General features: G+C 48.7%; 1 protein-coding gene across 1 annotated transcript; it reads left to right on the top strand.

The window, feature by feature from the left end:
- Positions 1-37,236: 37,236 nt before the first annotated feature.
- LOC147701452 (ATP-sensitive inward rectifier potassium channel 11-like) lies at positions 37,237-118,396 on the top strand. The gene is made up of 2 exons (XM_086930128.1): positions 37,237-37,295; positions 116,315-118,396. Exon 2 carries the CDS (start codon positions 116,391-116,393, stop codon positions 117,594-117,596), a length of 1,206 nt encoding a protein of 401 aa, XP_086786254.1. The 5' UTR covers positions 37,237-37,295; positions 116,315-116,390; the 3' UTR covers positions 117,597-118,396.
- Positions 118,397-144,179: the final 25,783 nt, after the last annotated feature.

The following is a 144,179-nucleotide window of genomic DNA, read 5'->3' as shown; positions in this document are numbered from 1 at the left end:
CTAGAGTAGGTGTCTTGTGTGTAAAATGTAGCCGGTTCGGGTCCACTTAAGTAGGTAACTATGACTGACTAGCACGTTTGGCCTTGCTGCCAAAACCCCTGCTGTAGACTATTTAAAAAAAAATGAATGTAGGAGTTGAGTACCAGGCTCCACTCCTCATGACTCCCCCCACTTTTTGCTGCCACCCTTTGACTGCCAATTTAGGGGATCCCAGAGCGTGGCCATGTCAGCCTTGGTTGTTTCTCTCCACCACATTGTGTTTTTAAGACCCCATGCTTTATATGCTAAAAGAGAAAGCACATGCCCCTAAAAAGTGAAAGTCGGCTAAAACTTAAGATAGTCTGAAGGTCTTGCTTGTGGCATGAGGTCACTTGGAAACTGCGCAAACGGTGGGCAGAATTCAGACAGTAAGATTAAAAGGGGGCAAATTGAACTTAAGCAGTAAAGGAGAAATGGGTATACGTGAACTTAATAACAGAGTAGAACGTGTGGGTGAGCTCAGGTGATCAGCACTGATGGCCAGCAATCAAGTAGCAAGAGATTAAGAAAAGTGTCACCAGATAATAAAAATAAGTAATCTCAGTTCGTCTGGCAGGAGTAAAGAAAGCATTGTGTATGACCTGAGGTAGTAAAAGGTGTAGTGCTACGAAGCCGGGCAGTCCAAAGCATTACATCTGTGCATTGTGAAAGTTACCTGAAAATTTTTAACATGAGGCAGGCAATGAGCAAGGCCATGAAGCCACATACAGCGATCACCACATTCTTGATGGTGGGGAGATCTTTGAAATGCCGGACAAGGAGCGAACTTGCCCTCCATGGGCAAGAAGGGCCAAGACCAAGGCAAGAAAGAAAGCAAGCATCTTCAATTTGCATCTTTATTCCGGGAGAAGCAAGGTGTCCGCGACCAGGTGGTCCCAAAACTGTGTGCGGTCATGGGATGAAACTGTAGATGCAGTACTTCCCCAAATGCCAATCTGTGTCCAGAGTAGCGGCAGGACTGTGCAAACACTGGAGTGTGTAACAAGTGGCGTCAGAGGTACCCCTTCGAAGTATGCCTTTGCTCTGGGATAAACCATGCTGGAGCTTTATAATTCAGTGTGGTCTTAGCAGACCCTTGTGCTGTGCAGCACAGACGAGGCTGTCCTCCAAGAGCTCTGTTCTCTTCTTCTGCTGTGTGCACTTGGCAGAGTTGCAGGAAATGAGCCTGCAAACCCGGAAGAGTTTTCTCTGCAGCATGCTCTGATGAGTCACTTGATTAAGTGTGGAAGTTAAGAATGACAAGGGGAGGGTGGGAAAGTGAAAGCGCACCATGTGCACGTTGTGCTAACGCCGATAGCCGTACACGTGCACATCTCCTGTCTCCCTTCCGAAAAGAAATCGACAACAATAGATCTCGCCAAGTGGGCAGCGCATGGGCTGCGTCGCTAGGTGTGACCTAAAAAAGAAGAAATAAAAGACGAAAATTTGAAGGGCGTGGCCAGGTGCCAACGAAAATGGCCGCTTAACCCGAGAGCTCCTCGGAGCCCAAACCCCTTACCGCGAGCATATCCGCCAAAATCCGGTGAGTCCACACTTCCATTGCACCGCTGTGCTGACGAAGAGAAGCGGAACCTGCAGAACTTGCCCCGGTCTCGCTGCCTGCTCCCGGAGCCGAGCTGTGGGCTGGAGTCCTGGGACCAAGTGTCGGAGTGGAGCGCTGGTGCACGCCTGGGCGGCCGGAGAACTACGCGACGCCCCGGCTTTGCGGCCTATCCGGAACTTAGCCAGGGCCGCGAAAGGCAACACCTGAGGTGAACTGCACCTCAGCGGGGCCACAGACTGAGGGGCATTCCAAGACAAGCCCCAGAATCATCCGCCTGGAGGCCCACTGCGGTGCAACCGGGTGAAGGTTTGGACGGCGAGGGGCCCGGAACTTGAGGGCGGCCATTTGCCCCTGGGGCAGCGCGAAGTGTTGGGCAAATGCGAGGTGCACTGCTCACCCCACAGGAGGGCTCCTCCACACCACGAGCGCCCACCAGAAGTATTGTTCGGGGCCATAGCACACAGGGGAGCGAACAGCCTCGGGAGTCATTGCGGACCCCTGCAGAGAGTCGGGGCAGGCCCCCAGGCCAGAGGCACCTGCTGCCCGCTGTTAGAACTGTGGAAGGGTGAAACACCCACTCTCGAGGCCGGGGAGACAGCCCATTGGTGGCTGCGGGACATCCTTACCTCCCTTGCAAAGTGACGGCTGGGGAAGAAGCGCCGGAAGGTCCGATCCACGTGGAGACTGGGACGCCATTGAGACTCCTGTTTCCGCCAAGGGCCGCCAGGGGTGGCAGTGCCTAGCCAGTTGACTGGGTGGTCTTGCAAGCGACTCGGAGTGAGCGGGTCTGGGGAAAGGGAGCAGCATCTGAATATCCTACGCTGCGTGAAAGGTACAGTGCGCCACTACAATGAGGCCCAAACAAACCACCGCCACCCAGTCCAACAAACTGGACAAATATACGGTGCAGAAGGGGACGCCGCAAACGGAAGGCGCGACCGGGGACTCGACTGGGCAAAAGGATCCATCGCTGGCATCTATCATGACCGCCATTCAAACGCTTGGCGCAAATCTGGAAACCAAGGTCGACAAAGTCTCTATAGAGGTCAACCTCCTGCGTGCGGACCTCGATAAAACCTCGGAAAGAGCCAAGACTAACGAGGCAGATATCAGAGTGCTCCAAACATCTACAAAAGCCATGGAACAGCAGATTAACAAACTGGTGACCGACAGGTGGCCATGCGACTCGAGGACCAAGAAGGGAGGGCCCGCAGAAGCAACGTTTGCGTGGTGGGTGTACCGGAGGAACTGGAAGGGCCCAGCGTGGAACTCTTCCTGGAAGACTTGATGCTAAACCACCTTAAGCCCAAACGGCTGTCGAAGATCTTCACAGTTGAGCGGGCCCACCGCGCACCCATCCCTAAACCCAAACCAGGGGCGCCTCCCAGGACGATAATCGCAAAGATCCTGAACTACCGGGATAGCGACGCAATCCTCCAGGCCGCCACGCTGATGGGGGACCTGCAGTATGAAAATGCCACGATTCGGTTCTTTCCGGATTTCACTCTCCAGGTACAGAGGGAGCGGCGATCTTTCGCAGGTATCAAAGCGGCTTTGAGTGAGCGCAGAGTCAAATATATGATGTTTTTTCCGGCCAAGCTTAAAGTCATCGCTGGGGGCAAATCCTTATTCTTCACCTCCCCATCGGAAGCGCAAGATTGGATCGACCGGGAATTCACGAGAGCTGGAAACCGGATGGAGGGAGAGAACTGGAGAGACAATCGTGCCGCTTCACCAGCATCTGCAGCAGAGAGATCGGACGTGGATGAGCAGAGCCAACGCTCCTGGAGGTTGAGATCCGTTAGTCCTTGGTGGGGGACCCAGAGAGAGGGAGCAGACCACTGAAGGCAACAGTTCTGCCGACTTGGACATCTACTACTGTAAAGTATAAGGGGACTCGGCACTGGAGGGCGGGACATATGCGCTTTTACTAGACGGCTAGGAGCTTGGGGGGTGGGAGGGGTGCAATATTGTGGGCCCAAAAGGGAGATGGGCTGACTCCAGTACTACACTATCTCTTAAACCCCCCTCCTCCCTTGCCTGATTGGGCGAACTGTTTTGGCCCCAGACGGACTAGAAGTCTGGATGCAATGGACATGGCACTGCCGCTGCATGACTGAAACTTTGGCTGTGCGGGAATGTGGTCACTACAGTGTAACAGGAATTGGATCGGGGGGAACGGGGGTGGCTGGAGTTGGGGCCGGTGCACGCTTCCTACTAGAGTTCGAGCGGGAGGGGGAGGCTTCCTCACTTCCGGGTGGGTTCGGGGCGAAAGGTGCTCTGCTAATTGGGGATGTGGGTAGTTCAAAGCCTGCGGAGCAGGGTAGCAGGGTGGGGGGCAGTTGGGGAGGGGGAGACTTTGCCTGTTTTGGGATAGTTGGGGGCACGATGGGAAGGCCAGGGGTGGGGGGAGGTGGAGGAGTTGGGGGGGAGGGGATGGTGGGATGGGGGTTGGGTGGGGGGATTGAGACAAGTTTGGTGGTGTCACAACTACATTTTGCAATCATCATAGTGAGCTGTACCAGGATCCTTGGGGCATCCATTGCAGTTTGTAGTGAATGTTATTATGAGGTAGGATAAAAGCCTCAAGATTATGAGTTGGAACGTCAATGGACTGGGGGACAATCTTAAAAGAGCCATAGTGCTGCAATTTATAAAACGTCACCTGCCAGACATGGTGCTCCACCAGAAGACCCACCTACTGGGTAATTCATGCCATGCACTGAACAGGTGAGGGTACTCATTAGTGCTACATGCCGGATTCACCACAGGGTCCTGGGCATAATGACACGTCGCAACCTCCCACAGGTCGTAGACCGCACAGACTCTGACCCCCTTGGTCGCTATGCTGCTATATCGGGTAGATGGGAAGGCCTCAGAGTTAATCTGGTCACTAGCTACATCCCACCCGGGTTCCAAACTCAATCATACCTGGACTTGGGGAAACTGCTCTTATCCCTTCCGGAGGGGCAGCTTATAGTGGGAGGAGATTTTAAAGCAGTTATCTCAGGACACCTCGACAGATACCCCCCCACCCCCCAGAGACATACCGCAGGGCCACAAGTGGCCAGCTGATTTCACCGAGACATTTGGCCTTACTGACATATGGAGATTCAAGCACCCGACAGAGTACCAGTACACCTTCTTTTCAGGCCCCCATGGCACCTTCTCCCGCTTAGATTATATGTTGGCACCTATACATAAGGGCACCACAGTGCAGTCAGCCATACATTTAGCACGAGGCATTTCGGACCACTCCCCGTTAATAGTGCATCTCACGCTAGGAGAAAGGAGGGAGGGGATCACAACGCCGATTAACGCTTGGTATCTCTGTAATGAGGAACCTAGACAGAAATTGACTCTGGCGATCACTCACTACTTCGAGAACAACGACGGCACGGTCGACTCCTCGATGGTGCTGTGGGAGGCTTTCAAGACGGTGCTTAGAGGGGAGGCCCTCTCGGAGATAGCAGGTCACCGCAGGGAAAGGGAGGAACAATTGGTCACGCTAGAGAAGGATCTCCAGGAACTGGAAGCTGCGCCGCTCACTGAACACGCTCCAGGAACCTCACATCAGCTGCAACTTAAGAGGGCGGAATATAGGGCACTGGCCACAGATGCTGCTAAACAAGTACTCAGAGACAGGGAGGGAAGAATCTACAACCAGGGAGACAAGGCAGGAAAGCTCATAGCGTGGCTGGACAGAAAGCAGCAGTTGCAGAAAGTGGTGGTAGAGCTCAAGACAGAAGCCGGGGCGGTTATCACAGAGCCCCGTGAGATAGTCAAGGAATTTGAGCGGCACTACTGGAAAGTCTATAGTACAGGGTCTAACCTGCCAGAGGAAGACTCCGTAGACCTGCTCACTGACATCCATCTCCCTACCCTTACGGAGGCAGAACGCGATGCTCTAGAGGCGCCGCTCACGGTCGAGGAACTGGCTCGAGCTATTCGTGACCTGTACTCGGGGAAACCATGGGGCCCAACGGGCTACCGATTGGGCTTTATAAGCTCCAACCGGACGGCCTCAGCCCTTTCCTGAAACGGGTGTTTGAGGAGAGCAGGGAGAGGGGTACACTGCCGCGTGATCAGCGCATAGCCACTATAGTGGCCATTCCCAAAGAAGGCAAGCCGAGAGACTCCTGTGCCTCTTATCTGCCTATATCCCTACTGAACGCGGAACCCAAAATCTTGGCAAAGGTATTGGCCAACAGGCTCAAGCCGGTCCTGCCGACACTGGTCCACCCGGACCAGTCGGGCTTCATGCCACATCGCAATACGGCGTTCAACCTCCGCCTGCTTCATGGGGTGCTGGGGCGTAGTCACACCCTCGGGGAAGATGCAGTGGTAGTGTCGCTTGACGCCACTATGGCATTCGACACGCTTGAGTGGCCGTAAATGATAGCCGTCCTCCACAAAATGGGCTTTGGTCCTGAATTCATCGGCTGGGTGCAGCTCCTCTACTCCAAGCCTCTGGCACAGGTAACGGTCAATAATAAGGTCTCCGAGGTCTTCACTCTAGAGAGAGGGACACGACAGGGGTGCCCCCTCTCGCCCCTACTTTTTGCTCTGTCTCTAGAACCGCTCGCGGCCTGGATCAGGCAGGACCTCTCCTTGAAGGGGATCAGGTGGGCCGACAGCTGGGAGGACTGGATATCGTTTTATGCGGACGACGTCCTCCTCTATCTCACCAGACCTTGTAAGTCCCTAATAGTGGCCATGGATATCTTCAACAGCTTCGGCAGGAATTCTGGCTATAGGATTAACTGGGGCAAGTCGGTGATGTATGTCCTACAGGGTGACCCTCCGGCGATTCCCCGGAACTGCCCACTTACGGTGGCCACCGACGGGTTTCGATACCTGGGTTTCTTTGTCCCCAAGGACGGGGCTGCCAGGTTTGACAGGAATCTCCTATCCCCACTACAGCGGTTCAAGAGGGACTCTGTCTCCTGGAGGAAGCTCCCACTGTCCCTGCTAGGACGGGCGTCGCTCTTTAAAATGATGGCGTTGCCGAGATTTTTATACGCCCTGCAGAACCATCCGGATTTGGTCCCGCAGTCCTACTTCAAGGCTATTGAAACCGCGCTGAGGGAACTCCTATGGTCCCGAACGCCCCGCATCTCCCTGCACAAACTCACGCTGGGCTGGTTTGACGGAGGCATAGCGCTCCCGGACATTCGCAAATACTACTGGGCCGCACATCTTTCAGCCATTAATCAGGCCACGTATTGCGATGGTAATGACCCAGGGTATGGGATGGACAGGTGGCTCTTGCCGGGCGGGAACTTTGAAGCAGCCTTGTATTCCAAACCTGGCAGGTACCAGTTAACTGGACCGACCAAACACTCGGTCCAACTCTGGCACGCGGTGCAACGTAACCTGGGATGGGCTGACACCATAACTTTGGCTACTCCGCTCTGGGTTTCACAACGGCTGGGCACCCTGAACCGTACAAAAGGATTCCGTAACTGGGACTTGATCGGGATCTCCCATATCAGAGACATCTGGGGACCCGAAGGAGTTGTGTCCTTTGCCTCGCTCCAACACACATACGAGCTTGCACAAACAGAATATTTTAGATATCTGCAGGTCAGGCATTCCCTACAATCCAACATTCCACCGGGAACTATGCCCCCTGACTCGTCCCCCATGGAGGAAAGACTGTTTGACAGCCACCTACCAGAGCTCGCCATCTCCCTTACATACAAAAAGATTATCAATAACTCCCCTGACATACTGCAACCCCTTAAAAGGAAGTGGGAGGCAGAAGGGTTGGAAATAGACGAGGAGGAGTGGAGGTGTGCTCTAGCATCCCCTAAAGAAGTGGCCATTCCGGCTAGACTTAGGCTCATTCAGCTTCCTCCACCGAGTCTACATCTTGGAGACTAGACTGCAATTGATGGGCCGCAGTGAGGATGGGCTTTGTAGGAGAAGATGTGGAGGGAGGGGGACATTCTTCCATATACTGTGGGATTGCCCAGTGCTCCAGCAATATTGGCTCAGAATACATAGGTGCATGCAGGGAGTGTGGGAGGTGCGGCTACGAGTCGAGGCGAAGAGGTGCATCCTGAATATCTGGGAGCCCACAGATCTGTCGCCCCTTGGGAGGCTTTGGGCCACGCTGGGTTTCGCAATCGCAAAGAGAAATATAGCTAGGCTATGGGGGGCAGAGGAACCACCGAAACTGGGAGCGTGGAAGAAGGACATGGACTGGTGCATGCTCCAGGAGAAGACAGTCTACGTAGCCAGGGGATTTCCCCGGAAATGGTCTGAAATTTGGTCTGCATGGAATGAGTATAGGGGCCATATATGTGAACCCCCCCATGGTGCCCCAATTGACGAACCGCTCGCACTGCAGAATGTATAAATACTGACCGGCAACTCAATTTTTAAAATGTATATTGCCAAAATGCCCTGATGTCTGAAGGTACACCGGTATATATTGTAATGATTAACTGTGATACTCACCACTGTTGTTTTTTGCTTTCTAAAATAAAAAAATGTACAAATAAAAAAAAAAAGACGAAAATTGTCTCCCCTCCAAAGTCTTGTTCCATTCGCTGGTAACTGGAATGAAATCCAAATATGTGAAAAGACCTTGCTTGTTGCTGTAGGTCGCACTAAAACAACGCTGAGAGAATCATATCAAGCAGGAAAAACGACATAGTTATAAGATCACAAAGCAACGGTCTACCAGACCTATGATGGAAACACTTTCAGCCGCAAATGGAATACATTTTGCTTGAGAGTTTACACTAGACAGGTGTTTTGTGCCATGAATGAGGGCAGCATTAAAACAGGAACACACATCACGCCAAAAGTGATGAGGCAATTTTGTAGAGCTTGATGTAGCACACAATACTTGTAAGTATAAAGTCCAAGAGAAGAGATTATGGAGAGCACAGCAAGCCAGGGCTGGGTTGTCTGGTGTGAAGTACACTGGTGGGGCTGCGAGGCGTGCTGCACAGTTTCCTTTGTTTCTTGTGAAGCTCATAACACTTGTTTCTTGTGGACTAAGTACCTTTTGTGTCAAACCATCGTCCTGTGTAGCTTCTTACTGCGTTGAAGCCAACAATGACATGTCACTATTTTTTCAAAAACAACTTTGCGCTGTCTGGGCCATTTACTCCTGGAAACGCTCCCTGTGTGGTCATCAGTGAACCACTACCTGTTCCGTGTGCTGCCTGTGCTTGTAGTTTATGTAAGTTCCTTCCAACATGAAGACTTCCTTGACAAGTCATCGTTAACTTCTTAAAGACCACAAGTACAGCGTGAGTGGTCTCCAGATCGTTGCCAAAATGTAGTGATGAAGTTACATGTGTGGGGTGATGAAGCAGACGTAGCCGAGTAGTGTCTTTGTAAGATGTTTATTAAGTGAATAAGATCAATGGTATCAGCCCCACAAGGAGCATCCAGCCTGCTTCTCAGCCCATCTTCCAACTGTCAACACACACACCAGGCACCCAAGCATTCCACTCATGTCCATCACACCAAAATTCCACACAGAACACTCACACTGGCTGAGCAGCTAGGAACCAGGTAACATTATAACCACAACAGGAAGATATTACGCAATCACACATTGTGGCCTGTGAAATGATTGGGTCTTGTATTTAGGCAAATGCAGGACTTTGTTTCTCCACTCATTTCCCAATGCACATTGATGAGGCTTGTGAAGTACTTATACTTTCATTGGTTGTGGTACAGCAAGGGAACTTGTTGCCAATAGTTGTTAATAGTAGCTAAACAGAGCGTGGGTTATGCTTTCACTCCCCATTGAAGGGTAGTACAGCACAGTATGGGGGTCTTGCTTCATCACCAAAAACGTGTTTTTGAAGCAGTGAGTTAAGAGGTTCAATTGCCTAGTGAAAGGAATTGGGGGAAAGTTTTTTTTTCAATACTCACTCAGGGGTGTGCTATGTATAGATGCACAAGGCCAAGCTCCCCATTAAAATGTAGTGAGATCTTTTCTCTTGAAACATATTTGGAGCCCAAAGGGACCTGTTACAACTCCCTCTTGACATTCATTGATCATAGTGAGAAACTTATATGCTTTTGGATTGTACTGTTTTTTGGTTAATTGATGTTTCTAAGATTTTGAGTTAAGTGTGAACCTTTTGATAAAGTCACAGTGCTGGTAGTGACAATATACCTGAGCACATAAGCTGAGTTAAAACCCTAAGTGAGGTAAGAGGTAAATATTATCTGAATTACTGTGGCTCTCCTTGAGGTACCTATGTAGAGCTCAGTGATTGCACCTGAAGGAGACAATTGATGACAGAAGCAGCATGCACATAAAAACTGTCAAAGAGCTCAAAAAAGCACAAAGATAGCCCCCAGAACCCTTTGAGGAAAGCTTTTTTGGGGCTAATTGGACTCTTTGGACTTGTACCAGTTTATTTTAATGAACTCTTCTCTAATCTGCTTGATCTGAAAGACTTGGTCGACATTATCCCCAAAAGTATGCTTTCAAAGCATCCCAGACCAGTATCAAATTTATTTTCAAGCCTTGACTTGCCGCATTGTTTGTTTTAGTGGCAATGGGGCACTGCGCGCCTCCACTGAATTGTCAGCGGTGTGAGAAGTTTTTTTTCCTTCGCTGCATGCATGAATAGAATTAAAACTTAGTGTGGCTGCGTTTGGCACCACATCAGAATATGTTATTCTCAAAAGAGTGTCTGAGTTAGATAGTGATTTAGCTTCTCTTGCTTGACCACTGCATGACCGGTCAGCCTTTCATGGTGGTGGGCTTACAGTGCTCCTCCCTCCTTTTCCTTTTAAGATTTAGGTGGGTGCTCTTTCTACTGCTTGTGTTTTTAGGTCTCGCTGAACCAATGCGTAAGCATTGTTCAGCGAGATTATAGTAAGGCTTTCAAAAGTCTCCCCAAACTGCGGATTAGGTACAATTCATGTGAGACAGGCGCGTGCACATCACCAGCCACATCGCACTTCGCACTCCATACACCATTTGTCTGAGCCTTGGCATCAGACTTCAAAGGAAGCCGCTCCCCCGCCCCAGCAATGCTACTCCCCTATTGAAAGTCTTTACAGGTTCGCGCTAAATAAAACTAAAAGCCCGCACTCCTCCCTTTACACTTACCATTTAGCGCTCCCCCTTGCACTGTATGCCTGCCTTTCCCCCTCCTTCTTTGTCTTCCTCTCCACACCCCGGATACCCTTCATCTGTCAGTCTGCGAAAGTCTCCATCTGCCACTAATCAAAAGACGAGATCCAAGGCACCCCCACTCCACGTCTCCCCCCCTCTCTGCTGACAGCAGGCAGCACTGATCTCGCTTTTGTTCCGCACAGCACACAGTTGTCACTTGTGCGTGTTTCCCGCCTGTCTTTTCAAACTGCTGTAACTGTAGCGCAGTATGTAGGGTAACCCTATGTGTTTTGCGCAAGCGTGCTAGCCTTGTGTTGCTTGTTTCACCCGTGTGCCTCCTCTGTATTTGCGGCTCCTCTCTGGGGAAGTGGGTGTATTGTGGTAGTGTGATTTTCGCATGTGTATGTCACCCGTGCGCAGGGCTACCAGTTGACTCGACATCATCGCGATATAACTTTCCCAGGTCGGGGATTTCCTTTCATCAATCATTGTATTTAGAGGTGGTAGCTTAACTGTTTTTGTTTTTTGTTTAGCACGCTAGCACGAAATTGAACCAAAGGTATTCTTCAGTACTCCTAGTCCTAACTGCGCGCGCCCCAGTCATCACTAGTGATATGCATAGCTTCCCCCCCCTACACACACACTTTGAGACAGGATAAATACATTTCAGTAAAGAAAGCTAAATAGCACGACCGCCCAGAAATCCCAGTTGCATGAAAGGGGCTAGCATTCTCCTGACACGCCAGGCCTCGTGTGGAAGGCAAGACTGGTAAAGAAAAGGGAGGGCTGTGTAGTACGCTTGCACACTACTGGAGGGCTCCAGGCAGGGCTCAGTGTCCCTACTGTTGGGAAAGTGTTGGTTACGTCTGAGTGACGCAGCTTGTGCTAATAAATTGTGCTGCGCCACTGGTGTGGACAGTAGCGGCGATGGATATTTAGTTACCCACATTACTGTGTCTTTCATGTGCTTACCGTCGTCATCCACCAAAACCTCAGGCTTTTGGGATGAGGACAATTATGGCTAGGAGCAATGAAAATTACCAGCAAGTAATATTGACATACCCTCCCTTGTACAACCACACACAACACCACACACAATACCACACACACAACACCACGCTCACAAACACAAAACCACACACACACAAAACCACACACAACCAAACACACGCACATACACACACACACACACAACCACACACACAACCACACACACAACCACACACACAACCACACACACACAACAACACACACAACCACACACACAACCACACCATCAGTGCACACTTTCACCAGGCACAGACCCCATCAGTTGTCAGTGCATGCTTTCACCGGGCACAAACACCACCAGCCATCAGTGCACGCTTTCACCAGGCACAAACAACACCAGCCGTCAGTGCATGCTTCCACCAGACACACACCACCAGACGTTGGTGCACGCTTTCACCAGGCACACACACACCACCAGCGTCAGTGCACGCTTTCGCCAAACACACACAAACCACCAGCCGTCAGTGCACACTTTCACCAGGCACACACAACCAGTCATCAGTGCACGCTTTCACCAGGCACAAACACCACCAGCTATCAGTGCACACTTTCACCAGGCACACACAACCACGCCGTCAGTGCACACTTTCACCAGACACAGATACCATCAGTCGTTAGTGCACTCTTTCACCAGGCACAAACACCACCAGCCGTCAGTGCATGCTTTCACCGGGCACAAATACCACCAGCCGTCAGTGCACGCTTTCACTAGGCACACACATACCACCAGCCATCACTGCACGCTTTCACCAGGCACACACAACCAGCGGCAGTGCACGCTTTCGCCAGGCACAGACACCATCAGTCGTCAGTGCACCCTTTCACCGGGCACAAACGCCACCAGCCGTCAGTACATGCTTTTACCTGGGCACACACACCACCAGCCATCAGTGCACACTTTCACCAGGCACACACAACCACACCGTCAGTGCACACTTTCACCAGACACAGACACCATCAGTCGTTAGTGCACTCTTTCACCAGGCACAAACACCACCTGCCGTCAGTGCATGCTTTCTCCGGGCACAAACACCACCAGACGTCCGTGCACGCTTTCACCAGGCACACACACCCCATCATCCGTCAGTGCATTTTTTCACCAGGCACACACCACCAGTCGTTAGTGCACACATTCACCAGGCACACACCACCAGCCATCAGTGCACGCTTTCACCAAACACACACACCACCAGCCGTCAGTGCACGCTTCCACCAGGCACACATACCACCAGCCGGCAGTGCACACTTGCACCAGGCACACACACCACTAGCCATCAGTGCACAATTTCTACAAGCACATACACCACCAGCCATCAGTGCACACATCAATTGTTAATGCATCCATAATTAACTATTGTAGCAATCGCAGTATGATGCACTTTACATTTAAACATATTCATCTAAAGAGCAGCATGACACCATTGCTACAAAAATAAACACAATTTTTTTTGGCCTACAATTTATAGACTTTTGTTGCAATTGGTGTTGCAATATTTAGCAATGCCAATATCTCAAACTCTCTATAATCCTTTTTGGTCCAGGTCTCATGAACTCTCCTCTCACATTTTCTTCTCTGATATCTTTCCCTCCCCATGTTCCCCTCTTCTCCTCCCCTTTCAAAGGCTTGCAGTCAAGAATCAAAATTATGTTTAGGGATGACACCCCTGCTCAGCAGTGAGCAATTCATTTAACACACCGAGCCATCCTTCTAGCAGAATCGTTTTGGAAGGCACAATATGGTTAGATGTCAAAGTAACAGAAAGCAACTTAGGTTTTTGTTTTATGGTTGAACTTTTGTACTCGAAGAAATATGTTGAAAAAAACGTCGTTTTTTTTTAAGATGGGGAAAATAGGGTTTTTATGCGCTCTAGTAATTTTTGAAAATCTTGTTGCAAAAAGTACATTGTAAAACACAGAGCCAGGCACTTTACATTTTTTTTACAGGAATTCAGTTTGCAACATTCTTTGTGTACATCTCCCATTCATTTAATTATTTACCACCACCACATCCACCACCACCACCACATCCACCACTATGCCCACCACCACTACGTCCACCACCACCACGTCCACCACCACCTCGTCCACAACCACTACCACCACCACGTCCACCACCACCATGTCCTCCACCACCACCACCACATCCATCACCACCACGTCCATCACCACCACATCCATCACCACCAAGTCCACATCCACCACGACATCCACCACCACTACGGCCACCACCACTATGTCCACCACATCCACCACCATGTCCACCACCACCACGTCCACCACCACCATGTCCATCACCACCAAGTCGATCACCACCATGTCCATCACCACCATGTCCATCACCACCATGTCATCAACCACCAAGTCCATCACCACCAGGTCCACCACCACATCCACCACCACTACGTCCACCACCACCACGCCCACCACTACGTCCACCACCACCATGTCCACCACCACCATACCCACCACCACAACATCCACAACCACCACCACATCCACCACCACCACGTCCATCAACACCATGTCTACAACCACCACGTCCACACCCACCACCACGTCCACCACCACCACATCCACGACTACTACGTCCACCACCACCATGTCCACCATCACCACGTCCTCCACCACCACCACACCCACTACCACCACCACCACAACATCCACCACCACCACATCCATCACCACATCCACCACCACCACCATGGCCACCACCACGTCCACCATAAGCCCACTACCACGTTCACCACCACCACGTCTACCTCCACCACTACCACATCCACTACCACTACCACGTCCACCACCACGTCCACCACCACATCCACCACTACGTCCACCACCACCACGTCCGCCATGTCCACCACCACCACATCCACCACCACCACATCCACCTTTACGTCCACCACCACCACGTCCACCACCACGTCCACCACCACCACCACGTCCACCACCACCACTTCCACCACCACTACATCCACCACCACTACCTCCACCACCACTACGTCCACCACTACCACATCCACCACCACCATATCCACCACCACCATGTCCACCACCACCACATCCACCTTCACGTCCACCACCACCACGTCCATCACCACCACCATGTCCATCATCACCACCATGTGCACCACCACCACGTCCACCACCACCACGTCCACCACCACCACGTCCACCACTACCATGTACACCACCACCATGTCCACCACCACCGCGTCCACCACCACAGCGTCCACCACCACCATGTCCACCACCACATCCACCACCAACAGCACCACATCCACCACCAACACCACATCCACCACCACCACGTCCACCACCACGTCCACCACCACCACGTCCACCACCACCACATCCACCACCACTGCGTCCACCACCACAGCGTCCACCACCACCACCATGTCCACCACCAACACCACCACATCCACCACCACACCCACCACCACCACATCCACCACCACCACGTCCACCACCACCACGTCCACCACAAGGCCACCTCACTCTATCTATCGGTCTCCCTCACTCTATCTATCTATCGCCCTCACTGTATCTGTCACCCTCCCTCTATCTGTCGCCCTCACTCTATCTGTTGCACTCACTCTATCTATCTATCTATCTATCTATCTATCTATCTATCTATCTATCTATCTATCTATCTATATATCTATCTATCTATCTATCGCCCTCACTCTGTTTATCTATCTATTGCCCTCACTCTATCAATCGCCCTCACTCTATCTATCTATCTGCCCTCACTCTATCTATCGCCCCTCACTCTATCCATCTATCGCCCTCACTCTATCTATCGCCCTCATTCTATCTAACTATCCATCGCCCTCACTCTATCTATCTATCTATCTATCTATCTATCTATCTATCTATCTATCTATCTATCTATCTATCTATCTATCTATCTATCTATCTATCTATCTATCGCCCTAACTCTATCTATCTATCGCCCTCACTCTATCTATCGCTCTCACTCTATCTATCTATCTATCTATCTATCTATCTATCTATCTATCTATCTATCTATCTATCTATCTATCTATCTATCTATCTATCTATCTATCTATCTATCTATCCATTTATCGTCCTCACTCTATCTATCTATCGCCCTCACTCTATCTATCGCCCTCACGCTATCTATCACCCTCATGCTATCTATCGCCCTCACTCTATCGATCTATTGCCCTCACTCTATCTATCTATTGCCCTCACTCTATCTATCGCCCTCATTCTATCTATCGCCCTCACTCTATCTATCGCCCCTCACTCTATCTAGCTATCTATCTATCGCCCTCACTCTAGCTTTCTATCGCCCTCACTCTATCTATCTGTCTATCTATCTATCGTCCTCACTCTTAGTCTATCTATCTCACTCATTCTATCTATCGCCATCACTCTATCTATCTATCGATCGCCCTCACTCTATCTATCACCCTCACTCTATCTATCTATCGCCCTCACTCTATCGCCCTCCCTCAATCTATCTATCTATCGCCCTCCCTCTATCTATCTATCGCTCTCCCTCTATCTATCTATCGCCCTCACTCTATCTATCGAATCACCACAGCATCACTCAGCACCACCACAGCATCACTCAGGGGCACCACAACATCACTATGCGCTACCACAACATCACTAAACGCCACAGCATCACTCGTCGCCACCACATCACTCAGCGCCACCACAGCATCATTCTGTGCAACCATTTAACAACAACTGGCTCAAATATGTTCCCTCAATGTTTCAAGCTTTATTACAAATGTCACGAAAAGATGTTAATATTTCACTTCTGTTCTTGGGTTTTGGTCACAATAAAATACACTGAACATAATCTTCACAAATGTTATTTACAAAAGTTTGTGCTAATACCATTATAACTTACAATAGCTTTTATTTAAGTATTAATTATTAAAAAAAAATAAAAGCCATTGTTATTTGTAATATCAATACATCTAAGTCACGTAAATACAACACATATTGCATTACAAATGCTATAAGTGTCACATTTGCGAAAGTTAAAACTATTGGCATTGTAATTGACAAAGCTTTTAAATATGCTATTTTCAAAACCAACACATAAATAAAAAAATGTATAATTTACAATACCAATAGCTCAAACTTTCCTAATGCGAGACCTATTGCATTGCAAATGCTTGTTTTTCTTTTTACTTACAAGAGGTGAGGGTTAAGAAGTAGTGATCTGTTCCTTAGGGGAGAGGGCATGTTTGCCCCTCCCAAATGTTGGCCATTGTAGACACATTGCTTCCAGTACAATATACTGCTTTTCTCAATAAACAAGTCAACACTTTAACAGCGTTTCAGTAACATATATTGTACAACTGCTCACCAAGCTACAACTTATTTATTTATTTGTTTATATAGCGCTAGAATTGACCCCCGAAGGGGTATCTCTGCGGTTAAACGGACTCTGAGAAGAGGCTGAGTATCCTGACATACTTAGCAGGTACAGAACAAGAAGGTCTTTAACAATTTCCTGAATATTGCATGATCTGGGCACTGTCTGAGAGAGACGGGAAGTTCATTCCAAAGACGCAGGCCAAGATAGGAGAGGGCCTTCCCTCCCAATCTTGCCCTTCTTATAATTGGTACTTCAAGAAGATGTTTACTACTAGAGCCGAGAGATCGCAAAGGTGCGTAGGGTATGAATTTCTCCACCAAATAGGAGGGGCCCAGGTTCTGAAGTGCCTTACGAATAACGCAACAGGTCTTAAACTTGATCCATTGGCGAATGGGCAGCCAATGGAGCTTTGCCAACAGGGGACGTGAAGGCGATCTAGGTGGCGCATTCTGGACCAACCGTGCAGCTGTATTTTGGACTACTTGTAGTCTGCTGAGTAAGGTGTCATTAGCTGAAATCAGCAGACCATTACAGTAGTCCAAACGACTCAGTACTAGGGCCTGGACCAGAGTTTTACGGGTGGAGTCCGGAAGTAAAGGCAAAACTCTGCGGAGTAGTCATATTACATGAAAGCAGGAACCAGCTGTCTGAGTAACATGCTCTTTCAGGCTAAGGGCTTAATCTAATCGGATACCCAGGTTTTTTTACTACATGCTTGGGGACCGGGTTAGGGCCCAGGTCTGATGGCCACCATTCAGGAGTCCACAGAAGGGGGCCTCACCAAAGAGCACAACCTCTGTTTTTTTCCCACATTACCTTGTAGAAAGTTATTTACCATCCATTGTGATACAACTCGCATTCCATCAGGGAAGGCTAGCTGGACCGCAGTTGTGAGTTTACTGAATAGAAAGAGAAGCTGCGTATCGTCGGCATATGATACGGGAATGAACCCGTATGTCCTCAAGAGATTGGCCAAGGGAACGACATATATGTTGAATATTGTTGGGCTTAAACAAGAGCCCTGCGGCACTCCATTGGTCAATTCTATGGGAGCCGAAGGATACGAGCCAAGATTAACACTCTGTGAGCGACTAGACAGAAAACTCCTCATCCATGATAGAGCCGACCTCCTCAGCCCCACCTCGTCCAATCTTCTGTGCAAGACACTATGGGAAACTGTGTTGAACGCCGCGGATAGGTCCAACAGCACCAGAATCATAGAATGTCCTTTGTCAAGGGACATTCTGATGTTGTATGTAACTGAGAGAAGTGCAGATTCGGTGCTGTATTTGAGCGTAAAACCAGACTGGGAATGATCTAAACATCCAGTCCGTTCGACAAAGTTAGATAAGTGGACATTAACATGTTTCTCCATTAGCTTGCTCAGGTATGGAAGAAGTGAGATGGGGCGGAGATTAGACAACTCCGTCCATGGAATATTGGAGTTCTTATGGATGGGTCTCACCTGAGCAACTTTCCACTACTGCGGAACCAGGCCGTCTGTGAGGGAAAGATTAATAAGGGACTGTACCACAGGGGCAAGCTGTTTGGCCAAGGATGGGATAACTTTAGCAGAGATGCAATCGGACGGGGACCCAGACTTAATCAGACGCATCAGTGTTTCAACCTCAATTATAGTGATGGTAGGGAAATTATTGCGTAACATAGGATTAGCCAATATGGGAGTGTGCAAAGACACTGGATTATTCTGTGAATTACCTGCCATCGTGATGTTATCATAAATCAACTCTATCTTATGAGAAAAATATAAGGAAATGTAATCACACAGCTGTTGGGAGGGTATTTCAAGGCTTTCACATGCCTTTGGATTGGTAAAAGATTGAAGAATTTGATATAACATTTTTGATGAATTTCCAGCCTGCATTAGCTGCCATGATATGTGTATTTTGCGTGCAGATTTTATGTTTTTGTGATAACTAGTCAAGGAGAGGTAGTATTGGTTTCTATCCATCTCAGTGTGTGAAGCCCTCCAGACTCTTTCTAACTTTCTACACACTTGCTTTTGTAAACGCAGTTAGGGTGACTCATGCATGATTTCATGGGAGCTATCTGGTCAATAGCCTTAGCAATAGCCGAATTGTATTTAAATAGGGCCTCCTCAATATTATCAGATGCCTTCTGCCACTGTCTCCGCGAATAAGGTATGGCCAGGATCCAGTTTTTAGGTACTACAAGGTCATGCATATAAAATTCAATGACAAATTAACTTGTCTGGGGGGTTCACATTTAATTTTAGAAGAGTTTGAAAATATCAGGTCCAAAGTGTGGCCGGCTACATGTGTAGGCCCTTCATTATACTGGGTTAGGCCTAATAGAGACAGGTCAGTCAGGAGTGTCTGAGCATCTGAGTTATCTGTACGGTCGCTATGGACATTAAAATCTCCTAGTAATAAAAAGTTATTACCTGGGCTTAGATGAGGGGCTAGCAGCTCAATTAGTTGCAAGGAAAAAATTGATGCAGGTCCTGGGGGACGATAGATTAGAGCCCTTTTAGTTTAGTTTAGTTTTAAAGGGTTTTATAGCGCGCTCTATTACTGGCTAGTATCCTGGCACGGTGGAGAAGAATGTGGCAGGATTGCGGGGCAAAGAGAAAGAAAAAAGAGAGGCAGCTGGAAGAAAAGGGGAAGCAGTTAAATGGCCACATTAAACAAATTAGTTTTTAACCCTTTCTTTTTTTTTTTTTTTTTAACCTTTATTTGAAGTACATGCAGTTACAGGTATGGGCCTACAACCATCCCGGCCGGCCGCTAAACAGAGCTGGAGTAAAGCAAGCACTATGCGTAGTTATAGCAGTTCGAGATCCGGGATAAGAAAATAACAGTGCGTAGCTTGTAATCATACCCAACAGCTGAAAATCAGGATTCGAGAGGTTCATTTTTCAAATAAGAAACTAAGGAGGTGTCGCACAATCGTACACAGTCCCGCAATAATGTGCAAATCAGGATATCAGCAAACAATAGTGATATGAAGGAGTCATCGGGGGGGCAAGATATACAAAGCAGGAGAAAGGTAGGCACAGCCCCATCGGGTAGCAAGTCTAATCCCCGCCCCTCAACACCAAACATACCGCAAAGAGCATGAGCGACGACGACACTAAAAAGGAAGAAAGACTAAAGGGCCATAGAAACAAATATCGATCAAACACCCATCCTGCAACCCCCACCCTGCACACCCGCAGAAGGCCATGGCCTACCCCCCCAGCAGCGTGCCTGTCGCCCTAATAGAGACCCGAAATATAGAAAGATAGAGGAAGAAAGCGAAGAAAGTAAGCGGAGGAGGGCCCTCATCGTGCCGCCCGGCCCCGCCCTTCACCCCTACACCACGGAAATCCCAGAATGGAAGTAATACTGTACTGGAGAATAACAAACCCCGAATATAAGCACGATGAAATATCGATCGAACATACCCACTGCACCGTCTGTCAATAATATTACCAATAGACCATTAACCACATCATCCCTGACCCTGTCTGGCAGTGGCACCGCCAGAAGTCCTCTCGTTAATCAATGTAGAGCACAATCCTGAGGGTCCAAACAGTATGAGCGGGTCCGGCTGGGGCGCAGCCATGGAAGAGTACAATAATCCAAGCCCATCAAAGTATAAACAGCAAAGATCAGACAATATCAACGCCGGTCCCGGGAACCTCCCAAAGCTCAAAAACAACAACGCCATCAAGGAGAGGAAAGTCACACAGTCCAGCCACCGCTGCGACACGACCAGGCCAGTCCAAGAGGAAAAACAGCACTCCACCCCCAGCCGCCAGCTGGACAAGTGTCCCAAGGAGACATCCAGACGAGCAATCAAGTCGGCCCACACGGGCACGGGAGCCTGGTCCTCAAGCGGCCCCCAGTGCCCCCGCGGAGCCGAAACTTCCTCCATGGGCTCAGCAGCATGTTCACCGGCAGTCCCGTGGAATCGGGGCGTGGCCGCCAAGGACGGCGAAACAGCAATGGCGTCCATTCTTCCGCCCAAGTCTCGAGCATGGCAAAGCATAGTCTTGTGCAAAACTGTTAAGGCAGCTATCACGTCTCGGGAAATGAACTCCTTTGTGTGTTCCGAGCATCCCGGCCCCATCCGTACATCAGCCGTCCGACTTGGACTCGGGTCGTAGAGGAGGGCACCAGCCGCCATCTTGATCCAGCCGGCCCCGTCCCACTTCACCACACTCAGGGACTAGGCCTCACCACGAGGGCGCCACGGGATGCGTCTCCAGGGCAAACAAACTGTGGGGCAGGCTCCAGAAAGGAGAGCCACCAAAAGGCTAAAGTCCCAGCCGGGCCCCGGGAGTCGCCCGCCTATATCGGGGGCAGACCTTGGCTATGCCCGGGCAACAAAGTTTGGGGAGGGGGGCAGGAGTCATGCGCCCCCTCCGATCCAGTGCCACCCCACTGCTCCTCAAGGGTGGCCGACAAGCGGACCGGGTCTTCACCGCCAGAAGCGGTCTTTCACGTCAACGGCACCCACCGGCAGGCCCCTTATCGCCATCAACGGCCGTTGATGCTACAGCTGCGGCCGGAGGCCCCGCCGAGTCAACGCCCCGGTCTCATCACCGCGTAGGCCGCGGAGCAGACGTGGACAGTTCTCAGGATCCGCTGCACACCGGAGCTCCGGGAACAAACGGTAGGTGTTCGTTTTCCTTCTCCTATCAAAGATAGACGCCAGGATAGACGTGTGGGGCGAAAGGGCTCGCGGAGCCGAGCGACTATGCGGCCATTTCGAATGCCTGCTTGGCTCCTCCTCCCCTTTAACCCTTTCTTAAAACAGGTGATAGACTGGGCTGCACGGAGGTGGAGCGGAAGTGCATTCCAGGCTCTGGCAGCCCTCACAGAGATAGACTGGCCCCCCAGCCTGGCAAACTTAAATCTGGGCATAACCATCTTGCACTGATGATTGGCAGATAGGTGGCAGTGATTAGGGACATAGAAAGAGAAGCGTCTTCTCAAGTACAGGGGCCCGAGCTGATGAATAGCTCGGAAAGCAAGATGTGTGGGTGCATCTATCCTGAAGACCAACACTTCCATGGTAGCATCACTATGTTGGTCTAGGACCGAGATGTTGATTCAATTTTTATAAATATTGGCAATACCAACCCCGATTTTAGATGGCCTATCCAATCTAATCATTTTGAATCCTTCAGGAATACCCAGCGTGATGGCCGGAACTGAGTGAGGTTTAAGCCAGGTTTCAGTGAAGAAACCCAATTCCGGCTGAGCTGAAGAGATTAGGTCCCATACCTCCGTAGAGTGCTTGGGCAAAGAGCGGATGTTGCACAACAGGTTCTTCCACCCTCTCTGTGTGATGTCCGCGGAGGGTGTAATAGTTCGACCCGGAAGGAAGGAGGGGGCTTGAGACCGGCAATTTCGGCACGAGATTTGGCCTTCCATGCATGTCCAAGACTCTGATAGACAGCCCAGGGGTACCGTCGGCTGTAAATTGAGTAATTCAAGTTTAGCCTATTAGCGTGGGGGGACTGTGCTTTATAAAGAAACGGCCAGTATCTCTGGCCTCTGTCGGCGTCCTGGCGCAGACGGGCTTGCCTTTAGCGCGCCCGCTGCGCGCATCCGCTGGGCGCTCCGTTTTGCAGGGCCATTTATGTTGTTTTGCTGCAAAGCACTAGACCACCGACCAGCCGGAAATAGCAGCTTCCTTTCACTCAATCTGGATTGGGACCCGTGGTGGACCGGGGAAGATATCCGGAGGTGGGGCTAGGCAGCTACAGCGAGTGAGTGGTTCCTAATGAATTAAAAATTTGCAAACATTCGTGACAAGAATTTTCAATTCTATTAAGGACACGGAGGCGAGGATTATGCTTTCTCGATTTCTTTACTTCAAACAGCAGCCAATAGGAATACAGTAAAGAAACGAAAAACTACAACTCCCATGAGCACTTAGGTAACCATAGAGAGCATATCCCTATATAAAGAACCATAGAGGGCAAGACGTCCTCTTTCTTTGTCCAGGAAAATAAACAAGTCAATGAAAAGTCAATTCACGTGAAACCGAAGAACAGCCTGGGGGAAACATCCGAAGGCAACAGGAGAACGACCATTAGGCGACATTCCAAGACAAATCAAGGAGCAGGAGACTGGAGCAGGCAGAACACCACAGGTCCAGCATCCGAAAGACCGGAACCAGGTCAGGAGAAAACTGGAGGAGCTCACTTCTGGTCAGAACCTAAAAGAAAATCAGAGCCGTAATATACCATCCCAGTACCATAAGGTGACATACAAAGGGTAGGGAAAAGTGCTAAAAAACATGTCACAATGCCATAGCAATGAGAAGATACATGATACATGCAGTAAACTACTTTTGGGTGGGATAATCCTCGCCTCCGTGTCCTTAATAGAATTGAAAATTCTTGTCACGAATGTTTGCAAATTTTTAATTCTATGGCAGGACAGGAGGCTCAGATTATGCTTGTTCAAAGCTGATCCACCACAACAGAAGCAATATCCACAATGGGTTTGAAATAATACGTTTTAAACACAGTATCGGAAGACCAATCAGCGGCCTTCATAATGTCCGTCAAACTCACACCAACAGTAAAAGCCTTAGAGGCCATGGCACCCCGAGCGGAATGAGCTCCGAAAATGGAGATATCAATTCCTGCTTCAGACATAAGCCAACGTACCCAACGGGCCAGGGTAGCCGGCGCCACAGGCCTAAAAGGCTTCTGGAAAGCAATCAGCAACTGTCCAGACAAATCTTGTCGAAAAGGAGCAGTACTTACCTCATAATCCTTTATGCATTGGACCACACATAACTGTGGACTCTGAGGAAAAGCTGGATATGACACAGAAGACATATTACTTTTGGTGCGCCGGGATACTGTAAAAGTGACCCCGTTCGGAGAAAACGAACGCCCCGCGAGGTCCAATGCTCGTACATCTGAAATGGGTTTACAAGACACCAAACAAAGGAGCATCGTCAATTTCGCTGAAAGTTGCTTACGAGACAAGGAAGAGTTGGGAGGCCAAGCCTCCAGAAAACGTAAGACAATGGAGACATCCCAAAGAGCCACATACTTTGGACAAGACGGTTTAACCAGCCGAATGCACCGAAGCAATTTAGAAATCAAGGGGTGCTCACCAATAGGCTTCCCGTCAACAAAATCGTGGTCCGCAGAAACAGCGGAGCGAAAGGAATTGACTGTCCTATAAGCAGAACCAGAGGAAGCAATGGAGGCAAGAAAATTAACCACTAAAGTAACATCCGCTGAAGTGGGATCCAAGTTCCGTTCAGAACACCAACCACACCATCGACGCCAAGCTGATGCATAACGCTTATGCGTGTTGGGGGCCCAAGCCTCACCGATAAATCGTGTAGCGTCTCCAGATAAGCCAGGGACTTTCCAGCGTTCCCCGAAAGGCGCCACGCAACCAGCTGGAGCTGACCTGACAGAACCAGAGGATGCGGGTGGAGCAGAGGATCTAACAATAAGTTCCACTTCTGTGGAAGCAGAAACGGCGTCGAGCAACTCATCTCCAGAAGATCCGGAAACCATGCCTGAGCCCTCCAAAGAGGAGCTATCACAATGACCTCCGACTGGAAGTGCTTTGCTTGGGCCAAGACTCGCGGAATCATCGCGAATGGGGGAAATGCATAGCAAAGATGAGGCGGCCAAGTCTGGAGAAAGGCATCCGTGGCCAGAGCCTCCGGATCCGGACGCCAGCTGTAAAACTTGGGACACTGGGCATTGAGGCGAGAGGCGAAAAGATCGATCCAAGGCCGACCCCAGAGGCGAGACAGGTACCGAAACACACAGGGATGAAGCCGCCAATCGCTGAAATCCAGCAGATGGCGAGAGTTCCAATCAGCCACCTGATTCTGGCGACCCGGGAGATACTCTGCAATAAGAGTGATCTTCCTCTGAAGGCAGAAGTGCCAGTAGTCCTTCGCAATCTCGGCCAAGAGCTTCGACCTCGTTCCTCCTAGTTTGTTTACATACCTCACCGCAGAGATGTTGTCCATGCGGAGCAGAATGCAATAGCTGGTGGCCTGAGGAGCAAGGCTGCGGATCGCAAACGATCCCGCCAGGAGCTCCAGACAGTTGATGTGAAGACTCAGTTCGTCTTGTGACCACCGGCCGCCCGTTGTCGCAGACCCGCACCGGTCTCCCCAACCCCAAAGGCTCGCATCCGATTCCAGCACCACATCCGGAGTCGAGCCGAACAGGGCTTTCCCGTTCCAAGCCTCCATGTGGTCGAGCCACCACACCATCTCCGACTTCGCGTCTGGTGATAGAGGAACCAGATCGGAATATCGAAGACCTTTCTGCAAATGCCTGATCTTGAGTCGTTGCAGGGCCCGATAGTGCAAGGGACCCGGAAAGATCGCCTGAATGGACGAAGCCAACAGCCCGACAATCCGAGCGACCGACCGTAAGGACACACTCTGTTTAGACAACAGTAAGGTCAATTCCCTCTTGATAGACCTGATTTTCTGGGAAGGCAAGAGCAGTTGACAAGAGACCGAGTCAACTAGGAAACCCAGGAACTCGATCGACTGAGAGGGATGTAACAGAGATTTTTGAGGATTCACTAGAAATCCTAGAGACTGCAAAAGCTCGATCGCCCACGTCAAGTGGTTTCGCAATTGGACAGGACACTGAGCCATCAACAAGATGTCGTCGAGATACACGATGAGACGCACCTCGCGTGCCCTCAGAGACTCCATGACTGGTCTCAGAAGCTTCGTGAAGCACCACGGAGCGGAAGAAAGACCGAACGGGAGAACCGTGTACTCGAACCACGTTCCCATCCACTGGAATTGGAGGAAACGGCGATGAGGCGGAAAGATGGGGACGGAGAAGTAAGCGTCCTTCAAATCCAGGCGAACCATCCAATCGCCTTGTCGAAGGAGATCCCTGAGAAGATGGATGCCCTCCATCTTGAAGTGGCGATAGACCACTCCGTTGTTGAATTCTTTGAGGTTGAGCACTAGGCGAGAACCTCCCCCTTTCTTCTGCACTAGGGAGACATTGCTGACGAACCCCTGAGCATGCAGGGAAGTTCGCACAATCGCCCCTTTGAGTATAAGAGATTCGACTTCTGTGGATATCACGTCCTGATCTAGTTGGGAAAAAACAAGGGGAGAAGGGACGCGACATTGAAGGGGAGGATGATAAAATTCGATGTGATAGCCCTGTACCGTCTGCAATATCCATGCATCGCTGGAGATTGTGCGCCAATTGTGAAGAAAATATTGCACCCTGCCCCCCAGAACCACACTGTCGTAGGGAATCAAGCTCACCTGTAGAGGAGAAATCCTGGCGTCCTCCCTGGTTTCCACCATAGCCTCCTTTGTTGGCTTGACCTCGACCTTTTCGGGTGGGGTAGAAAGTAGATTTGTTTCCGGAATAGGAAGACTGTTGATGTCCACCTCCTTGCTGGGACTGCTGGCCACGGTGCTGTCCAGAACCACGGCCGAACGAACGTCCCTTGGAACGTCCGGCCCTGCCAAAAACCAGGCGGAATGCCCTGCGTAGTGAGGATTGCGCCTTTTCCAGGCCGCTGAAGGTGGCCACAAATTTCGTCAACTCTTTTAGAAAAGGTTGACCAAAAAGGAGACCCTGAGCAAGGGGCCCGACTCAGACGTTGCGAGCTCAGCCAATCTGGGGTCCATCTTCAATAAGATGGAACGCCGACGCTCAGTGGACAGAGCACAGTTCGCGTTCCCCAATTGACAAATAGCCCGTTGGGCTCAGCCAATAAGTTCATCGGGATCGATGTCAGACGCTGACCCCTGAGCCTGGTAACCTAAATCCAAAATTTTGGTAAGGGGGCCAAGAAGATCCAGCAATTTATCCTGGCATAGGCGCCAAGACCGGTCAATGCCTTTCTTGGGATCTTTGGTGAATTTCTTCAGGTAGGTTAAGATAGTGGGATCCACCTCCGGGGTGTCCGCTAGCTTATCCACCAACTCCGGGCAGGAACACTCAGAACGGAGACGAGATCGCACCTCCTGATCAAAAGGCTCACGGATGTGTGCCTGTATATATTCCGCAACCTCAGGTGCAGAGAGCCAAGACTTCGAATTAGGGTGAATGATATCAGTGGGTTCGAAGGTGAGGACAGGCGGATGAGAAGAAGCGTCCACAAAATGTTCCTTTCTGGACTTTTTAGCAGGGGGAGGACCAGAGGGATCGGAAGAAGAGGAGGAGGTATCATCAGTGTCCGGAGGAGGCAGATGAGACCGTTTGGAAACAGTGGGGGCAGACAAAGACTTGGCCAACTTAACAAAGTCAGACGTATGCGGGTTTTTAGGTGACTTAGAGGATTTTTTACCTGAGGTAGAAGGCACCCAACCCTGCTGCTGAGCGTAATCGGTCAAATGACGCTTCAATGGTCCAATAGCGAGGACCAGCACAGTATTGACTGAATGCTGCACCCCCTGGTCAAGGGCGTCAACCAAATCGTATTCAAAAGAGTCTTCAGGCTCCTCATCATAACAGTATTCCTCAGAATCCTCATAGCCAGCCATGATTAAAGTAAGCAAAGCACAAATGAGGAAACAATAATGAGGAAATAATAATGCCCACAGTAGAACAAAACAAAGGTCAAATGTCAAATGCAAAACCAAAATGACCCAGTCCGGGGGAGTGACCACCCCAAGCAAGCCAGACAGGCAGAGAAATACTCAGCCCAAACAACAGGTGTTGTAAAATGTGGAGGGACAGGCTTGCCACAGACAGCCACTCTAGGCAACGCCTCTAAAGATTATACAGCCCAAATCAGTGAAATTGCAGAAAAGGGCGTCACTGGGGACTCTCCGGCAGGCAGTGGGCCGAGGCTGTGGTAAACGCCGCCTCTCAGCATGTCAGGGCTCCGCGATGAAACACGGAGCGTAAACAAAACAAACGCGCATGCGCGTCAGCTGAGCCTGTACCCCGGATGTGGAGCGACGCGCGACAGCAGTGCGCGAGCTCCCGAGTCCCCGTCCCACTCCACCGGAAAACCAACGCGGGCACAAAGCGCCCGAGTAGAGAGGAGAGGCGACCACGCGCTCACCACAGGGAAACACAGCAAACAAAAGGTCCGCAAACCGGAGATATAAGCAAGCTAAGCAAATAACACAGAAGCGCCAATAGAAACAGGGAAAGCGTCGGAAGACGGCAATTAGCGGCGCAACAATACAATGCAGTTAAAACACACAGCAAACATGCAAAAAGTACATTAAATGTAGAAAGGGACTTAACTGGCTGCAAAGCAGCAAAGAAAGAGGTAGTCTTGCCCTCTATGGTTCTTTATATAGGGATATGCTCTCTATGGTTACCTAAGTGCTCATGGGAGTTGTAGTTTTTCGTTTCTTTACTGTATTCCTATTGGCTTCTGTTTGTAGTAAAGAAATCGAGAAAGCATAATCTGAGCCTCCTGTCCTGCCATAGAATTTAAAAACTACAACAGAGCACAGAGTGCAAAGAAAAGGAAATGTGCAATTTAAAAACAGTATGTCTGCATAAGCGTCAGCAGCTAGCGCAGGGCCGGGAAATGAGTCACTGCACACTACCTCATGCGCGTCCGCAGCACTTACAGCAACAACAAGCACTGGCGTTGCCAATAAGTCTCGCAGTAGGAAAGTTTGAGCTATTGGTTTTCTAAATGACATTTTATTTTTTTGTTTTGTGATTTACAATGCCCATACTTTTAACTTTTCGCATTAGGAAAGTTTGAGCGATTGGTATTGTAAATGACACTTTTTTAATTTATGTGTTGGTTTTGAAAATAGCAAAATTAATAGCTTTGTCAGTTACAATGTCAATAGTTTTAACTTTCGCAAACGTGACACCTATAGCATTTGTAGTGCAATGTGTGTTGTATTTACGTGACTTAGATGTATTGATATTACAAATAACAATGGCTTTTAATTTTGTAAATAATAAGTTAACTCAGATAGTCCATTTCTGGAGGCTTGGGCTTGATGCCTTTTGTCGAAAATGTAATAAAGATATAGCAACTTGGGGTTAAAAAACACACAGTAGAGAAGGACGGCAACTTTGTGCAGCGTGGACGCCCTGTCTCTGCATCGCCAGCACATATAAAATGAGGCCTAACACGTTAGTGTCTGCATGTACACGTGATGCATTACCATGCTTGCCAACACTACTGTTTCTGTTTTTACGGAAGGTTTGGGCAGACTAATTGAGTTGAATAAAAACACGGGATTTTTATGTGACATCACCCTCTGACCAACAAGTGTAATTTTCTCTGCTGTCATCCTTATGCTAATTAGTAGTTTTAAAACCTGACAGATCTTATTTTTGGTCTTACAACGTTGACAGGCATGTGACTTGAGACTCACTGTGTACCTACAGAAGATGCCCGTATGCAACGAAAGAGCCACCATCTGAAATGAGCTGTGTGCAGCTGCAGGCACGCATCAGGCACCCATCTGAAGCGAGGTAGCCTGGCTATGGAGGGGGACTGTATACAGCTGCAGCACATGTGTAGCGAGGAAGCCGTTGCCGCCTGACACGGGTTTCATGCTTACAGCCAGCCGCAGAACATGACACTTGCAGTTCTAAAGCGCCGCCTGGCAGTAGCTGTCGTGTCAGGCGCTACAAGGACGCGTTCACAGTGCCATCCTGGACAGGGAGTAGTTTGAAGGCAAGGCCGTGGCCCTACAAGGGAGCATGGTGGCTCGCCTTTGTGCCGAGTGAAAGGCGAGAAGCTGCCTAATGACGGGGTATGCGCCTCGTGCGTGTGCAGGTCCTTCGCCGTGTCCAGGGTAGCCTGCTACGGTGTCTGCTAATCACATGCCGGCCTTGTAATTAGGAAGTGGTCTGGCTGCCGTGCGAGGGAGGGGCGTGTAACACGAGCCCGTGCTTAGGGCAGGCTCGAGCTGGCAAGAGACGCCAAGAACAAGTCGGTGGGGGGAGGGAGAGTGAGAGAGTGGGAGGGAAGCGCTGGAGAAGCCCTGGAGAGGAAATGGGCCATTAAAACAGCAGAGTGTCTGCCGGACACACAGCAAGGCTACGGTGGGAAGGCCCATGAAAAATACGTATAAAGCCAAGTAAAACAAGAAATGTAATTTAAGCTCAAGAAACTGAAAACCTTGGCTTAAAATAACCACCATCCAAGAATTCTGAGAAAACAGTCTGAATATTTTCCATGAAATGCATTCCACTCGGTGCTTCGAGCCTCAGGTAGCAGAGGAGCCAGCATGTGAGCGTGACTGCAAATATTTGCAGACTGCGGGTCTCTGAGCACAGATTACATTGTTTGTGCTAACTAGTGTAACCTCTTTCGCTTGAAATTACATCCTGTAAGGACGGAAACTGTGACAGCTGATTATTATAACATTTTTGGACGGAGATCGTGAACAAAGGGTAACACACAGGAAAATAAATGTGTACTGCACAAATGATGGTTAACACAGCAAAGACTGAATCATAGACTGACGTTCACGCAATGCAGGTTGAACAGCACAGGGTGGGGAATCCGGTCATTTTACAGGCCTGGGAAAGAGTGGAGGCGCTGAAAGAGAAACCAGCCATGAATAATTAGGGGAGGAGAAGCCGCAGAGCGCACGCTGGGAGAAGCCCTTTGATGTGGTGGCGGCCGTGAAAAAAATGCAATTAGGAGGGAGGGAGGGAGGCTGATGCGCGTGCTTGTTTGGTCACGTGATTCACGTGAACTCAAAGAAAACCGCACGAACAAAACCCTTGGTTTCACGATTATTTTGAGCACTTCAATTCTCGCTCCGCTCAATGCCCATGCGCATTGATAGGTCGCGAGACCTAAAAAACCTTTGTGTTAACGAGATAGGCAAAGCATACTGCATTTACCAATGCTTGTTTTTAGAAATGTGCTCTATTTGTCAGGCGTCAATGTCATGGTTATAGCCTTTCAATATCAATACACATTTGGAATCGAAAGCTTTCTACCCCTGAATGAGAGGATGTGGAGCCTCTGGGTCGCGTCCATATCCTTGTGTAACGTAACTGGTGCTCATGTAAGCCCTCCAATATCTTCGGGTCGAATTCTATGTCAGGACAGGAGGCTCCGATTATGCTTTCTCATTTCTTTAATGAAATGCTCAGCAGCCAATAAAAAACAAAACTACAAATCCCATGAACACTTGGGAATGACCATAGAGGATACACTATATAAGGTCCAAACACTAGTCCTTCTTCCTCTTTCTTTGCTGCTCCGCAGCCAGTTAAGTCTATTTACCTTTCTTGCATTGCTTTTGCTGATATTGCTGTTGCTTGTTCTTGTGTACACTTGCATTATATTCCGCTGCTTGTATTCTTTGTGCGCGGCGCTTGTGTACCCTCTTTCGGCTTCGGTGCCGATATTTTGCGCGTCCGTTGGCGGCGTGTCTTCCTGGGAGTGTGTGTTCGCCTCCCTGCGCCTGGCCATTTTTTGTGCCCGGTTGCTTTGGTGGAGTGGGAGCAGGGGTCGTCGGCTTCTTGGGAGAGCGCGAGCGCTCTCGAGCCGGTGTTTCAGCGGCAGCAGCGTCGCGCATGCGCACTGCTTTGTTTCCGGTTTCAGGCTGTTCGCCTCACGCCGGTCGAGTGAAGGAACGCTTCTCACCAGCGCTCACGCCCACAGCCCTGAACTTTCGACCCCGTCGACGCCGGAGCACAGGAAAGTGCTTTGGTTGTTATTGTTGTGCATAGGCTCTGCCTAGAGTGAGTTTTGTTGGCAGGCTTATCTCCCTCCACGTTCAAATTGTTTACTTTGAGCTTGGTCTTTCCAACCTCTATTTAGCCTGCTTTGGGGTTGTCACTCCCCCTTATTTGTATCCTTGATACTCAATATTTGTTCAGTCATCTTGTGGGCATTGAATTTCTGCACTCAGGTGCGATGGCTGATTACTATGACGCAGATGATGACTGCTTTTATGACGAAGAAGAGGATGACTCTCTTGAGTACAACCTGGTTGAAGAACTTGATAAGGGTGTACAACTTTCAGTAAATAAGGTACTGGTTAGGGCTATTAATCCCCTAAAGCGTCATTTAAATGAATATGCTGTTCAGCAGGGCTGGTTACCTCCTTCACAAAAGTCCGCAAAGTCGCCTCATAACCCCCATAAAACGGACTTTCAAAGATTGGCGAAGGTTTTGTCTTCGGAAAAACAGAAATCTTCTGCGTCACATTACATGGAGGAGTCGGACCATGCTCAGGCCTCTTCAGGTCAAGATTCTTCCCCTCCAAAGAAGCGCCTTCGCAAGGAGCATTTTGTGGACGCTCCTGAGCGTCCCCCTCTTTTGAATTTCGAACCGGAGGACATTATTCACCCCAATTCGACATCGTGGTTACCCGCTCCGGCTGTGGCGGCTTATCTTGAGGCGCATGTCCGCCAGCCCTTTGAGGCGCCTGTCCGGGCTAGACTTCGGTCCGAGTGCCCGAGACCGGACCTTGCAGACCACATTGCTGAGACTCCGGAGGTAGACCCAATGATGGTTACCTACCTTAAAAAATACTCTAAAGATCCGAAAAAAGGCCTGGACCGTTCCTGGAGGTCTTGCCAGGATAAATTAATGGACATGTTGGGCCCCCTTTCCAAGATCCTAGACCTGGGTTTCAAGGCGAAGGAAGCTTCGGTGACTGTCAATCCTGATGAACTCATCGAGTGGGCCCAGAGGGCGGTCTGCATGTTCGGAAATGTAAATTGCGCCATTTCAGCAGAACGGCGTAGGTCCATTCTCCTTAAACTGGATCCGAAATTGGCAGAATTGGCGACTTCTGAGGCCGGCCCGGAGGCGCAGGGCCTTCTATTTGGACAACCCTTCTTGAAGGAGCTGACTAAATTTGTGTCCGCCTTCAGCGGAAATGATAAAGCGCAGGCATCCTTGCGCCGGGCCATGCGTCCGGTTTTCACCAAGGCCGGACGACAACGGGGACGATCGTTCGGCCGTGGGTCACAGCAACAGTCCCAGAGGGGTGCCTCGCAGCAACGTGGTGGTCAGTACGACTCTGGTTACTCCACCCGCGCAAATTTCTATCCTTCCCATAAAGGAAAAGGTCAATACGGCAAGGGGCGATCTGGTGGACACCAAGGCCAATATCAAGATTCCGGAGCTACAGGTGAGCTTCATTCAGGCATGCGATGTGATGTTGGGGGGCAGAGTGCAATTTTTCCTGAACAATTGGCGTATGATCTCCAACGATGCTTGGGTGCTAGAAACCGTTCAGGGTTTCAAGATGGAGTTCTATCACCCAATGCATCAAACCCGTCTTCCACTCCCTATGCTCTTTTCCAGTCACTCTCAGGCCTGTCTGTCAGAGGAAATCGAGGTGCTCCTCAGCAAGGGAGCGATTGTTCCAACCGCACGTTATCCGAAGGGCTTTGTCAGCTCAGTCTTTCTGGTCGAGAAAGAAGGAGGCGGGTCTCGCCTAGTTCTCAACCTGAAAGACTTCAACAGCGGGGTGGTTTACAGGCACTTCAAGATGGAGGGCATCCATCTTCTGCGAGATCTCCTTCGGGAGGGAGATTGGATGGTTCGTCTGGACCTGAAGGATGCATATTTGTCAATCCCGATTTACAAACCCCATCGCAGATTCCTCCAGTTTCAATGGCTGGGGCGGTGGTACGAGTATCAGGTTCTCCCGTTCGGCCTTTCGTCAGCACCATGGTGCTTCACGAAATTGCTGAGGCCAGTTGTAGAGCATCTTCGTTCCAGGGGAGTCAGGCTGATCATATATCTGGACGACATTCTTTTTATGGCGGATTGCCCTCTCAGGCTTCTGCAGCATCTGGAGTGGTCCATCACTCTCTTACAGTCTCTGGGTTTTCTAGTCAATGTTCCGAAATCGGTTTTGGTTCCCACTCAATCTATCGATTTTCTGGGCTTTCAGATAGATTCAGTGACTTGCCAGCTTCTTTTGCCCAATCAGAAACTCTGTTACATCAGGAGAGAATTGACGTCTGTTATTTCCAGACAGACTGTGTCGTTGAGGTCGTTGGCACGTGTGGTAGGTCTTCTAGCGTCCTCCATTCAGGCAATCTTTCCGGGTCCTCTACATTACCGGGCGATTCAACGCCTAAAGATTCAGCATCTCCGGAAAGGCCTCCGCTATACGGATCAGGTTCCTCTATCGGAGGAAGTGCGGGAGGAGATGCAGTGGTGGCTGGACCACATGGAGGCCTGGAACGGTCGAGCCCTGTTCGGTTCATCTCCGGAATTGGTGATCGAATCGGATGCCAGTCAGTGGGGTTGGGGAGCCCGCTGCGGGTCTGTGACGACAGGGGGTCGTTGGTCTCCCCAGGAGTTATCTCTACACATAAATTGTCTGGAACTCCTAGCGGGTTCCTTTGCGATACGATGTTTTTCCCCCCTGCAGACGAGTTGTTGCATTCTTCTCAGGATGGACAACGTGTCTGCGGTCCGCTATGTCAACAAGTTGGGCGGGACCCGGTCCAAGATATTAGCGGAGATCGCCAAGGATTTTTGGCATTTTTGCCTACACCGGAAGATCACGGTTATTGCAGAGTATCTTCCAGGCCGCAACAATCAGGTTGCGGATTGGCACTCCCGACATCTTCGGGATTTCAGCGACTGGAGACTTCATCCTCGAGTCTTCCAGGCCATTCTTCGGCAATGGGGCCGGTGTCACCTGGATCTTTTTGCCTCTCGTCTCAACGCGCAGCTTCCCCAGTTTTACAGCTGGAGACCGGACCCCTTAGCTCTGGCCACGGATGCTTTTCTCCAACAGTGGCCATCGACTCTCTGTTACGCATTTCCCCCGTTCATGATGCTTCCCAGAGTGCTTGCTTACACCAAGCGGTTTCGAGCGGAGCTGATTCTGATTGCTCCATTGTGGAAGGCTCAGGCGTGGTTCCCGGTTCTCCTGGAGATGTGTTGCGCATCTCCCCTCCTTCTTCCCCTGAAGTGGAATCTGTTGCAGGATCCTCTCGGAGATCCACATCCCCTCATTCTTTCCGGCACTCTCCAGTTGCTGGCGTGGCGAATCTCGGGGATCGTTGGTCGATCCCAGGCATTTCTGGCGACGCTGCCAAATTCATTAGTAACGCCTGGTCTCCCAATACCCACAAGCGATATCAAGGAGCTTGGAAACGCTGGTGTGATTGGTGTGTTCAACGGGAAGTTGATCCCGTTTCAGCGGATGTCAGTCTAATTATCAATTTTTTGACTTCCTTAGCCACTTCCGGTCTGGCTTATCGGACCGTTAATAGTTTTCGTTCGGCTATTTCCGCAGGCCATGTCCACATTGATGGTAAACCTGTTGGTGAACACCATTTGCTTTCCAAATTGCTTAAGGGGATTCGTCTTGCAAAACCTCCCACGCCGAAGTATGTATCTTTGTGGGATGTTTCAGTTGTTCTGAGGTTTTTAGAGGCTTGGCCCTCTAATCTTTTGTTGTCCCGTAAACAGTTGTCTGCGAAACTGACCATGTTGCTGTGTCTGGTCTCTTGCAAGCGTGTTTCGGATATTCGCGCTTTAGACCTTGCGGGTCGCAGTTTCACCCCTGAGGGTGTTACTTTCACTCTCTCTAGGAGGACTAAATCCAACACTTCCTCCATAACATATCCTTCTTTTCCTGATCACCCCAATCTTTGTGTTGTCCAGTGTGTGAAGGATTATGAGGTGAGTACCGCTTCTTTGCGTACGGACATGCAAGGCCAGTTGTTGATCGCCTTGCAGAAGCCTTTCCGTCCGGTTGCACCGGCTACTCTGGCTCGCTGGGTGCGCTGGCTCATGTCTGAGGCGGGCATTGATGTTTCTGTATTTGGGGCTCATTCTGCTAGAGGAGCAATGGCCTCAAAAGCTTATTCCATGGGTGTTACTCTATTTGACATTATGAAGGCTGCAGACTGGTCTTCGGACTCTGTTTTCAAACAATTTTATTATAAACCGATTGTTAGTGTTGCTTCTGTTGTGGTGGACGAGCTTTAAACAAGCATAATCGGAGCCTCCTGTCCTGACATAGAATTCAAAATTTGCAAACATTCGTGACAAGAATTTTCAATTCTATTAAGGACTAGGAGGCGAGGATTATCCCACCCGAATGTACCTATGTTGCATTATCATGTATTGTATAATATTGCATTTTGTTGCAGTTCTATTTTCCTTATTTCTTCCCCCCCCTGACTTGCTTTGATTTTCTCTCCATTATTTGGATATTACGGCTATGTATCTTTTGCAGGTTCAGACCAGAAATGATATGGTTGTTCTGCCTCGAGAGTCTCCTCTGTCTCCTTGTTCACGGACCCAGGATGCTTCCATCTTCTGCTACAGGATCCTTTGGATTTCGGCGGCTTGCTTGGAACTTTTGTTGTTGCTCTACCTGGGATTGTTTTTTGATGTGGAACTGTTTACCCAAAGAAAGAGGAAGAAGGACTAGTGTTTGGACCTTATATAGTGTATCCTCTATGGTCATTCCCAAGTGTTCATGGGATTTGTAGTTTTGTTTTTTATTGGCTGCTGAGCATTTCATTAAAGAAATGAGAAAGCATAATCCTCGCCTCCTAGTCCTTAATAGAATTGAAAATTCTTGTCACAAATGTTTGCAAATTTTGAATTCGCGCTATATAAATCTGCATTAACCCCTTGCATGCTGAAAAATGACTAAGAAATACATCAACAACTAGCATTGTGTCCTAGAACACGTGGCTAATTCTAAAGTGAAACTGAAAAGTGAAGTTGAACTCGGCAAACAAGTAAGAAAGAAGCCCCCAGCCAACGTAAGCAAGGGGCAGCCCGGCAAGCCCATCAACCACTAAAAATAAAACAGGCTTTTTTTTAGCAACAGTTGTTAAAGCTTGTTTTCGCCATTTCATTGGCTAAAATATAACCATGCTTTTTGTGACGGCTGATCCTGAAATCTCTATTGGTCATCGGTGTAGGTGCTCGATACTATCATTCGTTAAAAACATAATATGTATGCTTTCTTGTACTTAGATCCAATCAGAATGCAACGCAGTCATTTTGCTGCGCAATACGAGTCTAATGCTCAGCTATCCAATCAGAATTGGGAATTGTTCAGCGTGGTTTAAGTCAATGAACGAACAGTATCTTGCTAAACGGCAGGTTTTGTCTGTGTTCTGCAGCCAATGGTAATCAGCAGCTACAGCTGCTTGAGCGAATGGGGATGCAAGGTCCAGTCCTGCCAACGAATGGGGTGGAAGCTTTATTCCGGGGACGAGAAATGCTCGTGAGTAGTGCAACATGAGCAATGGAGGGTCCTGTAAAGGTGGTGGGCAGGTAAGGCGAGCGGAATGAGTGTAAGCTAGGGAAAATAAGGGTAAAATGAAGGGACGGGTGAGAAACTGGGGGCGTTGGAGAAATGGACGCCAAGGACAAGTAGGTATGGAGCAGGTGGAGATGAATGGAGCTGCTGAGTAGGGGCCGTGGAGATGGGGAGCAGCGTGCTGGAAAGTGAGCCAAGAGAGCACAAACAAAATGAAGGGACACAGTACGTAGGTTTGGACGACACCTGGAAGGGTGATAGGGTGGAGTATGCAATCTCTCGCTCCATCCCACAAGTGAGTGACTGTGTGAAATGATGTAATGTGAACCCTCGTACAGTTTCCATTCCAAACCCCTCGCGGTGTCAATGCAGGCTTTCCATCTTCTGTTTACTGCATATTGTCTCGTTTTACTCTCACTCCGCCTTTATTTCCTTCAAGTGTTTCGTTTCCCCCTTCCCCTTTCTTTTCTTCCTTTATTCCCAACATAGTTCAAGCTTTAATTTCTCCCCCCTCGTTCTTTCTTAATATAAGCATCATTTTGACAACCCTCCTCCGTGTCCTCCTTGCCCCTAAATATGTTGTCCTTTCCTCTTTTTTCTTTTCTCTACAGCTTTCTTCCTTCTGGCTCCTCTGTATCATTTCCTACATCCTACATTTCCTTTTCTCCCTTCAGTCCTTGATTTATTAGCTCTCCTATCCTTATCCTTTCTTTGCTTCCTTTCGCTATCTCCCTCCTCCCTTTGTTTCCTTCACTGCTTCATAGTTCCCCCTGCTACTCTCTTCCTTCGAACTTTTTACTCTGCAATTCCTCCCAATGGAGCTTACTGATAGTTGTAGACATTTAGCCTATTACACTGGCGAAATTGGTAAACTTCTAAAAGTAGAAATTCTTGAAATTTTGCATTGCGTGGTTTTGTGTGCTTTTTCTAAGCCCGAATTGCGTCTCACAAAGAAACTTCTTGTGAGATCCCAGTTGTAAACTGGTTTGCACAGGAATTGTCTTGCCAAAAGACATTTTTTTCTCTCGAAATAGTGTCCTGCCAGTAGATATCAAGATTTATTTACACAAGGTGATAGGGTGGAGGGGGCAAGGGGGGGGGGGGGGGGGGGGGATACAAAACTGACTCATGATACCGGCGAATCACAGGTTACATGCAGAGCTTTGCTGTAGACACATTAACCCTCAAAACCTTTAGTCTGCAGGACGTGCCAACTATCATGTTTCCAGTTCAACATGTGTTTTAGTTATGTGTGCTGATCAGGACCACTCACTACAATTCCATTCCTGAGAAAGTGATGGGTCCACACAATACTTAGAAATCCACGTGGATCCTGTACTGCATCTGTGATCCTTGTTGCACCATGCATGCACTGAGACGTCACTATAGGGGCATTTGTAAAGCTTTGATAATGCTAATCTTTGCTGATCTGCGCCGTACTCAGCTACCAAAAACTAATTTTCGTGATAAACACTGCAGTAAATACAAGGCTTCTCTCTAAGTGCTGTAAATAAAATATGCCATTATTACCCTATTTATGGTACCTTATTAATCCAACTTAGAAAATTTGAATATTGTGTCTGCTTTTTCAGGTTCCGAAATCGGACCTCTAGAGCATTCAGCTCACTGAGCCATTCTTTCAGCTACACAAATAGAAATATATAAAGCTCTGCGGTATGACGGTATGACTTCAGTGCGTTATGCTAGTGGAGTGGGAGAACCTTTTTCGCCACTGATTGCTTCTTCACACCACAGACGCACTTGTTCTAAGTGCTTTCAACCTGTATTTATATAGCAACATCAACTAGTGACGTGGCCCTTCCCTTCATCACTCACTCAAACCCATAGGCCTTATTTGGTACCTGATTCGTGGCCTCCCCATTTCAAGCTGCTTGCCACACGAATCCAGCGCCTGCCTGTCACTTCCTGCTGCAGCCGAGTAACTATCTTATTCATACATTAGTGCCTTTTGTTGTTTCACTGACTGTGCCTTTGAGAGGGCGCCACGCCCATCAGGGTGACAGGTAAGCCCGCCCAAGCAGCACCTGTCATTGGTCTTTGAGCTCCTCTTTATTGCACTTACGTCCGTATTGGTTAAGCTGTTGGTAAGCGCTGTGACGCTGCCTCTGATCATATAGATGATTCAGAAAAGGGGGTGGTGATGAACAGAGTGTCTGAATTGAGCAGACCACTCTTACCCAGTCAAAAGATCAGGGCTTGATCCATCACTGTTATTTATCTCACTGCCCCATCCCAGCTCAGAACCTGGCTATATGCAAATCAGTCTGTCCCTGGCCCAGTGCATCATGGGAACAGGGCAGACTAAACTACCAAGCCAATTCTTCACCAGAAAGGAGACAAGCTACCGGGGACCGGTTTCTGGCATTTCAGCCGTCTTCGGCCCGGCTTGCTTGAATCCTGATGGAGCAGTGAGAAAGGGACTCATGTCTGAGTATACCCTGCCACACCTATAGTGGCCAAAAACGATTCAGAAAAGGGGGTGGTGATGAACAGAGTGTCTGAATTAAGCAGACCACTCTTACCCAGTCCAAAGATCAGGGCTTGATCCATCACCGTTATTTATCTCACTGCCCCATCCCAGCTCAGAACCTGGCTATATGCAAATCAGTCTGTCCCTGGCCCAGTGCATCATGGGAACAGGGCAGACTAAACTACCAAGCCAATTCTTCACCAGAAAGGAGACAAGCTACCGGGGACCGGTTTCTGGCATTTCAGCCGTCTTCGGCCCGGCTTGCTTGAATCCTGATGGAGCAGTGAGAAAGGGACTCATGTCTGAGTATACCCTGCCACACCTATAGTGGACAAAAACGATTCAGAAAAGGGGGTGGTGATGAACAGAGTGTCTGAATTGAGCAGACCACTCTTACCCAGTCAAAAAATCAGGGCTTGATCCATCACCGTTATTTATCTCACTGCCCCATCCCAGCTCAGAACCTGGCTATATGCAAATCAGTCTGTCCCTGGCCCAGTGCATCATGGGAACAGGGCAGACTAAACTACCAAGCCAATTCTTCACCAGAAAGGAGACAAGCTACCGGGGACCGGTTTCTGGCATTTCAGCCGTCTTCGGCCCGGCTTGCTTGAATCCTGATGGAGCAGTGAGAAAGGGACTCATGTCTGAGTATACCCTGCCACACCTATAGTGGCCAAAAACGATTCAGAAAAGGGGGTGGTGATGAACAGAGTGTCTGAATTGAGCAGACCACTCTTACCCAGTCAAAAGATCAGGGCTTGATCCATCACCGTTATTTATCTCACTGCCCCATCCCAGCTCAGAACCTGGCTATATGCAAATCAGTCTGTCCCTGGCCCAGTGCATCATGGGAACAGGGCAGACTAAACGGTGTTGGATCTAGCCCTGATCTCTTGACTGGGTGAGAGCTTTCTGCTTAATTCAGAGACTCTGTCCCTCACCACCCCTTGTTGTAAATACTTTTGTCCACCCTAAGCGTGGAAGGGTATTCTCAGATGTGAGACCCTTGCTCATTGCACCATCAGGATTCAAGCAAACCGGGCCGAAGACGGCTGTAATGCCAGAAACCGGTCCCCGGGAGCTTGTTTCCTTCCCAGTGTAAGAATTGGCTTTTGTAGTTTGGTTTGCCCTGTTCCCGTCATGCACTGGGACAGGAACAGACTAATTTGCATATAGCCAGGTTCTGAACTGGGATGGTGCAGTGAGCTAAAAAACGGTGTTGGATCTAGCCCTGATCTCTTGACTGGGTGAGAGCTTTCTGCTTAATTCAGAGACTCTGTCCCTCACCACCCCTTGTTGTAAAATCTGATCATATAGATGGCACTAGCGTCTTTAATTCTGCATTTCTCAGTGATACGCATACTGCAGTTGGATTAATCCCTAAAATTCTGTGAACTCAACAGTGTTATTTTACGAATGGCGTAACAAAACCTTAGGGCCCCCTCCCTGCAAGAAATGGTTATGGGCCCGCGCCCATCACAACACACATAACCATGAGTCTTTAACCACCCGGCATCAGAAGGGGTATGTTTAGCGTTGAAGAAAACCCAGCTATTCATGTCAGATTAGCATGCTTTATATCAACGGATATACCTTTTATTTACAAAATGGAAATTTGGGGGATAGCTGTACATGGACCTCACTGGCAGTTAAATATTGGAGTGTATTTGTCAGTGGTCGAAGTGGGGAAAAAAAAGTAGGGGAACTGTGGGTGGACAATCAGGGGGCGGGAATAACCGAAAATTGGATCAGTGGGCGGAGTCCGGGGTGTGGCTAGAAGTAGCAAAACATACCAATTTTTTGTACGTTTAGCATTTCACTGACCAGTTACAGCTTATAACGTTATTTAATTCAAACAATGGATAAACATGTGTATTTGAGGTTTAATTAAGGAAAAAGCAAACACTCATAGGGAATACAGGTTTATGTAAAGCGTGCAAAATATAAACAGGAACAACATGTTACCTTAATGCCTTTACTCTCATTGTTCAGAAATCCATGAGTATTTTTTGTTTCAAACATTGAGGACATGAATACAGGGCTCCTCCTGTACACATGTATTAAGGAGGGCTCAGAAAAGAAAGGGACTATTCAGTAGAATCTAGACTCAAGGAAACCCACAAAGGCTCCTTCATATTCATGTCAGCCAGCCAGCTGCTCAATCATAATGTAGCAAAAAGAACAACTGGTGGATAGAATGCAGAATAATGTCATACATTTACCCCAGTACAGAGATCTGGGCCTAAATCCATAGTTTTTTGCTCACCATGCCATTCCAGTTTGGACCCAGCCATATGCAAATCAGTCTTGATGCTGCGCCCAATTGGAACAGTCCAGGCCGAACTGCCAGGTCAGGTCCTCCCTGGACTTGAAACAAGCATCCTAGGACCCGTTTTGGGCTTTCAGCCCTCATCAGCCAGGATGGCTTGATTCCAGTGGCATGGAGAGCACAGGACCCGCGTCTGGGCATACCCGTCCCACTCGGGTGACAAAAGCAAAAAGAACAAGTGATGGGCAGAATGTAGAACAATGTCATACATTCACCCCAGTACAGAGATTTGGGCCCAAATCCATTGTTTTTTTGCTCACCATGCCGATCCAGTTTCCTCTTCTGCCCCATCACTTCTTCTGTCCTGTCCTTTCTCCTGCCCCATCCCTTCTCCTGCCCCATCCCTTCTCCTGCCCCGTCCCTTCTCCTGCCCCGTCCCTTCTCCTGCCCCGTCACCTCTCCTGCCCCGTCACTTCTCCTGCCCCATCACCACTCCTGCCCCGTCACCACTCCTGCCCCGTCACCACTCCTACCTAGTCATCTCTCCTGTCTAGTCACCTTTCCTGCCCGGTCACCTCTCCTTTCCTGTTGCCTTTCCTGGCCCATCACTGCTCCTGGCCCGTCACTGCTCCTGGCCCGTCACTGCTCCTGCCCCATCACTTTTCCTGCCCCATCACCGCTCCTGCCCGTTCACCGCTCCTGCCCGTTCACCGCTCCTGCCCCATCACTTCTCCTGTCCCATCACGTCTCCTGCCCCGTTCACTGCTCCGATCCGTTCACACCCCTATCCGTTCACTGCTCCTGCCCGGTTACCGCTCCTGCTCATGACTAATCACCGCTCCTGCCCCGTCACTTCTCCTGCCCCATAACCTCTCCTTTCCTGTGGCCTCTCCTGTCCCGTCACTGCTCTTGCCCAGTCACTGCTCCTGCCCAGTCAATTCTCCTGCCCCTTTACTTCTCCTGCCCCTTTACTTCTCCTGCCCCATCACTTCTCCGGCCCCGTCACTGCTCCTGCCCCGTCACTGCTCCTGCCCTGTCACTGCTCCTGCCCCGTCACTTCTCCTGCCTTGCCACTTCTCCTGCCCGTTACTTCTCCTGCCCTGTCACTTCTCCTGCCCTGTCACTTCTCCTGCCCATTACTTCTCCTGCCCAGTCACCTCTCTTGCCCCATTACCTCTCCTTTCCTGTCACCTCTTCTGTCCCGACACTGCTCCTGCCCAGTTCACTCTGTGTAGAACATTGACAAATTACACAAGGGGGCAAGTTACCCACAGTACTCTGTTTGGGGAAAGCTCCTCTGTTATGTCCTCCTCTTTCTTGAGCTCGCCCATGTGCTTCTCCTCATTACTTCCCCACAAGCGGCCTCCGTGTTGCTTTCCACCAATCCTTGAATTGCTTTTTCTCCTTCCTTTCCACTCTTGCTTTTGTGTCCCCTTCAGCTCTCTCTATCTGTTGCTCCTGCGTCCCTACTGTCTTGCTGCGGTGCCCCCCACCCTCCCGTTCACTTACAAAAAAAACTCACCTTTGCACATTCATTTTTTTAGTTACCTTGTACAACTTGGATCAGTAATAAAAAGGTTTTTAAAGCAACACGTAATTTTATAGGGGCTCACATGTATGGTGCATGCGCCTATAAATATACACAGGTGGCCATGTCGAAGGCTTTCGTATTAATATTTTTTTTACTTTAGCCACCCTGCATTGAATCACTGATGCTGTGAAGCGTTGCTGAAAACCATTGCCATTTATAATGGCTCACACAGGCGAGACCTAACAGCTTTGTCTGGCACATGATATGCAAAAAGGCAGGTAGCGGGCGGGCGCACTGTCATTCGAAAGGGGATAATCAGCCTCAATCGGAATGATAATGGACCTGCCCACAGTCTGTGGGAGCTCAGGGAGGGGCTGCTGCAGCCTCTGGAGCTCAACAGAGAAGTGCGAGCCGCCCCTGGGCCACCACACAAGCTGAATGAAAAAGTTATTGTTTTAATAAAGTACAACTATTCTTGCCGTCCCGGGATGCTTCTTTGAAAGAAAGAAGTAGGGGGACGGACTGAAATATTTTTTTAAAGTAGGGGCACGCCGTGCCCTTCCGTCCCCACCCACTTCTACCACTGGTATTTGTAAGGGATGTGCAGATGCAAATGAAAGCTATCCACAAACAGGTGAAGACTGTTTGGGGAGAAAGATGATCTTCCATAAAGAAGTGGAACGTCAGTTTTGCAGAATTAGCTGTTCCCCCTGCCATTTAAGGCCTCATTCTGAGTGTCCTATCATAGCACGTGTTAAGTCTGGTTATTCCACCTCCCGAAGAAAGGGTGGTACGGGTAACCCTGGAAGGAAGTCTCTAGGTTCTGCAAGTGTGACCATCGTCCACCGGTGGATAGTTATAGGCAGAGGTCAATCCACTGAAATGACACTGCAGTCATTACATCTGGAGGTCTGCCCACTTGAGGTGGATTTCCTGAGGCAGACCATTGTAAGTGTCTGCCGTGCCTGGCAGGAAAAAAATAACACTGTTCACCACTTGTAGGGGAAAATCTCCCTGTGGGTAGGAGCCATTTTTGTTTTTCAGAAAGAAACCCTTGAATTGTGGGCTTGTTTCTGAAAAACAAAGAAGTTTGCCAAGTGGGCTGTAACAATATGACAGCCCACTCATCATTTAGTCTTGCCAAAAGCACATCTATTTCACCAATGGATACACTTGTGTTAAAGAGTTCCCAGTCGACAAAGTAAAGAGCTATACGCAGGGTGGGTTGTCTTCCATAGGGAGAGGTAGTAAGGGTTACAGAATATTCTACGTTCTATTACATGACTTGCCTTTTTAGGCAGCATGTTTATCCCACAGTTACAGATATTGCCAAGATGCCATTTTGCTAATTATCCAAATACAGCACACATTGCCACATTATCAGGCTGAATAAACTATGTACTTAAAGTAGCTAAAACATGGAATGTAGGAACACACTAAACTGACTGATGGACTGGTTGAGCAGACCTTACTGGGGATTTTAGGAAAGCTTAAACATGGACATGTGGTTCTTCATTTTCTTTTTCATAACTAGGGGGTTCACTGTGATAAGAGGGCCAGTGTACAAGACTGAAAGCCTTAAACAAAATGTGCTGTGGTCCGGGATGACAGTGTAGCCTTAATTGGACGAAGTTGACATGAACACATTTTCAAAACGCTAATGGAAAGTTTGACTGCAAGATTTTGTATACATTACAGGTTCCCAAAGAGTATTCTGGGAGGCCCAGATAAAATGTGTAACCATAACGTTGTCATGAAAAAATGGATGCTTTGACTAACAGGAAGCACTTGTGAATCAGGCAGTAGCGGAAAGATTATTTTTCAAGAGACAGCTGGTGGAAGCAGGAGAAAACAAATGTATTGTTCTGGCTAGCCATTAGGAGTCATTTATCCAGAAGAAATAATAAGTTTACAAAATAAGCAATGGCTTTGACTTACTCATTCGGAAGGTACAAAATCTCAGTCTTGTCTGAGTTCAGTTTGAGCTCATTTTGACACATCTTTCATTCTAAGTCAGAAAGACGTTCGGAAATGCAGGGTAGGGCTCACATTTCCATCAAGCGCCCCTTTCAGTTAAAAAGCCCCCCCTGCCTGAAGGGGCCCCCACAGAGTTGAAAGGGATGAAATGCCGGTGCTTCATCTCTCTCCTACTGCTTCACTGAGCCGTTTGGAATGGCCAAAGCGGGCAGTTGCCCAGCACCCTCAACTTAGGTGTCCTTGTAAAGTTATCAGTTCACCCTGAAGTCCTGCTGTAATAATATTAGAAAAACCAAAGGGGATGATGGACGGAGTGTTGAACATTGCAAGCACTCACCCGCAGTCAACTGATCTGGGTTTAATCCTTCATCATTCTTTAGCTCACTCCGCCACCCCAGTTCAGAAATGGTCATATGCAAATCAGTCTTACCCTGTGCCTCATGGGAACAGTCCAGCCCAAACTGCCAAACAATGTTTTCCCTGGACCGGAAACAAGCATCTTGGGACCGGTTTCGGGTTCATAACCCTCATCAGCCAGGCTATCTTGATTCCAGTGGCAAAGTGAGCAAGGGACCCAAGTCTGAGCATACCTTGCCAACTTAGAGCAAACTTAGCAAAATCAAAGGGGATGATGGACGGAGTGTTGAACATTGCAAGCACTCACCCCCAGTCAACTGATCTGGGTTTAATCCATCATCATTCTTTAGCTCACTCCGCCACCCAGGTTCAGACCTGAACGCTATTGTTTGACTTTTGTATCCCCTTCACTATGCTCACTAGTTATCACTGCACCAGTCTAACATGGCTGCTAAACTCAGTTCTACGGCCCAGTCCTATCTTCAGTTCCATGATAGGCACAGGTTCGCCACTTCGTAGTTTAACGTCGACTCACTTCCGCAATAAAACGTCACAGATTCAAGTGACAAGTACCAACCATCACGCCAACTCCAGAGGAGAGAATCAATAGTGTTCAGGTTTACAAGAAAGCTATTTCAGGTATTTGTGTATCTCGCTCAGTAACTTTTAACTAAAGCGGGCGTATAGAAACGTTCGCGCACTTTCGAGCGCATCGTAACATGTCAACTATTTTAATTCGATATCAGCGAGCTCAAGTAGAGGAATGCATTTCACGATCCTCGTATCAGGAGGGAATTGTTTATTTCGATGGTGTCCCTTAATCACGGGCAGCCCTCGGTGTATGCCGGCTCCTGCAGCTCAATTCCTACCCACACCTACCGAACAAGAAAGTTATTAGGGTAGAGTGTGTGTGAATACCACGTGAAAACAGTGGTCCCGCGCCGTGGTTCTGAGGAACACTACAATTTATTTGTTTCCAATTTTGGAGTGTGTGGTCCTGATGAGAACTCCACAATAAGAAGAGTTCGAAACGCGTAGACCTTGTGTTTTCAAAGCCATAAGAATTCAACTAAAGAACGGAATTTTGTAGATTATAGATTTATGTTTACATTATAATCTATGGCTATATATAAAAAGTTTGTTTTTTGAAAAAATAATTTGATCGATGATTGTAAATAAGAATGGTATGATTGAAAGTATGCCTGAGAGTGTTTGACTGAGATTTGTAGTAATAGCGAGTGCGATTGTTTGGTGGGGAATGTTTTATTGTACAGAATGTTTTTTCATATATTGCATGTCATAAGTTTTTTTGAAATGTAAAAATTTGATAAAAAATGATCAAAATAGTTCAAATGAAGTAAAACAAAATAAAACAAAGGATTGATTCAAGAAACTAAGGTCCCCTCACTTTATGTTTCAGTCAAAGGTGAGTTGAAGAACAGACAGTGAATTGAGGTAGGCAGCATTGGCGTTTCTTCATTATATAGTACATAAGGTAGTGGCTTGGCCTTGCTGCTTGGGAGCCCATACCCAGTGGTGTTTAGTAACAGGTATAATGTGGCACAGGGCTTTACAACGTGACATATCTCCCTAGATGCGTCACGTTGTAAATGGGCTGCAACGTGGCGCATTGTTTACGCTGCCTATGCGTCACAAAAGGTGACGCAACTGCGCCGCAAAAGTCTTGCAAGGGGCTTGTAAATCGGCCCCTTTCTGTTTTAATTTGACTACTAGGCGTGTACTCATCATAGAACCTCCCGCATGCCACTTTAACCGTTGCACTGCTAGGCAGATTGTGCCATTTCATTTATAAAAGAATTGTTCTACCTCATTTTTAGGTCTCGCCTGTCGATGCGCATGCGCATCGAGCAAGGCGAGAGTATTGCGAGTTATCCACTCTTTATCTGCACTGCAAGGAATCGTGGCGATTCCTTGCAGTGCCCGTGACTTTTAAGGTCAATGCGCATGCGCATTAAGCTTATGCGCATGCGCATTGACCGTAAAAGTCACGGGCGCGTGCACGTCCGTGTTTGTTTACCCTTGCCTACTCTCTCTCTCCCCTCTCCGCCCCCGTTCCGCCCCCTCCCCTTCCCGCCGTGTCGCATTTCTCCTCCCCCCTCCCCTCTCTTCCTTCCTTCTAACGCCGTGTCGCACCTCTCCCCTCTCCGCCCCCTCCCCGCTCCGCCCCCTCCCCTTCCCTCCGTGTCGCATTTCTCCTCTCCCCTCTCCGCCCCCTCCCCTGCCCGCCGTGTTATTTGTTTATTCCACCAAGCTCCATACTGCAGCAATCAGCTTTTCCATAAATCCCAAACTGAATTATACGGGTGCCCAGTTCGAAGGCCTTTCCATACATCCTTCTTTCAAATGCCAGCTGGTGCAAAATATGACAGGGCGATTCTATGATGGCCTGCAGGCATCTGAAGTGCACACAGGAAATTGCGGACCCAAACCAATGCAAAACCTCGACAGTTAAACATCCAACAGAGGTCTCCTCCTCACCAGGGGTCTCCTCGCTCACTACCCAGGTCTATAATCTGCAGACGCCATTGTGCCGACACAACATGATGGTCTACCCTGGATTCGTTCAGCGAGCCATAAAAGCACACTTGGTTCTTTCTCCTACATTCACCCCACACTCTCGCTATAACCTGCAGGGTGTGATGCACACTGATGTCGCACCTCTCCCCTCTCCGCCCCCTCCCCTTCCCTCCGTGTCGCATTTCTCCTCTCCCCTCTCCGCCCCCTCCCCTGCCCGCCGTGTTATTTGTTTATTCCACCAAGCTCCATACTGCAGCAATCAGCTTTTCCATAAATCCCAAACTGAATTATACAGGTGCCCAGTTCGAAGGCCTTTCCATACATCCTTCTTTCAAATGCCAGCTGGTGCAAAATATGACAGGGCGATTCTATGCTGGCCTGCAGGCATCTGAAGTGCACACAGGAAATTGCGGACCCAAACCAATGCAAAACCTCGACAGTTAAACATCCAACAGAGGTCTCCTCCTCACCAGGGGTCTCCTCGCTCACTACCCAGGTCTATAATCTGCAGACGCCATTGTGCCGACACAACATGATGGTCTACCCTGGATTCGTTCAGCGAGCCATAAAAGCACACTTGGTTCTTTCTCCTAAATTCACCCCACACTCTCGCTATAACCTGCAGGGTGTGATGCACACTGATGTCGCACCTCTCCCCTCTCCGCCCCCTCCCCGCTCCGCCCCCTCCCCTTCCCTCCGTGTCGCATTTCTCCTCTCCCCTCTCCGCCCCCTCCCCTGCCCGCCGTGTTATTTGTTTATTCCACCAAGCTCCATACTGCAGCAATCAGCTTTTCCATAAATCCCAAACTGAATTATACGGGTGCCCAGTTCGAAGGCCTTTCCATACATCCTTCTTTCAAATGCCAGCTGGTGCAAAATATGACAGGGCGATTCTATGCTGGCCTGCAGGCATCTGAAGTGCACACAGGAAATTGCGGACCCAAACCAATGCAAAACCTCGACAGTTAAACATCCAACAGAGGTCTCCTCCTCACCAGGGGTCTCCTCGCTCACTACCCAGGTCTATAATCTGCAGACGCCATTGTGCCGACACAACATGATGGTCTACCCTGGATTCGTTCAGCGAGCCATAAAAGCACACTTGGTTCTTTCTCCTAAATTCACCCCACACTCTCGCTATAACCTGCAGGGTGTGATGCACACTGATGTCGCACCTCTCCCCTCTCCGCCCCCTCCCCGCTCCGCCCCCTCCCCTTCCCTCCGTGTCGCATTTCTCCTCTCCCCTCTCCGCCCCCTCCCCTGCCCGCCGTGTTATTTGTTTATTCCACCAAGCTCCATACTGCAGCAATCAGCTTTTCCATAAATCCCAAACTGAATTATACGGGTGCCCAGTTCGAAGGCCTTTCCATACATCCTTCTTTCAAATGCCAGCTGGTGCAAAATATGACAGGGCGATTCTATGCTGGCCTGCAGGCATCTGAAGTGCACACAGGAAATTGCGGACCCAAACCAATGCAAAACCTCGACAGTTAAACATCCAACAGAGGTCTCCTCCTCACCAGGGGTCTCCTCGCTCACTACCCAGGTCTATAATCTGCAGACGCCATTGTGCCGACACAACATGATGGTCTACCCTGGATTCGTTCAGCGAGCCATAAAAGCACACTTGGTTCTTTCTCCTAAATTCACCCCACACTCTCGCTATAACCTGCAGGGTGTGATGCACACTGATGTCGCACCTCTCCCCTCTCCGCCCCCTCCCCGCTCCGCCCCCTCCCCTTCCCTCCGTGTCGCATTTCTCCTCTCCCCTCTCCGCCCCCTCCCCTGCCCGCCGTGTTATTTGTTTATTCCACCAAGCTCCATACTGCAGCAATCAGCTTTTCCATAAATCCCAAACTGAATTATACGGGTGCCCAGTTCGAAGGCCTTTCCATACATCCTTCTTTCAAATGCCAGCTGGTGCAAAATATGACAGGGCGATTCTATGCTGGCCTGCAGGCATCTGAAGTGCACACAGGCCCCAAAGGAGAGGAAAATAAACGCTGAGATTATCCCCAGAGCATTCAGATTCCTCATTGAAATTGCGGACCCAAACCAATGCAAAACCTCGACAGTTAAACATCCAACAGAGGTCTCCTCCTCACCAGGGGTCTCATCGCTCACTACCCAGGTCTATAATCTGCAGACTCCATTGTGCCGACACAACATGATGGTCTACCCTGGATTCGTTCAGCGAGCCATAAAAGCACACTTGGTTCTTTCTCCTAAATTCACCCCACACTCTCGCTATAACCTGCAGGGTGTGATGCACACTGATGTCGCACCTCTCCCCTCTCCGTCCCCTCCCCGCTCCGCCCCCTCCCCTTCCCTCCGTGTCGCATTTCTCCTCTCCCCTCTCCGCCCCCTCCCCTGCCCGCCGTGTTATTTGTTTATTTTACCCGCCGTGTCTCTGCTGCTTCCCCCTGTCCTGTCTCTCCTCCTCTCTCTCTATACCCTCCCCCTCCTCCCCACCACTCCCATCAAGTCCCTCTGGCCCTTCCCTCCTCCCCGGACCCCTCCTCCCCTGCCCCCTCCACCCTTTCTTGTTCGGATTTGAGGTTGAACTGCGTTTGCTCACGCATTTTTTGCTGTTTGTTGCTTTTTGCTTTACTATGAGGTAAAGCACAGGGCTGAGTTGGTTTCTAAAGTCTCCTGCCACATTGCCGCCTCCTCCCCTCCCTGCAAGTGCATTTGTCGTGTTGTCGATTGTCGTGGTACACACTCACACGAGGTCAAGTTCTGATAATTTTAACGTTGTAATTTGCACATCTCCGCCTAAAGCGCCTTTTACTATTTCCACAGTAATTTCTTTGTTACATCAGTTCTGCTTTGTCCAGCTCTTTTGAAGAGGTCAGGTGTTTCTCTTCTTTCTTGATCTGCCTCCTTGTTTGTAAATATCTCTTCACGCATGTAAGCTCGGGTGAAATGCTGTTACCGGCTGTTGTGCAAGTTAGTCTGCTCTTTTAATTTGTGTGGATTTTGAAGTCTACCCACATAATACAAAGTTACATTTTGCTGTAATCAGGAGGTTCTCTGGGAAATGTTGGCATTTTGGCAGTTTTATTTATCCTGGTATTTGCTACAGAATCGGGAAATTCCTGGAATATTTGAATACTGCTTCTTTCGGGTGTGTTTTTGTGTAGCCAAGCAGCTGTTCATCACCCCACCCAGAGGAGACTTCGAACAGATCTTCTGTCCCAAAGTAAAGTGTTGATTGTCAGGGCAGGACTGGGGAACCAAAACCTCACTCACCCTCAACCCCTCACCCTCAACCCTCACTCACCCTCAACCCCTCACCCTCACTCACCCTCAACCCCTCACCCTCAACCCCTCACCCTCAACCCCTCACCCTCAACCCCTCACCCTCAACCCCTCACCCTCAACCCCTCACCCTCAACCCCTCACCCTCAACGCCTCACCCTCACTCCCTCACCCTCAACCCCTCACCCTCAAACCCTCACCCTCACTCACCCTCACTCACTCACCCTCAACCCCTCACTCTCACTCACTCACCCTCACTCACCCTCAACCCCTCCCCCTCGACCCCTCCCCCTCAACCCCTCACTCCCCCTCAACCCCTCACTCACCCTCAACCCCTCACTCACCCTCAACCCCTCACCCTCAACCCCTCACTCACCCTCACTCTCACTCATCCTCACTCACCCTCAACCCCTCACCCTCACTCACCCTCACTCACCCTCACTCACCCTCACTCACCCTCACTCACCCTCACTCACCCTCACTCACCCTCAACCCCTCACCCTCACTCACCCTCACTCTGACTCACCCTCACTCAGCCTCAACTACTCCCCCTCACTCACCCTCACTCTCACTCATCCTCACTCACCCTCAACCCCTCACCCTCACTCACCCTCAACCCCTCACCCTCACTCACCCTCAACCCCTCACCTTCAACCCCTCACTCACCCTCACTCTGACTCACCCTCACTCAGCCTCAACTACTCCCCCTCACTCACCCAAAACCCCTCACTCACCCTCACCCTCACCCTCACCCTCACCCTCACTCACCCTCACTCACCCTCAACACCTCACCCTCAACCCCTCACCCTCACTCACCCTCACTCACCCTCACTCACCCTCACTCACCCTCACCCTCAACCCCTCACCCTCAACCCCTCACCCTCAACCCCTCACCCTCAACCCCTCACCCTCACTCACCCTCACCCTCACCCTCACCCTCAACCCCTCACTCACCCTCACTCAACCTCACCCTCACTCACCCTCAACCCCTCACCCTCACTCACCCTCAACCTCATGCTAAAGATTTACAAAAAAACCCATAAACAATTCTAAAAGCACTAACTCTAATGCTGCGAGACCTATTGCATTTCTAATGCTTGTTCTCTCCTTATATCACCTCAACTCTTTTACCTCAACCCTAACTCTTTCTCTTTATCTGTCTGCCTTCATATACATCTCTGTGCACCCCATCGCTTTCTAACTCTCTACCTTACCTATGTCTACCCAGTGCTGAATAAAAATGTTAGGAAGCCACTGCAGCTTGCACCACACATTGCCACTGCCTTGCTGCGAATGATAGTAACAGCACAACTAGTAACCGTCACACTCCGTGTGACATTCGGACTTTGGCCTGCAAAGCTATAAGACTGGCTTGGGCGGCAGGTAATATACATTTTTCAATGTATGTTGAATTAATAATTACCTATTGTTGTGGTCATCTCTAAATTAGCCAGACAGTGTCAGTTTGTGGCAGACTGTCAAAAGCACCGGTGTTGACAATGAAGTGCCGGAGCCGAGCACCAGAAACCACTGTCTCAAATTACGCACTCTGTCGACCTCTCTAAATACTACTTATTCTACCTCTTTCATGGCCGTATGTTTCTCCATACCACGGACTAATCCTCCCTCGGTTCATCTCACATCCATATAGCGTTCCTTCATATATTCACATCAAACTTATTCTCATTTCTCTTTCCTTCAACTTCATCTTTCTGTATCTGACAGCCATCTCCGCTTTCGGCCTTTTCAATACCATTAGGACCCGGTGGGAAGCTTTGGGGCTCAAGAGCAGACAATATGGGATTGTTTGTCCCTCACATACAAGTAGAGTGCGTAGAAGGGATGGGATTTAATCACTGGTTTAATTAGACCAGAGTTCTAATCCTAGCCTCCCCATTTTACTGACTTGTGAGCTCCCGGGGAAATCATGTAATTTCTCTTTGTGCTGTTGTCTTAACCCTCAACTGACAAAATTGAAAGTGTTCAGAAACAGGCTAAACTGGGAGTTAGCTATTATGTGACAACCCGGGCACTTACATGGTGTAGGACAATCACTAAAGTGCGTGCATTCTGTTTCGTGCCTTTATGGCAATTTCTGGCAGCCAAGAGATGGTTTGTATTCTAGGGTTAGTAGCAAGATAAGGAGACGATTGGAGTGCTGGGTAATCAGGTATGTCTGTCAATGAATTTTAAGATTGCTTTAACTCATGCCTCATGGTGCTGAACAGGATAGACCATGATTGCATATATGTTTGTTTCATGGAGTAAATCAGTCGATTCTTATGTCCACTTAGGCTTGTTCTGTCCTTTAACCAATTATCACGACATATCAAAACAATTAGATATTTTCAAATACCGCTTTTCTCCCACATGTTCTTCTTTCTGGCCCAGCTTCTAACAATTTGGGCTGGCCTTCAGTGTGGGCGAGCTGGACCCACACCAGTCAACAACCATACTTAAATGGACTTCTCCTACACTACATAACACATGAGTCATATATCTTTTTAGGTGATGCACTTTTTATTTCTTCTACAACACCTTACAGCACCTTCCTTTCACTACAAAGCATGAACACTAGTTCTTGTTAACTACAGTTTATAATGTAAGAATTTATAGCAATAACATTTTTTTCATGAAAACATTTCCTTCTGACCCTGTACATTAATTGTCCTTTAAAAGAAAAAAAGATTTAAGTAAGCATTTTTGTTTTCCAGCTGGTGGAAGTCTAAAAGAGAGTTATTTCCCTCTGAACCATTGTTTATACAAACATGGACCCAGAGCATGCCTAGCTGTAAAGAAAAGTGTATTGAAAACTAGGCACCCGTGTCCACATTTTGTCTGTTTCTTTTTCCTCATGGCATTCCTTTCTCTTGTCTCCCTAGCCTTGCCCTTAAACCCTCCCATTTTTCCAACACACCAAGAGTGGAGAGGGTTGAGTGTCAAATGTGGTTTCGCCCTGGGTACTATCTTTCTAAAGGCCTCCACTGTCAACAATAATAGTTAGGTATTACTTGCCAGCCTTGTGCATCTTGCTGCTGTAAATATTATGTAATACTATTAATCAAGAGTATTTATTTTATCGATTACACAATGGTGAATTGTTGAGCAAACTTTGAACTGGTAAGCTGCAAGCTGCCCCTGTTTATTTGCACCCCATGCGTTAACCCAATAGACTTCCTTAAAGGATAAAAGCCATGAACTGTGTAAGTATTAGATGAGTACAACAGCAAAGTTTCCCTATCTCCCACAAAAAACACATTGGAAACGCAGTAATTTTTAAGGTGGGCAGAGTAGAAAGCTGGAAACATTTTACTTTTAGTTTATTCTGTGTGGCTGTGCTGTAGAAAAACTGAAGAGGGAATTCTCTGGGCCAAGCAGCCTCTACAAACAAGCATTTACAATGCAATGGTTTCGCCTTTGTTAAAGTTTGAGCTTTTGGTATTGCTTTTGACAAATGGTCTTTTCTAACTTCTTTGAATTATGTGTAAAACGTTGATGTGTTTTACTTTACACAGAAATATGGATTGCATTTATAATGCAATTAGTTACAGATGCACAGTGAATTAGAATACACTTTATTTCCTAAAGCATGTTAGTGAAGCCAGGAGTGTGAGAGAAGACAGGAGAGAGAGGGCAAGAAGGAGAGAGATGGAGACTGAGTGCAAGAGAAGAAGTGATAGATATAGAAGTTAAGGAGAGCAGGAGTAAGAAGGAAGAAGGAAGAGGGAAGAGAGGTCAAAAGGAAGAGGGGGCAGGAAGGAAAAGAGGCAGAAAGGAGAGGGAGGGCAAGAAGGAGTGGGAGGGCAGGAGGGAAGGTAGGAGTGTGTGAGAGAGGGCAGAAAGGAGAGGGAAGGCAGGTAGGAGAAGGATGGCTAGAGGAGGAGAGGACAGGAAGGAGAGAGAACAAGAGAGAGATGGAGGACAAGAAGGTGAAAGAGCAGAAGAGAGAGGTGGAAAGGGAGGGCAGGAGGGAGTAAGAAGGCAGAAAAGAGAGGGATGGTAGAAGAGAGAGCAAGAAGGAGGGCAGAGGGAATAGAGTGAGAGAAGGCAGAAGGGATAGGGAGGACCCGAAAGAAGAAGAGAGCAGGAAGGAGGGCAGAAGCGAGAGAGTGAAAAGAAAAGCTAAGGAGTGCAGGATAGAGAGTGAGGAGAAAATGGGGAGGTAGATGGAGAGTGAAAGGCAGGAATGTGAGATGTAGAGGGAGGGCAAAAGGAAGAGAGATTGAAACAGAAAGGAGAGAGAACAAGAGAGGGATGGAGGACAAGAAGGTGAGAGAGAGCAGAAGAGAGAGCTGGAAACAGAGGGCAGGAGAGAGTAAGAAGGCAGAAGAGAGAGAAAGCAAGAAGGAGGGCAGATGGAATAGAGTGAGAGAAGGCAGAAGGGATAGGGAAGACAGGAAAGAAGAAGAAAGCAGGAAGGAGGGCAGGAGCGAGAGAGTGTGCAAAAAGGAAAGATAAAGAGAGCAGGATAGAGAGTGAGGAGAAAATGGGGAGGTAGATGGAGAGTGAAGCCAAGAGTGTGAGAGAAGACAGGAGAGAGATGGCAAGGAGCACATGTGATAGACACATTTGGAAAGGAGCAGGTGAAAAACATCAATCGAAGTGAGTGTTAACACGTTCTTTGCATCCTCAGGGAAGAGCTGTCTGAAGCAGCAGTGTCACGGCATTCATCATCATTACATCAGCAATAGGAAAGTTCATACTGATTGCTATCAGCATTCAAAGTGGCACAATCACCGGGCCAGCAAACACTGCATGCTTCGTTTTCAGGGGGAACCGTGGGCATTTTGGGCGGGTGCGCAACTTTGATCCACGCGACAGGAAGCAGCCTTTGGGGAGCAAGTAATCCTCAAGCAGGGTAGCTGTGCGAAAGTGAAAAACACAAGGGGGAGGCCCGAAGAACAAACAGTAAATTACTGTCTCTCTCTCAGCCATAAAGAACCCTTTATGAATGTTATCAAAACGTGTTTGCCAAAGTCTGGAGGGAAACCACACATATACAAGAAATCAAAATCATGTATGCAGTTATAATGGTGGATGAAGCCTGCGCCGACTAGGCCATTTCCAAGTGACATTGTTCGACATGCAGAAAAAACACAAAAGGGCATTAAATGAAAGACAAATATGCTTGCTACACACATGGGCCTGGTACGGTTTAAGTAAAGATGAAAATTTTGTCTATCCGCAGAAGAGGAGTCCAAACTACGTAGAGGGAAATGGAATCTCTCTGCATAAGAAGTATGTGAACTGTGGGAGTTTCTCTGAGAAAATTATTTATTGGAAGAAATTACAGAAACAAACGGGGACAAAACAGCCACCAACACCTGTGAGAATATGGTTAACCTCATTAGTAGAATTCTCAAAGGGGAATATTTTTCCTTCCTATTTACTCTATTTGCCGTAAAGTGCTCTCTTGGTATACGGAGGAACTGCAAACAGAAAAGAAAGTAATGCTAAAACAACAACAAAAAAAAGATATTAAAAAAAAGAAAATGGAACAACTTGCATAGATCAGCAGGCAACGAAGGGACCATTGGAAAACTGACGCAAGTATGCAGAGTTTGATGCTGGAAAGCAAAATCAGCCTTTGAAATTTAGAAATGGCAAATCATTTGTAAATAGTCTAGCATCAGGTACAACACTGCATTTTAGACGCTTTTCCATCGATTAGATAACTTTACACCTGGAATAAATTGCATTTATGCAGACTCTTGGGGAAAATATTTACTTAAACTTTACTGTGTCCTGGAAACAACTTGTGTGTCAGAGGACAGTTGTAGTGTAACACAAACACTCAGCAATGCCTCGAAGAATATCTTGGAGATGAAGGCCTACGAGATATTTGAGCAAAATTATTGATGGCTGACTTCCAAGTTTGGATAAACTCACTAACACTTTTACGTTTCTGCCAGACGGGGTTCAGAAAAGGCAGTGAAACCCTGGAAAATATTGGTATTACTACAAACTACAAACAAAGGGAGCGCCCAGAAATCCTCATTATCCGTGCACTTCTTAGACTAAAGCATGACCTTTGACAAATGAATCTGAGAACCTTTTGGAGAAAGTTGGAGGCTTGCAGACTTCTGACCATTTGTTCACTGACAACCGACTTCAGTAAACTGACACTTAGGTCAGGGTAAAACTGGGCAATGGACCCACACTCTCTAATAAAATCTTCCCCAACTAGGGTCTGAAACAGGGCTGCGACCTGGCTGCTGTTCTTTTTGACTTGTCCCGCTTCACTTCCTCAGCACGCGGACCGCAGAGCTGCTGACGCCCCCGGAGGGGCTTTGCATTCAGGGACTGGTGACATCCCTCACCTGTGGGGGCAAATCCGGCACGCCGCACGGGACTCCAGGGTCCAGGAGTCCGTGCGTGATTTCACCTGCACGGAGGCCCGCCCACAAGCCGGCCAGCTCCACTTAACGACTTGCCGGAGGAGGGGGGGGGGGAACGGACAGCGGAAGAGGGGGCGGGAAAGGGCACACCAACAGCGGGAGAGGGGGGGGGGCGGGAACGGACACACGGGGAGAGGGGGGCGGGAAAGGGTAATCAAAAGGCAGAGCACTCACCTGGACTTCTTGGAGCAACGAGAAGTCGACGGGCCCCGGCGCAATGACAAACGGTATGGGAAAAGAACGTGCCGAAGGAGTGAGGTGAACCACTGCAGCAGGGGCGGTGTTCCCTCTGAGGAAGACGAGAAAGGTCAATGAACTCCGACAAAATAAACAAGCATTGTTTGCAACGTGCTGTCCAAAACATGAAGCACAGTGTCAGAGAAGCAAGTGCCATACTGATATATGAAGTGAGGCGAAGCAAGACAAGTAAGCATTAAAGATAGGGAGAGTCGGTATCATCTGCCAGACTGCCTGCTGTTTTAGTGGTACTGGCAGCCGCATTCTAAGGAGCATATTTACCGCGGACTCAGCGCGCACCCTCCGGTTGCATTCTGGCACTTTCGGGAGGCGGGGATCTGCTGTGGGAGGGGAGGGGGAGGCGGGGATCTGCTGTGGGAGGGGAGGGGGAGAGCGGAGGCCGTGTTACAACGGCATCGGGACCGGCTGCGGCTCGGGAGGCGGGGATCTGCTGTGGGAGGGGAGAGGGAGGCGGGATCTGCTGTGGGAGGGGAGAGGGAGGCGGGAATCTGCTGTGGGAGGGGAGAGGGAGGCGGGGAGAGCGGGGATCAGCTGCGGCTCGGGAGGCGGGGATCTGCTGTGGGAGGGGAGGGAATGCTGCAAAGACAATGGGACATAAGAGTTGTTTTGCTTCTGTGGGAGGGGAAGGGGACACGGACGGCCGGCGGGAAACGTGCACAGGACAGCGAGGAGGGGGGAGGGGGGACGGCGGGAGGAGGGACACAGAGTAAGGCAGGACAGCAGCAAGCAGGGCCCGGCCGGACCAGATTCGGGGGCGTTCCCGGCTTTTGGCTGACGTATCATGACGTAGCCAAAAGCCAAAGAATCTCGGGAACGCCCCCGTGTCTGGTCCGGCATTGATGGACAGGCCCCTCGTCCAATGGCTAGGCTCCATTTATGGAGCTAGCCAATGGGACGGGGGGCGTGTTCCATAGTGCCTTACTGTACTCAATAGATTTCTCTGGAGGAGGAGCCTACGGCTCCGCCCCCCAGCGAAACCTAAAAAGGCATGAAATTGTTGCATGTTAGTTGCACATGCATCATCCCTCACTGTTCTGTGGATTGTGAGACTATATACAACAAATTGAAGGCAGAACCCATGTTTGTGCAAGCTGTGTTCACAAGAAATGATACAACTTGCAATCTGTAGTCAGCAGCCTTGCCTCCTACCAACTCCGACCTCCGGTACTGGGCCTGACAGACGACATGCACGTTCTCACTGGCCCAGTGCTGTCAATCACAGTGAATTTTTAATAGGAAAATAAATTCAGGAGCTGGCAGCGGTCCAGTAGGTCCTGCAAATGCAGGTGCATACATGATAAGAAAGGAACCCAGGCTACCTCCCCCTGCCCCCTTTTATCACCCTGTTACCTCTACGCCTGTCCTCAATACTTCAGTTGTTTGGACGCTTGTGTTACCTCTTTGACCGGAGGTGCACAAAAATGAAAAGTCAGGGACCAGGCAAGCGGCGCTAGGGAACATGGTGCAATATAGCCGGAAGGGAAGCAGGTGGGAGTATAGAGACCTCACAATTAACATGTTGGAAGGAAAGCGGACTCTAACTGAAGGGGAAACAGAGCAGTTATTGTGTTTCCCTTCCGTCATTGCAAGAACGCTGCACAAGATAAGGGGGCCTCTTTCATGCAGTGGCGCTGAAAGTAGGGGTACGAGTGGGGGCGGGGGGAGTTTGGGGGAGGCAGCACCCCTCAAAGTCACAATGCTGGAGTTCAAATATTGAATGAGCAATATAAAAAACTCTAAATTCTGTAATATACTGGTCATATTTGCTGTGTATGCAAAGACAGGGGCCAAATGGCAGGCTCTGCCTTTTGACAAATGGCTGCTTTTTCTTTTACCATGGAGACTGGTTTTTACTTTTCTTTCTCTGACTACAAAGCAAGAGGATTTAGTGAAGTGAGCTTTGGGACAATCGTGCTGGGATACAGTGGGTTTGAAAGGAAAGGCTGTAGGATCTACATTTTTAGGTCGAGCGTCAGCGAAAGACCTATTGTTATTACTTCCCTGGGAATCTGAGACAGCGTTCGGCCACGCGCCTCTGCTGTCTTCAGATTTGCCCTCGAGGGCGCGCACGGCTCCGTGCACATCCCCTGCCTCCTATTCACAGCCTTTCTCAATCACACACATAGCCACACTCACGCATGCGCACATACACCCACGCAGGCACAATGCATCGGGACACACACACACGCAGGCATACGCACGCACACTGCATACACACACGTGCACACAGACACACATGCCGCCGCCGCCCCCCACCCCGCCCCACTTACCGCGTCAGCAGCCTCAGCCGCCACTCCTGACTTCTGCTGTGCGTGACGACTGCTCCTGGGCCATCCACTCCGTGGGCGCGGGCTTCGTGGAAGACAGAAGTCCCGCCCCAGGACAGGCGTCCTGTTTTGGTAAGTGTGCTTGTGAGGCATGGGAGACACCTCGAAATATGACGAATCCGCGGGTTGGGGCAGGGAGGGGAGACAGCAGGATACGGGCAAATGTCAAAATCGGTGCTTTCTCGCTCTCATTTTAAAATCATTCTGCGCTCGCCGCGGAATAAAAATTTGTGACATTTTATCTCTGCGGCATTCATCATGCGGTGCCGTGCGGGAGGAGGAGGCTTTGTGCGCAGTTCTGAACCTCGCTCTTCCTCTCTCATCCACCCTCTCCCATCCCCTCTCTCTCCCGTGTTGCTTTTTTGTTGTTGTTTTATTTTACAAATTAAGCACTGAAAAAACGTACTTAGCCCATTTTCCCGTAAAGTTGAAGGGTGTGTGCACCATAGCGGATGTACCGTGCATGATTCCGCTAAAGCCCACTCCCACCAGCCGTGGATCTTCGTCGGGTTACTTAGCACAGACTTAGGTCTCTAGGCGCTAGCGACAGCAGCTGCTCGCAGCGACCTCCGGAGAGTGGCTTAGACGGGGCCTTTAGCCCTGGGTCTGGAGCATGAATTGCGGCTCCGGATTGAGACCCTTGTTACTTGTGAAGTATCTGATGGAGGTCGAATAGCGCAGGGAGGTGGGAAACCCCTCTCTCGACCCTTTAAAGTGCCTGGCTGTTGAGACGCATCTCCCCACTGCGTAACACGTACTTGCATCTGCTGTAAAACATGACCATTGGGACCATCGGCGTCCAGACCTGGGTCTGGACGCCGTGCCCGCGGTGCCAGCGGTCACCGGAGTGCTGTGAGTACCTCGCTACTTCCGGGTGTCAGTGTGTGAGTAGAGTACCATCATGTATGAAGTCCCCACCTCTTAGTGAGTTACATTGGTATAATGGGAGTGCATAGGTGCCTCTGTATGTCTTTGGTTGAGTACCTCACCCTATATGTATGTGCAAGTCCCTTTCCTTGTATGCATGTTAGTACCTTACCCTGTATGTATGTAAGTACCCCACCCTGTATGTATGCGAGGACCTCGCCCTGTATGTGAGTAACTAACCATGTATGTATGTAGGTCCCTCACCCTGTGTGTATGTTAGTACCTCAACCTGTATGAATGTAAGTACCTCACCCTGTGTGTATGTTAGTACCTTACCCTGTATGAATGTAAGTACCTCACCCTGAATGTATGTGAGCGCCTCAACCTGTATGTATATACGTACCTCACCCTGTATGTATGTGAGTACCTCACCCTGTATGAATGTAAGTACCTCACCCTGTGTGTATGTTAGTACCTCACCCTGTATGAATGTAAGTACCTCACCCTGAATGTATGTGAGCGCCTCAACCTGTATGTCTATACGTACCTCACCCTGTATGTATGTGAGTACCTCACCCTGTATGTATGTAGGTACCTCGCCCTGTATGCATGTGAGTACCTCAAGCTGTATGCATGGAAGTACCTCAATCTGTTTGTATGTTAGTACCTCAACCTGTATGTATAGAAGTACCTCACCCTGTATTTCTATGTAAGTACCTCACCCTGTTTGCATGTTAGTACCTCACCCTGTATGTATGTGAGTACTTCACCCTGTGTGTATATGTAAGTACCTCACCCTGTTTGTATGTTAGTACCTCACCGTGTATGTATGTAAGTACCTCACCCTGTATGTATGTATATGTAATTACCTCACCCTGTGTATTAGTAAGTACCTCACCCTGTTCGTATGTTAGTACCTCACCCTGTATGAATGTAAGTACCTCACCCTGTGCGTATGTGAGCACCTCAACCTGTGTATTAGTAAGTACCTCACCCTGTATTTATGTAAGTCCCTCACCTTGTATGTATATGTAAGTACCTCACCCTGTATGTATATGTAAGTACCTCACACTGTATGTATATGTAAGTACCTCACCCTGTATGTATGTAAGTACCTCACCCTGTGCGTATGTGAGCACCTCAACCTGTGTATTAGTAAGTACCTCACCCTGTATGTATGTAAGTCCCTCACCTTGTATGTATATGTAAGTACCTCACCCTGTATGTATATGTAAGTACCTCACATTGTATGTATGTAAGTACCTCACCCTGTGCATATGTGAGCACCTCAACCTTTGTATTAGTAAGTACCTCACCCTGTATGTATGTAAGTCCCTCACCCTGTATGTATATGTAAGTCCCTCACCCTGTATGTGTATGTAAGTACCTCACACTGTATGTATGTAAGTACCTCACCCTGTATGTATATGTAAGTACCTCACCCTGTATGTATATGTAAGTACTTCACCCTGTATGTATATGTAAGTACGGCACCCTGTATGTACGTAAGTATCTCACCCTGTGTGTCAGTAAGTACCTCACCCTGTATGTATGTAAGTACTCCAGGCAGTACAGTGATGCCAGTCGCCCCCACCTCTGAGTGTCTCCTCACCGCGCATGCCGCGGTGCCTGTGGGTGTCTGTGCGTGAGTACCAGATTCCAACTGGACGTAGGCACCGCCGACTCTGGCGTGGAGCAACCCTCGCTCCACAGTAGGCTTACCCAACCCATTACATTGGTGTGCAGAGAGTACCTAGTATTCCCTAGTTAGCAGTGCGTGAGAACCTGATCCGAACTGTATGTGAGGACCGCTGCAATGGAGACGTACTCTCCGCCTCTGTGTGAGTACCACCTCGTGCATCGGTGTGAGAGTACTGCTTCCGGGTGTCAGTCAATGTTTACATACTACACTTTCTATGCAAGTTACGTGATGTGCGTACCCTCCACCTAGCACTGAATGTTCCTATAATGTACCTATGCACCAGTGTACTCTCCTTCACTATCAACTTGTGAGTACCTAATGCCAGTTCTCTGTAAATACCCCCAACACTGGTGTGGTGCATCTTCCATCGACCGACGTGCGAGTACCAACCCCCCCCCCTTGCACCAGTGTGCTTTGAGTACCTCGTGGTTCTTGTGTGTCAGTGTCTGAGTAGCTAATTCAAACCCTCTGTAAATACTACGGGACAGGGGGGCCACGTGTGAGCTGAGCAACTCCCATTAGTGCGTGAGTACCTCCTGCGTCCTGTTGGAAATTGGCCAACACACATTTTTTTTAACACCTTGGCTGCTAAGGCAATTCCCCTCCGGTGCTGGAAATTGCCCAATGCCATGCATCATTACGAGCTCAGCTCGTCATCAGCACAGCTCAACTGTGCCTCATGACGAGCTGAGCTCGTCATGAGCATCGAAGGGGTTAATGATGTGAGTATGTTGCTTCTCTGGCATAAAAGGTTAGGTTGGTACATACCCCAAGCTCTGTTCAGACCCAGAACAATGGGGGTAACCACACACATGAGTACCTCTTCTCGAGTGCATCGTTGTTCTGAGTGCTTACTTCATAATGTTGGTGGCATATTTCATTATTGATTACCCCTTAATGTGCGTGCACCCCCTTAGTGGTTGTAAGGCACGACTCACATCTCCCACCACATTGTTGGCGCTCTGAGCACCCGCTACTCACACCGTGCGCTGCAAGTCCTCTTTTCCTTGATCTGTGGTGGGTGTCTGTGAACGCCTTAGGACGCCACCGTGGTGGTGCCAAGTGGTTGCAAAAAGCTTGACATTTTGTTTTTTAGCCTGTGGGGAGGGCTCCATGAGGCACATTTATATTTTTTCCTTGTGCCTCATGAATCCTTGCACCGCACCCCTCCTTGTGGCCTCTTAGCACCAAATCTCTGCTCGCTGGACATCCATTATGATTCATTCTCCAAAATCGTTGCTTTTTAGGTCTTGCCTAATGCAGCTCACGCACTGCCTGTTGCAACACATATTGTTATCTTAAAATGGGCTTAGAGCCCGCACCTTGCTTATCATTGGTTGGCCTCATTGTTAGTCTCGTTTGCTTGCTTCTTATTTGTTAACTGTGTAGGTTTCCTTCATCTTCTTGTGTTAGGCCTCTGCAAGAGCATGGATGCATTACTATGTCCTTCCACTGCTCACCATTTTTAGGAGCTACCTTTTTAGGGCGAGCTAGAGTTGTGCATGCGTAGCATGCGGTCTAGCTCGCCAACTATTTTTTCAGTTTCCTGGGAATCTGAGACAAGGTTAGGACACGCGCCGATTGCACCTCGTGGGCGCGCACGGCCGGCACATATCCTATCTCAGATTCCCAGGAAGTCAGCCATGCCGCCATGCAGGCGCGTGCGCACACATACACACAGTATCTCACAAAGTCCGAAATGTGCCCATAGCAGTGAGGGAAGCGGTGCAACGCGAACTGCGCCGGCTGGAAGAGCAAGGAATCATTGAGCCCATAGATAGCTCAGAGTGGTTGGCTCCCTTGGTGGTCGCCAGGAAACCCAATGGCAAAGTACGCCTGTGTTTGAGCCTGCGGGAGTTGAACAAATGCTTGGTTGTAGAGAAATTTCCGCTCCCCAGAATCGAAGAAATGTTGGCGAAAACTAGAGGTGTGAATTGGTTCTCCACAGTAGACCTCACGTCAGCATACCATCAAATCGACCTACACCCGTCAAGCAGGAAACTGACGTCCTTCATCACCCCATATGGATGCTATCAGTTCCGCAGGATGCCCTTCGGGCTGGCGTCCGCCGCAGCGGTGTTCCAAAAACTCATGCACCGCCTGTTCAAAGACGACGAAGGCATCCAGTACTTTCAGGATGACATCCTAATAATAGGGAAAGACCGTAAGGACCACGACAACAAATTGAACAAGGTGCTAGGCGTACTGCAGGAGAAAGGACTGACGGCAGAATGGGAGAAGTGCAGATTCGGTATGACATCCGTCACCTATCTGGGGCACGAGATAAGCGGACAAGGGATCACTCCCAAGAGGGAGAATGTGAAAGCAATATGCGAGGCCAGAGCCCCAACCAACAAGGACGAGGTACGGTCATTCCTTGGAATGGCCGAGTACTACAGCAAATTTGTCCAACACTTTGCCACGAAAACGCACAAGTTAAGGCAACTTATAAGAGACAAAGCATTGTTCCAGTGGGACGACGAAGCTCAGAGAGAATTTGAGGAACTGATAGGGAACAACAGCCAGGCCGTGCCCTTACACGGACATGATTACCATTCTCACCACCGATGCCAGTGAAAAGGGCTTGGGGGATGTCCTTGCACAAGAGAGAGATGACAACACAGTGGAAACACTCAGCTTTGCGTCCAGAGCGTTGTTTCACACCGAACAGAAGTTCAGCGTGATAGAGAGAGAGATGCTGGCTGTCACGTGGGCCATGGGGAAGTTCCGGCAGCTCCTATGGGGTACGAGGTTTCGCTTACAGACTGACCACAAGCCTTTAGTTAAAGTGCTCACCTCAAGTGGACATGCCACGGCTACCCCGCGGATAGCAAAGATGACTCTTAAACTCCTAGAATACACGTACGACGTGGAGTACATCCCGGGGACACGCAACAAAGTGGCAGACTACCTTAGCAGGGCCTCAGCCATGGGGGAACTGCCCAGACCTGTAGCGGAGAACGAGGAAATGGTAGCGGCGATGGAGGACGTGGAAAAAGCCATCAGCATACAAGAGTGGGAACAAGCATACGAGGAGGATGAGAACTTGGAAGAGGTTAAGAAGAACCTCGTCAAAGGATGGCCGGAAAAGAAAAGATTAAAAGAGGTGCCTAGAAAACTGTATGAGGTGCGGGAGGAATTATCCATGAGTGACTCAGGAATCTTCCTGTATCGCGGTGACAAGGTGGTGCCGCCAGAGAAGCTGGTCCCGACCCTGCTGAACCTACTACATGAAGGTCACCTCAGCATTGTGAAGACCAAGTCAAGAGTGAAACAGATGTACTGTGGCCAGGGATGGACATCCAAATTGAGAGACATGTAAGGGACTGCGACCAGTGCCAGGGGGCAGACAAGGTACTCAAACCATTGAGACCAGCGTTGGGGAGATTTGAACAAGCCCGTAATCCCTGGGAGGAAATTGCGGTTGACATCCTAGGACCGATATTGGACGGCCAAGGGACAGCTAAATACTTGTGTGTTTTGGTTGACAAGTACTCCAAATGGCCGGAAGTGCATGCACAGGAGGAGATGGACTCGGAAGTGGTGATCAAATTTCTCACCTCAGTGTTCCTAAGGGAAGGCATCCCGAGGACGATATTGACAGACAATGGCCCGCAATTTACATCAGATAAGTGGCACCGATACACAGAGAGGAACGGGATCAAATCCAAACACACCTCGGTGTACCATCCAGCAAGCAATGGACAGGTGGAGAGATTTAACCGAGTTCTCATGGGGTCCATTCAAGCGGCCATCATGCAAGGCAAGGACTGGGAAGCAGAAATTCAAAGGATGATGTGGGCGTACAGGATCACCCCCACCTCAACAGGGTATAGTCCCTTCCAGATCCTAAGGGGCAGGCATCCATTCACAAAAGACAATGCGGTATGGAGAGAAAAGACCATCACCAGTAAATGGTTGCCGGCCGTGGTCCAGCACAATCTGGAGAAGGCCCAGAAGGTATACACGGAATATTACAACAAGAGAAGAAAGGTAAAAGATTCGGTTCTGGAGAAGGGGGAGTGGGTGAGAGTCAAGCAGGCAGTACTGAGGAAGAAGGGAGAGAGCAAGTACAGCCCACCCCTACAAGTGGAAGAAGTGTACAGCAGAGCAGCACTTCTCAGCGATTGAAAAGTGTGGTCCCAGGACAAGGTGGGGAGCCCGGTGACTGAGGGTGTCCACGAAGCCTCCACTCCGGTAAGGCGCACGCGTGCTGGAAGAGTGATAGTCAAGCCTGCACACCTTAGAGACTTTCAGTGAGAGAACATTGGACATTGAACTGTAATATTGTCGTTGTGTAAAAGGAGAAGATATGTAGTGTCAGCGCTCTAGCCGCGCCAGCGTACGTGTGACGTAACACGCACACGGCTAGATCGCGCATTTGTGCGCATGCGCGAATGGCGTTTCGCGCCTCGGCAGAGCGACTCGGAGCGCGATTACAGTAAGACGCCCGGCGCTCTTCTCATAGTGCAACATATTAGTAAATATACCTTGCACCCTCTACCCCGCAGTCAGTGTGGTTATTGGGGGAATCCTGGGACTCCACACCACTGAGCAAAAAGGAAAAATAAAATGACAATAAGCTATTGTTATTGTCATTTTATTTTTCCGCTTGCATGCAGTCAGTGGCCTGTGTGGGGCGGGGCGTGGCTGGCCAGAGCAGGTGAGGAGTGGCTTGCACTGTTTTCTCTACCCTTTCTCTACCCTTTTGGGCCAACCAAACAGTCCATGCGCACTTTGCATTTTCCTACCAGGCTGCATTACACAGCTTGGTGAGGAACATGCACAGGCTCCCTGTTCCAGTCTGAGTACCGATCCTCAGAACTCAGACCTATCACAATGCTGCATTGCAGCATTGTGATTGGCTCCGGGTGCTTCCTGCTGCCAGCCGGACTGCAGAAAAGAAGAGGACGTAGGGGAGGCAGCGGCCGGCCGGCCGGCCGGCCGTTCTAAGGTAAGTGTGTTTTTAGGTTTTGACTGGCCATGCGCTTTGCGCATGTGCCAAAAAACCTCTTGAGTTGTGTGTGTGGGTTTCGGTCGGCCCTCGTCATTGATTGGCTGGCTCCGTAAACGGAGCCTTGCCATTGGACGAGGGGCCTGTCCGTCAATGCCGGACCAGACACGGGGGCGTTCCCGACATTCTTTGGCTTTTGCCGACGTCACGCGACGCCGGGAACGCCCCCGTGTCTGGTCCGGCATTGCCGGCACTGTAGGGCAGGCCCGCTCCCCGCAGACTCCCCACCCCCTGGTCTCTCCCTCTCGGCGCTTCTCGCTCTGCGCGCCTTATTTGTGGGACGATCGCGTTGTTTCTCCAGACGTTTTAGTAGGCTCTGTGTACCTGTGGTCAGCTGATTTCTCCTCTTTTCGAGGACCCGTGGCACAGCGAGGAGTCACGCTTGACTGTCTCTATAAATCTAGTGTCGTTTTTTTCTCTGATTGCTCTGCGAGGCCGGCTTTGATATGATTTGTTTTCTCTTTGCTCGTTTGTTCCCCTCCATAGACCCCAGAGCTGCTGGGGCGGAGCAGAGCGGGTTCGGCTGCGTCTATTCTGGTATCGTGCACTCACCCTAATAGTTGTCCGTGTGACTCGCTAGGCTACGCCATGAAGCGCACTGACCCCGCGTCAGAGAAAGCTGTCGTTCGAACGTAGATGCAGAATTGCGGGAGGGGGCAAACCCCTGCAGCTGCTGCAGGGCACCGGTCCGGCAACAAATGCTCTTCTTATGACGACCACAACCGTCCGGAGGACATCAAGGGCTCCACTCATTAACACCTGGGGTGGTCTTTTAAATTACTAAGGAAAACATGCCGGACTCTGAAGTGGACGAAACTACCCTAATCACGCCCCCCTTTCTGAAGGGGATGTGAAAAATCAACATGGGCCAGTGTATTTTTTCACGCCTAGAAAAAAACAGCCTCCTGAAAGCAGGATGGCCATGTTTTCCCAATTAAAACGTGTTTTAATGATGAGCACGATCGAGATCCCGTTGTTTCTTTCCTCCACACGACTGTCAATTTTGCTCGTTGTGTTCCCGTACAGTGTGTGTAGTTGGCAGCGCCTGCTCGTTTGACATGCAAATGCCACCTTCCTTGTTTTTTCAGTGTGAATGCGAATTGGGCGTAAGGTGCCAACGGCGCGCATTTGTTTATCTGCATATGGCGTGTGCAAAGTGTACTTTTGACTGTGGGTGCTGCTATTAGTCATCCGTACAAGGCATTTATTATTTGTTTTTTTCCACGTACTCCTCCTACGGAGGGCGTACGGTGTGCTGTCTGCTGGGTGAATGTATTACCACCCACTGGCTTAAAGGAGAAGGGATCAGTCTTACTTTCCTGACATGCCTCCGACCATTGCACCCCACGTTTACACGGAGGAGAGGTAAAGATGGCACGCATACAGTCGCCACCCTGATTTACAATTCTTGGGAATGTCCTTTTTTCAAGGACAGTGATTGCCTGTCAACCTTCCAGCCCATTCTGTGCACCCAAACATGTCCTGCAGCCCTCTCCTAGTGCACGCCCCCAATTGTTTGCATTCAATGGCCTTTTTACAGAAGCCCTGTTGCCCCTTTTCTGCCCATTCACCACTTTTTCCCTCACACTATCTGACAGGGCATGAAGACCCTTTTCAGAACTGCCCGGGTTTCCTTTCTGTCCCGCACTAGACAGGCACAAAACAAAAGCACCGCGACGCAGATATAATTGGACTGAATATTAATTAATTAACTGCAGTCCGCCTATAGAATGGCGGTTTCATTTGCAGACGAGGAGCCGGCCTTTCCCATCAGGCAGCTCTTCGTGGCCCCGGTGGCCTTGATGCATCTTTAAACGCCGCGTGCTCTGCGAGCTGCAGCCTGCTCACTCGGATGGAGAAATGGATCTCCGGGTCTCCAAAGGTGCTCTCTGCAGCAGCAGCGAGACTGAGATAGCAACTCTTATTGCAGTGCAGTCACCGGGGCATGGCAGGGCACCGAGGGCACGCCAGGAGCGCCGCGGCACCCAGCACGCCGAATCCTCCAGTACTAAGCAAGCGCCGTGCACATCGTGCATAACCAGGGCTGCCGTAGTACAGCTGAGGGGTGCCACCACTACACTTTTCAGGGTTGGCAGAGAACCTGAGTGCACATTATAGGGGTGCCAGCGCATGTCTCAGGACTGCCATGCACATGCAAAGAATGTCAGCGCCAATAACAGGGCTTTGGTGATGGGCACACCACAGGCTGCCCATCACAGGACTGGCACTTCATATCCCAGGACTGTCCGCGCCGATAAAGTCTTTCAGTGCACGTTCCTGGGCAGATCGGGCACACCCCAGACCTTCTAGTGAAGTGATTCAAATGCACAGCACTGGGCCAAGCGTGCACACCACTCACTGCACATCCCAGACCAGCCAGCGCCCAGCACAGGCCCGCCAGTGCTCATACCTGCGCTACTAGTGCCTATAAGAACTTCCAGTGCACTCCCATGGCCTGACAGTGCACATCTGACGGCACGTTCCAGGGCTTGCAGCGCCTATAGGAGAGCTTCCAGTGCACACCCCGGACTGACAGCAGGGCACATCCTAGAGCAACGCCTGGCAATCACATGGCCTCCGCACCTCCCAGTGCAGCGACCACAGCCCTGCCCTTCCCTGCGCGCGCCCCCTGTGCCCCATGGCTTTGTGAGGTGCAGCCCTTGGTGTAAACTTCCAACAGCCAGCCCGAGCGACTTGTTAAACCGAAACCCGCGAATTAAGAGGCCCGACGATCAGAAGCAGCCCTCTAATTCAACATGACAAATTGCACGTAGACAAAACAAGAACCAGAAACTGATTTATGTTTTTTTTTTTTTTTGCGATGCTCTGAGCAAAGTAATGCAACATGAATTAAACAACCGAATGCGAGCTGTATCATTCGTAACATCCAACTATCGGCTGTGATATAATACCAGCAGGCAGGCATCTTGATTCGCGATCTGTGTCCATCTATGTGTTTAGGGTGAGCGCGGTGGGCGCTGGGGCGCTGCCACCTGGTGAAGCACGCGGAAGTTAGCCGTGTTCCACATCTGCCCACACTCTCCACCGCCACACACCCACACTGAAACACCGGAGCAGCACAAACACGCACACGGAGAAGCACTACTTCAAAATGACGTCCGCTCCACTGGTACACACAACACCCAGATAGAGCAATGCAACAATTCAAACTGCAAACTGAAGCCCACATGCACACAAAAAGATACACACAGGCAATCGCACACTTTAAGAAACGCAGATACACGCATGTAGAGCTAAATTATAGCTACGCACAATTGTGTGCATGGATACATACATTTGTACATACATACAGATACAAAGTTGCAGAGACATATATGTACACACACAGCTACATACAGATTTGCACACATATGCAAATATTCTTACAGAGATGCATACACAAGTGCATTCACGCAGCTATATATTTATATACACATATATGTATATAAGTATACCAAGTTGTATACACGGATGTATGCAGGCAAAGACACTGCACTAACACAATGTTGTTTACAGAACACTTTCTTCCTGCAGTCGCCTATGTAAATGAACATACAGACCAATCAGCAATTTCTGCTCCTACTATCACCAAAACACACTCACACAGACCCCCCAAACGCGGCCAAAGCTTATACTTTCCTTGTCTTTAAAGTGGAAATGTGTTACCCTTGCCACACAGCAAGCTTTAAACGAGCTTTATTTAGCGCTCATCTCGACGAAGGAAAATGCTCTAGTTGCTTGTATGGCATTCACAGTCAAAACATGACGCGCGTATTTAAAAAAATATATAAAAGTAGCCCCGCGCCTCGCCGGGGGCAGTGAACGCCATATACACGTTAATACCAGTTCGGGTGTCCCCGCACTGTCAAACGTCCTGAAGTACTCCCAATATTGCACGCTCTCATTTTAGATTGTAAACTCTTTTAATTAAGCAGGCATCGTAATTCCTCCATATGTGCCTCTGTTGCCTGCTTGGGACCCTGTTTTCGTGCCTCTGTTGCCTGCTTGTGACCCTGTGTTCGTGCCTCTGTTGCCTGCTTGTGCCTCTGTTGCCTGCTTGTGCCTCTGTTGCCTGCTTGGGACCCTGTTTTCGTGCCACTGTTGCCTGCTTGGGACCCTGTTTTCGTGCCTTTGTTGCCTGCTTGTGGCCCTCTTTACGTACCTCTGTTGCCTGCTTGTGACCCTGTTGCTTGCTTGTGACCCTGTTGCTTGCTTGTGACCCTGTTGCTTGCTTGTGACCCTGTTTTCGTGCCTCTGTTGCCTGCTTGTGACCCTGTTTTCGTGCCTCTGTTGCCTGCTTGTGACCCTGTTTTTGTGCCTCTGTTGCCTGCTTGTGACCCTGTTTTCGTGCCTCTGTTGCCTGCTTGTGACCCTGTTTACGTGCCTCTGTTGCCTGCTTGTGGCCCTCTTTACGTGCCTCTGTTGCCTGCTTGGGACCCTGTTTTCGTGCCTCTGTTGCCTGCTTGGGACCCTGTTTTCGTGCCGCTGTTGCCTGCTTGGGACCCTGTTTTCGTGCCGCTGTTGCCTGCTTGGGACCCTGTTTTCGTGCCTCTGTTGCCTGCTTGTGGCCCTCTTTACGTGCCACTGTTGCTTGCTTGGGACCCTGTTGCTTGCTTGTGACCCTGTTGCTTGCTTGTGACCCTGTTTTCGTGCCTCTGTTGCCTGCTTGGGACCCTCTTTTCGTGCCACTGTTGCCTGCTTGGGACCCTGTTTTCGTGCCTCTGTTGCCTGCTTGGGACCCTGTTTTCGTGCCTCTGTTGCCTGCTTGTGACCCTGTTGCTTGCTTGGGACCCTGTTGCTTGCTTGTGACCCTGTTGCTTGCTTGTGACCCTGTTTTCGTGCCTCTGTTGCCTGCGGGGGGGCTCGCAGCGAGCCCACAGTGTGTGGGGTGGGGCTCGCAGTGTGTGGGGGGCTCTGTGTGGGTGTGTGTGTGGGGGGGCTCTGTGTGGGTGTGTGTGGGGGGCTTTGTGTGGCTGTGTGTGGGGGGGCTCTGTGTGGGTGTGTGTGTGGGGGGGGGGGTTTGTGTGTGTTGGGGGGGCTCTCTGTGGGTGTTGGTGTGTGTCATTTGCAAGAGATAAAGCTAGTGGCATTGTAAATGACAATGCCATTTATTTATGTAACAAAAAAAACATAAATAAAAATAATGTCAAGAGCAATGCCAATCGCTCTAACTTTAACAAAGGCAAAACCATTGCATTGTAAATGCTTGTTTCCTTTGGTAATTAATCTCCCCCTGCCTCACCACCCCTGTCTGGTAGCAGCCGCTACTGTCACTGAAACTCTTTCCGAAGTGTAAGTAATGGTTCTTTCTGCTCATAACACATTAATATATGTTTCAAAAAGCCCCAGTAAAAAATAAGTTGAGGTTACGGTTACAAAGTAAAAAATGATTACCTCTGAAAATGACCAATTAGCTACACATCTATACCTCGCACTGCCATGAAAACTGTAACTGCCCAACAAATGCACGGCTCACGACCACACACATGATCTGACAGATGACATCACAAATCAGATAACCAACTTTAATGTTGACATTACATATCACCTTACCATTGACATAATGGATGACATCACTATAGACACAGTACAATTTCTTTTCTTGGGAATATTATTTAACAATGTGTTTTTCAGTTTGGCTAGACGCCGTACGAAGACACGCGCTGTGATTTACTTCTGGATTTTTCTCATAGGTTCGAACTCGGGAGACTTACCGGGCTCTAGGATTTACTTTCCTGTTCCTCGACAGTGATACATGACAGCCACCCTTTATTAAGGAATTTGAACTTATTAGGACGTATGGCCTTTGGACCATTCAATTTATTGTTCTGCCAACTTTTAGCTTATACATGATTCGTTGCCCTGATGACGTCTTTTGGCATATGTGCCTGACGAAACATGTGTTGGCAAGATCCTTTGACTGCGGAAGAATTCTTTTCTATGGATTGTGGCAAGAATCTTTAAATTGGTTTCCCTGTGGCTGGATTGAACTATGAATTGATATAAAATGAAGAAATAATGAAATTGGAACAATAAAAGAAGAAATTAAACTTTACAATCTGGAAAGGGGTGTTATTGATATGGACTCTTATAATTGCTAGCGTTGCTCAGATTTGGAAATTGTGTTTGTGCCTTAGGATAGAATTTTGTCTATCTGTTCTTGCAAATCTTGGTAGTGGTTGTATTCTCACCTTGGAGCACATGCTAGCTTGTAATACTGATAAAAACTTGTCTACTATTTTGCGCATTTTCTCCCCTACTGCCATGCTGTTTGTGAAGTGTTTTATTTAACGATGTGTTGTTCTGAATACATTCCCTACACTTTGCCTGAAGCTAGGATTTTTAATAATCCCTATGGCTTCAGTGATGTAACACTGATGTGAACACCCACACAGTGAAAATAGTTTGAGCACCACTGTTGGAAAGGTGCTGAACTATATCCCTTAGTTCAGTTTTAAGACACATCTTTGCAAGTATTCCTAAAAATACAACAGAATTTTATGCTGCTGTTTTTGTACTTCACAAAGCCATTGCAACAGAGAATGTAGTCGCTATATGTGATCATACAGATTCATCTCACTTGTGTATGACTTTCACAGGATGTCGATATTTATAACTCGATATTTGTGTATGGGGATATATTGGGGGTCGATATTCTATCAGTGAACCACCTTATACACCAATAGTGAGGGTAATGTCATAAAAACTCTTTAGAAAGATAGACGTTTCAATGCTTTCACATGAATTATGGGATGCCAGCTGTAATAGCACCAACAATCAGTGTCACAAACGCACCATGAAATAGCCATTAACGCTTCAAATATACGTGTAGTATCATTCAGATTTCTTAGGGATAGTGGGCTCATTAGTATTTCTTTCTGCAATACTCACATGTTTCCAAACTCATTTTCATTTTGTGTATATTTAACTTGGTCAAAGGACCAAACAGAAGAGTGATGTATTGCTGGTCACGCTGGTAGACAGGCACAAGGTTCTCCAGTTACCCTTTCTGACATACTTTTGGAGTATTACTTTATTTTTTCTTTTAGTAGAACTTGCCCACAATAAGTGGGATCCTTGAGAATATGATGATGTCAATTAGTGTATCTATCATAGTTCATAAAGAAACATTAACCTCATTGCTGCGGCTGATATTTTTCTCCCGTGCTGGGCCCCAATGATAATGGGTGTGGTCGTGACGGAACCATTCCGTCATCAGCACAGCTCAACCGTGACTGATGACGGAATGGTTCCGTCACCAGCATCGAAGGGGTTAAGCAGTTCATTTTTGTGTGCATTTGCTATAAGAAGAGTTGAATACTGTAATAATCATTACTGTTTAACTTATCTCGGTGGGAAAAGGCTTGAGCAGCATGAATGATGCATCCATTATGTTGGTATGTATTGTTTAGGCCATTACGTACTGTAAAGTATCTGTCTGAAACAGATTTGAGAAGTATTGAAAAATTTCGGATTTTGGTCCTAGTTCAAGCAAAGGGTTTGAGAGAACACTGGATTATCTTTATTTCTGGTGTAATAAAAATGCAAGTCTGTATGTAGTCTCTGCTTCTCAAATATGCATTTTCTACAAATAACATTTTGTTTCATTGACGTCCTCTGTAGCTTTTATAAAAATCGCTGACACTAATGGTTATTTGGCATTTGTATTAATAAAGAACTGAGTTATTTAGGGATTCAACATTTGTCAAATACACTAAAGTCTGACTCAGGCTTGCCTCCAGATAGCTTAGCATTTTTGTTATTCTGCCAGTAATTATCCTATTCCAAAGAGTGCTTTAGTGATCAATGTATTTTCGTCACTTAATACTGTGATATAGAATTAGCCTTTATCTTTATCAAACAACTACTTGTTTGGTGAAAGCGCCGCGAGCCACAGATTCATGTCTTATGAGGGTATATATTAAAGATGTCCTTGACATAACCACTACTACACACTGATTTAGTTCCCTTTTGCTCAGCATTGTTTCTATATTCTCAATCTGTATTTACAGACTTGTCCTTAGCCTATTCAGCTTTATTTCCTAGAAATTCCACTTGTGTACCTTGTATTTCAGCCGTGGTACAAACCTAGGCTGCATGACACAGTAGACACACAAAAAGGAATAGGCGGAAAGAAGAATAAGTCCGGATGAGTGTAAAGCAAACAAAATACAGCATTTGTTAAAATTGCCCTCACCCACTAATAGTGGCATGCTTGATCACCGGGCCTGCTAACAACATCCCCACGCAGACCAGCACCTGGTATGGAGCATAGGGAGGGGAAGATAGTCCAAACATAAAAGTCTAAGCGATAATACTGTGCAGAAACTTAGTATAACTGAGATTAAAACTGGCTCAGGAATATCTAAAACTACATTTTATTCTTGGATTTCCTGGCCAGGATTAAACATTCTCTAAAGGATGGAAGGATGGTGATGATAGGGAAAGTTATTATCCCTGCCTCCCTTCTATCTCCAAAATTGTCGACATGTTTCTGCTGCTATATTTTGCCCATAAAGGTCACTCGGCCTTCATCAAGATGGTAAATCCCATAATGCCCTTATTTTCCTACCTGCAATTGTCGGTAGACCGAGGTCTGACCCAATCTGGTCATTACCAATTTAATCACATTGCAGTAGTTCCTGCAATGAAACATACCATAAATCAACTCTTCTGACAATAGTATATAACACATATAGACAAACAGTGCTGACAAAAAATAAATAGTGCGCCACACTCATCCTTTTATTCTTTGTGTTAAGAACTCAAAAATGTTGGTTTCTTATGAAATCGACACTCACTCATTGGTATAAGAAGCGTGACACAAATTCACATTTAATTCATTGGTGTATATTAGTATATTTGGGCCTCCTGTATTACTGAAGCCTCACTGAGGCCCCACTCAGGAGTGAAAGTGTAACAGTTAAATGGGACAAGACATAAGCAAAGATTAAAAATAAAAGAAATGCACTTACTGAGTTTCACCAATTGTTCCTGAAATTGGTGTGCGAGTGAGAACGTCTCCCTCTAGTCACACACTGTGATACATAAAGACGGAACACATGTTAAACATTGCTCCATTAATTTTTCATGCCACACCCCTACACCGATATACATCTTCAATGTGGGATTCGGCTTGACCTCCTGTTGGGGATGCGAGAAAGTAATGCCGAAGCAGCAAGTCTCCCCTTCTCCTGTCTCGACCGGCCCTCGCTCACAAAGACTACTCATGTCTTAAAGGTCGAGACACTGCCACCGCCTCGTTTCGCTGTGTAGGTGCCGACTCCCTTTGGGGTCTCGGACGGTATACTCCTCTTCCTGGTCGTGGAATCCCCGGTCACTTGCACCAGCCTTCTTTTACTTAGAACCATACCGCTTTCCTGGTTGGGAGGATGAAGCCATATTGAATGAGGGTTTAGTTGATTCATAATGCTCCAAAAATCACCCGGTGCACCTGTTTTTTCCTAGAAATTATCAGAACTGCAGTTGCACGTGCCATAAGCCTGCTTGCACCTCGTTATTTATATATTTCAAAAGATAAGTTGTAGGAAAGTGCCACTTTTTGCATGGGTGCCTCCACTTTTTGCCAAACTGTTAATGTACTTTGACTGAGTGTGCCCTGGTTTCCTGCCAACCAGGCACCCAGGACCTATGTTCTTTACCCAAATTGTACTGTTGCAAAACCAAATCTGCAACTCTCTGGCCACATGTAAGTCCCTTGTAAAAAGTACTATAGGTTCCAAGGGCACTGTGACCAGGGAAGTCCTCTAAAGGCTGCAGCACTTATTGTACCACCTTTAGAGGCCATGCACCTTTACACACACACACTGCCTTTGCAGGCTGCATATTTTGGTGCAGAACAAAGGGAAGAGTCGACATGGCACATATCCCTGTGTGCTATGCCTACCACCCACTGCCCTGGCATAGGTAAGCCACCCCTATTGCTGGGTGCTCTATACCAGTGGTGAGGCTACATGTGCATCGGCCCTGTACCCCTACACTGTCTAAGCCAATTTTTAGACATTGTAAGTGCAGTAATTCCATTAAGAGTATTGTTGTGTTCCGGACACCCCCACTGGATATGTCATCCGGTACACCAGCTAGCTCTACAGTGCCTGTACCACCCCTCTGTATTCTACAGTGGTGTAGGTAGTTTCTGGCAACCACTGGATATAACAACCCTGATTCCTCAGGGATCTTGGAAAACAGTACGGTACTATTTGCTCAGACACTTGTGCTAGCTTTCTCTCCTAAAAATACACAGGATGGCGATTAGGACATTTCAATCTTGAATTATTTGGTCCAGCCACAACCTTGTGTAAAATATATGTGCTGTGACAATCAGGAGACAGAAGCATACAAAAGAGATTACTAGTACCAATATAGCGAATAGTAGATACATTTCTACCATAGTGCTAATAAGATGAACAGAAACCATTTAGATAAAGACAGTAGCCCTTGCATATTCCTAAAATGCGTGCCCTAAGTAATTTACTAATATGTACCTTGCTTGGATGTGTAGGTGTGTATGCGTATAGATATGTGTATCTGTAGCCAAGAAACCCATGGAGAAGATCCAGCTCCTTCACCTAATGGTTTGGAATGAAGGACCCTGTCTCTGCGCCGAGGATGACAACCTGCAAGGGATGTCCGACCGCTGCATGTCGGAGATTCGGCATGCAGGACCCCCATCCCCCCTAATTTGTAGGGGAGAATGAGGGTCTTTTATATAAAAGTGTCACTCCAGGGTTTTTTCAAGAATCGATATGTTTTTAAAACAACTATGGATGTTTTGAAAACAATCATAAGTGTTTTGAAAACAATAACCATTGCTTTTTTATACAAGTGTGATTCTGCACAGCTGGCTGTTAGCCAATTATTAAAGAAAGTGGTGACCCTTACACAGAATAAATCTGCCATGCCTGGGGACATGTTTATGTACGTTCAGGTACAGGGTTTATAATAGAATACTTAGAGCGTGGTGTCGAAGAGACATGCGCCAGCTATTAGGTAAAAGGTCACCTGAAAAGAATTGTTATTGTTGTGTGGATGGGACAATGTATGTAAAAATGGGGTCTACATCGATGAGACTATCCTAAAAGAAATGACAGTTTATGGTACTGGGAGCTTGTCATTACGAACTTCACACCACCATAATGGCTTTACTGAAAACTGGAAAGTTTGGTTTCAAACTTCTCAGAACACTGATGCCAGTGTGGGATTTAATGAAACATGCACACAAGGGGCATCTTAGAAATGCCCCCTGAAAAACGACCTACCACTATTGTCCAGGCTGAATGACTGCTTTCAGCTGCCACCACCAGACATGTTTCTGGACCCCTGGGTCGAGAGCCTGCTGATCGCGGGGGCCTGAAACAATGCACATCCTGGGCCCCACCTGTACCTACCTGTAACACCCCTAAATTTAGTATTTAGGGACATCGTTGAACCTGGCCTCCTCAGATAAGAACCTACAAGAGAAGAGAAGAAGGACTGAAGAAGCCATGCTGAACTAAGAAGAGGAGGACACCCACTGACTTGGCCCCAGCCCTACCGGGCTGTCCCAACCTCGAACCTGCTCCAGCGAATCCGAGTGACTTCTGCAGCAACAACCAGGAGGACCTGCCCTGCCTTCCCAAACCAAGACTTTTGTCTCCCGTGAGCACTGGATTTGATCACCCCGAGACTCTGGCTCCGGCCAAATCCACGAGTCTGCACCACTCTGCACCTGGCCCACAGCCCGGGTTTGAGTGACCCAACACCACGAGGAGGTCTCCCCGGCGATTCTGACCTGAGATCTGATGGTTTCTGACCTGCCTCGAATCTCCAATCAATGCTTGCAGCCCCTTTTTGGAGGATCCCCGACGCACCCGACGTCCCGCGGTGGCCCAACCGACGGTGACCCAGCATCCCAAAGGCATCCCAACTTACCTCTCCAAGCGGTGGTCACCTCCAGAAGATCCTCATCCCCAAGCCTGCAGTGTTTATTGCAACTGGAGAATCCCTATTAAAATCAACAGGGTGCCCAATGCCAAAATAGCACCTTGTGGGTGCACCTTGTGTGCTAACTCGGATCCCCCTTTACCCTGAGCCTAATACCAGGAGCTTTGCTCCTAAAACCTTGTGGCCTGCTCGTGAGCAGCCACCAACTGAAGGCCCCCTATTCCCCATTGGATAACATTGGACCTCAGCACTCTGCACCCAGCCGCTCTAGTGCCGCCGAGGGTTTTCTGAGACTGCATCCTCGACCCTGGGAGAAACCTAGTTCTAACCCCAGAAACCCAACTCCCACAAACAAATAGTTACCTGTAAACCAATAACTTAATTTCCTCACATTGGACTGCATTGACTGCTTTTCTTTTTAAACTCTGCTTTCTTTAAGCAAGAAAAAAGATGTCAGAATGCACTCCTTCCCTTTAAAGTGTTCATGATTGTATTGACTGTACCTCCTTGTTGCGTGCGTTAACGGATACTGTGAACTGTCCCAAATCACAGTGGAATACAAAATGTGCAAAACAGGTACCCAACATGGCGCACCTATCCGTCGCACTGCTGAAGGCATATCACACTGGTTAGCAAAAGTAACTTAAAAAGTAATCCAAGAAGTAACGTGCACTGTGATCTACAAAGTAACTGAAAAGTTATTCTGACTATTAACATACCTGTAAATCAACCAACTGCATTTGAACTTGCATTCAACTGTAATTTATTGCATAAGTATTGCAAAGTATTATTTCACTTACCTGCACCAGACCTGGCTTGGTTCTAAAAATAAAATAACGAAATAATATTTTTATACTAACAAATTGGTCTGAGTTAAGTCTCTGAGTGTATGACATAATTTCTTGCCAGAGTTTGTACAATAAATGCTTAACACTACCCTCTGATAAAGCCTTATTGCTCAGCCACACTACCACAAATAGAGAGTATGGTGTTATCTACTTTTACCTCTGCCTACCTTTGGGGTTCCACTGGACTCTGTGCACACTATATGATACCTTGGTATAGTATATACACAGCCAGCTTCCTACACAAGTGTAGTGAAAAGCACCCGTACTTATGTTGTTGTACATTTGCATGCTGAAGTCTACTACATATAATGCCGTATAGTGTTAACATCAGAGACGCCTACAACACGTGAAAGAATTTGCCATTTATCTGGAATTGGCACTCTGGTGTATGTTAATGCTCATCTCCCAAAACACATGTCTTTTTAAACACAAGATAGACACGATACAGAACAGCTACACAATTGCTATCCTAATACAGCTAATACCAGCACTAAAAACACACCTGCTACAAACCCACACAATACTGATCACTCTTCTACCAAACAAAGTCCCACTATCACCAAAGGCCTCTCACTAAACTATCTACTAATATATGCTCGATCCCTCTCTAAAAACAAGCATGACATCTACAACCTTCTAACCAATGCAAAACCAGACATACTATTCATAACCAAATCATGGTTGGGAGAAGATATGGCTCCAGTCCTGCATGAAGCCATTCCTCTAGGCTATCAAATAATCACCCAAAATTGTATAGCCAAAAAAGGAGGTGGTCTAGCTGTTGTATTCAGGCAAACAATACATATCATTAAAATTGACAACATCTCCATAAAGAATTGTGAGGCTCTTCTAACAAGATGCAATCCTACACCGTCTTCCTCCTGTAACTTCCTGCTCCTTTACAGACCTCCACCTAGCAAGGCAACATTCCCAGACGCACTTCTAGACACAGTTTCAAACCTAATAACAATACACTCCAACCTATGCGTTCTGGGTGACCTTAACATTTGGTTTGATAAACCCAATATGACCCATCCAAAAACTATAATCACCGGCCTAGACGCATTGAACCTGCATCAGATTGTCCACAATCCGACACACACCGCTGGACATATCCTAGATGTCATTTTTGCTAATACTGAACTAGTTACCTTCCAAACTATAACTCCAGTCACATGGCCATACCACCACTTGCTTGCCTTCTAACATAAAACAATGCTAAGCGACTCACCTAAAACTACCTTACATCCATCCACCTTTCGGCCGTGGAACAAACTCAATTTGGAACACTTGAAAACACAGGCAACATCCAATACAAATCTGGAAACCATACATTATGTTCAAAATCTATATGAGTGGCTACAGGAAGCTTTTGACATCCTGATACCACTCAAAACCACACAACAGAACAAAAGAAAAAAAGCGCCCTGGAGAAACATAGAAATAAAAGACATAAAACAACAAATTAGAAAGCTGCAACATACCTGGCTCGAAACAAACGCCAAACAAGACAAACTTCACCTACTGAAAATTAACAGATTATACAAGTCGGCTATCAAAAAAGCTACGAAAAGGTACTATTCAGACAGAATTCTAAACGCTAAGGGGTCCATTAGGATGACGGGCGGACTTTGCCCGCCCGCCATCCTATCGTAAATTGGGACCGGCCGCCATAAGGGCGGGGGTCCCGGGGGTGCCATTAGGATGTGCCTGCCACAGTGGCGGGCACATCCTGTATTTTCAGCATTGTGGCGTGCAGTGCTCTCTGCACCGCCCGCCACAATGCTGAAAATGCACTTTCACATTTTCATTTGCAAAGCGGCAGGCACCGCGCGGTGCCTGCCGCTTTGCAAATGACAATGAAGGGGGGTACCAGAGGTACCCCCCATGTGCACCCCGCCAACTGTACTTCACTCTGGGGGCCCGCAGGGGGCCCCCAGAGTGAAGACCGCATGCCTTTCCGTGGCGGCATTGCCGGCATTGAAAAATGCCCATTGTAATATGGCTGGCGGTGTCTGATAGACACCGCCACCATGTTATCCCTTCTCCGCCCCGGCCGCAAGGCGACCGGGGCGGAAAACAGGCGGGCGGTGTTTCCCACCGCTGCGGTCCCCTCCGCCATCGTAATATGGCGGGGGGAATGCAGGGAAGGATGTCGGGCGGATTGCCGCCTCCAGGGTGGCGGTGGCCACCGCTACCCTGGCGGAGGCAATCCGCCCGACATCCTAATGGACCCCTAAATGTGCAAATAAAGAATTCTATAAAATACTCAATGAATTTCGCAAACCAAATTGCCTAGAAGGAACTCATCCTGTTACTCAAGATTTCACAGACAAACTGGCAAATCATTACACGGACAAAGCAGACACATTGGAATGATACTTAAAACAGAAACAAAGCACCAGCACTAACCCTTGTACAAAACAATAATCCACGAATGCTCTAATCAAGCCTCTCCGTTCCTTCCAACACATCTCACACGATGAATTGATGGACCTGGTCAAAGCAAGCAGACCTGTCTGCAGCCCTTCTGACCCCTGTCCGCCACAAACTTTCAAGACAATTCTTTTAACAACCTCTGCTGCCACTCAAGTAAGAAGATTCATCAACGATTCCTTAACTACTGGAATATTTCCAGAAGAACTCAAAAAGTCATACATACGCCCTTTACTAAAGAAAACAAACTTGGACCTGCTGAACCCTGACAACTACAGACCCATTACAAATGTACCGTTCCTGGGCAAACTGATAGAAAGAGCAGCGTTCGCCCAGATGTCACAATTCATTGAAGAGAATGATATACTTTCAGACTTCCAAACAGGATTCCGTCCGGAAAGAGGCACTGAATATGCCCTCCTTGCCATCTGGGATGACCTGAAGAATACAGTTGACCGCAACAGGGTTGCTGCGCTACTCCTCTTGGACCTCTCAGCTGCCTTTGACACGGTTGACCATGACTCTTTGAAACAAAGACTCTATGAAGAAGACATAGAGGGAACTCCTTTAGACTGGATAGCATCCTACCTTCGAAACAGAACTAATGTCATCCATACCCCACCTTTCTCGTCTAAACCATACTCCACAAAAGCAGGGGGCCCTCAAGGTTCTATCATCTCGCCATTGCTTCTCAACATCTACATGAAGTCATTACCAGTAATGATCAATAAATTTCACCTCACATGCTATAACTATGCAGATGACACACAAATACTCCTTCAACTGGAATGCCCCAAAGACATTGGAAAATCACCAATTTTCAGCTGTCTCAGAGCCGTGGATCAGTGGATGACCTGGAGCCATCTCAAATTGAATGCTTCAAAAACTGAAATACTCACGTGTGGCGATTGGAAACATTACAACCCGCTTGCCGCATGGCCTGATGAACTGGGATCACTGCCTAAAGTATCGAAGGAAGTAAGAAACCTCAGAATGACCATGGACTCCAAGCTGTAGATGAATGCCCAAGTGGATAAACTAGCAAGATCAAGCTTTGCTACTATAAAAACGCTGCGACTAATTTTCCCTCATTTGGGATTCCCACAAAAGGTCCAAGCTACCATCTCCCTTGTTCTGCCCAAACTCGATTACGCAAATAGCCTCTACCACTGATCACCTTTAACGACCATGAAAAGACTACAACGGATTCAGAACTCGGCTGCCAGACTACTCTTGCATATCAAACCGCGAGACCACATCTCCCCTGCCTTGAAAGCCATGCATTGGTTACCGGTTGCCAGAAGATCCACGTTCAAGCTGCTTTGTATCACCCACAAAGTAATACATGAAATGGGAGCACTCTTCATCAAGGAATAAAATCACCAAACACATTCAACAAAGGAACCTCTGCTCTAAAGGAGCATCTCGCCTCAAAATCCCACCAAAAACCATGGGCAAACAGAAATTTACAGCATATCCCTCTGTAAACAAGCATTTGTTTTCCACTATATATATGAACCTACCTTTGTGTATCACTTTGTATAAACATGTAAAATAATTATGATGTTGAGAGAAAAAATAATAATAATAAATACATAAAAATCATCTTTGGTCTACATGTACATACTGTCATTGTGCATCTATGTACCTTCCATGTACTTGGATCTGTGTGTCTGTTACTTTTCTCCTGAAAAAGCATATCCAATGCACTACTCTATTTCTCATCCTGTGCCTCTATCAATATCTTTAATCTACATATACTTACCTCCTTTATGTATCTATACACTTTCAATTTAATTATGTATCTATATATTTATCACTTTCTTCTAATTTAGCATTTCCAATGCACTACCCTATTTCCCAGCCTATACTTCGCTCAATATATCTTCTAGCCCAACCTTCTGACTCATCTCAAACTTCTTCTACTACTCTTTCCAATGCACTACCCTATCTCTCATCCTATACATCTATCAATATATTCTCTACATCCACTCTCTCATTTATCCCAAACCCCATACTACTATGATTGCCAAAATAATCCTTTCTAGACTCTCTCCTACTCTACCCCTCCTTGTATCATCTCACACCTCTTTTACTATACCAATCCCCTAAAACAAACCTTTATAAACTCTTTCCTCTGAGTCCTCCACTCAAACACTCCTTTTTACTCATCCAAAAGCGTCCTCCTATTGCTAAGACCTAAAAAAAAATCTTTCACTCTTTTATCCCTCCACTATCCTTTTCAATCGAAATTAACAGACTAACATGTTCACTTCTCAAATTCCATATTAAACTATACTATTATACTACCCAAATAACTGAATAACATATCCACTACTCAAATTACTTCATATTTTTTTACTATACTAATTTTCAACAGTAATCCTTTATGGGTTCCGGAGTGGCGTGCTACTCACCAGAAAAGCGATTCAACACCCATCAGGCTTAACAAGTGCTACATGAATGCAAATCTTTCTTCCCCTTTTATCCCTCCGCTATCCTTCTCACTCCAAGTAACTGATTAATATCCACCACTGAAATTACTTCATATTTCACCATATTAATTAACCACTAATTCTTTGTAGGCTTCCTGAATAGCGTGCGTCAACAAGCGCTATATAAATACAAACCTTTGCCCTCCTCTATCCTTCTGCTATCATTCAAAATCCAAATAACTGACTAACCTATCCACCACTTAAAATGTACTTGCATGTTTCACTATACTAATTCAACACTAATCCTCTAAGGGTCCCGGAGCAGCGTGCTACTCGCCGAAAAAAGGGCTTCGACTCCTCGTCAGGGGTAGTAAGCGCTATGTAAATGCAATTACAATACAATACAATCTGTACACAGCTATTCTAAAAAAAAACTGGTATTTTTAAAGCGCAAACTAATCACCTGTAAGGGTCTCAAGGCGCTGTGGCCGTCGGGGAGATTAAGTGAGCTATTGCCCAGAGTCACATGATGCTGAGCTGATCTGCCTCTGGCGCTAGGGATCAAATCATGAGCTCAGAGGCAGCCACCCTAGGCTGCTGCGCCACACCTCTCCCAGTAGGTCCCTAGTGCCTATAGCCTACTTAATAAGTGCCACGGAATATCATAATTTAGGCCTATCTCAATGGTACAAACCCAATAAAGACACCATCTCTCCAGACGTCGCCTTCCTAACAGAAACATGGATGAACGCTTCCTCCGCCCCAGACATCACCATCGCCATCCCTGAAGACTATAAGATCACACGCAAGGACCGCACCGGCCACAATGGAGGAGGAATCGCTATCGTCCATAAAAAATCAATCCGCATCTCAACCAGCTCTGACGCCAACCTCGCCAACTCCGAACACCTTCACTTCCAGATCCACATCGACCCCAAGACCACACTCAGAGGCACCCTCCTCTACAGACCACCAGGACCCCGCGCAAAATTCAGTGAAGACATCACAGACTTCGTCACTCCACACGCGCTCCCCTCCAAAGACTACATCCTTCTGGGAGACCTCAACTTCCACCTTGAAAAGATCAACGACCGCAACACCACCACCCTCTTGGACAACCTCGCCAACCTCGGACTTAAACAACTGGTCACTTCCCCAACCCACATCGCAGGTCATACACTCGACCCTATCTTCACCTCCAGCAATCATGTCTCCTTCAGCCACACTACGGATCTCCTCTGGACTGACCACAGCTGCGTTCACTTCACCTACAACAAGCCAAAACCCATCAACCACCTCCAACCAACTCTGCAAAGAAACTGGAACAAAATCACCATCGACCAGATCTCCTCATCGCTTCTTCTAAACCCCCCAGCCCACTCCTCCGACCCAGACCAAGCCGCCGCCAACTTCACCCTATGGTTATCCAACACCGCCGACACCTTAGCACCACTGAAGAAACGTCAAAACAAACCTGGCAGCAAGAAGGCCTCATGGTTCAACGATGATCTCAAAAAGTCCAAGAAACTCTGCCGCTCCCTTGAGAAGGCCTGGAAAAAAGACCCAACCACCAGCACCAAGGACGCCTTCAAAAACGCCACCCGCACACACCACCAACTAATCCGAAAGGCCAAGAAAACAGCATTCAAGGATCGACTTGACAACAACGCCCACAACAGCAAGGAACTTTTCAACATCGTCAAGGAATTCACCAACCCCTCAGCCAACTCCAACGACATCACCCCCTCTCAAGCCCTATGCGACTTCCTAGCCTCATTCTTCCACAACAAAATTGCTGACATCCACAACAGCTTCGACAACCAACCCGGAGACCAACCCGCCCAACCATATGCTGAACATTCTACCTCCTTGAACACCATCAACGAATGGAACCCAATCTCCACTGAAGACACCATCCGCCTGATGAACTCCATCCACTCAGGATCCCCCACAGACGCATGTCCTCACCACATCCTCAACAAAGCAGACTCCGTCATAGCACCGCACCTCCGAGATGTCATCAACTGCTCCTTCAACTCCGCCACCTTCCCGGAAAGCTGGAAACACGCTGAACTCACCGCCCTTCTGGAAAAACCCACAGCGGACCCCACCGAACTCAAAAATTACCGCCCCATCTCGCTCCTTCCATTCCCGGCCAAAGTAATCGAGAAAGCTGTCAACAACCAGCTCGCCACCTTCCTCGAAGCCAACAAATCCCTCGACTCCTCACAGTCTGGCTTCCGAGCAAAACACAGCACTGAAACCGCCCTCATCGCAGCAACAGACGACATTCGAACTCTAATGGACAATGGAGACACAGTCGCCCTCATCCTCCTCGATCTCTCTGCAGCCTTCGACACAGTCTGCCACATCACCCTCTTACAACGCCTCAGAAACATCGGAATACAAGGAAAAGCACTGGAATGGATCACCTCGTTCCTATCCGGAAGAACCCAGAAAGTCCGCCTCCCTCCATTCAAATCAGAGGCCACTGAAGTCATCTGCGGCGTACCACAAGGATCTTCACTCAGCCCCACCCTCTTCAACGTATACATGAGCCCCCTCGCGGCCATCGCCCGCCAACACAACCTCAACATCATCTCTTACGCGGATGACACTCAACTGATCCTTTCTCTCACCAATGACCCCAGCACCGCCAAAACTAACCTACACGAAGGAATGAAAGAAGTTGCCGAATGGATGAAACACAGCCGTCTGAAACTGAACTCAGATAAAACAGAAGTCCTCATCTTAGGTACATCCCCCTCTGCATGGGACGACTCTTGGTGGCCGGAAGCCCTTGGAAAAGCACCCATCCCGACAGACCACGCACGGAACCTAGGCGTTATCCTAGACTCCTCACTCTCAATGAACAGACAAGTCAGCGCCGTATCCTCATCCTGCTTCAACATTCTCCGCATGCTCAAAAAAACATTTCGCTGGATCCCCACCGAAACCAGAAAAACAGTCACCCATGCTCTGGTCACGAGCCGACTGGACTACGGAAACACCCTCTACGCAGGTACTACCGCTAAACTCCAGAGGAAACTCCAACGAATCCAAAACGCCTCAGCCAGGATCATATTAGACATCCCGCGCAACGAACACATCTCTGGCCACCTGAAAGACCTCCACTGGCTACCCGTCAATAAGAGGATCACCTTCCGACTGCTGACCCACGCACACAAATCACTCTACGGCATCGGACCAGAATGCCTCAACTCACGTCTGTCCTTCTACACCCCCTCCCGCCAACTACGCTCCTCCAGCCAAGCCCTCGCCACTGTACCTCGCATCATCAAGACCACCATGGGAGGCAGATCCTTCTCATACCTGGCTGCTAAAACATGGAACTCACTCCCCACTTACCTTCGCCTCACCCAGAACCACCTAGCATTCAGAAAGCAACTTAAAACGTGGATATTTGACAAGTAATCCTCCTCCCCTCCCTAAGCGCCTTGAGACCCTCTGGGTATGTAGTGCGCTATATAAATTCTCTGACTTGACTTGACTTGACGTTTGCTCCCTTATTAAAAGACGTTTTTAATACCCCGGTATTGGGAATGTTGGGCTTATCCAATACTGTCCAGTAGATATCATCTACTAGAGGTTTCTTCTCCAAGAAATCGTTTTTTGGCACCTGGTGTTGCTACTGTGCTCCATAATCCTGATATTAATCTTGCAGGTCATCAGCCCTATTTAAAGAAGATTACATGGGCATCGGATCAAGTAGATTACATTCTCTTGAGTTAAAATGTTTGTGTTTTATCTGGCCCCACGGGCATCTCAGACCCACATTAATAGATTTAGTGGTCCTTGTCAAGCCACACACGCCACAAGAATCACATCTTGTATTACCGGATACAGGTGGGATATCCCATAATCTGCTGATGATCTGGGCCCGCTGTGGTGGTCTCGTGTGCACCAGTAAATTCCTGATCCTGGCACTTTTCCTAAAAGAAAACAAGGGTTTTTGAAGATTGAGACCATTAGAATTCAAAATGTGCCAATTCTTAGTAATGATCTGTTTCACCCAGTTGGATGCCGTATTGAAGGTTGTTTAACACAATTTACATTCTTTGTTTCCGTCTTCTCCTTTGTTTCTAACAGGGCGTCCCAGTTGCAGTTTAATGCCCTCTTCTGTGCCCTTTTGATCACTTTCATGAGGTAATCCCTTTCTTGCAACTTACCACAATGTTTTTTGGATTCCTTCTTCTAGTCCCGCACTTCAGAGCAGTTACTTCGAAGGCACAAGAATTGCACCACCAGTTGGTTCTCACAGAGGAATCTCGGGTAGAAGCTCTTAAAAGACAGCAAACTATTCCTCTCTGTTGTGTTTGTGGTACAGTTGAATGTTTAATCTCCCATCCCTCACCACAATCTCTGAATCCATTAATAGTAAGAAGGTTTATGTGTTGGTGGAGGGAGGGGAAGTGTAACAAGGGGTTGCAGTTATTAAACCATTCTAGAAACTCATAAATAGATGCCTCACTTCCCCTCCATATCAAAAGGATGTCACCAATGAACCTAATTCAAACCATTACAGACTATTGACAGAGGATCCAACGAACCGACTGACGACTACCGTGATGTCCCTGGTGATTGAAGCAGAGACCAACGGGTGGCTAAGTAAAAAAGAGGCAGAATTTCTGGTAACAACGGACCCTGTCATACCGTATTTCTACATTCTGCCCAAAATACACAAGGGCATCACCCCAGTCCCAGGAAGACCCATCGTGTCCGGGATCGGTTCTATTTTAGAACCCCTCTCCCAATTTTGTGACGCTTTCCTGCAACCTTTGGTCAAACTCATCCCGTCTTACCTACAGGACACTAGAGATGTGCTTCGACTCATCAACGACATGGATGGCAGAGAGGACATCGATTTTCTCCTAACACTCGACGTGGAAGCGTTGTACACGAATATACCCCAACAGGCAACGCTCGAATCGGTGGAAGCTCTCCTCCGACAAGAAGAATGGATGTCCCCTACTCCAGTCTCCCTCATTATGGAACTGGCGCATATTGCGCTTACCGAGAACTTTTTTAAATATGAGTCGAACTTGTACCACCAGATACGCGGGACATCTATGGGCTCGACCTTTGCGCCGAGCCTGGCCTGCATCTACATGGCATCGTTTGAGGAAAGATGCATTTACCCCCCAGAACACAATCCATTCCGTGAGAATCTCACTTGCTGGCGTCGATACATTGACGATATTTTGGTGTTTTGGAAGGGGGACCGGACGACCTGTGAAGCATTCTGTACGTGGATAAATCTACAAGACCCGTTTCTGAAGTTTACGGGCACCATCTCGAGTGAATCCATCCCTTACTTGGACCTCACCATAGTACTGGAACCCACCACAATCAGCACCACCCTTTATAAAAAGGAGACGGACAGGAACAGTTTGTTGCCTTACAATAGTCACCACACGAGATCCCTGAGGGACAATCTACCATTCGGTCAATTTCTCCGCCTCCGGAGAAATTGCAGTTCTACCAATGACTACAAACGACAAGCACGCTCCCTACAAACCAAACTTTTTGAACGTGGGTACCCCACCCGCCTTTTGAAAGAATCTACCAAAAGAGCCCTCAATAATAACAGAGAGGCTTTACTTGAGGTGCATCCCAAGGCACCAGATGACAAGATCACCTGTGTTACCTCGTTCACCAGAAACTCTTCGTTTATCAAAAACACTATCAACTCACACTGGGGCATTCTCAACTCCGCAGGGATGGAGCTACCTCGCCCACGTTTTGCTTTTAAAAGGACGGCAAACCTGAAAGATACTCTTATCCATACCCGTCCAAAAAAGACCTGCATCCAAAGTGTCAATACGCTCTGGGACCTGCCCCCAGTCACTGGACATTATCGATGTGGTACTTGTGTCGTATGCCCACAGACCATCCAGGGCAAGACCATTGTACTCAATAACAACTTCACGTGGACTTTCAGCAAACATACGAACTGTAACAGCTCCAGGTGCATTTATGCCTTAATCTGCCCATGTGAACTGTTATACATCGGGATGACCATGCGCCCCGTTAAGCAAAGGATTATGGAGCACAACAGCAACATTCGTTGTCGTAAAACACACACTAGACTCTATGACCATTGCAAAGAGAAAAACTACCCTCCAGAAAGCATTCGATGGACTGTTATTGAGTCCCTCCCACATCTCAACCAACAGGCACTCTTTAAACATGAGCCATCGCGGAGCACGAGGAGAGAAGGACGTAATCGCGCGCCTATTCTTGAGCAAGAACTACAAGTATTGTTAGAGACCCAGCCATTGTCTATTTCCCTGATGAAGGGCATGCTATATAATGCCCGAAATGCATTGGATGCCTTATTATGACAATGTCTGATTCACAAACATGAGAATTATATTGAACGAACAACATAAAATGATGATGATAAATTTTTCTACAAATATAAAATAAATTTCATGAACAATTGAAACACTGGATTGAAAGTCTTCTTTGTGTGGGAAGACAAATATTTGTGTGCCCGGTAAGGGATGACACTAGAGATCCTCTAGTGCCACATCAGTACTCTTTAAACATGAACAGAGATGGATACATCGCTTGCAGTCTGAAACATTGGGATTAAATGATGGGGTGCCCTGGACGACACTCGCCAGATAGTCTGTATTTCTGGACCTGTTGTCCACCTTCATATGCCTTGTGATTACCTTACTAAGACATCTCTGTCCACTCCAAGATGGCGCCCGCTTTAGTATGCCCAGCCCGCGCCTTCCTTAAGAAAACCCTTCCTTTCTGTTTACCCTTGCGAGCCGTCACCTAGCAACCTGACGGACACACCCTCGCAGCGCTCGAACCTTCCCCTTACTTTAACCCGGAAATTGTCTTACTACAATGCCGGCTGTCCAGCCATCTGGTTTCCAGTGGGAGGGGTAGGTGCAGAGAAGCCTGCCTGCAGCGACTCTTGAGGTAAGGTGTCGGGCCATAATTTCGCTCGCGAGCTGCCATTAAACGCAGCTCTCCTCACATCCTTAGTCGCGGATGCCCGGTTGGCTTTATGTAAATACCCAGCGGGCTGCTCTCCTTTCCCCTTAGGATCCCCTCACTCGCTGCTGGCCCCACCTGGACGGCGCGTGAGGCTCCCTTAAGGAAACAAAAAGGGTAAGTGCATCGCCGTTTTGTAGAACTATAACGGGACGCGCTACCGTTTTTAGAGGGCACTTGCCTCTGGTTCCCCCTCCTCCCTATCAATCGGAGTCGGATACACATGCACCCCACACGCGTGCGGGTTGATAAGAACCAAGTACCAGCGTTAGAAGTTACCTTCAAACAGAGTGTCAAACTCCGATTTTTGGTTCAATCTGTGTGGTTTTTTACTGTATATGGCTTATTAACTGAATCCACTACCTTTGAAAACTATAGTCACACGCCGCTGCTTTGAGAGGTATGATTGCCACTGAACATGCCACGTGATGACCTGTTCCGCCACGCATGCTGCATAGCCGAGTTCACGAAATAATCTCTTTCGGGCTTGCCAGTTATAGCGAGCCAACACGGCAGCACAACACAGTGCGTTTAAGTTTAAGTTTAAAATATTTGTTAAGCGCAACGTACACCTGAGCGGTTTCTTGGTGCTGAAGTAGCAGGCAGCCAACTGGGCAAGAGCAGTAGCTAAGGCGTCGACTGGAAAGGCAAGCAGGGCTTACGATAGAAAGGCCTGAGAAAATAAAAAGGTCTTCAGAGCTTTGCGGAAACTAGAATACTGGGTAAGGGACCTAAGATGAAAAGGGAGAGAGTTCCAAAACAAGGGGGCAAGAGTGGAAAATTTCGAGCCACCCTGTTTTTTTTTCCGGTAGCGAGGGACTGATAAAAGAAGATGTGCCGAGGAGCGGAGGTCTCTGCCAGGGACATAGGCCTTGATGGCAGAGGATATAAAGAGGGGGGCCAGGCCAGTCCTGGCCTGAAACGCCATGCAGCCTAATTTGAACAGGGCGCGTTCCCGCACAGGGAGCCAGTGGAGGGTTTTCAAGAGGGGGGAGGTATGATGGAATTTGGGAAGACCGAAGGCAAGGCGAGCAGCCTGGTTCTGCACTAGTTGCAGTTTACGCAGGCTGTACTGAGGGATGCCATTGAACAAGATGTTCCCGTAGTCCAGGCGAGACAGGACCAGTGCGGACATGATTAGTTTAAGTGCAGAGAAAGAAAAAAAACGTGAAATAGAGCGGATAGTGCGGAGAGTGAGAAAGCAAGAAGAAACCACCGAACCAATCTGGGAGTGCATAGTGAGTTTATCATTCAGCTTGATGCCAAGGGTCTTAACAGAGGGAACAGGGGTGGGAGGAGAACCAAAGGAGGGGGGCCAGAAGAGAGAATTCCAGGGACTGGAGCAACCACCCGTCACCACAAGTTCCGTTTTATCGGGATTGAGTTTAAGGTGGTTGAAATTCATCCAGTCCCTGATGAAAGATAGAATAGATTGGAAATTAGAGATAGAGTCAGAGGTAGAAGACAGATTGAAGATGAGCTGGAGGTCATCGGCATAATTATATACCGTGACCTCCAGCTGCTGTAAGGCAAAGATAAGAGGGGCGATGTAGAGATTAAATAGTAAAGGAGAGAGAGAAGAGCCCTGAGGAACACCGCACTGGACCTGGCAGGGGGTAGCAGAAAACTCCCCAAGGTGAACCGCCTGGGTCCGGTCCCTCAAAAAGGATGAGAGCCAGATGAGGGCTGAGCCTCCTATGCCCGCCGCCTTGACACGGGAAAGCAAGATGGAGTGATCCACCGTGTCAAAAGCGGCGGACAAGTCAAGGAGGACCAGCGCCTGAGATCTGCCCATGTCCAAGCCATCTCTGAGGGTGTCTGATACTGACACCACCACTGACTCTGTCGAGTGCTTTGGCCGAAACCCAGCCTGGCACGGAGCCAGTCTCCCATTCTCCTCGGCAAAGGAGCTGAGCGCAGATGTAACATGTCGCTCAAGCACCTTCGCCAGAAACGGGAGAAGGGAGATGGGGCGATAGTTGGCCATCACAGAAGGGTCAGCTCCTGGCTTTTTCAAAATAGGGACGATGGAAGCGGCTTTTAGCGATGGAGTGACAACCCCTCGAGCCAATGAGTCATTAAGAAAACCCAGAGGAGGCATAGGGCAGACAGTATAAATCTGCCGTAAGATGTGTGCCGGGCATATATCAGCAGGGGAACCGGATTTAATTTTAGGGAGAAGGGACAAAAAAAGTTCTTCAGGGAGGGGGGGAAAGGAATTGAAATAGGCTAGGGCGGGGGGAGGCAGGGGGTCAACAAAAGAAGAGGACGGGAGGGGGATGTTGGATTTGATTGTCGAAATTTTTTCGACAAAGTAGAGATTCAGCGAGTCACAGAGTTTCTGTGAGGGAGGGGGTTTAAGTGAGGTCCGATCGGAGAAAGCCAGATCGTGAGTGATGGCAAAGATCTCCTTGGGTTGGTTCTCGGCCGCCAGAATTTTGGCCGAGAAGTAAGTTTTCTTGGCCTCAGTGATGTTTTGCTTATAGGTCCCAAGAAGGTGGATATAATGAGTCCTGGAGTCGGGAGAGTAGTCCAGTCTCCATTTACGTTCTGCCCTGCGAACCGTGAGCTTCAGTTCTTTCAGCTCGTTGTTGAACCACTGATTGGCGTCTTTGGGGCGTCTGATGGAGGTACGTCGGAGAGGAGCCAAGCAGTCGCTTCCTTCCTTGAGCCATGAGTCAATGGCTTCGGCTTGGGCTGCAGAGTCCAATCCCGATATAGGGGGAGAGGAGGCCAGAAGCGAGGCAGAGAGGTCAGCCAGATTGACCTTGCCCCAGTTACGGGCCCAGGAGTTTTTGGTGTGGATAGGGGTATTAGTCAGACAGCGGCTGAGGAAAAACGAAATTAAAAAGTGATCAGACCATGTGCAGGGGACAACAGACAGTGCAGACAGGGAGCAGTTTAGAGACCAGACCTGATCTAGAGTGTGGCCATGAGTGTGGGTAGGGGTGTGAACAAAGGAGGTAAAATTAAGAGAGAGAAGAGTTTCTGAAAAGTCCTTTGATGAGGCACATTCCTTGGGGTCCGAGGGCCAATAATTAAAGTCCCCGAGGACTAGAGCCGAGGCATAATTGACAGCCAGGGTGCCAAGTAGATCTTGGAGGGCCGGGAGGAAAGAAGGGGTTGGTTGGGGAGGACGGTAGACAAGCACAATGGCTAAGTGAGGGGAAAGGGAGGTAGAGCGAGCCACCAAGTAGTCAATTCCTACGAGGGGAGGTGAGGGGACGACTTGGAACTGAAGATCAGAACGAGCAATGAGAGCAACACCTCCACCTGTTTTCCCGGCCGGACGGTCGGCACGGATAGCGTAGTAAGACGAGGGGAGGGCAGCCAATAGAGATGGAAGGGAGGCTTCCGAAAACCACGTTTCTGTCAGCAACAGGAGATCGGGTTTATCAGTGTCTAAAAGGATAAAAAGCTCCTGGTGGTGTTTAATAGCGGACCTAGTATTAAGTAAGGTGATAGATAGAGGGGGAGAATAGGAATCAGCAGTGGTAGATGAGACAAGGGCCGGCGGCGACGCGAGCGGAGGGGGGCAGCCAGATGGGCAGGCATGACAGAGAGAGTAGCAGCCCAAAAGGGTAATCCTATGAGTAGTACGAGGATCAAGGGGCCAATGGCCTTGGAGTAGAATCAGGTCAGCGGAAGAGTATTGGATAAAAGGACCAGGGGTGGTGGCCCCTAGCCCCGGTCTGCCGCGGACGGGCGCAGACGGGCTTAACTCTGGCGCGACTCCGGCGCGCCTACGTCGCGCCCGCTGCGCTCGTCCGCTGCGCTGACACATGAGGGACGTCTATATAGGCTATGACGCGATGGTGGGAGGAGTCAGGAGGGCGGGATAGGGAAGGAAATTTAAAAACAAGATTGCCGTTCGCCGCTCGTAGTCAGCGGGACGGTGAAAGCATAGACTGGGGGGCTGCTAGCAATCAGCAGAGCAGGTTAGGCCAATAATTAAAATCAAAAAGTGCTTTCCCAGCGCTCAGCGCGAAGCCCTCTGCCCTCTGCCACAGGGCTTGAGACGACGCGCGAGGGGGAGTGGGCGGAGCCTAAATAGGCTATGACGCGATGGTGGGAGGAGTCAGGAGGGCGGGATAGGGAAGGAATTTAAAAACAAGATTGCCGTTCGCCGCTCGTAGTCAGCGGGACGGTGAAAGCATAGACTGGGGGGCTGCTAGCAATCAGCAGAGCAGGTTAGGCCAATAATTAAAATCAAAAAGTGCTTTCCCAGCGCTCAGCGCGAAGCCCTCTGCCCTCTGCCACAGGGCTTGAGACGACGCGCGAGGGGGAGTGGGCGGAGCCTAAATAGGCTATGACGCGATGGTGGGAGGAGTCAGGAGGGCGGGATAGGGAAGGAATTTAAAAACAAGATTGCCGTTCGCCGCTCGTAGTCAGCGGGACGGTGAAAGCATAGACTGGGGGGCTGCTAGCAATCAGCAGAGCAGGTTAGGCCAATAATTAAAATCAAAAAGTGCTTTCCCAGCGCGAAGCCCTCTGCCCTCTGCCACAGGGCTTGAGACGACGCGCGAGGGGGAGTGGGCGGAGCCTAAATAGGCTATGACGCGATGGTGGGAGGAGTCAGGAGGGCGGGATAGGGAAGGAATTTAAAAACAAGATTGCCGTTCGCCGCTCGTAGTCAGCGGGACGGTGAAAGCATAGACTGGGGGGCTGCTAGCAATCAGCAGAGCAGGTTAGGCCAATAATTAAAATCAAAATTAAAATCGTAATGCCTACACGCACTGAATTAATTGTAATTTTATTTTCTCTCTCTCACGATTGCACCTTACGCTGTCACCACTACGACAGGGTCACACACCGGGAACGCATGCTATGACACTTTGAACATAGGCACGTACAAGAATAATCTAAAGTCAGATTAACGGTGCCATCATTTGTGTCTGTTGTTGTTTCTTTTTACTTTCCTTTCAGTTCCCAGGAAGTCCTCTTCGCGGAACCGTTTTGTACGACACTTTTACAGGTCGTATATTGGTGTTCTCTTATCTCAGAGAATCCAAGCAATTTCTATGAGCACATAGGTCCTGATGAATCGCCCTTAGGGCGTGAAACATGTCGACCGTCTTTTCACTTTAAGGGTTGAATAAGGGTTGGTCCCATTGTCAACCACCCCTTAGTACCCCTGTACCTTTTAATCAAAGCAGTGAGCCTGACCATTAAAATATTTACCTACAGGACTCTACTGACTTTTTTTAAACCACTCCACCCTGCTCACGATTGCACTCCCTTAGGCCCCTCACACACACACACCCGTTGGCCCAGAATAGAAGATCTCCGCCAAAGTGCAGCACCCATCGCTGCCCGACGGGCATTGCACCGCCAGCCTGCCGAAGGAGCAGGATACCGATGATGACGCTGGACGGTCATCGGTTGGGACTACAGTTGTGGTCCTACCGGTAGCCTGTGTGAGGTATCCTTACATTCTGGAATAAGGGTCTACACCATGCTCTATAGACCCTCACATCACCCCTAGTCGAATCGAATGAGAGAGAATACTAGCTAAAGTTTTTAGCTCTTCTTGGGGAACTTTGTACACCGATTGTTGCTTACACCAATGAACCTATGCCATCATCTGATGGGATCTTTCCAAGGACCTCCTGAAACAAAAATATGTCCCTCCTCAAAAGCTGTAACATACAATCTCGCCAGGCTTGGCACAATGGCGCTGTTCATGGTTGCCTCATGTGATTGGAGGTAGATCGTGCCCTTAAATTCGAAGACTTTTTTTGTTAATGCTACCTCTGCCAGATCTAGGATGAACGATCTAAGAGTATCATAGGTCCATTCTTGTTTGTACAGTATATCCTCCACCATTCTTTAAGTCTCTCTTTGTGTAGAGGGACTCGATGTCCAGCCTCACTAGAAGTTCCCTTCATATCTTTGACTAGGTGACCAACATCCCTCGTGTCTTTAAGGTATGACTCCATCCTCTGAGCCAAAGGTTTGAAAAAGAAATTACAAAACTGTGATAAAGGCTCTAATATGGAACCAATCCAGGTGACTATTTGCTGTCCCGGAAGTGGCCTGGTGGGTTTGTGCACCTTTGGCAGCGTGCAAAAATATAGTATTACTGTTTTTGCTCTACATAGAAAGCAAGCTTCCCACATGCTGAGAAATACATTAATTATACATTTCGACATACTTTGCCCTGTCCATAAAAACAATGAACCATAAACCAACTTTCAATATCCACCCCCCCTCCCTGCTCGACGGATTTAAAACTACCCTCCACCCCAACAAAGCAGAGTGCTTAATACCCTTTCCCAGTTTTCAAACGAAGGGGGTCAATAGAAAACGACTTCCGCTCCCCCCCCCCGGAGTCCCCCACCCCAAGAACTTCCTAGACCAATTGTCCCTCCCAAGTTACGTCCAATATAGCCAGAGGAAGATATCCATCAAAAGCGCCCAGCATTGACATCCGGGCGGGTTATACCCTCATTTTATATCCAAAAGTACCTGATCCCAGGCAGACAAGAGTGTCAGCACTTTATTCATGTTTGTAATGAGCAGTTCGGAGATATCAGCGATGAAAGTGTCACAAGGGAATGAAGCAGGGACATCTTCATGGTACTTCAAACCTCTCCAGCCTCCAGCATTTTGCACCCTATCGAGGATTTGCGCTCATTCTTGTTCCATGTCTGCCTGTTGGTCGTTGCGTCGTGCGTCACGGTGTCGTGTGCGACGAGGTCTTGTCGCACACGACACTGTGTGCCATCCAGCTAGTCTTGCACCTCTTCAGGCGTAGAGAAGAACTGCGCCTTACCCTCGGTTTCCACTCGCAATTTGGAGGGAAACGTCATAGAGTACTTTATTTCACGTTCCCGAAGGGCCTTCTTAACGTCGAGAAATCCTCTGCGTTGTTTCGTGACTGCTGCAGTGTAGTCTGGAAAAATCGTGATAGTGTCATTGTCTATCCGTATCGGAGGGGCTTTACGGGCGGTCTGCAGGATGGGGTCTCGTTCTCTAAAATTAAAGTTGAGGGCCAGGATGGGCCGTGGGGGACCCCCCGGCTTCGGTCTACCGCCCGGTACCCGATGCGCCCGTTCCACGGAGAAGAAATTGGATAGACCTCTCAGCTGGAGGTGAGTCGTAATCAAATCTTCCACAAAGAGATCCAGGCCTGGACCCCCCGCCGTCCTCAGTACGCCAATAAGGCGGATGTTATTCCGTCTCGACCGCCCCTCCTGATCCTCAACTCTGGCCGCTAGAAGCTTGTTGTCTGCCTCCAGCTGTTGAACCTGTTTTTTGAGGGTGGAAGTGTCAGATGACAGGACCGCCATCGTAGTCTCGACCTCCGACACCTTGGTAGATATTTTATTAAAGTCTGCGCGGATCAAGGCTAGGCCAATTGCGAGGGTGCCAATGTGTGAGTCCACCTTATTCAGGGTGGTCATGATGTCCTGCAGGGTCACCTCTTGCGTGACTCAAACATTAGCACCAGTAGACGACGGTACATCCTTGTCCTGGGCGTCTCCCTGGGATTTTGTAAATGCAAATTTGTCCAGCTTAGGCGGGTTAGTACCCTTTGTGCTCCTGTTACTCATGGCGGCAGTGCAGGTGATGGTCCCGCGTGGAGCAGGCCATAGATCGTCGAGAAAGGACCATTACGCCAAAGCCCACCGGGTAATTCAGACCTCAAATCTCCACGGCTGCCCAGGGACTTTCAGGAGTCGTGCGCCACCAAATGAGCGCCTCTGCGCATCGGCAATGAGGGTGGAGGGGTCCGCTCTCCCTTCGATAGCCACCACTTCGCAGGATACAGTGTTACACACGCCTCAACTGTATGTAGGATAGCTGATGCGCAGAAAGTAGGTCCAGGTTTAGCCGTGTCGCAGTTAACTCATGTCTGCCTTGTCAGATAACGTGCAGGGCCTCCCCTCCCTGACTGGCAGAATCTGGCGAGGCGACCCCTGGTGCAAATATCTTCAGTGGCGGCCAAAGCAATCCGCAGCAGTGAAATCACTCAAAGTGCATGGGCGAGAGACAACTCACCGCTAGAATCCGGTATGTTCCAGCCCCGAACTAATTGGAGGACAGGCGCCGCCACGGAGAACGATTCTGCGCAGGTCAGCAGACCCCCTCCACTCTTGGTCCGGCTGCCACAGTGAATACACTCGGGCCGTGCTGGAAGGGTATCTCTGGACCCTACCCCCAGCCGTGGGGTTCGTGCGATCGGGTGTCGCTGCCCACTGTACCTCGGAGGGGGGGAGCGCTCCACCAGGCGCAACTTCCGCTCCTCCCCGATCCGAACTTCAAGCCGCCGCCGCATGCCCCTCGAACTTTTGGCTTCCGGCTGCTGACTCCGCGGCAGGCCTCAAAATGCCGCACTCCGCCGCCGTCTCGGTGAGCGTCCCACAGCAGCCAGACTGCTACAGCTCAGTACCGGGTACTCCAACGCCTCCTCGCACTGTTGTAGGCACAACCGGTCACGGATAAATGAACGGATAGGCTGGCTCACTGTCGGGAGCACGGAGTCTCTCTAAGTTGCGGCCATGTTCCTTGGCTGCTAGCCACGCCCACCTGTCATGGAGTATTGATTTAATGCGTGAATTGCTGTGATTCTGTTAATATAATACAGTCGTACTATTTTCAAACTACCTAGTTCATCTGGTGTCTTTACATGTTGACATTGTTTTTTTTTAGCTAATGAGGGTTCTCTGTGTATTCTCATACTCTATCCTAGCTTGTATCGGTCAAAAGAGCACTGCTTGTGTTTTAAAAAATATAAAAATGAATTGCAGCTCAGGGGAATACGGAGCTTTCTTCACATGCTTGTATATTTGCTTACATGTAGTTAGAGACTCTAATCCTAGCTCCTGCGTACTTCCACATTATAGTTGTGGTTGTAGTCCTGTGTGTCATGTGCCCATCTGTATTACCAAACACTAGGATAAAATGCATTCCTCTGTATTTTCAGGCTCTAGCCAACCTGTGTTCCAGTTTATTTCCAGACCCTAGTGTAGGCTGTGCTTTAGTGTATGTGCAAACTGGAACTTTGAATATGTTTTTGTGTACTGTAGATACTACCCGGCCTGAGTTTCTGTATATTTGCAGGCACGCTGCCTTGACTGTCCCTAATAAAGATACTGTGCTTTATCCACCTTATTGAAAACATCAAAGACTATAATAACAAAATATCTTTAACAACAGCAGAGTTTGAGGTAAAGATTGGTCAAAAGCACTATTTACCTGAAAGAATTCAGTGAAATATCTGACTTTTGTAATGTCAAAATCTCTTCTCTTTCTACAGCAAATAAGTTTTCAATTCTAAAGAAGTTTCCTCTGTCAAATAACTCTCAACTGGGCTATAATGGGAGATATAAACTACATCTAATTCTTCACCCGAAGGTCCCTCAATGGTAACTTGTACTTCAATTACTGGAGAAAGCTTATCTTGCCCCTTGCAACCATGTCTCTAGTCGATCCTGGAAGTCCTTTTCCTCTTCCTCCTTTCAGTACCGTGTGGACACAAAAAGTGCCTTCCATTGTCCCGGGCTCCTCTCTGTTGCAGCCTCGTATGAATTAGTCAGGAGATGTGGTCTGGTGACTAGAGCTGCTTCCTTTGGATCTTCGGAACTCATGTTCAAATCCTGGTCTTGGCACTTCACTCAATATCCTGTGATTATGGAAAACCCCTTAATGACCTTGTGCTAAAAACCATGCAAAATAATGTAGTTGTATAATACTTATTTTATGGTCATGATCTTGTAGATTGTCTTCCAACCCCTCATGTAATGTACAGGCTTCATTGCTAGGCTGGTGCAATATAAAAACAAATACATAAATTCCTGCCATCAGCCCCCACCCCTCCTTTAAAGGAAAACGTCTTCCCTTTCTTGACAAGGAGCTTCCTCCATCTACTTCTTGTAGAAAGACTCCTTTACTTCTTCTTTAGCATCCAAGAAAGCTGCCTGGATCTAGTTTTCTCACATCTTTGGCTGGGGTTGGCATGAACATTGTGTTGTTGGATAAGGCTGATTTAGAAACCTTGGCAAGTTGGTCTTGTATGGATATAATTCTTATTTTGGTGTTTATTTAAAATTCTTCGAGCTGTGAAAACACTTTCATGAACACAGGTACGACTTTGATCCTTCTCTGTGTATCCCTTGTTGTACATTGTAGTTTGTAGATGGTCCGAAAGATCACGTGATTGACCTGCAGATAATATGACAGACATGCATACACATCTTGTGAAGATAATTCCTCTGCTGGGTGTACCAATCCGAAAGATATCACTACCACATGGAACTGCCAAGACTCAGCAGTACGCTCACTGGGCATTGGCAATGTCTACCCTATAAGGCTTCCTCAGAAATGAAAGAGTATTTAACTAATCTGAATGCAAAGTAAAAATATGATCTGAATGCAAGTTTCATGAATTAAGACCACAATCACTATGGCGCCTGCTCAACACCTGTACACCAGGTGACACCTAGTAGATAGCAATGCTGCTCTAGATTACACACCAGCTAATAATAACTCTTACAATGAGCTGTAACAGATTGTTTGCCTGCAGTGTGAGTGAACGTGATACTAAGCACCAGTCGCTCCTTTGGCTCTGTGTAAGCTTCTTTCTTCTAGATCTAGACATGTGCAACGTGAAACCCGAACCAAGTGGGCTAACTTAGGTTACACTTATGCCAAATGGCCCACCTAAGCATATCCAGGTTCTGACCAGACACCCATTAGTGATGACACTGTTAAGGGGACTTGTGAGGCCATTATGTGTCCTGAGAGTGAGCACGCCACAGATGGACATATACCGTGTCAACCTGTTTGTAACTGCGCTGAGAGCCCCCGCACTTTCTCTTGCCCTAGTCTTTCACTACTAAGACTGACTGGGATCTCACAGCGGGAACTCAGAGTGACATAAGAGAGAAATAAAACTGTGGATGAGCTCCACGTCGACAGCAGCTGAGGCCCTTTGCATTCTCATATATATGATTGGATCTGGAGTCCCTCCTACCGTGAGATGAGCACCAGTACCTTCAACAGCTTTGGAAGGCTTGAACAGAACTCTCTGTGAGCCTGGTAGGAGACTCCAGAGAGATAGCAAGACTCCCAACAGGAGAATTAATGTGAAACCTCCATCCCTCCAAAGCCTGGAGGTGAGAGCCCTCAGCTTAGGAAGCAGTGGGCCAAGCAGCAGGCAGGATGCTGTGCCCCGGGGTACTTTTGCACAGAGAGGCGTTAGACCGCACTGCTCCGCTCTATCAGACCACGGCTGGTAGCCGCACTAAGAGAACGGCGCCCTGGTTCGATGAAGAATTGCGGCTGACAAAAGCAGAATGCAAACGGGCGGAAAGGCAATGGAGGGCATCCTTCGACAGTCAGGCTAGGGAGACTTATCTGGCAAAAAGGCGAATATATCATAGGATGATTAAGAAGGCGAAAACGGCCTTCTACGCAGAGAGGATTTTGGAGGCAGAGAACTCTGCTAAAGAGCTTTTCTGCATCTATAAGTCCCTCGCGACCATAAAATCATCGGCAGGACCGGAGATTTGCTCGGTTGAAACATGCAACCGTATAGCAGATTATTTCTCGGATAAGGTTGCAAAGATTTACTCATCTTTCCCGGGTCAACCCGCCACGGGGGCAGAGACCGCCGAAGCACCCGGGGGAGCAGAGGACCAGTGCGCCTTAACCCGCTTCCTCACCCCCTCTCCTGAAGAGCTAATTGGGATATGTAGATCGGTGAAGTCGGGTTCTCCTCACGACCCTGTGTCACCCAGGCGGCTTGGGGATAGCCTAGGGGCTCTGGAACCCTATATAAGGCATATTTTGGATGTCTCTTTGCCTAGTGGCTGGAAACAAGCAGTCGTGCTCCCCCTCCGTAAAAAAATAAAACATCAGTTTTGAGACACTAGAAAATCTTCGTCCAATATCTCTGTTGCCCTATATGTCCAAAGTGGCTGAGAAGGTTGTGAATGTCCAGCTGATGCAATATGTGGAGGAGGCGAATTTACTCCATACCACTCAGTTTGGTTTTAGGCCCTGCCACTCAACCGAGTCGGCCCTACTCAGGGCAACTGAGACCTTGAGGCAGGGTGTTGATGAGGGACAAACTATGGCCCTGATCCTGTTGGATCTCAGCGCTGCCTTCGACACTGTAGCACATTCCACCTTGCTACAGTGTCTGAATAAAGGGGGAATATCAGGTGCAGCGCTGAGATGGATCCAGTCCTTCTTGGAAGATCGTGGATTTCAAGTCAGGCAAGGGGACTGTTATTCCAGAGTGGCCACTCTGGGCCAGGGCGTGCCCCAGGGCTCGTCCCTGAGCCCAACTTTATTCAACCTATATGTTGCCCCTGTTGCAACTATTGTTGAGAGCCACGGCTTACGAATAGTGTCCTACGCCGATGACACGCAGCTGGTCATCTCCCTATCGTGCGCGCCCTGTCTTGCCGCGGACAATTTCAGAACATGCATGCAAGATCTTGCTGTCTGGATGTCCACTAATTGTCTGAAACTTAACAGCGGCAAGACGGAGGTGCTCATAGTGGGGGGAGGACAGTCGGCGTGGTCGTCGGCGTGGTGGCCACCCTGCCTAGGGCCGACACCGACGCCTTGCCAAGAAGCCAGGAACCTGGGAGTATGGTTCGATGCAGGCCTCACCTTTGGATCCCAAATCAATCGTGTGGTCGGTGTTTGCTTCGGTGTCTTGAAAAATCTGAGGAAAGTTCTGGAGCTTCTACCAACTGAAGCGCGCAAGACACTGGTGCATGCATTGGTGACCGCGAGATTGGACTATGGGAATCTGCTATATCTGGGGGCACCAGGGAAGAGCATCAGTCGCCTTCAGGTATTGCAGAATGCCCCGGCACGCCTGATCCTGAGGCTACCCAAGAGAGCTCCTTCAAAAATGGCACTTCAGACTCTTCACTGGCTCCCGGTGAGGAGCAGAGTGGAGTACAAGGCACTCTGTACCTGCCACCGCATTTTGAATGGCAGGGCGCCACAGCCGCTGCAGAGCCTGATAGAGCGCTATGAACCGTCCCGTGCCTTAAGATCTGCGGGCTCGGAACTGGTGAAAATTCCCAAGGTAGCAAAAGCGCGCATGGGGGGAAGATCGTTTAGGTATCTGGCAGCGCTTAACTGGAATAAATTACCGCTTGAACTGCGTCTTGAGCCCTCTGAGACCAGGTTCCGGTCTAAACTCAAAACCTACTTATATGTTCAGTGGTTGGTGCGTCACCCTTTTTTGGGATCCTGCTGCAGCCATCACACCATAGCACAGGGACACGCCGGTGCGCGTAACCAGGAGCTTTATAAGCTTCCTTATTATTATTATTATTATTAGATGATCTGCAGTCCCGATATTGATTAGACGATTGATATCCACTGTTAATGTGGTCGTGTTAGTACTATCTTCACTAATGTTGACACTGAAGTCCAGGAGATAATGAAGCACTATGCTCTCTTGAAGGTGTTCCATTATAATAAGTAAAACAGCAGTTGTAGTGATAATGTCCTGTTGCAAAGGGGATGGTCGCACCCCTTTCTGGATGCAGTAAAGTAACGTGGCAGCAGTACTTGTTTAATCAACAACTGCAACCAGTGTAGTAACATCAGAGTTGGTATACAAGGATTGCGCAATCTTTATAAATTAGAGTTGTTGGAGGTAATTGTACAGCAAATAAAGTCAGCGGGCATATTATCAAAGGCAATATCGCCACTTTTGCTGCACTTTTTGTCAAAAAAGCGGCAATATTTTTATCACCATATTAGCAAGGCTGTGCTAACATGTGTTAGCCCGGGCTTTCCGGAGTTAGCTGGCGGATTTCCTATCGCCTAGCATGCCAGCGATAATTATTGCTAAGGCAAGGTAGGCACTTTTATTAAAGAAGTCTCGGACCCGCAAAGCGAAAATAAAAGGTGCGCTAAACCACGTTAGCACCGAAATTTAACACCAGAAAAAATCCTGACTAACAATGATGTTACTGGAGGTGTGTAAGGGAGAGTATCAGTTATCGTGTTAAAAGGGGATTTGCAGACACTATTAGCAACCTAGCTGAAATTATATTGCCGATAACGCGGCAATGGCAAGGTATCGCCACAATACCTATCGCCATTGCTGTGATGTTAGTGGGAGTTTTCGCATCCTTTCCCGGACACCATCGCATCTTACAGATGTGTTCATAATACATTGATAAGCCCTCAAGCTCCCGATTTGGAGGCGTGTGAGCAACGAACTGGAGTTGCTGCGGCGGCGTGCGCGCTGGGCCACGCATCCCTGGCCTCACATATTTCTCAGGCCGACCGGAAGTGGATGCTGGCCGGGCGGGCGCGCCTGGTTGACTCGGCCGGAGCAGCAAGACAGACATCGGGCGCCGAAAACTCGTTGCTGTGTGCCCTTGCGATCCCCCAGCCTGGATGTGGGGATTGCCCTGCTGGATTGCGGTAGGAGTGGAGCGATGTGCAGTACGCGGACAAGGGTGCTGAGCCACGCTCTCCGCTACGATCGAATTGAGGAGGCGAGGGCTGCCTGGGGGTGAGGTCCGGCTGCGCGCTTGAGTCCGGTGCTTGTTATCTTCTGCACTGTGGACCCCTCCCGGTTGACCCACCCCCTCATGGAGATGCGATATTGAGGCCTGCATTCAGATCTACGTGTGTCGCACCCCTTGCTGCGTGCGGTGAATCCCAACGCGGCCCGAGTACACTGGGCACACCTGACGCCTCTGAGACCTTTGGCGCTTCCCTGCTGTGAATGAATGAATGAATGAACTCCGATTTATAGAGCGCACATAGCTGCCCTGAGGCGTCCAAGCGCTAAGCATACCATCTGAGGTTTGGGTTCGAAGAGGCAGGTTCAGCTTCATCATTGAGTAGTGAATAGGAGCGTTTTCAGCTGTTTGCGAAAGGAGAGAATATTAGGATTAGATCTAAGATGCTGGGGCAGAGCGTTCCATCTCTTAGCTACATTGTAGGAGAAAGAGCGGCCTCCTGACCTTGATTTCTTTATTGGCGGCACAATGGCTAGATTTGCAGAGGTGGAGCGCAACTGTCTTGTGGGGAGGTAGGGTGTAATGAGAGGGAGATTGATTGCCGGGCCTGTAGACCAGAAGGTCTGGTGGGCAATACAGAGTGATTTAAAGTTTACTCTTTCCTTTATAGGGAGCCAGTGCAGTGTCTTCAGTCCAGGTTTTGCTGGTGATCTGCGGGGGAGTTTTAAAAGCGTTCTGGCTGCGCAATTCTGTATTAATTGCAGTTTGCGCAGGGTGAAGTCAGGGGCTCCAAGATACAAGGCATTTCCGTAGTCCAGTCGCGATTGAATCAGGCCCAGAACCACGGTTTTTCTTGCTTCAAAGGGGAGAAGAGGCAAGATCTTCCTGATAACTCTCAGGATACCGAAGCAGGTGGCTGAAAGTTTTGTTGCCTGTTGATCGAACGACAGGGATCTGTCAAGCCAAACACCCAAGCTCTTGATGGCGTTTGTGTGTAACACCGCTGGTTGATTGGGGAGGCTTGGCTGCACGTGACGGTCCTGGGAAGAGCTCCGGTTTCTACAAGCCCCTTCCATTTCTTAGCAGTGCCCATTGCTTAGGTCCGCCTGGACTGCCTTCCTGCTGTGTCCCTTGGACGCTGCGTGATGCATCGCCCTGCTTTGGCTCTACATCATCGATGGAGTTTGGGATGTGCTGAGTGGTGTGCTCCATTGCAGGGAGTCGTCTGTGCCCAGCGTTGCCTTACAGTAATCTGTGGCCCTGCGGTGGGTTTATATGGTTGACGATTCCCCCCTGTGCACAGCTGGTTCTGCGTTCCTTCGTAGCTACACTGTCTGGTGGACTGAGGGTCTTATCTGGCTGGGGGGCTGTGGTGCCTGACAATCACTATGGGCCGGACTGACGAGACCCAACAGAAGCTATCCTTTTATACAGCCTGGCCCAGGGACCGTGTGCTATCGGTTGATGATAGGGATGCAGGTCGGGAGCGACCCATGGAACTACCAAACAGTGATATCAAAGCTGTGCTGACCTCGATGGAAAAGGGTCTTCATAACTCGCTAACGGTGCTTGGCACGAAGATTGACTCCCTCTCCTGCCGCATGGACAGGATGTCCGAAAGAGTGGACAAACATGCAGAACATCTCGATATGGCTGAAAAGACGGCTAACCGAGGTGGCAGAAGCTCAGACGGTTGTTGAGTCAAGTCGCAAACACATGGAAAAGGTGGTACAGTCTCTACAGGACAAGGCTGAAGATTTGGAAGCGAGATCACGTGCCTGCCGTAATCAACACCCACCAGGAACATGGAACAATTTGTGGAGAAATTGCTGAAACAGCTGCTGGGCACCAATACTTTTTCGTCCATGTTCGTGGTCGAGCGGGCGCACCGATCCTTAGGTCCACGGCCACCCTCTAGGGGCACCCCCACAGCATATCATCGCTAAATTACTTGGTTACCGTGATTGGGATGCGGCACTGAGTTGCCAGGAAGAAGCAATTGCTTCCCTACGAGGGTTCAGTGCTCGCCCTGTTTCCAGACTTCACAGCGAGGGTTCAAGAGGCGCGACACCTGTTTGTTCCACTCAAAAAGCAGCTGAGAGAGAAGAATATTGATTATGCTATGCTGTACCCTGCCCGACTCCGGATAAATCGGCAGGGCAGATCACTCTTCTTTACTGACCCAAAGGCATTGCAAAAAGCGATCAAAGGCTGGTCCAGGGAACAACAGGGCAGCCCGGAAAATACCGTAGGCGCTGAAGCTGCAGGTGGATCGCTTGATGAGCAGGACTGACCACAAGATTGTAGATCTCTCAGATAAGGAACTTGTGCTAATGAAACTGAGTATCACTATAATGTGTTTAGGTGTCTTCTTGGGCGGGTGGGTGTGGCGTGCTTTCATGGTATTGCGTTGTCTATGATGGGGTACATCATTTCTAGTATTCGCTGCTGGCTCTTAGGGCTACGAAATGTAAGTTAAAAATCTTGCGCGCTTATGGGTAATACGATTAAGTCGATGTGCGGACTAACATATACTTTGCCAAAGGTTGGTCTACTAGAGCATAGGTGGCAACCTAGGTCCCCTAGTGATTCACACACAGGGACTCTTGTTTTTGCTGTATTTAAGGGTGGGAAGAAGAGGGTGGTGTGGGGGGGTCATTTTGTTTTGATTACCAAAATGTATGTTCTGATGTTGGGGCACTTCGGGTTTTCGATTCTTCAGGTCCTGGTTGGGGGGGCCTTGATGTGGGTGGTTGGAGGTTGGGGTTTGGGTCAAGAGCAAGGTTGTATATTGCCTTTATTTGATTTTGCCTGTAGCACAGTTCCATTCAGTTACATAATATTCAGCTATGGTGGTTTCGTACGACTTCACAACACAGGTGACTGAAGTAGGCAAGACCCAGAGGTAGACACACTCAAAATACTAACCTGGAATGTTCGTGGACTGAATGATCATAGGAAGGTCCGTAAGGTCATAGCTTATTCGAAGAGACACCACAATGATGTAGCGTTTTTGCAAGAAACGCATCTTCCGCTTACTTCCTCTATGTTGCGTTGTAGGGGCCTATTATGGATCGTGCATGCAGCAGGTTTTACCACATATGCACGAGGAGTCCTCACATGGGTCAATCCTAGGTCCGCTCTCACTCCACTATCCACTGACACTGCCGGGAGATATGCACTCACTAGATGTAGAGGGAAGAATATGGATCTGCTGCTAGTCAACAAATATGGTCCTAATTTTGACAATCCTGAATTTTTTACAGAGCTGACACGGGTGGTAGGTTGTCATAGCGGGTTACACCAGCTGTGGGTTGGAGACCTCAACCTGATTCGTGAGCGAGCTGAATAGTATCTTGATTGGGTCTGATCTAAGCGATGTTTGGCATTGGAAGCACTCACACATGGGGGGGTTAAACGCACTATTCCGCATATCATAACATCCACACACGCATTGATTATTGGCTTGCCTCTAGCTCACTTTGCGAGAAAATTCGCACTTGTCAAGTACTACCACGCACGGTTTCTGCCCACTCTTTGGTTCTTCTAGTGTTAGAGACGCCCAGCAGGCACATTCCCCCATTTACTTGGCGATTCCCTCCCTATTCCTTGCTAGATGCGGTGTTTAAAGAAGAGCTTTCCGAAGCTATAGAGCTTTTCTTCTGAAAGAATGTGGAATTGGTTGATGACTATCATTTGGGAGGCCTTTAAAGTTTACATTCAGTGGATTACTATAGCCAAGCACTCAGGGGTTCTCCTTTCCATACGCAACTGGCTGCGTGACCTAGAGGGAAAGATCAGAGACCTAGAGTGCAGGCCGCTGCAAGGTTCCGACACGGTGCTGGATGGTGTACTAGCGGAGGTATTGGGTGAATACAATCAAGCGGCGGATGATGAGGTTAAACATCTGGGCAAATATGCTGTGGCCTGGTCGTATGGAGAGAGGGACAGGCCAGGTGGGGCCTTGGATCGGCTACTTAGGAATCGGTGGGAAACGACGCAAGTTGTGGAGATTAAGTCAGCGGAGGGCTTGGTGATGTTGGATGCCAAGAAAGTGGCGGATAGATTTCGCCAGTATTACACATCGCTATACGCCACCCAAGCTGCCACCGCGGATGAGGATATAATTGGTTATTTAGCTCATATCAAACTACCCTGGCTGTCAGACATGCACAGGAAATTTCTCATGCGGCCTATAGAGAGAGAGACGACATTTTGCTGGCTTTGTCTTCTAGCTCTTCAGCATCATAAAGGAAATCTCCAACCCAGCGCCAACACCAACGACATCCCGCCCTCACAAAAACTGTGAGACTCACTAGCCACCTTCTTCCACCGCAAGATCGCTGACATTCACGAAATCTTCAACACCACGACCGCCCTTACCTCGCCAGTCGCCACCCCCCCTGCGAACACCACCTGCGCCAACCGACTGACCTCCTGGGCAAACGTCAATGACGACGAGACACGCAAGGCCATGAACTCCATCCACTTAGGATCCCCGTCAGACCCTTGCCCACACCATGTGTTCAACATAGCAGACGCAGCCATTGCACCCCAACTACGGAAGGTCATCAACATCTCCTTCGAAACAGCGACATTCCCGGAAAGCTGGAAGCACGCCAAAATCAATGCTCTCCTCAAGAAGCCCAAAGCGGACCCCAAGGACCTCAAGAACTTCCGGCCCATCTCCCTGCTCCCGTTTCCGGCAAAAGTCGTAGAGAAAATCGTCAACATGCAACTGACCCACCACCTGGAAGACAACATCTTAGACCCATCCCAATCCGGATTCAGACGCAACCACAGCACCAAGACAGCCCCCATCGCTGCCACAGACGACATCAGACGCCAACTAGACAACGGCGAAATATCAGCCCTCATCATTCTGGACCTGTCGGCCGCCTTCGACACGGTCTGCCATCGCACTCTAAAAACACGCCTCCTAGAAGCCGGAATCCAAGAGAAAGCCCTGGAATGGACCACCTCCCACCCTTCCGTTCCGAAGCCACCAATATCATCTGTGGCGTCCCACAGGGCTCATCCCTCAGCCCAACGCTGTTCAACATCTACATGGCCCCCTTCGCACAAGTGACCCGCCATCACAACCTCAACATCATCTCCTACGCCGAAGACACCCAACTCATCCTCTCCCTCACCAAGGACCCACTCACCGCAAAAACCAACCTCCACAACGGAATGAAGGCAGTCGCCGACTGGATGAGGAACAGCCGGCTGAAGCTGAACTCGGACAAGACGGAGGTCCTCATCCTCTGACCCACCCTCTCAGCCTGGGACGCCTCCTGGTGGCCGACCACAATGGGAACAGCACCAACACCCACCGACCATGCATGCAACCAAGGCTTCATCCTCGACTCCTCCCTCTCCATGTCGAAACAAGTCAACACCGTCTCCTCCTCCTGCTACAACACCCTCTGCATGCTCTGCAGGATCTACAAGTGGATCCCGACCGAAACAAGAAGAACAGTTACACATGCCCTCGTCAGCAGCAGACTGGACTACGGCAACGCACTCTACGCAGAAATCGCAGCCAAACTACGCCGACTACAACGCATCCAAAACGCCTCCGCCGACTGATCGTCAATGTCCCTCGCCGCAACCACATCACCCCCCCACCTGAGAAACCTACACTGGCTCCCCGTCGACAAGAGGATCTCCTTCAAGCTCCTCACACTCGCACACAAAGCACTTCACAACGCCAGACCAGCCTACTTGAACAGCAGACTCAGCTTCCACACCCCCTCCCGCCAGCTCCGATCCTCCAGCCTCGCCCTCGCCGCTGTCCCCCGCATCCATCGCACTACCTCCGGAGGCAGATCCTTCTCCTACCTCGCCGCAAAGACCTGGAACACCCTCCCTACCCACATACGACAGACCCAAGACCTAATTGCATTCAGAAGACTCCTCAAGACCTGGCGCTTTGAACAATAAAAGCCCTCCCCCCCCACTCCCCCTGAACCTCGAGACCCTCATGGGTAAGTAGCGTGCTTTACAAGTGCTTTGATTGATTGATTGATTCTATGCGTGCAGGTAGCTCCCCTGGCTCTGATGGCCTCACAGTTACATTTTAGAGAACTTTTATTGACCTGCTGCTTCCACAGCCTGCTACGCTGTTCGACGATGTTTGCGTTGCTGGGACGATGCCGTCTACCATGTCGAGGGCAGTGATAATTACACTTCTCAAACCAGGCAAGGACATGGTCGACTGCCTCACACCGTCCGCTGTCTTTGCTCAATGTGGACACAAAATTGTTTGCAAAAGTCCTTGCTAATAGGTAAGTTCCGTTGGTCCCACTTTTAGTTGCTCCGGAGCAGGCGGGATTTGTCCCTGGCAGGAACCTCACATATAACCTACGCATGGTGTTTGGAGCACTGCAACATATTCAACCGGACACACCAGCAGCTGCGGTTTTTTTATACATAGAAAAGGCATTCGACTCAGTTGAGTGGCCATTTATGACACATGTCTTATCCAGGATGGATGTAGGCCCTATCTTTCTACAGTTGTTGGCCACCTTGTACAGTAAACCTATGGCCCGCATACAAATTGGCAACATAGTCGCAGACCCTATACACATTACCAGGGGCAGCGAAAGGGCTGCCCCCTGTCGCCGTTATTGCATGTCTTGGTGGCGGAGTCCCTTGCATGTGCATTACGGGAATACCACCAGAACCGGGGGATATGTTTTCCACACTATAAAATTATTGTCTCCACTTCTGCTGACGACACGCTGTTGTACGTTAGGCACCCCAAAACTAACCTTTCAGCTGTACTTCGGGAGGTGGTGCGCTTTGGCAGAATGTCGGCACTCCAGGTTAACTGGTCCGAATCAATTATTTTTCCTCTTACACTGAATACTTATCAATTCGTCCTTGATTACCCCCTCGTATGGACCACGGATGCAGTGCGATACTTAAGCAGACTTCGAGACAGTTTTCCAGGAAAACTACGGGACGACCTTTAGTAAGTTGGAGGATGACGTGGAGAGATGGATTAAGCTACCCCTGTCGGTGTTGGGTAGAATATCTATCATAAAAATGGTGGTGCTACCGAGATTGCTATTCTTATTCATGAATATCCCCATGGTACTCCCGAAGGCCTTTTTTCGTCGCCTTACAACATTGATGGCTGGCTGGCGTGGGCAGGCAAGCTGCAGCAGGTTAGATGGCAAATTCTAGTGCACCCATATTCTATGAGTGGGCTGGGAGCCCCGGATTTTGAACTGTATTATAGAACTGCACTATGTGCACATGCCCACTACTGGATACATGGCTCGCCTGATATTCCGCATCTTAGGATAGAGAGGGAGGTGGCTGCACCATTGCCACTGCCTGCAATGATGCTTTCAGAATGTTGACCGAAGGGCCTGTATCCTGAACTCCATTAACTCCACTGCAAATGCCTGGCATCAGCTTTTACAGATGTAGGCGGGAGCTATATTATATTCACTGAAAGCTCCTCTGGATTGGTGCACCTGAATAGCCCCTTGTAAAGAAAAGGGAGTCACAAAAGCACTAAGCATGTTAGGTGTCCACACTGTTGGGGATTTGTTTGCAGGGGGAGTCTGCAAGGTATGGGAAGACCTTAGTAATGTTGATCACCATCCCACCGTCTTGACCAGATTCCAATTCCACAGAACCAGGCGGGCGCTTAGAGAATTGCTAGGGGAAGAATATCTTGAGCCCCCAGAGGTGTCAGCGTTAATGTACATTATAGGTGCTGTACCCCCGAAACGCATGGTTGCCAGACTATGTAGCATATCTATGACACACAGAGCGCACCAGTACACGAAGGCTCGTTTGGCGTGGCAGAGTTATTTAGAGATAGCTATAGATGATATGTGAACTTATTGCTGCACGAGCACGAAACGCATTTCTCTTAACGGCGTCACTGGCTGGTGCATTTTAAATACCTGAACAGGGTATACTACACCCCAGAGAGGCTGCACAGATATAGGTTGCGGGATAGTGGGGCATGTGACCGCTGTAGGGCGCAGGTAGCAGACTTTCTCCATTTGGTTTGGGGGTGTCCAGGCATTTCGACATTCTGGGCGGAGGTGCTTAAGGAATTGAGCCATATCACAAAGCTAGTTCTTGAGCGAGACCCAGTTCTAGCATTACTAGGATACTCTAAACCACTACCTAAGGGGGTGAGGTGTTGGATAGACATGGGGCTGTTGATGGCTAAACGCAGGGTTTAGGGGCCCTTTACCGAGATGGAAAGAGGACATGACATACTGTAGCACGCAGACTGAGCTTTATAGTGAGCTACTTCCTCCACGTAACAGACCAAATAATTTTTGGGAGTTATACACTACCTACCTGCTAACTGTAACGACTGCTGACAACGAGACTCCCAACCGGGGAGGCATTGGGCCCACTGACAGATTCACACATATCAGCCTGCCTGTTTAAATTGTGATTAACATGCATCTTGGTGGCTTTTACCTCAGGGTACTTGTAAGCCTATTGACATTGACATTACCTGGGAGCTTTTGGATTATGTAGTGATGTTACCTGTGTATCGTGAAATTCATCCAGATGTACATTGATGTTAATGTGACACATGGTCATACTGGGAACTGTGCGAATCGGCAAGATGCATTGCTGTGACTTGTAATTGTTTTGTATTAAGAAAATCAAAAAAACAAATAAAAAAAAAATGGAATATGCACAATAGAAATACTATTTAACATTAACAATAAATTTATATTCCTCTATAGTCACACTTTACGACCAGGCCTATGTTCATAAGGCATATTTTAGTTTATCCCTATTTTCACATGGGTGGGGTGGACCGATATCAGATGTTTTCTTGCTGCCTTACTCCTGGAATGACATTTAAATATATTTTTTTCTCTTCTCTTTTCAGAATTCATCCAGGGACTTGTTGAAGCAGTGTGTTAGTCTATGAGATGCACTAAGAAATCAGAGGTGCAGAAGACAAGATGCTGGCTCGCAAAGGTATCATCCCGGAAGAGTTTCTCATCACTCGCCTAGCAGAGGACACCTTGTCTCAGCACCGGTACAGGACAAAAGTCAGGAAAGCTAGGTTTGTGGCCAAAAATGGAGCCTGCAATGTGGCTCACAAAAACATCCGTGAACAGGGGCGATTCCTCCAAGATGTCTTCACCACCCTGGTTGACCTTAAATGGCCTCACACTCTCCTCATCTTCACCATGTCCTTTATCTGCAGTTGGATGGTTTTCGCCATGGCCTGGTGGCTCATCGCCTTTGCTCATGGAGACTTGGATCCCAGGCGCAACTCCTCTGTGCCGTGCATAACGAACATCCAGTCCTTCACCTCAGCCTTCCTCTTCTCCATCGAGGTCCAAGTCACCATTGGGTTTGGGGGGCGCATGGTTACCGAGCAGTGCCCCATGGCCATCACTGTCCTAATCATTCAGAATATCTCTGGCCTAATTATCAATGCTGTTATGTTGGGTTGCATTTTCATGAAGACAGCCCAGGCTAACCGAAGGGCAGAGACACTAATCTTCAGTAAGCATGCCGTGGTTGCTTGCCGTGATGGCAAATTCCGCTTCATGTTCCGGGTTGGAGACCTCCGCAAGAGCATGATCATCAGTGCCTCCATCAAGATACAGGTAGTGAAGAAGACCACCACAGCTGAGGGCGAGGTTGTGCCCATCTCTCAGGTGGACATTCAGGTGGAGAACCCAACGGGCACCAATACCATTTTCCTCGTTTCCCCATTGATTATCAGTCACACCATTGATGAAAAGAGCCCACTGTATGACATCTCAGCCTATGACCTCCCCTCTCAAGACATGGAGATTGTAGTTCTCTTGGAAGGGGTTGTTGAGACGACTGGCATCACCACCCAAGCCAGAGCTTCCTACCTGCCCGACGAAATCCTCTGGGGTCATCGGTTTGTGTCCATTATCAGTGAGGAGGAGGGTAGGTATGCCGTGGACTACTCCAAGTTTGGTAACACGGTGAAAGTGCGCAGCCCCTTGTGCAGTGCAAAGGACCTGGCAGAGGGGAGACACAATGGCCAGAACAGCGATGGCCCCAGTTTTCGCCACAAGCCACTTAAGAAGAGGAAACTGGAAAGTAAAAAACCTCGCCTGGCAGAAGATGAGGTGAAAACCTGCGAGGAACTCCAGTCCACAGAATCCTGGTCCGATTCGTGAACATAGCAGTGTGCAAATGAGTACTTCTGTTGCAACTTCCTGCCCCATAACAGTATCTGTTCCGGTCCTACCCATAGTCACTGTAGAGTTCTCAGACCGGAGTCTGGGGAATGCTGTTCACATTTCAGCGGCCTTTGTACAGCTAGTTTGATATCTTGGACACATGTTCACATGTTCTACCTACATTCGACTCAAGGGCAGAGCCCTTGGTGTGTTGTTTTGCAGTGTGATAGATTTCAGAGTATATTTTGATGAATCTCGAGCACTCACATACTTTCGGGCTACACCAGATGGAAATCACAAACGTGAAGAGTTTCCTCACTACGAGTTAGTAAAGACTAGAACATATCCTTGATTGGCAGGAGATCAAGCTTTGCTTATAAACCATTGGTGGATGTTTTCTTGAACGCCTTAGCAGACCATTCTGTGACCAATCACTTGTGCTTTGAAGGCGCTATCCCGAGTCATTCAGGGTCCTATCACTCGCACTCTGAAGGTCTAAGCCTAAGCCAACCTGTGCCCTATCTCTTGTGCTTTTAAATCCAAGTCTGAGCCATTCTATGTCCTATCATTCGTGCTTTGAATGCCTGAGAAAGAGGCATTTTATGACACATCACCCATGTCTGTCTGAGAGTCAGAGCCATTTTGTGACATATCACCCATGTCTGTCTGCGCTCCTCAGCCTATTGGACAAAGTAGACAAATGGATAGAGGACTAACCAGCAGGGGGCCCCACCGCACCAAGCAGAATTATTTTTTATTATGCTGTTAGAAATAATGCTGTCTAAAATGCATCTTGCCTCGAGAAACAAATTGACAACAGTTGTATCCCAAAACATTATTTGGTTTTTAATGTTGGGGAAAATATTTGGGGGAGTACATGCAAACCGCCTTTTGCGGTTTCGGTAAAAAGTGGTATGTTTTGACATGTCTTGAAGTACTTCAAAAATATACGATTTGACTCCTTTGTTCGTCAAACCATTATTTGAAGGACATTCCCCTACCCTGTCCAAACCTGATCCCATCTTATTGTCATAGAGTGCATCATGTTGGTTGAAGCTGAATTCAGGTGAAGTTGAGTTGGGCAGGGGAAGTGCAAAGGGAGTCACGTTTGCTCAATGGACAATGCACAATCACTTGTGTGGATGAGAGCTTCAGATGGCTCTGTGTTGTCTTCTATTATGGGCCATTCTGTGCCCCGCCTTTGATATGTTTGATTAAGTTCTGAGCGGTTACTTTTATGTGTCCTATCTATGTAGGTCTGAAAGTTCCGCTGTATGTACTGTCACTCCTGAGAGTGTATACAATGTCCAGCATGAGCCTTTCTGTATCTCTCATGAATGTATATAGTTCTCAAAAGGAGCAATCCATATCCTATGATTCAGGAGGTTATATAGAGTTCAGCAGGATCTATTCTGTATCTGTTTCATGCTTTTCGATAGGTCTTAGCGGGGGTCATTCAGTATCCTATAGCTAATGGGTCTAATACAGTTCTCACCGGGACTCAGTCCGTATTTTATATAGATCTCAGTCGGAGCCTTTCTGTATCCTTTCAACCATGAGTGCATATAGAGTCCGAGTGACATCCATTGCATAACCTATCACACCTGTGTATATAACACCCAGCAAGAGCCAATCAGCAAATGTAATATCATGGATTTATGTAGGTCTCATCTGGAGCCATTCTGCATCTTATCACTCGATGTTTTATACAGCTCGCAGCAGGAGCGATTCCATATCTTACACCTCATGCTTTTATATAGGTATTAGTATAATCCATTCTGTATCCTATTAATCATGAGTTTATATAAATCTCAGCTGGGCCCATTCTGCATCTTGCCACTCTGTTTTATAAAGCTCCTAGCGGGAGCCAGTCCATGATTTTATATAGGTCGCACAGGGAGGCATTCTGGATCTTATCACTCATGGTTTTATGTAGGTCTGCGTATAATCCATTTTGTGTCCTACCTGTTATGTGTTTATATTGGTCTCAGTATTAGCCATTTTATGCCCTATCATTCATGGGTGTATATCGGTCTCAGCAGGTCCCGTTACATATTCAATCACAGTATCATGTAGGGTCTCAGCAGAAGCCATCCTGTATCTGATGACTCATGACTTACTATTTGTGTTAGCCAGAACCATTCTGTATCCTATCACTCATGGTTTCATGCAGATCACGGCTGGAACCTAAGTGTCTTATCACCTATAGCTTTCTGCAAGTTTTAGGGCGAGCCAGCCACTCTCTCGTCACTCAAGTGTGTGTTGAGGTTCAGACCAAGCCATTTAATGTCTAGGCTCTTTCCATCCCACCTAGGTTAGCAGCCACTAAGGAAACCATTGCAGCTTGCAGAACGTTTAGTGATCACAAGCATATAGTGTGTTACCTTATTCTGATACTGAACGACCTTTTGTTTACCAATCAAGCATGTAGAACTCCGTAAAGGAATTACGTGTGATGCGATTACGGTTGAACCACATTAGAGCGGTTTCTATGCCATTCTGTAGTGCATAGTGGGAAGTCATTTGTGAGTTTTTCAGCCATTGTTTGGTCCTGCAGCTTCTAGTGAAGGCTTCCAGAGGCTTGTGTGTTTCCGGAGAACAGGATTGTAATTCGGTGTTCGAGGCATGTGGACTGCTGAATTCATATCTGTGCATAGATCGCCGCCTAGTGTTGGGTCCGGATGATTGCACATTGTTGTCCTGGAAGAGTCTTCGAAGTATCACGAGATAGGTGGCTCCTCCCCTGGACTACAGTGCGCATGGGCATCCACTCCATCCTCAGATTGTTTTTTTCAACCATTGGGTTCGGTTGTATATTTGTTAACTCAAGTTCGAAATCTATAAAAAACTTTCCTTTTGGCCAAAAGGACTTTAGTTATCGTCTGTATTGTCGTTGCGATCGGTGCCCAGTACTTGTTCCAGCTCTGTCCCCGAGCCGGACATCCAGAGGCTTTTCAGCGCTGAAGGCCCGGTCGACGCCAGAGGCCTTATCGACGATCCATCATGGAACGGAGCCCGTTCAAGAGATGTCCCGTTTGCTACTCCAAGTATCCTCACATCGATGTCCACCCGGTGTGCAACAAGTGCCTGTCTCCGGATCACGATGAAGCCAGCTGTATGGCTTGTTCTCGGTTCCGCTCCAAGAAGACGATTCGCCTTCGACACGCTGCGCGGAAGGAGGCCCAGCAGACGGCACCAGACCCGGTGAACATCTTCGATGCCGAGGAAGATGAGGGAGTCGAGCAGGAAGTTCAAGAGAACCTGTCTGATCCTGCATCGGAGATCGACTCCAGTTACGACGCAGATGTGGAAATGGTCGATAATGAAGACGTCGTTGACGAGGTAGGAGACAATGAGGCCTTTGGGGCCGTGGAAGATAGCTCGAGCGAGGAGCTAGGCCCAACCGTTGGTACGGACATTTCTAACGAGCCATCGGTTGACCGATCGAAATCGAAACCGAAAGCATCGGTGTCTACACAACCGAAAGCACTGGACGCTAAATCGAAACCAAAAGTGCGTATTGCTTTGGTCGGTTCGAAGACCTATGAACCATCGGCACCGACAAAAGCAGAAGAGTGTTATCGACCCGGTGAGGTCACTAAAGGGTGTCGAGCCGAAGACCGGGGCACCGAAGAAACTGATCAAGGACGTCGACCCGAAGAAGTCGGCGCCAAAGGCCGTCGACACAGACAAGGGACTCGGAACTCAGAAAGTTCTCGATCCTAAGCCTCGACCCGACAAGACTAAAAGCAGTACAGACCTCGAGTCCACACCTGGCGGTGGCTCGAAGGAACCCGTCAAGTCAACACAGCCATCCGCCTCCTTTTCGAAGCAGGTGCCGGACTCGCTAAAACGCATTAAAGAGAAGGCTAGTACTGTCGGACCTAAGGCTACTCCACCCCCGAAGCCGGTCAGTAAACCTCCAAAATCGTCGCCACCCATGCAGTTCATACTGCCGCCGAAAGTGGTACCTAAGGCCTTCGCCCCTAGGACGGCCGTCGAAGCGACCAAGAAGGTGTCCATGGGGCCGAAGCCTACAACTGTGGAGGTGGCCACCAAGCATCGACAGCCTCTGCCTGAAGATCAGTCGAGGCAATTCATCGACACCGAGACGGGTAGACTTTCTATTTTCAATCGAAAGATTGCCCCTGAACAGCCTATGGAGTCATATAAAATTCCATTAAAGAAAAAGAGGGATTCTGCTACGTCACCTCTTCTCTTTGAACCTATAACACCACATGGACAAGACACTGCTCCTATCTCGCCCACATACTCAGATGTGGAGGCAGGGGATGGTGGCAATGAAGAGTACAGTTATCCTGTAGACACTGATCCTGAAGATCACACTGGTCCTGAAGATCACCCTGGACAGACGCTGCTGACCTAGGAGATCCACAAACTGCCCCGGACAGTCTTTTTTTTTTTTTTTTTTTTTAAATATATTTTTATTGCAGGAATCAGTACAACAATACAGTAACGACCAGCATCATATTATAGCCAACTCTTCCAAGATATAGCCCACCGACCCCTTTCCATAGTATTGCTATACAGCCAAGCGGCCCGTGTCCTTGGGGTTGGGCGGTGAATGTAGCTGGGGTCAGTAGGATGCTGAAGCTGGTCCGGATAACACACTGTCCGTCATCTGCTTTTCTAAACAAACCCCAACCCCCGAAAAGATACCCCCCCCCCAACTACCAGGCATTATGAAACCCCCCCCCCCACCATCAGCGCCAGGGAGTTTATCACTGTAGGATCCACTGTTTGACCCACGGGGAAGGAAATAGTGCTGTTAATGCTAGTGTCTAATGGGACTCGGGTCTAGTTGCTTCTTCGCTTTCGGAGTCGCTGGGGGTACAATAATCCCTGAGGGCCTGCACCAGCGTTTCCCAGTCTAACGCGGCCTCCTGCGCCTTCTCATTGTTTTGCCTCCAAGCCAACTGATATCGCAGCGCGCTCTCACCCGCCGCCCATTTCAAAAGTTCACCGTGCCATCTGCTGCCCGTAGGACCAGCACGTGCCTTCCAGTTCCTGGTCACCTCTCGCTTAGCCAGTAGGAGCCCCAGGTCTATAAATTTACTGGTGATTTTATTCCGGGGGGTATGGGGGAACCAGTGCAATAGCGCTACCGCCGCATCGAACGATAAGTGCCTCCCCGTCACCTCTTCTAAAGTCGCCGCCACCTCCTGCCAGTAGGACGTTAGTCCGGGACAGGCCCATAGCATGTGTAGGAGGTCCGCCTCCTGAGCCGGGCATCTAGGGCATTCCGCCGAGGCTGTGGCAAAATAACGCCTGATCTTAACCGGGGTCAGGTACGCCCTATGGAGAACATAGTAGTGGACCAGCTGGAAACGGGCACAACGTGTACCCCTCCATGCTCGCCTCACCAGCTGGGACCAGGTCGTTTCCGGGATCTCCTTACCGATGTCCTCTTCCCAGCGGGACTTCAGTGTGGTGAGAGGGACCAACCCCTCGGTAATCAGCCTGCCGTAAAGGCAAGTGACCGCCTTCACTGTTCCCGCCGACATCATTACATACTGGCACACCTGAGACAACTGAGGTTCCTCTAGTCCGTTTTGCCAGTACGCCTGGATCACTCGCACAATGGCCGAGTGCAGCAGAAAGTCGCCCCGGGGAATCCCAAAGCGGTCAATGAGACCCTGAAAGGACAGGAGCACTCCGTCCTCATACAGGTCTCCGACGAGCTGTAAACCCGACTCCTCCCAGTCCGCCAGGCGCGACCAGTCTCCTCCATGGGGGAGGGCCGTCAGCATCCCCAATGGTATTTCAGGTGCATATGGGGTCCGCAGGTGACCCCTGTTATGAGCCCGATTCCAACAGAGTCGGATAGTCCGCTCCTCCATCGACAGGTCCCGAAGGACTAAACGCTGCCGCAGCGCGATAAAGGAGAGGACGTGTCTGGCTATACCCGTCCCTCTACCGTCTTCCGGGCCCCTGAACTCCCTGGCTATCTCCTGGGTGTATGTCTGGAGCTGCGCCGCCAGATAGTACTTCTCAAAGTCCGGCACCGCGAGCCCCCCTTCGTCCTTCGGCCTCATCAGGGTGTTGAGGGCCACCCGCCGCCGGCCCGTGCCCCAAAGGAACCCGATCACCAAAGAACGCAAGCGGCGAAACGTAGCCGGCGGGACCCAGATCGGCAAAGTCCGAAAGTAATACAATAGTCGGGGGAGCGCCACCATTTTGAGCAGGGCAATACGCCCTGCCACAGAGAGCGGCAGCGTGGCCCAAAAATCCATGCTGCCTCGGAGTGCTCGTATGCAACGGGCGATGTTTCCGTCTAGGAGGTCGGGTTGGTCGTGGTACACAAATACCCCAAGGTATTTAAAGCAGTCGGGTTCCCACCTGATCTCTCTACTTAGCGCCGGAGCGGGGACACCCCTACGCATCGGGAATAGGCAGGTCTTAGACCAGTTCACTCGCAGGCCTGAGACTTCCCCGAACTCCGTTAGCGCTGATTCCGCTCCCCGTAATGCGTCGATCGGATCTTCCAGGAAGAGCAACAGGTCGTCCGCATAGAGCGAAACGTAATGCGGGCCCGCCGCTGTCCATAAGCCCGTATAGTGGGCTCCCGAGCGAAGATGCATCGCTAGTGGCTCCACCGCTAGTGCAAAAAGAAGCGGGGATAAGGAGCACCCCTGCCGCGTGCCACGCTCCACCGGATATCGCGATGAAATCAAAGGGCCCGATCTAACCCTGGCTGAAGCAGAAGCGTAAAGAACCGCTGTCCATTTGATAAATCCCTCCCCAAGGCCGAATTTCCGCAATACCGCGTCTAAATAGTCCCACTCCAGGCTATCAAACGCCTTCTCCAGGTCCACCGACAAGACTACCGGGGACGGGGCATCCACGAACGGTTCCCCAAGCAAGCGAAACAACCGTCGGATGTTCATGGTCGTATTTCGCCGTGGGATGAAACCGGCTTGGTCCTCGTGCACTAGGGAGCTCATGTGTCCCAACAGCCTCGAGGCCAAGATGCTGCTCAATATTTTGTAGTCCACCGTCAACATTGAGAGGGGACGGTAGGACCCCGGGTCAGACGAATCTCGGCCTGGCTTGAGGAGAGGAACCACCAACGCCTCACACATCGAGCCGGGGAGGCGACCCAGCCTCTTCGCCTCCCTGTAGACCACCATTAAACGAGGGGCCAGGAGGTCAGCATAGGCTGCATAGAACTCCACCGGCAGGCCATCCAGGCCTGGGGTCTTGTTCCTCGCCATCCGTTTGATGGCCCCGCGGATCTCCCCCAAGCCTATGTCGGATCCCAGGGCGTCTGCCACTTCTCGTTCCACTGTGCGGAGTTCCAGCGGGCGAAGATAGTCATCAAGCCGGTCCGGGTCACGCGCGGAGCGACTGCGATATAAACACTCGTAATAATGCCGGAAGCAAGTAAGAATCTCCGGTTGGGTGCACACCTCGGTCCCACCCGCCCCACGCATCCCAGTCGTCGGTTGGGACTGGCGCGTAGGGTTGGCCAACCACGCCAGTAATGCGCTCGATCTGTCGCCCTCCGCTATAGATCGGACCGTGTAGGCCTTGTAATCGAAACAGCGGAGCCGTTCTACCTCCACCGCCACCTTCTCCCTCGCCTCTACCGTTCGTGTTTGCAATTCCGGGTGTCCGGGTCGGCTAATTTCGAGCTCGCGAAGCGTTCGGTCCGCTGCGTCTAAATCAGCCAGGATAACACGCCGCATGCCCACCCTCTTAGAGATACAGTACCCCCTCACCACCACCTTGAAAGCGTCCCATTCGAACGCCCTAGTACTCGCGGAACCGCCGTTGGCCGCAAAATAATCCGTGATTTTTCCCCCTAGGTCTGCCCTGAAGACACTGTCCTCGAGGATCTCGGGGCGCATCTTCCAGGTGGGTACCGCTGGCGTCCCAGGGAACCAGCGAATGTCCAGTAGGAGGGGGTTATGGTCCGAAATGGTCCGCGACAAATACTCCGATCGGACCGCTGCCGAGACTAATTCGGACGAACCAAGGAAGCCATCCAGTCTGACATGCAGCTCATGGAGGCTCGAAAAGTACGAATAGTCTCTAGACGCGGGGTGATGCGCCCTCCAGATGTCCGTCAAACCCCAGCGGGTCTGCCAATCTTGACGGCCCTTAGCCGTCCGCCGGACCGGGGAGTCGGGGAGCGGGGGATGCGAGCGGTCCATATCTACATCTGCCCCGGACAGTCATGTCTATGCTGTGAAAACCTCGCCTACTGAAGACACGGTTGCGTTTAATGCACTTATTGAAAGGGCAGCAAAAAATCATGATGTCCAGCTCCATGCTGACCCTATTAAAGAGGATTTTTTGTTTGACACCTTCTCAACCTCAGAGAGAACTGTCAAGACTCTACCAATGCTAAAGGGTGTCCTAAAACATGCTGGAGACATTTTTAAGGAGACCACAAGGGCAAGGGTGATAAACCCCAGAATTGAGAAAAAATACAAACCGGCACCTGGGGACCCTACGTATATCAAGGGACAGTTTCCGTTGGACTCTCTGGTTGTTTCCAATGCCCGGAAGAGGGCGAACTCGCAAGCAAAGGGTGATGCTCCTCCCCCTGACAAAGAATCTAAAGTGCTAGAAGCATCAGGGAAAAGGGTGGCAGCTCAAGCGGCCAATATCTGGCGCATCTCCAACACACAGGCACTCTTAGCCAGATAGGACAGGGTTCATTATGATACACTTGAAACCCTGTTACAACACTTGCCAGATGAATATAAGGAGGCAGCAGAGATGCTAATACAAGAAGGGAAACTTATATCAAACGCATCTATCAAGTGTGCGCTGGACGCAGCAGGCACCGCAGCCAGGGCAATTAATACCAGTGTGATGTTACGGCGACATGCCTGGCTGAGAATCTCCGGTTTCAAGCCCAAGATACAAACCACCATACTAAATCAGCCTGTTAACCCTGATCTCTTATTTGGCCCGGAGGTGGACACCACCTTGGAAAAAATCAAAAAGGACACTGAGACTGCAAAGTCTATGGGGGCTCTACAGTCGCAGCAGTTCAGGGGTGGTTCCTTTCGTCGCTCCAACAATAGAGGAGCTTCCAGAGGCCAGCTGTCCCAGCAGACACAATACAGTAAAGGAGGCACGCAGATCACCTACACCAAACAGAGTAGGGGTGGCTATCGTGGAAACAGCACCAAGGGCAGAGGTCGCGGAAACAACAGCTCCCGATCCTCCGCCATTAACAAACAGTGACGTCTTGCCACTGTCCCCCGACCATACCACACCGGTCGGGGGGAGACTGCAACAGTTCCTGCCGGTCTGGAAATCCATCACTACAGACAGGTGGGTGAGGCAGCTTATCCAGTTCGGTTATTGTCTGGAGTTAACATCCACTCCACCCAAGACACCGTCCTATGTCCACAGAGCATTTGCGATTATTGCAGCAGGAGGTAGTCGTCATGCTGCAAAAAGGAGCCATAGAGCTCGTGCCTGTGGAAGAAAAAGGTACAGGGGTGTACTCGCTGTACTCCTTGATCCCAAAAAAGGACGGGTCCCTCAGACCCATACTGGACCTCAGGCCCCTAAACCAGTACATTCTATCAGAACACTTTCACATGCTCACATTACTGCAGGTTCTACCGTTACTCAGTCAGGGAGATTTCCTCGCAACATTAGATCTGAAGGATGCATATTTCCATATACCGCTACACCCGTCCCACAGAAAATACCTCAGGTTCACCATTCAGGATCAGCATTATCAGTTCAAGGTCCTCCCTTTCGGAGTGACGACGGCGCCCAGGGTGTTTACCAAGTGCCTGGCGACAGTGGCTGCACACCTACGGAGACAGAACGTTCACGTCTACCCTTATCTGGACGACTGGCTTATCCAGGCAAAGTCGGCCCAGCAGTGTGCCTCCCACATGTCCCACACCATTCACCTTCTTCACGATCTGGGGTTTTCACTGAATTATCCAAAGTCCCACCTTCAGCCCGCCCACGTACAGCAGTATCTGGGCGCGACAATAGATACTCTGGCAGCCAAAGCACAGCCAAATTCAGTGAGGATCAACAGCATGCAATTGCTGATACAACAATTCAAACCACAACACTCGCTTCCAGCACTAGTGTTCATGCAGTTGATAGGCATGATGGCCTCCTGCATCTTCATAGTCCCGCATGCGAGACTACACATGCGTCCCCTTCAGGAGTCCTTAGCACGTCAGTGGAATCAGGCTCACGGACAGTTGAAAGACCTAGTGTTAGTGACCGGTCGCGCATACAACTCTCTGCATTGGTGGAATCCACAAAACCTTTGTAGGGGCCGACCGTTCCAGGAGCCTTTGCCACAGATTATTCTGACGACGGACGCATCTCTCCAGGGATGGGGAGCTCATGTACTCCACTACACAGTGCAGGGACTATTGACAGCACAGCAGAGGAAGATGCACATCAACCTTCTAGAACTGATGGCTATCTTCATGGCGATGAAAGCATTCAAGGTACATCTGTGCAACAAGGTTGTGTTGATCCGGACGGACAACATGACGGCCATGTACTACATACAGAAGCAGGGAGGTACACACTCTCCACAGTTGTCTCATCTGGCTCAGGCATGTGGAAGTGGGGTGGAAGTGGGCCATTCAGAGGAACATCTTCCTCATGGCGGAACACCTCCCGGGCAAGGACAATCAGATGGCGGACCTGCTCAGCAGGTACAGCCACCAAATGCACGAGTGGGAGATACATCCATCAGTACTCCAGCTGTACTTCCAGCAGTGGGGTCATCCAGAGATAGACCTGTTCGCCACAAAGGAAAACGTCAAATGCCAAAGCTTTGCCGCCAGGTTCCCACACCCACAGTCGCAGGGAGATGCGATATGGATGAACTGGTCAGGCATATTTGCGTACGCTTTTCCACCAGCACCTCTAATATTGCTGGTGGCACGCAAGCTGAAGCAACACTCGATGACTCTCATCCTGGTTGCTCCAACGTGGGCATGCCAACCATGGTACACCACGTTCTAGAACTCTCCGTGGTACCGCATCAAAGGCTGCACCTCACACCCAGACTTTTGACGCAGAGCCATGGCGACATTCAGCATCCAATCCGCAACAGCTCAACCTGGCGATCTGGCTCCTGAGGTCTTAGAATTTGGCTACCTCAACTTGCCTCCTAACTGTATGGATATCATAAGGGAGGCAAGAAAGCCCACCACTAGTGCATGTTATGCGGCAAAATGGAAGCGGTTTGTCATTTATTGTGCCGACCACAACATCAACCCACTAGATGCATCTACTCACAACATCATTTGTTATCTGTTACATCTATACAAATGCAATCTGGCCTATGCTTCCATTCGTATACATTTGTCCACAATAGCAGCTTATCTCCAGAACAGGCAGCATCTCTCACTTTTCAGAGTGCCTGCCATCAAAGCCTTTCTGGAGGGACTCAAACGAGTTATTCCTCCCAGACACCCACCAGCGCCTGTATGGAACCTAAACGTGGTCCTCACTAGGTTGATGGGTCCAACTTTTGAGCCTCTACACTCATGCGAGATTCAATTCTTGACGTGGAAAGTGGCTTTCCTAATAGCAATCTCATCGCTACGACGCGTTAGTGAACTTCAGGCACTAACTATCCAGGAGCCATTCATACAGATCCACTCCAACAGGGTGGTACTCCGCACTAACCCTAAGTTTCTGCCTAAAGTGGTTTCACAGTTCCATATCAATCAAACTATAGAACTGCCAGTGTTCTTCCAGAATCCTGAGTCAGTGGCAGAGAGAATGCTCCACACACTAGACAACAAAAGAGCTCCAATGTACTACATAGATAGGACCAAAGATTTTAGGAAAACGAAACAACTGTTTGTTGCCTTTTCGCCACAACACAAAGGCAACCCCATTTCCAAAGCAGGTATAGCCAGGTGGATCGTTAAGTGCATTCAGATTTGCTATCAAAAGGCTAAGCGCACATTAACGGTTCCCCCAAGAGCCCACTCCACGCGAAAGTTGGGGGCCTCCATGGCTTTCCTTGGAAATATTCCTTTAGAAGACATATGTAGAGCAGCCACATGGTCTACCACACACACATTTACAAAACACTACTGCGTAGATGTGCACTCCAAACAGCAGGCAGCTGTAGGGCAGGCTGTTCTAAAAACACTTTTTCAAACTGCTGCAGCTGGCACAGGCGGCCGCCGCTAATGGAGGGACTGCTATATATTCTATGCACAGATATGAATTCAGCAGCCCACATGCCTTACCAGTATGCATCTGTTCTTGGCATGTAGGGCTGCTGACATTCATATCTCCCGCCCTCCTCCCCGGCGCCTGTAGCGGCTGCAGCACTCAGAATTACTCTTAGCATGGTCATCACTTACGGTGTTACACTCCATCTTTGCCACAATGGCGAAAAACAATCTGAGGATGGAGTGGATGCCCATGCGCACTGTAGTCCAGGGGAGGAGCCACCTATCTCGTGGTACTTCGAAGACTCTTCCAGGACAACAATGTGCAATCATACGGACCCAACACTAGGCGGCGACCTATGCACAGATATAAATGTCCCTAGCCCTACATGCCAAGAACAGATGCATACTGGTAAGTAGCATATTCGATTAGGGCAAGTGGTCAAGATCTGATGGTTGGACATAATGGCAACTTCTCATGGGGTTGTAACTGGGTAGATTAGAGACTGGCTACAGTGCCCCAAGTTCCTATTTTGTCATACTTCCAAATGCCATTGGGTGCTAACAAGGCATCATGGCAATTATTTACATGTTTATAATGTTCTAAACAGGTATAATGGGAAATAGATATAATGTATTTATTGGGCATAATGGAAACTGGCCACAATGTCCCATGTATTAATCTAAACTCATGCTACAAAAGCAAATTGTGCCAAAATGGGCAAAGTGGAAATTGGCTGTTTTGTTTTAAGTGGGCAATGCTGAAACTGGCTATCACGTACTATAAGTGCATAGTTTAAACAGGCAATATGTTGAACGTGGACATGCCGTTAACTAGATTGACTGGCAAAAGGCCATGATGCGCTGATGAGGATATTAGAAAGTGGTTGCAGTGTGCTTACTGGGCATAATGTACATGGGAAATACTGTGCTGTTTAATTTTATTTCATTTAGAGAGTTTTAAGAAAGTGCATACATAACTCATGGATATCAGAGTGCTGTACACAAACAACTAAATCCAGTTTTATTACATTCAATATCAGGTATCACAAGTGATTTCATGTCTTAGTAATCAAAATTATGCAACATAACAAATCATCATATTAAGATATACTCAGTACCCCATCAGCCCTTCTGGCAGCAAGTTAGCGTCTCTGGGGGTACTTGTAGGTTGATAAAGTCAAGTCGAGGACCCTATGTTAGGAATCTATCTAGCAAAATCCTTTTGACATCTTTCTTGACGGTGGATGTCAAAGGATGTGACCTGATCCTTGATGAGAGTGAATTCCTTTTTCCCAAGACTGATCCAGTGATGGTGCGTGCCTGTCTTCATTTTCCGGAATCTGGGAGGTTACAACAGGGGGGAATTTGCGCTTCAAAGGGAGCTGTCGCCTCCTGAAATCTCAATCTTATTTGTGAGGTACATGGGTGCACAATGGTGCAGAGCTTTGTGTGTCAGGCACTCTATCTTCAATTGGATCCTGAACTCTAGAGGGAGCCAATGGAGAGACTTTAAAAGAAGGTGTGATGTGATCAAAGTGCTTCTATTATCTAGTGTTGATTTGACAGTGCTGGGATTATAGTTGAGGCTGTCTAGGTGGATAAGCCATTCTTGTATCGGGGAGGACAATTGGGAAGATGAGAAGAGTAGGAGTTCTGTTTCCATGGAGTTCAATTTGGGTTTTTGCCCGAATGTATTTGAGTCAGGTGATATCTTACCAGGAGGAGATTTTAAAGTATAGCTGCATGCTGTGTGCATATAAGAAGTATGCAAGGTTCACTTGTGCAAAAATATATGTCAGCAGTTCCATGTATAGGTTTAAGAGTGTTGGGGATATAGTGGATCCTTGAGGTACTCTCATTCACACCGGACATAGATAGTGAGCATCCCAATTTCTATCAGCTGCAAACAATTGTGTAAAAAAGAGGTGAACTATTTGAGAATGTTACACAAGAGCCCCATTCTGCTTTTAAGTAGCTCAGAAGGCAATTGTTGCCCTATTTTTAAGTTTGGTGGGATGTAAAGAAATCTGGGTATTGCTAGATATTGTGGTCTAAACGTGAGCAGGGTATCCATTGTTGTTTGAAAACCTTAACCTTTTGTGTTGATGGGGATTGACCTTTCAATTTTCAATATTTTCCCTTTCGAAAATTGACACAAAGCGACACCGTTTTCTGTGGGGGGTATTCGTGATGATGTTGAGATTGATGGAGCTGACCTGTTGTTTGACGATTTCAGAGAGTTTGCCTGTATCTACATGTGCTCTGATGAAAGATGCTTTGGCATTCCATATGCACCAACAAAAGGCGACGGGTGGAATGCTTGAATTAATCTCCGCCACCTGCAATCATTTGGGTGGCATTCTAGTTTGGACCCAGCCATATGCTAATCAGTCCTGACCATGCTCCAATAGGAACAGCCCATCCCAAACTGCCCGAGTAGTGACTGACTGATCTAACTGGGTATAATGAAAATGATTTGCTAACTTAGTATGATAGAACATGACCATGGTTTGCTTAATAGGAATATTGGTGGTTTAATAACTGTGTTTGGTGGGGCAACCAAGCATGATCTGCTAATAGGTTATTAGGGAAACTCGCCCTCCGTGCTAAAGCACAGAGTGCTAGCTTCACAAAATGGAAACTAGCTATAGTATGCTAACTGGGCATAATTGAAACAAAAGGATATGATACTTGGCCACAATGGAAACTCAATAATGTGTTAAGCATGCATAATGGATATTTATATACAGATATCCCGGCACTCAAAAGTAACTTTTGTTGTCTATATTTAATCAAAGCAAGATATTCTATGTGTTAACCCAAATATCACTGGCAATGGACAAGTTTAGGATCTCCAATTAAAAATTGGATGAGTTTTAATTCAAAACTGTATTTGAAACATTGCAATTCCAAAAATTTTTACAGACATAAAGTTCAGTTTCAAAAAGAATTCAAAAACATAGACCAAGAAAGAACAAATATCCCCCAATTAGAAAAACATTCAGAAGACTAAGAACAGTATTTGTGCCCTCTCCATCCTGATCCACGATAGACAACAGCCGACACGTGTTTCGTCACGTCAAGTGACTTTCTCAAGGCTTTCTCCCCAATTCTATGTCAGGACTGGAGGCGAGGATTATGCCTTCTTTCTCCACTTTATTCACAGCAGCGAAGATAACAAAGACTACATTTCCCATGATTCCACAGGGGCATGTAGCCTAACAAGAAAAACCAGAGACACCTGGCAACAACCAGTAGAATGTCCAGAACCAATGTCCAATCAGGGCCCTGGCAGCCCTCACATAGTCCCTCCACAGTGTCTCTTCCTCCTCTTTCGTCGCTGCTGCGCAGCAAGATAAGTACCCTTCAGGCTTTTTCTGTGTGTTTTAGCCATTTTAGGGTGTTTGCGATGTTTCTTTGCTAAAGCGCTGCTTTGTTAGACTTAATGCTTCGCATTGTGATAATTATTGTGGCTTCACGCTGTGGCATTGTGTATTTTGGCTTTGCGCTGAATTCCGCACTTCTTGGCAGAATCTTTCTTTCCGTTTAGGTGCGAGCAGTCTTCGTTTTCGCGTTGTGTTTGGTTCCCTCTCCAGCAGCGGGGAATCCGCGGGGAGGGGGTGTTGCCGCGGCTACGGGTTTCCTCGTACCTATGCGGCAGTGACTGGCTATTGCTCTCGGGTCCTCCTGCCTTTAGAGGGCGCGTGTGTGGAGGCTGGCGCGCCGCGGCGTTTGATCTCTCTTCTGGGAGATTCATACGTCGCGCGCGCGTCAGTGAGAAGCCCGGCTGAGGACGAACGCCCGTGTGGTTGTATTAGCGGTATTGAAGCGTTTACCGCGATTCTTGTGCCCCACGCTCTGGCCCTGGTTTCGTCTCTTGAGGCTATCTGGGCAGGGCCTGTATTAACAGCTGTTGCTGTTCACGCCTGTTGGTCTGTATTGTGAGGGTGCACATGTGCTTAGAGGGACATTCTCAGCCGGTAGCCCTGTACAAAGAGGGTTGTTTAAGTTTGATGCCAGTTTGTCCGTGGGTTTGGGCCCATTGATTGGCGGATCTCCTCCCTCCTAAAGTGTTCGGCTGACACCCAGCCCGATAAGCCTCTCTGTTGCTAGGCCAGGGGTACCCCTCTGTTATTTACTGCACAGCTCTTCGCTGTTCCATCATGGAGTACTATGAGGACTATCAGGAGGTGGAAGAGGATCCCCTCGCTGACATGCCCTGGGGGGATGCCTTTTACGAGGCAGTGGACACCTCCATCTATAAGGCGGTTGACCAGGCCATATCCCCTTTAGAGGATAGACTATCACAGAAGATTGACCAGGCTTTTGCCAAGCTTTCCCAGCATATTGCTCCTGTTCCCTCCCAGGCTGCTGCTCCTGTCCCCCACGACCCACTGGGCTCCCCTCCGCCTAAGCGTTCTCGCGAGGCAGGCGTGGATGGGGATGCTTTTGATCGCCTTAGGCAGGCCTTTATGGCCAGTAGGCCATCTGCCCTTCCCCCCGCCCCAGTGCCAGGTCCGTCTTCCTTTCCCGGTCAAGTTCCGACGCCCCTAGCCCCTCCAGCCCTTCCAGGGTCCTCCCATGAGCCCCCTAGCACGGCGGATATGTTGGATCCCAATTATATAGTCCACCCACGGTCCTCGGAGTGGTCCCCCTCCGATAAGGTGGCGGCATACGTGGCCGCCCATATCCGCCGCCCTCTTGAGAGAGAAGCTCGTAACTGTCGGCGGGCGGAATGCCCTCGCCCTTCTCTTGACGGGAAGGCTGCCCTTACGCCCGAGATTGACCCCAGGATGGGCACCTTTCTTCAGAAGTTTATTAGAGATCCTAAAAAAGGCATCAACAGGTCCTGGAGGGCCTGTCAGGATAAGCTCCTGGACGCCTTAGGTCCCATTACCAAGATCCTGGACATGGCCGAGGAGGCTAAAGAGTCCGGATCTCTCATCTCCCCAGAGACCCTTTCAGGCTGGGCACAAAGAGTAGTTATTTTTATTGGCAATGCTAATTGTGCCCTGTCCACTGAGCGCCGCCGGTCGCTCCTTATCAAAATCGACCCGAAGCTGGGTGACCTGGCGGATTCTGAAGCGGGCGCTGTCGCCCAAGGGCGCCTGTTTGGCGAACCCTATGTGAAGGAGCTTGGTAAATTTGTAAATACCTTCACATCCCTTGTCCGTGCCCAGTCAACGATTAAGAAGGTGTTTCCCCGTGTTTTTCGCGGGGCCGGCCGAGGAAGGGGCCGCTCGGCCGGTCGCCAACAGTAACGTCAGACGAACCAGAAGGGCTCCGGAAACTACCAGGATCAATCAAGATTCGGGAATTTTTACCCCACACGAGGAAGAAGGGGTAAAGGCAGAGGATACCGTGGAGGAGCTGCAGCCTCTAGTCCAGGTGAGAGTTCTCCCTTCTTCCCCACAAGACATAGGGGGAAGGTTGGCACGCTGTTTTCAAGTGTGGCTTACACTCACGAGCGATGCATGGGTCCTACAGACTGTGAAGGGTTTTCACTTAGAGTTCGAGGGGACTCCGGTGCAAGACGCCTTGCAGCGGCCTATCCAGTTCTCCGCTCAGGACAGCCTTTTGGTGGAAGAGGAGGTCTCCTCCCTCCTCCGCAAAGGCGCCATTACCCGTGCTTCTCGGCATCCCCGTGGGGTTTGTGAGCAACATTTTCCTGGTCGACAAGACCGATGGGGGCAAGAGGCCGGTGATAAACCTTTCCGACTTCAATCAATGGCTGGTTTATCGCCATTTCAAGATGGAGGGAATCCATCTTCTCAGAGACGTCCTCAGACCTTTCGATTGGATGGTCCGCTTGGACCTCAAGGACGCCTACTTGGTGGTCCCCATTTTTCCTCCCCATCGACGGCTTCTTCAGTTCCTCTGGGGTCCGCACACTTACGAGTTCACATCTCTCCCCTTCTGCCTCTCGTCGGCCCCTTGGTGTTTCACCAAGGTACTCAAGACGGCGGTGGAGTTTTTAAGGTCCAGGGGTGTCAGGATGATCGTGTACCTCAACAATCTTCTGTTGATGGCGGCTTGCCCGTGCCGCCTGTCACAACACCTGCAGATGGCGGTGTCCCTCCTTCAGGACCTTGGGTTTGTGATAAGCGAGAAGAAGTCTCTGTTACAGCCGACCCAGAACATTACATTCTTGGGATTCGTTATAGACTCCAGGGTTTCCACACTCAGTCTTCCGGGCAGGAAGGTGACCAAAATCCGTCACGAGCTGCGACGGGTTCTTTCCAAACCCCAGATTACCCTCCTACAGCTGGCCCGAGTGGTAGGCTTATTGTCCGCCTCCATTCAAGCAATTTTCCCGGGGCCTCTTCATTACAGGGCCCTCCAACGCCTCAAAGGGTACTTCCTTCGGAAAGGGTATCCGTATTCGCACAAAGTAGACTTGTCCGCAGAGGCTCGTTCCGAGATCCAATGGTGGTTAGACCACATGGAGGCGTGGAACGGGCGAGCAATCTTCGGGTCCACCCCAGACATGATTATAGAATTAGATGCCAGCAGGTTGGGTTGGGGGGTCCGATGCGGGGATCTCTCTACAGGCGGGTTGTGGTCTCCCGACGAACAGAAGTTAAACATAAATTGTTTGGAACTTCTAGCGGGATCTTTCGCAGTGCGCTGCTGGACGAAAGATTCAGTTCAGTCTTGTGTGGTACTCACGATGGACAACGTCTCAGCGGTTCAATATGTGAACCATTTGGGGGGCACCAAGTCGAAAGCCCTGTCGGATCTGGCGGCAAGTTTCTGGCAATATTGCCTCGACAACCAGGTTTCGGTCACGGCGGAATATCTTCCAGGTCGGGACAATCTGGAGGCAGACTTTCAGTCTCGCCACTTCCGGGATGCCAGCCTTTGGCGTCTGGACCACTCAGTGTTCAGGAGCCTGAGCAACATTTGGGGTCCGTTCTCGGTGGACCTTTTCGCGTCCAGGCTGGATCACCAGTTGGCTCGCTTCTTCAGTTGAGGGCCGGATCCTCTTGCTGCGGCGACCGATGCGTTTCTCCAGGACTGGAGTGTGGAGCAGGGGTATGTGTTCCCTCCCTTCGTCATGATCACGAGGGTGACAGCGCAAGTTCGCAGGCAAGCGGCAGAGCTGGTAGTGATCACAAGTCACAAGTATGGTTTCCAGTTCTTCTGGAACTTTCTTGGGATTTTCCAATCCCACCCCCCCTGCTTCCTTCCCTCCTGCTGAGTCCGAACAGGGCTCCTCACCCTCTAGTATCCTCGGGGTCGCTGAGGCTCATGGCGTGGCGGATTTCAGGGGTTGATGGGAAACCCCTGGCCTTTCGAGAGAGGCTGAGTCCCTCATCTCGAAAGCATGGGCAGACAGTACTGTCAAGCGATACAGGTCTGCTTGGTACCGATGGACCCGTTGGTGTCTGCGACGGGGTTTCGATCCCTTGGTCTCGGATGTGGTCCACGTAGTCAATTTCTTGGCCCAGTTGGCCTCGGAGGGCCTGGCTTACCGATCGATCAACACCTTCAGATCAGCTATCTCTTCTGGTCATCTCCCAGTGGATGGAGCACCGGTGGGTGAGCACCCGTTGGTTTGCCGGTTGTTGCAGGGCATTCGTCTTTCGTTGCCTCCGGAGCCGCGCTATTCTGCGCTTTGGGACGTTAATCTTGTCCTTAATTTGTTTTTATCCTGGCAGCACAATAGGTATCTCTCAAGGAAAGAGTTGTCGGCGAAACTGGCCATGCTCTTGTGTCTCGTTTCTGGCAGACGAGTGTCAGACGTGCGTGCTTTGGATATTTCTGGCAGAGTTTTCACTCCAGAGGGTGTGACGTTTACTTTGCACAGGTGCACAAAGTGTCATACGAGGTCTATTTCATACCCACAGTTCGCGGATTCGCCGAAGCTTTGTGTGGTTCATTGTCTGAAAGCTTATGAGGAGGCGACGGAGGAATTCCGTCCCCCTGGCGAGAGACAACTTATCATTTCATTGAGAAAACCCTTTAAAGCGGTTTCTTCTCCCACTATTGCCAGGTGGGTTCGTTGGGTGATGCAGGAGGCAGGCAAAAACCTTAGCCAGTTTGGAGCACACTCCACGAGGGGTGCTATGGCTTCGAATGCCTTTAGTCTCGGTGCACGGCTTGAGGACATTCTCAACGCGACGGACTGGTCTTCAGATTCCACATTCAAGCGGTTTTATTTCAAACCGATCTTGAATATGGCACACTTGGTTGTGGGCAAGCTTTGAACAAGCATAACCGCCAGTCCTGACATAGAATGAAAAATGTCCTAGCTAACGTAACGGAAAGTTTCAATTCTATTAAGGACTCGGAGGCGAGGATTATCCCGCCCGGACTTCCTGGAGGAGCACCCTCCCCGTATGTCAGTAAGTAACAGGTTTATTCTTGTCTGATTGGTTTACTGCACTTTATTGACTTTGTTTGAGGTTCCTCAGTACTTCCTCTGGTAATGTGGTTTCCTCTTACCCTCAGGCTTGGATTCCAAGCAGGACGCCTGAAGAGATGGGAATGGCTGTCTACGCGCTCAGAAAGAGGAGGAAGAGACACTGTGGAGGGACTATGTGAGGGCTGCCAGGACCCTGATTGGACATTGGTTCTGGACATTCTACTGGTTGTTGCCAGGTGTTTCTGGTTTTTCTTGTTAGACTACATGCCCCTGTGGAATCATGGGAAATGTAGTCTTTGTTATCTTCGCTGCTGTGAATAAAGTGGAGAAAGAAGGCATAATCCTCGCCTCCGAGTCCTTAATAGAATTGAAACTTTCCGTTACGTTAGCTAGGAAATTTTTCATTCCAAAGGGTATCGGATACTGTCGCCATAGTTAATGCATTGTGAGAGTTTTCCATGCGTGTGGAGAAGATCATTCTTTAAAACAAATTCCAACGTGTGGAGAAACAAAAATGGCTATGATAGGCCTCGTATATTTTCCTTCGACAGTCGAACGGCGTGGACTCCCCAGGCAACGTTGTGCATGGAAAACCCTCACAATGCATTAACTATGGCGACACACTAGAATAACCTTTGAATTTTGGGTCTATTACTAATCCATCTACTTTGCGATCACGTGCTAATTAAGAAAATTTTCTGGTGTGAGGCATACTGGATCGTTTTGTGCAGGCATCTTCATGACATATTGGGAGGATCCTGACGTGTTATTATAAAATTCTTGGTTACTGCCTTAGCTGTTTGATGTTTTTTGCAAACTTTAGCAACGCTATCGTATCCGATACCCTTTGGAATTGGGGAGAAAGCCTTGAGAAAGTCACTTGACGTGACGAAACACGTGTCGGCTGTTGTCTATCGTGGACCAGGATGAAGAGGACACAACTACTGTTCTTAGTCTTCTGAATGTTTTTCTAATTGGGGGATATTTGTCCTTTCTCGGTCTATGCTTTTGAATTCTTTTTAAAACTGTACTTTATGTCAGTAAAATTTTTTGGGGAATTGCGATGTTTCAAATACAGTTTTGAATTAAAACTCATCCAATTTTTGAGAACCTAAACTTGTCCATTGCCAGTGATATTTGGGTTAACACATAGAATATCTCGCTTTGATTAAATATAGACAACAAAAGTTACTTTTGAGTGCCGGGACATCTGTATATAAATATTGTGTTTCATAGTGAATACCTGGCAGGAGCTGTGAACTTGAGCATCTAGGTAGTAGGGTGCATATTTATCCCAAGAGGCACCAACTCCAAATGGTTATCTTGAGATCTAGTGACCTTTGAACATATTACTGTTTGATCCTATCTGATTCTACATGTGCTTGAGGTGCGCCTCCCTCACATTACTACCAGTAAGTGTTGTATAAAATGCATAATGGATATTTGTAGTTATATTTTGTTGAGTTTCGAAAGCACTTTCTGTTATGGCTGAGTTAGAGGCTATGCCATTTGCTGTCCATGGTTGAAAGAGTGCAGGTTTACTTGAATTGTATGCACAAATGGCAGCTATCTTGAATGAGGTTTAGAGATGTACTGCAGTTGTGTCTTTACTGACAGGTAGCAGTGCTTATCCCTGGAAGTGATGAAAAAGGGCGGGAGACTAGATTGCTGTAAAAATGTATATTATAATCTGTGCCTAAAGGATCATGTGTTATGAGAGAGTCAGGTCTTTATATCTTTCAGGAATCCCAGGTGGCTATTAGTTATCCTTATTCATACAGAGTGAGTTCTATTTCTTGGATGTCCATACAGAAAAAATCTACAGCAATTACAAAAGTTTCTGATCAAAGGGATAATCAATCACCTGGCACATTCTGGGTCAAAGATTCTTCCTTTTGATGGTAGATCGGATGTTTAGATTGAAGGAAAACTGTTCTTTCTTGAAGTGGGAAGCCTGTGCAGATGTAGGAGTTGCCTGGCCTCAAGATTTTGAATTTGTTGTACCTTGCAGGGTGGGTATTGAAGAATTGGCACAATTTATGCATGAGGGCGCTACTGCAGTTATGGCTTGGCGCTTGTGTAGGTACCCCGGGTGTGCAAATATGCTGCTTTGTATTCTCATTTTAAAGAAGGTATTTTGTTAACCTGTAGTCCAGGAAGAGATTTAAGTTTCACGAACACTTCAAAGTTCTTCACTTCTGTCAAGTGGTTTGAGGTTGTTCATAGGTACTAAGGCAGCGGTCTTCAATCTGTGGGGCGCGACCCCCAGGGGGGTCGTGGAGTCCTGGGAAGGGGTCGCAGACAAATTCTGCAGAGTGCAGTTCCTGGCGTCGGGCTGATCGAGGGTGCTCACAGCGGAGGCCTAATTCACACCGAGGTGTGAAAAACATCAATGCCTCATTAACAAGTAAAAGGTCTTTTAAAGACCTGTCAAGTACTTGGGTGTGACTGTGTGTGTGTGTGTCCCTGAAGCTGTTTCAGCCGGGCTCACATACACGAACTGGGGAGAGCTGGAGGGGGGGCTGGGGGAGTGGCTGTAGTTTAGCCCTTTGAGTTCAATGGATGTTGCGCACCTGGAGCTGTGGGTCCCGTGACACGTCCCCCGCCGCCAGCAGGGAGGCACAGAGATGCCCTCCCATGAGCGGGAAAGAAGAAGGACGACGACGCAGAGAGATACTGACCCCCCCCCCCCCCCCCCCATGAGAGAGGCACAGAAAAGGTGGGTGACTGAATGATGAGTGGATGGATGGATGAAAGGCTGAAGGATGGATGGATGTGTGAAAAGGTGGGTGGATGAATGATGAGTGGATGGATGAATGAAAGGGTGGATGGATGAATGATGGATGGATGTGTAAAAAGATGGGTGGATGAATGAAGGTTGAATGGATGGATGAAAGGGTGGATGGATGAATGATGGATGTATGGATGGAAGGATGAAAGGGTGGATGGATGAAGGATAGATTGGTGAAGGATAGATTGGTGAAGGATAGATGTATGGATGGAAGAATGGAAGGGTGGACGGATGAAGGATGGATTGATGAAAGGGTGGATGGATGAATGATGGATGGATGGAGGTGTAAAAAGATGGGTGGGTGAATGGATGGATGAATGGATGGATGAGAGGGTGGATGGTTGAATGATGGATGTATGGATGGAAGGATGAAAGGGTGGATGGATGAAGGATGGATGTATGGATGGGAGGATGAAAGGGTGAATGGATGAAGGATGTATGTATGGATGGGAGGATGAAAGGGTGGATGGATGAAGGATGTATGTATGTATGGATGGGAGGATGAAAGGGTGGATGGATGAAGGATGGATGGATGAATGGGAGGATGAAAGGGTGGATGGATGTATGAATGGATAAAAGGTTGCATGGATGAATGATGGATGGATGTGTGAAAAGGTGGGTGGATGAATGATGGGTGGATGGAAGGAAGGGTGGATGGGTAAAGGATGGGTGAATGGATGGATGATGGATGTATGGATGGATGGATGTGTGAAAAGGTGGGTGGATGAATAATGAGTGGATGGATGAATGAAAGGGTGGATGGATGAATGACGGATGTATGGATAGAAGGATGAAAGGGTGGATGGATGAAGGATAGATTGGTGAAGGATAGATGTATGGATGGAAGAATGAAAGGATGGACGGATGAAGGATGGATGGATGAAAGGGTGGATGGATGAATGATGGATGGATGGATGTGTAAAAAGATGGGTGGATGAATGATGGGTGAATGGATGGATGAAAGGGTGGATGGATGAAGGATGTATGGATGGATGTGTGAAAAGGTGGGGGGATGAATGATGGGTAGATGGATGGATGAAAGGGTGGGTGGATGGATGGATGAAAGGGTGGATTGATGAAGGATGGATGTATGGATGGGAGGATGAAAGGGTGGATGGATGAAGGATGGATGTATGGATGGGAAGATGAAAGGGTGGATGGATGTATGAATGGATAAAAGGTTGCATGGATGAATGATGGATGAATGTGTGAAAAGGTGGGTGGATGAATGATGGGTGGATGGAAGGAAGGGTGGATGGGTAAAGGATGGATGTATGGATGGAAGGATGAAAGGGTGGATGGATGAAGGATGGATGTATGGATGGAAGGATGAAAGGGTGGATGGATGGATGTGTGAAAGTGTGGGTGGATGAATGATGGAGGGATGTGATGAGGTCTAACAGGCGCATTTATGGTTGTCAAAAGTTGATGATGAGGAGTACCAGTTTCTAGAAACTTTTGTCGGAAGGGGGTCCTTACGCCTAAAAAGGTTTTACAAGGGGGTCTCAGCATCAAAAAGTTTGAAGACCTCTGTACTAAGGTCATATGACAGTAGAGTCAAAATTAACCGGGACTATAACGTTTAGAATCTTCATCTGCTTGGAGGCAGGCATTGGTCCGGGGTCTTACTTGCGCAGGTTCTTTCAGCTTTAGAATTATCTACATATCATATGTGTAACTGTGGAATGTCAAGTTGAATGAGTAGATGGGTTCTGGGAAACGACTGGGATTTACGTTAATTTGTATAGCCTAGTAATCACCCGGTTTCCAGGTGCTAGAGCAGGTGTGTAGGTGTGTTGTCCCCAGGTGCTTATATGAAGAGCTAGGTCTTCATCTTCTTGGCGAACTTAAGAAGTGAGAAGGAGGCTCTGATGTGTTACGGGAGGTTGTTCCATTTCTTGGGTGTGATGTAGGAGAATGAGCGACCTCCAGTTTTTCCTTTGTAGATGATGGTTAAGTGTGAGTGAGGCAGAGTTTAGGTGTCTGGCGTTTTGGTGCAAGTGTATGCAGCTGTTCAGGTATTCTGGCCCTGTTTTTGAGTACAGATTTTAAGGTGTGCATGACGTTTGAATATACTTTTCTTGTTAATGGGGAAGCTTCCTGTAGTGCAGTGTGATGTGGGTGTAGCGTGGGGGGTCAAGTATGAGTCTTGAGGCAGTGTTTTGTATGAGCAGGAGTATGTGTAGGTGTTCCTTGAGATTCTGGCGTAGAGAGTGTTGATGTAGTCCAGCTTGCTGGTGATAAGTGCTTGCATGATGGTCCGTCTGGTGTTCTGAGGCAACCCTTTGAAGATCTTTTGCAGCAGGCATAGAAAGTGGAAGCAGGAGGTGCACACTGTGTTGACGTATTTCTTTATTTTTATTTAATTATTCAGTGTTTTGTATAGCACGAACCAGACTCAGGGTTTGGGTGTCAGAGCGCTTTACATTTCAACTGCCTTCGAAATTGGCAGATATCAATTCTTTCATGTCAAGAGCATGTCTATGAATTCGATTAGCATTGGCATATATTTATCTATACATAAGACAAATGCAATGAGGAGTAAAAAAAATCAATCAATAGATTTCAGTCCAGATTGTCGAATCGTACATTAGATTTAAGATAGGGTCATTCCTGAGTTCTTCTATATTCAAGCTGGTTATAGAATTGTTATGTTCACCACATTGTTCGTTATGGGAGAAATTTACCCATCAGAAAGAACTTGGTCTCCTTTTTGAATCATGGAGCATAGGTGATTCTTCTGATGTTCAGTGGGAGCGCATTCCAGATCCTTAGTGCAGCTCCCATGAACGCTCTATTGTAAGTCTTTTTCTTACGGAAGAATGATGGTTTCAGTCTAAAATCCTCCGATCCCCTCGAGAGTCTAGTGCCTCTGGACAACGTAACTTTATGGGCTAGGTAGTGAGGAGTTTTGTGATGTGTTGCCTTGTGTGTAATACATGCAAACTGTAGCTCTATTATTGTCTCGTATGGTAGCCAGTTGAGCGCTTTCAGATGTGGAGAGATGTGGTTATACGTTTTGGTTCCCATTATAAGTCTAGTTGCTGCATTGAGGCAGGCTTTTAGGGGCGCTGTTGATATCTTAGGGAGTTCTGGTAGCGTTGCATATCCATATTCAATTCTTGATATGACCAGTGCCTGTACTGCCATTTTTAGATTAACGGGATCGATGAGTGGCTTCATTTTTCTGAGGTACTTCAGATGGAAATTAGGGGGTTTTACCATTGTGTTCATGTGTGCTTGCATGTTTAGCT

This window comes from Lissotriton vulgaris, chromosome 7 (assembly GCF_964263255.1).
Source record: "Lissotriton vulgaris chromosome 7, aLisVul1.2, whole genome shotgun sequence".
In the NCBI taxonomy this organism is placed as follows: Eukaryota; Metazoa; Chordata; class Amphibia; order Caudata; family Salamandridae; genus Lissotriton; species Lissotriton vulgaris.
Note: the sequence above shows the minus strand (reverse complement) of the source record. Positions and strands in the feature narration are given on the sequence as shown.

Bases quoted from the DNA above. Each gene is read 5' to 3' on its own strand.
- LOC147701452 (XM_086930128.1), top strand. From the start codon at position 116,391: ATGCTGGCTCGCAAAGGTATCATCCCGGAAGAGTTTCTCATCACTCGC.